Source organism: Microtus pennsylvanicus, chromosome 6 (genome assembly GCF_037038515.1).
Source record: "Microtus pennsylvanicus isolate mMicPen1 chromosome 6, mMicPen1.hap1, whole genome shotgun sequence".
NCBI classification, from domain to species: Eukaryota; Metazoa; Chordata; class Mammalia; order Rodentia; family Cricetidae; genus Microtus; species Microtus pennsylvanicus.
Window position 1 is genome coordinate 38059317 of NC_134584.1, and position 144179 is coordinate 38203495.

A 144179-nucleotide genomic window follows, 5' to 3' on the forward strand; every position below is an offset into this window, starting at 1 on the left:
TGTAGGGATCAGACACCATTCTTGAGGGCCTAACAGGATTTCTTGCTATTCCATCCCTTCAAACAAGAGCAATAGTCTGTTGTCTTAAAGATGCCTTCTTAAAACTAAACAAAGCAGATGTTAGCCCCTGGTTGATTCTGTCTCTCTCTCTCCTCACCTGAGTTATCTGAGCCACATCCTGAAGGCAATGAGTATTTCTGGACAAATTATGGTTTAATTTATATCTACCTTACCACTGACCCCTGCTCCTGAGCCCGGTTCCTCTCTGATCCTCTCACCTCTAAACCAGGCTTCCCTCTCTCCACGCTACGCTGCTTCCTCTACAGTTCAAAGTCATACACAGCTACGGACAGAAGACCAAACCAACCACTACATTATACAGAGGAGATATTTACGCCAAAGACCGTAAATTTTTTGTCTCTACCTTGCCTGAAACTGTAGACATTTAAGTAGGTAGGTTTTTAAATATTATTTATTTATATTTTATGTCTGAGTGCTCTGTATGTCTACCTGAAGGCCAGGAGAGGGTATCAGATCCCATTATAGACAGTTGTGAGCCAACATGTCGGTGCTGGGAATTGAACTCAGGTCCTCTGGGAGAGCAATCAGTGCTCTAACCGCTGAGCCATCTCTCCAGCCCCGGTTTTGTTTGTTTTTTTTTATGATCATTTGTTATCTGTGATCATGAAACCAATTAGGGGGTTACAAGTGCCATCTCAGATGGTTTCTGTGCAGTAATGCTACATGATCTGGACCAGATGCACATATGTTCTCAGTGGGTCATGGTGGCAAACATGTTTCTTATAGATGTGACCGGAAAAGTAACCAAGGCACAGATTTAACTCCTTTATTCCTTTATTCTAGGCTAGAATCTAAATTTTATTTGGAAAAAATAAATACTTCTACTCACCTTTTGATTATCAAAATGTGGAGAGTTTTTTTTTTCCTTTAGAACAGAATTTTGGTTGATTCCTTAAACAACTAACCAAGCCTCAGGCTTCCTGCTCTGACCCTGCCAGCCGCTCTACCCTAAACTCAGTCTTTCTCATTTTAAAGTCTGCGTATGGTTGTGTAGATGCCCTTGTCTTCTGTAAACACGATGCTCTCTGTCGACTTAAGTACCCCCAATATGCCATTGCATGGCTCTTTCTGGAAAACTTCCTCAGACTCCAAGCCTAACTGCTATTGGCATCCCCCGTGGAAGCCTTGGTAGGCAATTAGCAAAGAAGACTATTCAGTGTTTCTCATCTTTATTTACCGGTCCATTGTTCCATCTTTAGGGATATCTTGGTTATTTTCCACCCTGGTTCCCTTCCATCTCCTCATGAAAATAGAACGCCACAGACTCAGATATGGCTCTTTGTGTACTGTGGCAAACCATTGTATAATTTATACAGTATCTGAGATCTTATATTCTCTCTCTCTCTCTCTCTCTCTCTCTCTCTCTCTCTCTATCTCTCTCTCTCTTTTCTCCCCTCTCTCTCTTTCCATAAAAGCTATAGTTTTTCCTACCTGGGAGTAATTTGCCTTCTGCTGAGAATTCATGAAAGTTTGGGAAGAAAGACCTTACTCGTACTCTTAAGACAGTTACGAATAAACAAATCAGCTGGTTTCCCTTCGTTCCCGCTGACAGGTTATGTCAAATATTAGAGAGCTTAAGGGGAAAAAAAACGATGACATAAACAATAAATTTCGGCTGCCTTTGACCTAGCCAAGGGTGGAGCCGTTGGTTGCCAACTGCAGGGGTATAAAACAGGAGCCTCGAATGCAGCCTGCAAGCCAGAGTTGGGGCTGTGAGGTAGCGTGGATGGACTTCAGTGGTAGAGCACTTGACCAGCACCAAGACTCTCTTTTTACTTAACATACCTGGAGATTGTCCATAGCGGTTGCCTCCCCTTTTCAATGGAAGGTGCTTTAGCTGAGGCAGGACATGTGTTTATTTTTTTTCCCATTTACTAGCAGGACATTGGCTAGATTAATCTTTGGCTTATGAACTTTGATAAGAAAGAGTTGAAAGCATTGACATTCTTCTCTCTACTCTTATTATTTCGAGCACTAGGATTCTCCATTGATCCTGTGCTCCTCTGCCCGCCTCTGAGAAGCTCCACACTCTCCCTGTCAACCCGGGCTCGTTTTTGCTGAGTCAAATGCACAGCGGAGTGATGTGGCTCAGAAGTCCCTTAAGCACAAAAGACTAAACAGAGGGATATATGGCAAGGAAGTGGAGTTAATTGGCTGTTTGAAATTGATTGTGTGTGTGTGTGTATTATTTCCTCATAAACCGCATATAGAATCTTCTCTCTCTGCTTGGAATTTGCAGGTAAGAGGGAGAGGCCCAACTAGCTTGTGCGGAGAGGAGCGCACCACTTCATGGCTCACAGGGATGTCGAACCTAGAGATCTTCAAGCTCTGCCTTCCTTTGTCTCTTGGGGGCAAGCAAGGCCGACATGACTGCCAAGGCTCACTTGAGCATGTAAGAGCCGATCCTTGCCTGGCTGGCTTGTGGCAGGCTGCGAGCTAAATCCAACTCAGAGAGGCGGCTATAAATAGCCATTCATTGTCAGCGTGTGTGAGAAAAGACAAGAGTGAGTGCGTGCTGGTTTGATTCAGGCCCCACTAAAACGGCTGTGCGGACAGGACTGTAAACGAAGCGGCTGGGATTGGAACAAGAGTCCGCAGGCACCGCCAGGGGCTTGACACTCACGGAAGGGAAGCTGTTCAACGCTGGACTCGCCTCTGCTAGGCAAAAATCATCTTGAGGCACCTCATAGCGACCCCAGTGCGCTATCAGGAGGAGTTTGAAAGCTCGAGGCTTGGAAGACTGCAGGCTGGATCATGCTCTCTATGCGCTGCCGGGACCAACCATCGAGGACCCTGAGGAAAACCAGAGGCACGCCCCAGGCTCTAGCGGAGGACTCAGCCTCCACCGAGATGCCACCCGGACAAGGCAAATCCCGCTTCCAGATCTTGCTGGATGTGGGTCCAGTCCTGCCCGAGGACATCATCATCCAGACCTTCGAAGGCTGGCTGCTGATCAAAGCGCAGCACGGAACCAGAATGGATGAGCACGGGTTTATATCCGGAGTTTCACCCGACAGTACAAACTGCCAGATGGCGTCCAAACCAAGATTTGTCTGCCATCCTCTGTCACGATGGGATCTTGGTGGTGGAAGTAAAGGATCCAGTCGGGACCAAGTAAAAATTGGTTCTTGTTCACACTGCAGGATGAGATGAAAGACAGCGGCATGGTGCGGATGTTTAACTTTTGAGATGCTTTGCTGTAACTTTTATGAGGATTAAAAACGTATCCACAGTTCCTTGGTATGTGGAGGTTGTCTTTCTTATCTGTGGTCAGAAAGGAAGGCTTTCGAATGTGTCTGAAATGATGCTACTTTTATAAGAAAATCACCAGAGAACTAGCAGACTCGAGTTTGGTCCTAGAAAGGACCCGGCATTGTTCCTTGGTGAGTTTAACATTCCAGAGAGGCAACTCCTCTGATCCATGGCAAAGCAGCCACGCTAGGTAAAGAGATTCTGTTCTTACTCATTTCATGGAAGGTCTCTGTGAATTTTACTTAAAGAGGACCCTTGTTGTAAATCTAGAGTCAGACAGCTAGAATGCAGTACTCGGAGCTGGGTCTGAACCTAGTTAGGAGTCACTACCGTTCTTGCTTCTCCCCCAAGCATCAGAGGGACTTTTCAGTTAGCTTGGTTTTTTAAAAGTTCCAATCCAAACCTCACTCCGTTCTTAAAAACTAAATTGACGCAGGACTTTTGATCATAGGCAGCATATATTACTTGTGTGTTTGATTTGTTGACTTACAGTGTATATTGTCTCGTAAGTTAGGTGTAGGAGATTAAAACATTGAATTGCTGAATTTAGTAAGTCTCAGTCCTTGCTGTGACAAGCAGGGATAGCAAGCATCACGCATCTGCTGTCTGGTGTAAAGTTTTAAATAGCCCCTGCGGCCAGCGAGGACACCCGAGCTCAGGCAGCCATCTGAGTTCACACAGCGCATGCTCGTTAGGACTAGACTAGCGCCTCTGTTCTCCCACAAGGCTGCTTTGGCTCAAGCCTGAGCTGCTGGTGGTTAAGAATTCCAGCTTTGGGAGGCTCGCCTTCGACAGCTGCGCACAGGCATCTTGAGTATTTGCTATCTCATCCCGTACATTCAAAATACTCTTGTGGAGGAAGCGGCTGTTTTTATATCACTGGGCACCGGCTGTGAGCTGACGCGGAGCCCTGGGGACAGTGCTAAGAATAGCAGAGAACGACAACCCCTATCACGGTGGACGGCTCTGTCACTGCGCAATTCCATCCTGCCTCCCTTGGAGTCAAGTTAAAACAGGGAAGACAGGAAGTGAATCAATCAGGGATGTGAGAGTCAGTCGAAATCAGAAATCAAACTGTGAGAAGGCCATGGCTACTTTTTAGTAACACTGAAAGGATTTGGAAGTCATCTGTTTATTTGAAGTTCGTGTCCACGGCTGACATTCAGGGTGTGAGGTCTAGGATGAGCCATCACTGTTTGAGAAATTGAATCTCCCAGGTCAGCACTGTGGCACAACACTAACCAGGTGGGTGTGGGTTGCCAGATCTGGGGAAAGGATTAGAAGCCGGGCTCAGTCCGATACCCACTGAACAATGTTGCCATCGAACTAATTACATAACCAATCGTGTTTTGAGAAACAACGAACCCCTTGAGGCCTTTCATCTGGTGTTGATTTCCTCTAGATTACACCTTCCTTCTACCCCTGAGGAATTTTTTTGCCTTCAAAAATTAAAATTCAACACATCATCCTGTTAGCCCTTTTTTTTCTAAGATAAAATTCAAAGGCATACGTCACTATTTAGGTTTCAAACTATGAAAAGTAAAATGATTTGTTGTCAACCACCATGGATATCTAGTTCACGTTCCCTTATCACTTTTGACAAAATAAGAGTTATCCTTGTATGAAATCTGACACCCTGGCTGCCTTGTCCCCACTGTCATCAACTTAAACCATTCTCTGCGTTTCTTAACCCCATGGGCTTCATTCTCTGATGACGGCCACACTGTTCTTACTTCCAGTTGGTTTCACCCAATGAGTGAAGAAGAGACCTTGTCAGTTGTTCTCATCAACTTAGACCATGTAACCCAATATATGGACAAGTTCAACAGAACAGAATCACCATACACGGGCTGCCCAGTCACCCAGTGACACCCACCGTGGAAAAGAGGGGATGTAGCTAGCGCACAGGAGGAACAAGCTCGGGGCTTGCTTTTCTGCTTACTTCCACAGGGCAGCAGACGGAGACTTCGCCATGGCCAGTGTGCGCGCGTGCACGCACGCACGCGCGCGCGCACACCACACACACACACACACACCTGCAGAAGGCTCCCCAGGGCTATTCCCAGTCTTATGGGGCTCTGGGGTTATAACACCCGTCTCATCAGCTGAGGGTGTGGCTTTCTCACATTCTTGTCCTGGGCACTACTCCATCCCTTGCTAATTCCCCTGTCTCTGCTACTCTTTCATAGATGGTGCACTCATTAAAGTTTCTTGAGAAATAGAAATCTGTATCTGGTTGGAGTCTGGTGTGCTTGGCATTTTATATGATAAGAAGGAAAAGGAGGAGGAGGAAGAGGAGGAGCAGGAGTAGAAGGTTATATTTGCAGCCAGGAAGCTTCTGGAGAATGTACTTTTAGAAAAACGTAGAAATTCAAACAGAATTCCACAGATACCTTTTGAAATGCAATCCTGCTTAACACAGTGCTTTCCCAATCATACTTATCATTAGACCACAAAAACAAAACAAAACAAAGTGAAGTCTACTATCTTGCCTCCCAAGGATGTTTTCAGCAAACAGTTACAAAATACTTCTTGGCCCGACCCTTCCTGGGAAGATTTTGGACATGAGGAAGGAAAGTAGCCTTGGTCAAGGACTTTGACTCTGCTTTCATCCTATCTATTGGGCTGAAGGATCTGGTACAGTCACAGTTTCTTGTTCCAAAAACAGATTCCTGTAGATGCACAGCCTCTACTGTTGAAAATATTCTCTGGTGAGGACAGGGGTGGGAAGCGAGGATGGGGTGGGAAGCGAGGACGGGGTGGGTAGCCGCATGTATGGAAGACCGATGTGTGAAGATACATAAATAGCACTTGTATGGACAATCTAAAGTGTAAACAGTCACAGAGCGCAAATTAAAATTTGAGCAATTCCAGTGGCGCAGGATTCCTATTTGTTTTTATTAGGGATCCGAAATGTCCTTATCGATATTTTTATTAATGATATGAAAACTCCTGGTAGTGGAATTTAGCATGTCAAAACTTACTTTTGGAAACAAACGATTTACAACCTTAGGTTTAAAAAAAAATCTTCAAGCTTGACAAAAATCCGTTTTCCACCAATAGCTGTTGTTCTCTTTAGCAGCTACTAAGTAATAAGGTGGAAAGAAGGTTAAAATATTGGTTCCCTGTATTAACTTACAGTTTATACCCTTTCTTTTCTTTCCTTTTTTTTTTGATAGGGACTTGTTATGCATCCAGAATATTCCTCTCTCAGCCCTTGGTGACTGGGCATACAGGCACGACACAGGCATGCAGTACCAAGCTGGATTCTCACCTACTACATTTGGACAGAAAGTCTTTGTCTTAGTCAACTAGTTGGCTAGATGTTCCCACAAAACAACAGAAGTGTTTTAATCTGAAAAAAAAAAATAGACGGCTCCGTGTGACTGGTGGTTACTTTTCCTGTGTGTTTAATGGACTGTGTTTACACAAACGCCATCCCACTAAAGGCTGCTTTCCAGCCTGAAGGATCAAGACACCAGGTATCCAGTAGATGAGGCACCATAGTCCCCATGACACCATTCTTTGTGACCTGTCGCTCAGACGCTCTGTGTTCTTCATGTCTGTTTTTCTTGGTGGTCAATAGAAGCATAGATTAACATATTAAAGTCAACACGAAAAGGTCATTTTAAGGCTTTAAAAAGAATGGGAGCCAACGTTTTTTTCATATATTTCCAGGTTATGTTGTTGTGTTCATACATTTTTGTGGCTTGTCATTATATATGTATACAATTGTAAGTTGAAAATTAATAATTTCTCTGTATTGGATTGTTCCTTAAATTATTATTGTAGCCTGCTTCCTTTTGGAAGCTTTAGCTTTAAATCTGTGTTAGGAGAAGTACCAGAAGTACCACTTCCTAGTACGTTAGCGCCTCCGTATCTTCCTGCTTGCTCTACATTCAGTGTGATAGTGCGGTTTCTGATGCTTTCGGTTTATTTGTGTTTTATTTTTTTTCACTGCTAGGGAAATTGTACTTAACAAACACAACAAAAACCAGATGATGAAAGCTTAGAAATGTGTTACTCATCTAGGGCTTGTTTAACGTGTTTCAGTCCTATAGAGTGGAGATGTGTTCTGTTAATCTGTGTAGAAAACATAGCTAGGAAAATATTCTCAAAAACATTTGAACTACACGAAGTGATAGGTCATATTTATTAAACTCCTGTGTGTTTTATGGCCAAGGATTTGACTCCAAGGCCAAATATCCTAGTTTGTGTGGGATGTCCCAACTTCTCTGAGAAGTCTCGTGTCCTGAGAAATCCCTTAGGGTGAGCCTGGTCCACTGGCTCCTCTATCTCTGCACCTCATCGAATCTTCAGAACTATAATATAATGTGTGTTGCATACACGTGTTGAGATATCACATGGTACCACATAAATAAAATAATTATGCTTAACACAGATTTTAAATGTTTCAATGAGAATGCCAACTACTCTGATTTAACCATTACATACTATGTATGTATCAAATGATCACTGTGTCTCACAAATCCACACAATTAAAACATAATAATGACCAAAACAATCCCCAAGGGCACAGCATGGGTACTATAGCTGTCCCCATTCTGCAGATGGGAAATTTAGGTGAGCAAACTGCCCAAAATTTTGCAGCCTAGAGGGTGACAAATTTGGATCTCAAATTCCTAACTGTTTAAATTTGTTTGCTTTCAAAGTGTACCTCCCTAGTTATTCTGGTCTTGGCCATGAAGCCATAGGCATCCTTATTTTGTCTTTCTCCCTGGGATTACGTTGTTCTACGGACTTCATACCAAAAAAAGCTATTTCAAATCTACTGTTGAATTTAAAAAAAAAAACCAGTTACACAAGAAGCTGGTTATATCTCATTCAATAGCAACAGAAAATTGAAGGCACACTGAGTTTTCCAGAGCCTTGAAATGTTTATTTTGGGAAATGAAGGACGCTGACCTTGGAGAGAAAATACAAGAATACATAGAAACTTTACCCGGGAAGGATCAGTGTTAAGAGGGACAGGAGATGCCAGCCAGCAGCTCGAAGAGCAGAGCAGTCGATGCAGTGTGTCACGGGGTGCCACACTGGGCAGTCCGTCTATCCAAAGCCATAGCAGAAAAGGACAACTCCCATCTGAGACAAGCACAGAGCAGCCTGCTCTGGAGGAGAGGGCAGACGACTCCTTCTCTCTTGATGAGCTGGATCTAAGAACCTTCTGGCATCTTTAATCCACCTCTCCTCTGTCCTGCATTGGAAAGAATGGGAGCTGGAGTTACATCAGTATTTCCAAAGCCCTTTTATGTTCTGCTTCTTGGGTTCGGAAGTGATTCACCTTGCTACCGTGGATCTGCCAGACTTCCTTCAAATATGTGTGCGATTCAAAAGATAGAATACAAAGCCACGCGCTGTCTTGCCCCACAGACCTGCTCTAGAAGTGAAAAAGTCTGCCAACTCTGCAGGAGGGAAAAGGGTCGAGTCTTAAATATCTTAAGGGCATTTCCGCACTCTCTTTTAGGAAGTGGCAACTGAGAAGGGGAGAAAGGGAGAAAAGAGCTACTTTTAGCTTTATCTGCTGCAGCGGGGATAGAGCCTTTGCGAGGAGAAAGGACATCGCAGGATGACTTGCCGTGAACTTGCTTTCACCTTCACTCTGTGAGTTGCTACATCTCACAGGAAAATTCAGCAATCTGGAAGATCTGGGCTGCTCTGATATGTGGCACGGATACATCAAACAGAAGAAGAGAGTTTCTCCCACAGAAACGGCTCTGTAGGCCCAAACAGGGCCGAAGCAGAGCGCAGCAGCAGGTGGGCCCTGTTACACGGTTTCCAGCTGGGACGTTCTGTTCGCAAAGACCCATAAAGTAGCCTTAAAGCTAAAGTTTTTGAATCTTAAAGACAGGAAGTTGTTGCATTCAAATAGCTAGCAGTAACTATTATAACAACTGACAGTTACCCCAAGAAATTTTAACGTTGGGAAGAAATTAGTAAGGAAATCCGCCTTATCAGTTATTGCCATAAAGTTAGCACGCTTATGAAGAGGCCCAGAACAAGTCACCCAAAATACGTTATTTTGAAAAAAATGCTTGAAAAGCAACAAATAAGGGAAGAACAGACCTCGTTTCTTTCTGTGTGTTTCTCTGACTCTCTCTCTCTGTTTCTCTGTGTCTGACTCCCTGTCTCTGTGAGTGTGTCTTTCTCTGCGCTGTCTCATGTCTTCCTCTGTGTGCTCGTCTCTGTCTCTCTGTCTCTCTCTGTCTCTCTTTCTTCCTCTGTCTCCATCTGTCTGTCTCCCTCTTGCTTGTGTGCTTGCATGTGTGCATGTGGCCGGGCAGGGTCAGACAACAACTTCTGAGCATTGGTCCTTGCCTTTCTTCTTGTTTGAGACAGGGTCTCTTTGCTGTCCACTGTTACATATCTGGTCTAACTGGCCCATGGGATTCCCAGGTTTCTCCTGTCTCCACTCATGCATGTTGCCATAGGAACGCTGATATTACAAATGTGCACTACAGTGCCAAGCTTTATGTGGTTTGTGGGGCTTTGAACTTGGGTCCTCATGGCTGCATGGCAAGTGTTTTCCTCACTGAGCCATCTCCCTAGCCTTGTCTGTTGTTTTAGCAGGCGGAGATGTCGTTATGCGAAAGATGCCCTTGCTGCAGAATGAACATGGTCACTCTTGAGGTGGGTGGGAAGTGGAGGCCAGCGGAAATCAGCACAAGCAGGTCTGACAAAGCAACTTCCTTGCCCACTTACCCAGTCTAGCTCCAGCCCTCTCCTAGTTAGGGTTTCTATTGCTGTGAAGAGACACCATGGCCACAGCAAGTCTTATAAAGGCAAACATTTAATTGTGGTGGCAACTTACAGTGTCAGAGGTTCAGTCCATTGTCATCATGGCGGGGAGCATGGCATCTGGGAGTATGGCAGTCTGCACGCTGACATGATGCTGCAGAATTCTTGATGCAAAGGCGACAAGACGGGAACTGAGACCCTGAGTGTATCCTGAGCATATGTGAGACCTTAGAGCCCACCTCCGCAGAGATACGCTTCCTCCAACAAGGCCACACCCACTCCAACCAAGCCACACCTCCTAATAGTGTCATTCCCGTTGGTGATCATTTTCTTTCAAGCCACCACATTCCACTCCCTGGCCCCCAAAGGCCTGTAGCCATAGCATAATGCAAAAATGCATTCAGTCTGACTTCAAACGTCCCCATAGTCTATCACAGTCTCTACAATGTTTAAAAGTCCAAAGTTGAGAGTCTCTTCAGAGATTCATGTAATCTCTTAACTGTAATCCCCTATAAAATCAAAATAAAAAAAACCAGGTCATATACTTCCAACACCTAGTAGCACAGGATATAAATTATCATTCCAAGACACAGGGAAGGGAGCATAGTGAGGAAACACCGAGGACCAGCTGGACAAACTCCCCACTCCGCAGCTCCATGTCTGGTGTTAATCGCCCTTCAGATCTCCAACTCCTTTCAGCTTTGTTGACTGCAACGCTTCTCTCTCTCTCTCTCTCTCTCTCTCTCTCTCTCTCTCTTTCCCGGGCTGGCTCTCTCTCTCTCTCTCTCTCTCTCTCTCTCTCTATCTCTCTCTCTCTCTCTCTCTCTCTCTCTCTCTCTCTCTCGGGCTGGTTCCACTCCATGGCAGCAGCTTTCCTCAGCAGCTCTCCTCAGCAGGTCTCCCACAGCTCTGGCAACTGCAACGTCTTGGGTTCTCCAAAGCAATTTAGGCTTCAATCTCACGGCCTCACACAATGGCCTCTCCCAGAACAAACCCCTGACACATGCCTGCCTCAGTGGCCTATCTGAGCTGTGGAAGGAGATTCTGCAATGCCTTTCTTCTAGCCTGGACTCTAAAGCCAGGACCGCACAGCCAAAGCTGCCGAGTTCTGCTGCTTGCTGGAGCTGGAACACGGCCCCCCTGTTCAATTACACCTTCACCAGCTTTCTGTTTTCCATGGTTTCCTCCACTGCCTGAGCTTGGCTGTTCTGGAACTCACTATGTAAGGCAGATGGCCCCAAACTCAGAGATCTGCCAGCCCCTGGCTTCCTAGTGCTGGGATTAAGGGTGTGCACAAGCCCCTTTGCCTTCTCATTTTTTTTGTACTATGCTCTGTCCTTTTTAGTACAGACACTTCTGTCTTTGGCTCTTCTCTTGCTTAGGAGGAGGACTCCCACAGTATGTACATTTGGTACACTTGCATGTCTTTTTCCTGTTAATCTGCATCAGATTAATTTAAACTGAAAAACACATAAGACCATGGTAAAATACTGTCTCTCCTATACACTTGTGATCATTTTATTTGGGGTTTCCCCAGAGTACCCGCTACTTCATATTATAACCTATCAGAATGAAAACTTGCAGGTACATAGACTGTCCAGGAGAGGGCGCTGAGACCTTACAAAGCCAGAGAGGGACCAGCCATTCATTCCATCAGCCTTCCAAGTGCACAGGTTTTTTACCTTAGGCACTGATATCCCAGGAGGACTGGTCTGCATGATAATGGGCTGTTCTGCTGGCAAACACAAAAATTCTTGTGTCCTAACGCTCTCATAGATGCTTTTGAGTTGATAGAATTAGCTAACTTAATTGCCATTAGAATAAAGTCATAATTAAAAAGCTAAATCTGCATTAGCGGGATCTTTCAAATCACAACAGCTGCTCCGTGATCCCAGAAGAGAAGGGAAATCAAAATACTCAATGGCAGCTTCTAGACCAGTGGTTCTCAACCTCCCTAATGCTGCAGCTCTTTAACCATAAAATCATTTCATCGCTACTTCATTATCGTAATTTTACTACTGTTACGCATCATAATGTAAATGTCTCTATTTCTGATGGTCTCAGGCGACCCAGAAGGGCCGTTTGAACCCCATGGTGTTGCGATCCACAGGCTGAGAATCTCTGTTCCAGATGGAAAGTGTCTGAAGTCCGATTCAACAGAAATGAGTGTGTGAGATATGCAATTGTATGCATTCTCATGCCCATTCTTCCTCTCAAGTTCTGGAAGAGAAAGAACAGCTTCCTGCATTCGCGTTTCATGGCATTAGTAAAGAAATTGCCTGTAAGCCGGAGGTAGACTGTAGTTGTAGTCTTGTATCTGAAACAACCACCACCGGCAGGTCCTTTATTCGTATCTAGATTAACATTAAAGTAGGGTTGGGGGAGAGGGCAGAATGTGTTTCATGCAGGGTGGATCTAGATGCCTTTTCTGCTGTAACTGCTGTAACCAGAACCGATGGATGCCTCACCTGCCTTCTCCTGAAAGTATCAGCCGCGCATTTATCGCCCTCCCCCAGGCAGGACAAGGGCTGTGGTGATTACTCTAAGCTCACGATGGTCTTAGTGAGCAGGTTCAGAGAGCGGGAAGGGAGAGTGGCTAAGACCGATGGTGTGCAGTGTGTCACTGATCAGTTCCAATGGAGCTGGGTTTTAGCATGGGGGGTAAATTAGATGCATGTCACTGCTGAAGGAAGCCACGTCTGTGGGGAAATGGAACATCAGCATAGCACAGCTTCAGGACCCCTAGATGCTGCATGTAAAACAGGTCCTTTCCTAAGCATATCCATTTATATCTTGATAATGAAAGAAAAGTTGGTAGAGAACGTGTAAGTCAGAAACACAACTTTTATTAAGGAAGTTGTCACACTGGCCTTTAACAATCCCACTAATTACATTCAAGTAAAACGGTGGTGACAAATTCGGTTAGACACAGCCTCAGACAGCTGTTCTCCGAGAACCCGTTCAGCTAGAAATTACATTCAGTGTCGTTGCTGCTATTTATCTTTGAGTCCTTCTGACCTCCCAACCTCAAACTGAATCTCCAAATTGGATTTATGAAAAATCAAAGCTCCCACGAGGCATTTCTTGAGTCAAGAAATCAGGGAACTGGCATCATTAAAGACAGCCCTTTTCTCTTTCACATCCAATCGAGCTTTGCAGCCCCACGTTACGTGGTGGCTGTGCAATGGCCGAGGAAGGTACGGCTTCCTGAGTGACGCTTTCCTCGTCGGTAAGCTGAGAGTAACTCACAGAATAAGACCCTGACCAAACCAGACAGTCACCTCAAATACAGAACATCTATGGTACTCATTAGAAACCGTAGACGTTAGATGACTTCAGGATGATGATGAGCTTGCCTTACAGACCTGGTCCTTCCGTGACAGACCTTTAGGAAACAGCACGCTTGGGGCTTGGTTCAAAGATAAAAGAAGACATAGTGCCCTCTAGTGGGAAATAGACGAAACAATCTAGAGACGGGTATTTTTTTTTTTTTTAATTTCCTGCCTGGAATTCAGACTTAAATAAATCACAAAAATGAAATATAAAGTTAGGAAACCAAGTATTAATATATAGACATGGTTTGGGTACCTTTGTATTATCCTATAAAACAATGAAGCTTATCTTATCCTTTCATTAGAGAAACACTTACATAAACAACTTCAGGATCAAAGCCACAAACACTTTTTGCCAAAGAAACATGAGTCACTGTTACTGTCTTTACACAAGTGATTGGGTTTTCCACCACAAAATTATTTCAGCTGGGCCTGATGATTCTTCCCAACTATGCTGGGTGCTGAGGCAGGAGGAGACATACTAATTCAAGTTCAAGACCAGCCTGAGCAACTTCGTGAGACTCTGTCAACATAAAAAGTGAAACCAGGCCTGGAGTACTGTTGAGTAGTACAGCACTTGCTGGCACATGTGAGGTCCTCAGCTCAATCCCCACCCCTTAGAAAAGATTTCAGTGTGCTGGAAGAGAGACGGAAAGACTTCTTGCTGCCCATATGTGGTCCCACCCAACTGGCCAGTCCCAGCTTTTCTGATCCTTTTCTGAGATGTCTAGTGTAGTCCTGCAATCCTGGCACAGGGAACTGAGGCAGGAGAACTGGGAATTCAAGAGCTGCCTGGTTAACACTGCAAGACCCTGTCCTCGTCTTCCAAAAAGAAATTGTCATGGGACTGTCTCTAATGGTACTGTCTATGCTCGAGCTATTACTTAAAGAACATTTCCCTTAGCTGCGTGTTACTGGGTTGGTTTGCGTCCAGCTTCTGACCCTTACAATTTCCTCTTCACCAACACTGCTGCCCTTAACATTCAGTCAAGACAGTGTAAAGTGGTGGTCAAAGGCAGACACTCTGACCTCAGACTGGACTTCAATCCCAGCTTTAGCATTTATGGGTAGTGCGGGGCATATTCTTCAGTATAAAACAGTGTGTTAATACCACTGGCTTCACAGCGCATCTAACGGAGGATGGTTAGAACAGGGCTTATCCCTGAGAGACTCTTCTGGGCCTTCTATAGATTCCATATACTATTGATTCAAGAGGTTATCGTTCATGCGAGGAAGAGTCCATGCAGGAAGGGCCCTCGCCCTGTGTGTTGACTTTTAGGAAGAGAACGTTTCCTTACAATCCTCTGGCTTCTCTTCTCTTCTTCCTAGAGAAGCAGGGGGATGCATGGGCAGTGGACGGACTACAAGTACCCCATGAGAGAAGGCAGAGCCTTTTCCAGCGGTGCTAGGTGGGTTTGTCTCTCGCTCTCTAGTAAGCTTACACTTTAACTCTGTCCATAGTAAGGAGAGTAGCTTGTTTTCCACTTACCAGCAGTATGCTACGGCTCTCTGCCTGGCCAGATCTCCGTCTGTGGATAACTTACATACATCAGATAGTTTTTGAAGAGTGTGACAGAATTTGCCTAGGATGATTTTCTAAGATGACCAAGACTGGAAACAAAGAGCTTTCTAAGATTTACAATAAATTATAGTGTTGGACCCTAGCGTCTAATCACCAAGGAGGAGGAGTTGCCCCAAGAGACCATCTCTCATATCACAGCTGATGTAAAAGCATGAGGATTTCATTACTTCTGTCATGACAGGGTCCTCCAGCAGTCGGGAGGCTAGAAGACCCCGAATGGCTAGTACAGGCTATTTTTAAAGGGAAAAAACCACAGAAGGAAGGGGTATCTGGGGGTTGTTCTTTAACTATTATGATTGGCTTATTCAAAAGGGCTATTACCAATAATTGGCTGGAGAGTGGTTGCCAGATAAGATGAGGTAAAGGGAAACTTCTGATGGTCACTTTGCCCCTTCCCAGGTACTAAGTCAGAACATCAGTAACTAAGTCAACACCTAAGGGTTATCTTGCCCCTATTCAGGGAGATGGAAAGTTCCCAACATCTCAGTACGTGCCTGCATAGCTGTTATGTCTTTGGTTCCCAGGGGAGGAAGGAAAGTACTGAGAGTTGTCAGAAATGGCTTCAGAATTGTCTTAAAGTTCTACAATGGTAATATATAATTATAATAACATGTACAACTCTGGTCAAAGTGAGTAACTGCTAGCTCTCTTTGATGAGGTGTGGTATCATAACCAAGCTATGGCAGTGAAATTGGTGAACAATTCCTCAGCATATGCTCTTTTAATTGTGTGGCCCAGCTGGCAAGAATGCTGTAGACACATTGTATGCATGTGTGTGGGGGGATTATATAATATATGTATGCGGTGGAGTGGGGGCTGTGTGTGCGTGCATGTGCGTGTGTGTGTGGTGTGTGTGTGTATTCTCTTTAAAGCAACCCTATTTCCCTGGCTGGGCAGTTGTGGTGCACACCTTTAATCCCAGCACTTGGGAGGCAGAGTCAGGCAGGTCTCTCTGAGTTCAAGGCCAGCCTGGTCTACGTAGTGAGTTCTAGGACACCCGGGACTATGCGGTGTCTTGGAAAACAAAGCAAATAAAACAAAAAACTCCCACACAACACAACAACAACAACAACAACAAAACAAACAAAAAGCCCAACAACACTATTTCCTCCATTTTGCAGCAATTGATACTGAAAGACAGAAGCAGCAATCTGCCCAGTGTTGTATGATGGCTGATACTGGCGACTTCACAGGCTCTACAATCACCAGGGAGACAAACCTCTGAACACGTCTTTGAGGGAGTTTCTAGACTGGGTTAAATTGAGTTAGGAAGATCCACCCTGAATACAGGCAGCACCATTCTGTGGCCTGGGATCTCAGACTGAACCAAAAGGGGAAAGCAAACTGAGAACCAGCGTTCATCTCTCTGCCTGTGACCAGCTCCCATTCCTACTGCCACGCTTTCCCCGCCATGATGACATGCATCCCCTCATGTTGTAAGCCAAGACAAAACTTTCATCCTTGAAGGTGCTTTCATCGTGTTTCCAGTCACAGCAACGAGAAACACAGCTAATACAGACATAGAGCTAGCTGGGTTTGAACCCAGGCAGTCTGATCCCTGAGTCTGTACTGCCGCATCATCTGACTTTGCAATTTCTCAATCCAAAGTACTAGAGAGTGGGTGGGGTCCCTTGTGAAAAGAGTAAGTGAGCAGACAAGCTGATAGGAATGAGGCTTAGGTGGGCTTAGGAGGTTCTGGGAAACTAGGAGACAGAGAAGTGTAATGACCTGTCCTGTCTCTTTAAGAGACAAGCCACACCCACTTCCTCCTCCTGCCCGCTGAGGCAGGCAGCTCTTCCTTCCTGCTTGCAGCCTGAGTTTCTTCCTTTTCCATCTCCCTCTTGAAGAAGCAGCTTCTGCCTCTCCCCACTTCTCCCCTTTCCCATTCTGTCTGCCCCCTCTCTTTTTCTCTCTCTCCCTCCCTCCTCTTCTCCCTTCTCCTCTTCCCTTCTATAACCCACTAAATAAATATCCAACCTCCCTCTGCATAGCGTGCCTATCCACATCTCTGTCTCCCGCCCACCACTGCGTGTCTCCCTGCCCAGGACCAGATGCCTTCAGAGACTTGCGGCTTGGTCTCGTGGCATGCCCATCTGTCTGTCTCTCCTCATGGCCTGCTGCAGGATTTGGGGATCCGCAGCATTTTACTTTTATAGGAAGACTGGTTGATGGAAGGTTGGAAAACCTAGACACGCTAAGCCAGGTGTGCTGGCACACACATGTAATCCTAACAGGTGGGAGGTAGAGACAGGAAAAACAAGTTTGGAGTCAGCTTGAGCTACATAAGAGTGACTGTATCTCAAAACAAAACCCAAGAACAAACCACCCAGGAGTTTGGATGTGGGAAAAGAATGACTGAAGCCTCAGGATTCTGTGTTAGTCACTGATTTGTCTCAAAGAAAACTCTGTGGCTCCCAGTTTCACAGACCAGACACTAGCAAAACGCAAGGAAAAGTGGAGCAAAACTGGAGCTTGACCTTGACCTTGGCCACCAATGGGAATGGGCCTGACTGAAAGTAGGAATCCGTTCTTTCTTCCTTTATTTCCAACCAAGGCTGGAGATGTGAACTGGAGATTTCATCTGTATTGGAAAGCTGGAACTACAAAGCATGAAGCTCCCTGGGTGGGGACGATGTTGAAAGGGCAAAAGAGGAACTGAAGCTGAAGTGGGACCGAGGACCTTCCAGAGGAGCTGCCGAATTTAACGGGCTGCACATTTCAAGTCCTCAGCCAGCCACTTCAAAGAGGGCAGAGAAGAACTTGGACGCAGCGAGGAAGCTTCACAAGCAGCTTGAGAGCATTGGCTAGAAGAAACAAAATGTGGCTTCTGGCCTTACCACTCTGCTGCATGGGGAGAAACAGGGAATGGCTGCTTCTTACTCTTCTCACCTTCCCAGGATGGAGGACCTCTTTGAACCAGCGAGGATGGTGCAATGCTGAGGAGGGTGAGGAACAAACACCTTGGCTTACAAAACCGGATGCTTATTTTTAAACCTTAACTGTGTGTACTTGGTGCCATGTCCATAGTTCCAACCCTTCTGACCTTTTGATAGCCCCTCTGTGTGGAGTTTACTTGCCTCTGACTACTGTGCCTTCAAGGGAGGGTTGCTCCCCCGTCTGCCCCAGGCTTCTGTGATCCTCCATCTTGCCTCAGCCCGGAATATCCTATTAATACTTCTAGCAAAGACATACTAGACTCATTCCTATCCTTATTCCTTAAACCTAATCTGCCAAACCCAGATTATCTTGAAAATGATCAACTATGCTCGGGAGTGATGCTTTGTGCATTTATTAGCCATCTGGTCACCCTGTAAGTGGTAGAGTAGGCCCAACAGAGCAACCCCAGTGAGCCACGCACTTGTATAATCCTGTCCCCCTGGGTGCTGGTAGAACCTATAACTTACTTCTAAACTGTAAAGCAGCTGCAAATATAATCAGATATGGGGGAGCCCATAGAAGTGGCTCCGCTCCATCTTGATTTAGGGTTAGAGAGTGAAAGTGTGTTTTGCTCCTTCAAGGTCAAACAGCAGGTCTAAGGTGAAGCTGCTGGAAGTCTTGCCTAGATAACAGGATGTTTGGCATAAGGTGTAGATACTGGGTGCTTTGCTCCTCAATGTTTTAAACTCTTGCTTGTTCCTTGTATTATGATTTTAAAAAAAGTCTTCTTGTCCTCCCCTTTGTCTTGGGTATAAGAGGGCTATGAAAAATAAGCCTGAGGCTCAGTATTTACTGATGGTCCTCAGTCTATCCTATGTCTGTTTCTTCTGTGTCTCTGTTATCCCTCCAGGCAATTTCTCAATCTATGTGTTCCCTCCAAGCAAGAATGAACAACCTGGGTGGGACCCAGCAAGTCATTGCCCCATTGCCCGGATGTGGGCTGTGCCACAGATGTCACTCTGTTGATTGTGTTTTGTTATAAAATACTGTCTCAACTGGATGCAAAGACATCCTTGCTGGCTTTGAAGATGCCATGTTGAGGAAGGGCCATGCAACTACAGATAGCTTCTTTAAGATGACAGGGGTCCCAAAACAACAGCCAGCAGCAAAACAGGGAGCGTGGTGCCCTAGCCTCAGGGTCAAGGTCTGTCCACACTATAAGAGTTCAGAAGTAGGAGCTGCTTCCCTCATTCAGGCCTTTAGATGAGGGGCTACCTGGCTGGCCCCTTGTAGCCCTAGAATACCCAGAGCTCAGGATGTAACTGAGCCATGCTCAGATGCCTCCCACTGTAAGAAACTCTGAGCTCATAGCAGGGCGTGCTTTTGGACGGGCTCACTGCCCAGTAGCAGATCGCTAAGAAAGGCAGTGGAGTGGTAGACAGCCAGGGGGAATGTTGGAGATACTCAGTGATAAGAAATCAGGAAAGGCCAGAGACTTTTCAAAGTTCTTTTTGAGATAGGAGCACTTCACCAAACGCCCCACCCAGCCTGTGCTGTGTAGAATTCGCCTTGTGTAAACACTGTGATTATGGCTTTGAGAAGATATGCACATCGGTCGGGTTTTGGCCAGGAATGCAGAAATCATTACACCACTTGAATGATGCAAAGCACACACTTTGTTAAGGAGGCAGTGAGAGCAGATGGGAAGCCTGGCAACAGGGAGACAGCCTAAAGATTAGCAGCACATCTGTGGCATTCTAAGCCACCTTTGGACTCAAGTTTCAGATTTTACTTCACCCCAGGCACGGGCATCCATACAACCAAAGAGTCTGAAATGTTTGGGTGGAAATTCCATTCCAAGTCCCCTCCCTTGGGAGTTGCCTCAGTCCAGACTCCACCCCCAAGAAAGCTGCTAAATGATGACCCCTCCCCAGAGATGCTCAAGACCTCTCCCACAGGGTATTTACACTGCCCCCCAGAGAACAAACCGTGGTTTCCAGTCTTCCTTCTCATCTCCTCCCCGGGGGGACTCAAAAGCCATCCAGGAGCATTGGTATCTTTTTCTAATTCGGTTTGATTTGGTCTGATTCAGATTATTGTGTGGGAGGAGGGGCCTATCGGAGTGGAGAAACTTTTCAATATGGTATTGAAGTATATGTATATTTGTACATGTGAGTGTGTCGTTTTGTTTGAGACTGGGTGTGCCTGTGTTGTTCCAGCTCAGGCTAGCTTCACATTAGCAAGTCTGACTTTCCTGCAGTAGCCAGGAAATAAAGCTGCTGATAAGAGGCAACAAGATGACTGCCAAACAGATCTATGAGGGACCCGGATACTGGAACTGTTATGGGAAAACTGGGAAGCAGTGGTTTACCCAGAGTGTAGTGGATTAAATAAAATGCTGCAGGTGTGAGCAACGGGTCCTGAGACCTCTAGCAGGGGTAGGCAGTGGGCAGGGAGCAGTGTGGCAGGTGAGAGACAGAGGCATGGATAGGCACACCATGCAGAGTGAGGTTGGATATTTGTTTAGTGGGTTATGGAAGGAAAGGGGAGAGGAGGTAAGGAGAGAAGGGGGAAGAGCAGAGAGAAACACAGAGAGAGAGAGAAAGAGGGGGGAGGGGAGAAGTGGGGAGAATGGAGAGAGGCAGAAGCTGCCTCTTTCGGGGAGAGAGCAGACCATTACACAGAAGCCATGCTTGCACAGGTTCAGTAGCAGCATGTTGCGATAATTGTTTTTCTCCATTAACATGAACAACAAAGCAATTCAGAAAAACAGCTGGCTCGAGGTGATAGAAGTGCCCATTAATAGGAATGCAAAGTTTTGATAAATTCTGGTGAGTTTCTTTCTATAAAGGAGGTCTTGGTGAAGTAAAGCACCACTAAGTTACCAGATTCTTCATTAGCGGTGCTTCATCCTGGCTATCACGCCTTTTTTCCACATGGCTCAGCTTTCTTTTCAACAAATGATATTATTTAAACTTGATAGATCTACTCTAGACGCTTCCTCAAAGCAACCATCTGGGGTCTGCTCTGGACACTTCCTCATTTCTGTGGATTATCATCCACGGACATAGGAAGTACACATATCAAGAAACCTGTTCATTTTCTCTTGTTACTCTTTCAGTATAAAGTTCCCTTAGAGTCAGCACTGTTGAAGATTAAGAGAAAATTATCTTTCTTCCCCTATACTGTATGCTGACATGGAACTAGTAAGATATAGTGTAATGGTCTGTCCTGTCCCTTTAAGAGACAAGCCATGCCCACTCCCTCCCTTGTCTGCCAAGGCAAGCTGATCTTCAGCTTCATGCCTGAGTCCCTTCCCTTTCCATTTCCCTCTCGAAGAGGAAGCTTCTGTTTCTCCCTTCTCACCACTTCTCCCCTTTCCCTCTTCTCTCTCTCTCTCTCTCTCTCTCTCTCTCTCTCTCTCTCTCTCTCTCTCTCTTCTCCTTTTCCCCCCCATAACCCACTAAATAAATATCCAATCTATTCTTCTGTCTCTCACCTACTACGTGGCTCTATGCCCAGGACCAGCTGCCTTCAGAGACCTGTGGCATGGTCTCATGGCAAGCCCATCTGTTTGTCGCTCCTCATAGGACTGGCTGCTCCATCGAGGTCTCTCACCCACCATGTGACTCCCTGCCTGGGACTTACTGCCTCTTATGGCCCACTGCAACCACTTGGGGAACTGCACTGTCCCTGCCTGGAACTGGCTGCTCTGGTGACCCGCTGCCCACTGCCTGACACACCCCCCCATGCTTAGAGACCTGTGGTGTGGTCTCATGGCCTGCTGTTTGCTACAGCCACTTGGGGATCCACAACATTTTACTTTTACCATTACAGCAGGAGCAGGAGGAGCAGCAGGAGCAGCAGGAGGAGCAGGAGGACCAGGAAGACCAGGAGGACCAGGAAGACCAGGAGGACCAGGAGGAGCAGGAGGACCAGGAAGACCAGGAGGACCAGGAGGAGCAGGAGGACCAGGAGGAGCAGGAGGACCAGGAGGAGCAGGAGGACCAGGAGGAGCAGGAGGACCAGGAGGAGCAGGAGGATCAGGAGGACCAGGAGGAGCAGGAGGACCAGGAGGAGCAGGAGGACCAGGAGGACCAGGAGGAGCAGGAGGAGCAGGAGGACGAGGAGGAGCAGGAGGAGCAGGAGGACCAGGAGGACCAGGAGGAGCAGGAGGAGCAGGAGGAGCAGGAGGACGAGGAGGAGCAGGAGGAGCAGGAGGAGCAGGAGGAGCAGGAGGACTAGGAGGAGCAGGAGGAGCAGCAGAAGCAGGAGGAGCAGGAGAAGCAGGAGGAGCAGGAGGAGCAGCAGAAGCAGGAGGAGCAGGAGGAGCAGGAGGAGCAGCAGAAGCAGGAGGAGCAGGAGGAGCAGGAGGAGCAGCAGAAGCAGGAGGAGCAGGAGGAGAAGGAGGAGCAGGAGGAGCAGGAAGAGCAGGAGGAGCAGGAGGGAAAGCCATTGATGTATAAAAACATTACTAGAAACTCCTGGATTTTTCTTAGCTGAGGTCCATGTAAACGGGCAAATGTTTAGACTGGTTGTAAACCCTTACAGCATAGTGGGATAGATGCCACAGACAAGAGTGTATGAAGTGCCAAGGTGACTGTATCTCTATGCTCATTAGCGGATGGAGGCCTGCAAGTCCATTGGGATGGGGACTGGACACTGGAAGCCCTCAACTTGATTAGATGGTTGGGTTTTCAGCCCTAACCTCTAGACTCTGGAAGGATTGTGAGCCTCTTGAAAAAATTTCATGCTCCTCTCGTAACAGGGATGTATGGATGCCTTTATTTAATGCTGATCAGAAGTACAAGCCAGGCTCTTAAAAAGCTAAGCATGCGCAGAATGCTCTGGCTTTGATCCAAAGCAACAGAGCAAAGAAACAAACCAACAAAACATAGGTCGCAGCCTGAAGTTTGTGGAGGGGGCGGGGGAGACAAAGCCTTCCATCTAATCATCCCTCCAGGGGGGTAGTGTCCACCCAAGATTAAATTATAGACACAACTGCCTGGTCTCTGATGTTGCATAATTAATTGCTTGCTTAGGGGTTGGGAGGAACAGCTCCATCTCTCTCAAGGTCACGGTTGTCTTTGGTTTAGATGAGCGTAGTGTGAACATCTAGAAAAGTTCCTTGGCTCTCCCAGGCATGGAAAGGGAGAGGAACAATTTCGGGATGTTTCTGTCCTGGGTCTGTTCTTCTCTCTTGTCTGTGTGTTCATTCACTGACAATTTCCCACGCTCACATCTTCAGTTGCCAGCTATGAGCAATAACTCAAGAGACTTCTAACTCAAGGTATACTTCCATCTCATGGGTTCCAGACCTTTTTGTACAACCGCTTAGAGAATATTCTCTCCCTGGTGTCCTGCAGATAATCCCAAACTCTATCCTCAAATCTATCCACTTACCTTAGTTGAACCTGCTTCTCCTCATTACACCTCATCTCATCAATGACCTCTTTGATCCACTGCTGACTCCTCTGGATTCTAAGTCCATGCGTACAGAGACGATTCCCATCACAGCTGTTTCTAGCATTGTACAACACATAGCAGACATTGCTGTAAATCCTGCTACAGTAAGTGAACGAAGCCTTGAGTCTGTAATTTGCATCAACCCTCAGGGAATAGACACCATCCTCGTCTCTTTTCTCCCTCCTCCTTCTGTAGCTACATTAATCAAATCAGACCCCTTAGCTTCAGAAGGCCTTCCCTGATTATACCTTTCTCCTCCCTGGTATGCCAAGTCCCAGAATTTCCTGATCTACAGCATATGATTGCCACACCAGTTTCACTCACCAGCCATCTGAGGGATGAAGCAGGCACCATATTCTTATCCCAGTGTATCCTTGTCTGTAGAAGGTAGGAGAGATGTCCTGGAAGAGGTATGTTGCTGGAGCTTCTTCTGCTCCTTCAGCCAATAGCTGCTGAGATACCAGCCCGTTGGGGTGCAGTCTCTCTCCCTTTAAAAAAGCAGCCACTTCTCTCTGCTCTCTCTCTGGCTTCCGGCTCTGCTTCAGGTGACTAGGCTCCTTTCCTGTTGTGCAGAGGGCTGTTGTCTGGGACGGTGATCTGTAAGTTTTTCCCTTTAAATAAATAACCATTCTATTAATCATAATTCCAAACTGCTGTGGGATTGTTTGTGACTTACGCCTTCAGAGGTATCTGGAAGATGTTTGGGCATAAATGTGGACCTCAGAAGAGGACTGTACCAGAGAGAGATGGGAGGTACTCATGGTGATGCTGTGGGATGACTGCTCTGTATCCCTGGTGATGCCGTGGGATGACTGCTCTGTATCCCTGGTGATGCCGTGGGATGACTGCTCTGTATCCATGGTGATGCCGTGGGATGACTGCTCTGTATCTATGGTGATGCCGTGGGATGACTGCTCTGTATCCATGGTGATGCTGTGGGATGACTGCTCTGTATCCATGATGATGCTGTGGGATGACTGCTCTGTATCCATGGTGATGCCGTGGGATGACTGCTCTGTATCTATGGTGATGCCGTGGGATGACTGCTCTGTATCCATGGTGATGCCGTGGGATGACTGTTCTGTATCCATGGTGATGCCGTGGGATAACTGCTGTGTATCCATGGTGATGCCGTGGGATGACTGCTCTGTATCCATGGTGATGCTGTAGTGATGACTGCTCTGTATCCATGGTGATACTACGGGATGACTGCTCTGTATCCATGATGATGCTGTAGTGATGAGAAATTCTGCCCAGGAAGTTGGGTACAGAACAGAGACGAAAGATAGTCAGACATTTAGGATAAACTGAGACCGTGATTCTCTAGAGAGAACATACCCCAGGTACAGAGGCGAGCTAATAACCCTATGCAAAGATGCTAGCTTAGTGTGACCACATCTTCTGATTCCCCCTTAGCTTAGGAAGTTGGAATTGTGCTTTGGAACAAAAGAATCTCCAACACAGATGCTGCTCAACATATGCTGGGGTTAATTAAAATAAGTATAAAGTAGAAATGTGTTTAGTATGCATCTCCCATGGGACACCTTAGCTTAGCAGCCCACCCCACCTGAGGGGACAAGCTGGATAGTTCCCCTCGTGACCACTGAATGACTAAACACCATGTTTCCCTGCTGCTGCCCAGCATCATAGAAAAATCAGGAAAGATCACTGTTCACGATGCAAAGGATGATTTCTGCTGGATGCATGTGTTTCGGTGCAACAAAAAGCCTAAGACTGGCCATATGTTGAGGGGGATGTCTGTAACCCCAACTCTTAAGAGGTAGAGGCAGGATGATCAGGAACTTGAGGTTATTCTGGGCTGCATGATACCTTGTCTTAAACAAACAAATATTAAGAAAAAGCAATCAACAACACACACATACAGACACTCATATATACACACTTAAGCTCAGGTCAAATCACTGTATGTCAGAGTAGAGACATGTTGATCAAACCAAACACTAAACCGGATTTAGGTCTTGGTTTAACAATTCGTGTCTTCTGATTGAAAAAAATTGGGATCATTCCTTTCTAGACCATGGAAATGTGAGTGTCTTAAGAGTAGGAAGCAAACTGGAAGCCCCAATTGAAAAGGCGACAAACAGCTAAAAGGAAAATGGAGAAGTATATCCCAAAGAAGGCACTCATCAATCATGTGACTGCATGGCTTTAACAGACATGTGTCTAAGGAAACAGAAGTATTTCGGTCTTTGATTTCACTTTGGAGCAGACAGGAGCCGTGTATGAAGGTAGCCAGGGCGTTAAATGAATGAAGAATTCCTCCAGCAGCGGTGGATAAATTTTTAGAGAATTGTTTGTTCTCAACTGTAAATACGGATGCAAAGGAAATGAACATTATAGAAGCGTGATGGGAAACCCAAGCAAGTGAACACTCCAGCTTCGCCTTGCGGGTAAACTGTTCAATCTTAGAAGCTGACTTTAACAAAAAGCTGAACTTCCTTTACTATTAGTATTAGTAGTATGAAGTTACTATTTCATTAAATCCTGATCTGACCCAAGGAAGGGGATTTTAAAGTTTTTTTAAAAAAAGTTTTATTTTATGTTTGTGGCTATTTTGCCTGCCTGCATGTCTATGCAGCAGTTGCATGCCTGGCGATCACATAGGCCAGAAGAGAGCATCAGATCCCATAGCAATGAAGTTACAGAGAGTTGTGGGCTGTCACATGGGTGCTGGGAGTCGAATCTAGGTCCTCTGGAAGAGCTGTAGTGCTATTAAACTCCAAGGCATCTCTCTAGCCTTTGAGGTAGGTTTGTTTTTTGTTTGAGACTCTTTTTTGAGTAGTCCTGGCAGTCCTGGAACTTGCTGTGTAGAACAGGCTGGCCTGGAACTCACAGAGATCTGGTTGCCTCTGCCTCCTGAGTGCTGGGATTAAAGGCACGTACAACCACACCTGGCTCTGCAGTAGATTTTTTTTTAATTCCTATTTTTGAGGAATAAGGGTTGGAAAACTTTGTCCATTTATTTATTCAGTTGATGGGTATTTAATTTAGTATGCAGGGCATAGATCATAGCAAAGAAAGATGATTTTCTTTTTTTTGTAAAAAATATCCCAGTAAAGTTCTAATTCCCAGTGTCACCAAGTAGACTCAGGGACAGAGTCAGTGCCCCCCCCCCCTCTGCTCCTGACTCCAAGCCTTCTAGTAGACCTCAGATACAGTTTCTAGTAAGTGTCCAGCCCTTTTAATAATAACAGCAATTTTGAGGAACCGGCAAAGCACAGGCTTGTGACTCAGGGGATGGAAGTTTTCAAGACAGCTGAGTAGCCCCAAGGCCACTCACTAACCACGTGCCTGGCCAAACACCCAATCTGTGGTTGCTAGCAGTGTCAGCCCTCTGCCTGGAGGAGCTGCCGTGAAAACAGCGGGGACTCACACAACACAGGTGGGAGTGCTTATAAAATCATTTCTGTAATGCGTGACATATTATACGCATGGTTTCAGGTAATTACATAAATATAGTGTTATATAAAAAATAATGACCCATTCCGCCAATTCAACGACATTTCCAGTCGTCTCAGAAATTTTGCAGTGGTGCCCTGGGCAGATGAGTCAGCCTTAAGTTTGTTGACTTGATGAGAAGCATTGTTCAGTTGACCTTTGCAATATTTAGTTTGAGCCGGAGGCTGCAGGGACCAAACCAAGAGGGTCCAGACACAGCAAGAGTCACTTCTCGGAGTTGACGTCATCTGGGGAGGAAACAAGTGGGCGTTTTCTCATTCATTAAACAAGTATTGACTGGTTGCCTACCTGCTCAGTTCATTGCTATGCTCTTGGTGTCCTGAATAACCCACCGTCCCCCTCCCACCTCGCCCTCCCCCAAGTGGTTTACATTGTAACAGGGAGAGAGAATGAATATATAGAGATGTGTTGATGTTAGGTAGTGAGCGTTACAAAGAAAAAACGAGATAGGGCTGTGGATGGTGTGTGGAGGGAGGGAGACCTTGTTAATTAATGCCAGCTGTCTCAACAAACAAACCCTGCTAGTTCAGTGGCTTAGCCCAACAAAGGCTTTCTGCCACAAAGTAGGGTTGGGAGTGGAAACTTTGGGACCCAGGCGCACTCTATCTTACTGCTTGGGTCTTCAAAGCAGCAAACAAACAAATCAATGAGGCTTGGTGGAGCCGGTCTGATTCTGAATAAGGAAAAAGTGCAGCATGGTGGATCTCTAGGATAGACGGGTTTAAGAAAGAAAACAGCAGCAAAGGCAAAAGCAGGGGCGGTCCCAAGAAGAGCAAAAAACCCGCGGGGCTTCCCCAGTGGAAGAGGCAGCCAAGAGCCTGGCACTTTGGGCCTCTCCAGCCACCGTAGAAAGTGAGAAAATACAGGTGTAGGACCATCGAGTGCCTCTTAAAGAATTTAAATATAAAAACATAACAAAGTAGAAATTGTTGATAGCTACAGTGACTACATGAACTAAGTTATGAATTATGCTCTATTTTCTAGAGGAGCGGTTCTTAATCTGTGGGCCAATAGCCAGCATATCAGTTATTTACATTATGCTTACACAGTAGCAAAATTATAGTTATGAAGTAGCAACAAAATAATATTATGGATGGGGGTCACCACAATACGAAGTGTATTACAGGGTTGCAGTATAGGGAGGTTGAAAAACGCTGTTCTAGAGTAAGGCTTCTCGACCTTTTCCCACTTAAGACTTATTTTATTCAAGAAAAATTTATACCTAAGATATATGGCTATATATAATCATTATAAAAAGTCAAATATTTACTGATAATAATGAATCAGTGATTTCAGACAATTATGTTCTATGCATACAATTTTACCATAAATTAAAGATAAAAAACTACATACTAATGAGGTAAGTGTGCTTGTTTGTTTTTAAATAATAATTACATATTGGATGAATGTTTGATACTGGAAGGCACAGAATCTTCAATGTTTTTCAGAGCTGATTGACATATGTTTTTATAATCATCAATGCTTAAGAAGGTCATCTCACATTACATATAGTACAAAATGTTGTAAGAGGTTCACTTATTCATTTCCCGGCCACCCAGACTCCCGAAATAATTACACAGAAACTATATTATTTAAATAACTGCTTGGCCAATCACTTAAGTGTATTGCTAGCAAGCTCTTACATCTAGAATTTAACCCATTTCTATTCATCTGTGTATCGCCACATGGCTGTGGCTTACCAGGTATAGTTCTGGCCTCTGTCTCCAGAGGGGCTACATGGTTTCTCCTTGACTCCACTTTCTTCCTCCCAGCATTCAGTTTAGTTTTCCCTGCCTAGCTCTGCTCTACCCTATCCCAGGCCCAAAACAGCTTCTTTATTAACTAATGGTATTCATAGCATAGAGAGGCGAATCCAACATCAACAAAATATGGCAGAAGTATATTTAAGGCCATTTCATAAATTCCTAACAATCCTATCCTAATCCCAAGTCAAAATTCACTTAGCAAATTTTTATAAACTAAGAAGTTGAACAGCTGTTGCAAAAATCAAACAGTCGAACAGTCTAAAGAGGATTCAACACATACATGCTGAGGAAGGACAGTGGGATACGATTCTCTTTTCTGTTATGGCCTTTTAGGAGCAAAGAACTTTATATGCATGCTAAATCACTGCTGCTCATGAAACCCCATGGTCTCATTTCACAGCTAGGGCACATGGGGTAGCATTTATTGCGCTACATGTCTGATGGCAGGCATCCTGCAAAGTTGATTGTGTCTTCAGAACCAAGGCTGCAGTGAAGTTGAACATGCAACACGGTTGAGTTGAAGCACCTTAGACCCATTATGTACTTGGTTCTAATGAATTATTTCTGTCTGTTGCCTGTTCAGGAAATTTCTCCTGTTGCTAATTTTTTTCACAACCACCATCACATTCAGTTATGTGGCCTCTCTATGGGGCTGTAACCCACAGTTTAAGAAACTGTCTTCTAGACTTATCTTTTACAAACGCATTGCTATATTCATGTTCCTGGGTGAATGATTGTAAGTTATTAACTAAGCACACTTCCTCCAGATCCCTGACCCTCTAGAGGTGAAGTATTTCCCACCAGTCTGAGCACAGGGCCAAGCATCACGACAGTTTGTTAGCATCTCTCCCAAACCCTTATGACTGAGAAGCAGAAAGTCCTTACCTCGGCTCTCAGAAGCTGAGCTCTCACAGATGTGTGTACCCTTGGGCTACCAATAGACGCAACACCCTGAAGGTCCTTAGCCATTGCTTCCACGGTGTTCCAACCCTTCTGCAAGAGCTTCCTGTAAACTCCTGGAATTATTACACCTGAGATGAACCCGAAGCTATGGTAACTAACTCTCGAATCTAAAGTTCACTACCTAGTGCTAGTGGAGGGATGCAACTGTGCTTTGTCCGGTAGATTTGTTATCGCAGGTGAACATCTCTTGAGTTACTACGTAATGTAAGCTGTTTAGTTAGTGTTGGCTTCGAGTTTCTGATCATGCCAAATAATGACGTAGAATCCCAATGATCGCTCTCCATGAGAATCGTCATATCCAGAAAATGCTGGACTTAACTCTTGGGATTGAGTTAAGGTTTTTCATTAGGAGGCAGCTTTATTTACCACAGCGCTTAGGATAATGGAATATTCTTCTGATTAGATTCATAGAAATGGTCATGGGACAGGCTGGAATTAATGACTGTAGAGCTCCATTTGAAGTTTTCTTCAAGGGCTAGGTTAGACTCGGTAAGAAGAGTATGAGAAAGTAAGCCTTGGGAAAAGTATATATTGAAGGAAAAGATACGAAACAGGGCAACTATAGGAGACTGGGGTTGATAGAATCTCAGAAAGGGAGCTGACTATAAACGTATTGAGAAGAGGAGTGGTCAATGACCTAGGAGGAAATGTAAAGGTGTGAACACAGGAACCTTCTCTGTTGTCTATCACACCTGTAACTGCAATTTTAGGATTCTTATTTTCTTTAGGAAAGGGACTCAGCAATAACAGCTATCAGCAAACTACTTGCTCAGGGCCTACAGCAGTTCCTTCACTTGTAAGATAAGGATGGTGTTATCACTGAATCCGCACAACCGCGGGAGGTAGGTGCGAGGCAAGTGCCTAGCTCAAGGCCATGCAGGTAGTCAGTGTCAGAGCGTGGACTTGCACCAGCAGCCAGTCTCTGAAGCTGGGCTCTCAAGAGTGCTGGCTCTCTGCAGACTTTACAGTCCTTTCCCTACATCACCCTTGCCTCTGGTCAAACTAGGATCTTCCCGTCTGGATGGAAAGGAGCTGTACCTGCAGTGAGCACACCTCTGGCAAGGATCCTTATCGGTTCAAAAGCTGATCTTCAGGGTGAAAGCCTTTCTTACACGCGTGGGGTTAAGTCATTTCAGGGGCATTCCCTCCGAACAGTCAGAAGGGGAACGGCTATCGCGGATACAAATACTCGCTTTCTAAGAAATGTTTTTTCACTTAAAAACCGGAACAATTTCAGATAATTCACTTCTGAAAAAGAAAACAAAACAAACCCACCCGCCGCGTGGTCACCTAAGCGCGCACTTTCTCATACCCGCCACGAGGGGGCAGCGGCGGCCGCTGAGTCGGCGCCGGCGCGGCTGCTCGGCTATCGCTTGCTCTTGTCTGGCTCTCGGCTCTCGGCAATGGATTCGCGCCGCTGGAGACGTGGGAGGCGCGGGCCCCGCCCCCAGCCGCCGGCGGCGGCGGCCCTGAGCAGCAGTGCTGGCTGCGAGCAGAGCGGATCTGCACGGAGAACGCGAGCGGAGCGGGGAGTGGACCGTGCACTGTCCTAGAGCTCCCCTCGGCACACAGGGGCGCAGGTACTGACCGCGGGGCCCTCGGGCCGGCCCGGGCTCGGGGCTCCGGGCTCGGGACCATGGCGCTGCGCGCCCGGGCACTCTACGATTTCAGGTCCGAGAACCCCGGGGAGATTTCGCTGCGGGAGCACGAGGTGTTGAGCCTGTGCAGCGAGCAGGACATCGAGGGCTGGCTCGAAGGGATCAACAGCCGCGGCGATCGCGGCCTCTTCCCAGCCTCGTACGTGCAGGTGATCCGAGCACCCGAGCCCGGCCCTCCGGCCGACGGCGGCCCCGGAGTCCCGGCCCGCTACGCCAACGTGCCGCCCGGTGGCTTTGAACCTCTGCCCGCCGCGCCATCCGCCGCCTTCCAGCCGCTGCTGCATTCGCAGGCGCCGCCGGGGTCCTTCCAGCCGTCGAGCGCCGGCTTCCCGTACGGCGGGGGCGCCCTGCAGCCGTCGCCGCAGCAGCTGTACGGCGGCGGCTACCAGGCCAGCCAAGGCAGCGACGATGACTGGGACGACGAGTGGGACGATAGCTCCACGGTGGCCGACGAGCCGGGCGCGCTGGGCAGCGGCGCGTACCCCGATCTCGACGGCTCGTCCTCGGCTGGCGGCGGCGCGGCTGGTCGCTACCGCCTGTCCACACGCTCCGACCTGTCGCTGGGCTCCCGCGGCGGCCCGGCGCCTCCGCAGCATCAAGCGTCTGGAGCCAAGAGCTCGGCCACGGTGAGCCGCAACCTCAATCGCTTCTCCACCTTCGTCAAGTCTGGCGGGGAGGCCTTCGTGCTGGGCGAGGCATCGGGCTTCGTGAAGGATGGGGACAAGCTGTGCGTGGTGCTGGGGCCCTACGGCCCCGAGTGGCAGGAGAACCCGTACCCTTTTCAGTGCACCATCGACGACCCCACCAAGCAGACCAAGTTTAAGGGCATGAAGAGCTACATCTCTTACAAGCTGGTGCCCACTCACACCCAGGTGCCAGTGCACAGGCGCTATAAGCACTTCGACTGGCTGTATGCACGCCTGGCCGAGAAGTTCCCGGTCATCTCGGTGCCCCACCTGCCTGAGAAGCAGGCCACCGGGCGCTTCGAGGAGGACTTCATCTCCAAGCGCAGGAAGGGCCTGATCTGGTGGATGAATCACATGGCCAGCCACCCGGTGCTGGCACAGTGCGACGTCTTCCAGCATTTCCTGACCTGCCCCAGCAGCACGGACGAGAAGGCCTGGAAACAGGGTAAGCGAAAGGCAGAGAAGGATGAGATGGTGGGCGCCAACTTCTTCCTCACTCTGAGCACACCCCCTGCCGCCGCCCTGGACCTGCAGGAGGTGGAGAGCAAGATCGACGGCTTCAAGTGCTTCACCAAGAAGATGGACGACAGCGCCTTGCAGCTCAACCACACTGCCAATGAGTTTGCGCGCAAGCAGGTGACTGGCTTCAAGAAGGAGTATCAGAAGGTGGGCCAGTCCTTCCGAGGCCTCAGCCAAGCCTTTGAGCTGGACCAGCAGGCCTTCTCGGTGGGTCTGAACCAGGCCATCGCCTTCACCGGGGATGCCTACGACGCCATCGGCGAACTCTTCGCTGAGCAGCCCAGGCAGGACCTGGACCCTGTCATGGACCTGTTAGCACTGTATCAGGGGCACCTGGCCAACTTCCCAGACATCATCCATGTTCAGAAAGGTAAAGCCTGGCCTGTGGAGCAGCTGGGGTGGGGTGTTTTGTTCAGGCTGAACACAATGACTTTGATAAGCGCACCACTGTCTGGTTTCAGGTTTCCGTTCATTCTCCAGGTCTGGGGACCCTTAGGGTTGGGCACTGTTGGGACTTTGCTTAGATTTCGGTGGATTGCTAGATCGCTCCTTCTAGGCAGAGAAGCCACTCAGTGGTTGTCATTTCAGAGTTTGAATAGACGGGGAAATCAGTTGCTCAGATATATAATCTTGTGGACTGGGGCAGAATTAGCAGGGGACCTAAACCAGGCCAGGCATCCCTTTGAACACTGCTGTGCAGGCAGAGATAGGAGAACAATAGTTGCCTCCCAATAAAGGTAAGTCAGGCTCTCTCCTGGGTTCCTGCTGTGTGGCAGGGGAGTTTGGCCAACCCTGTTCCAAAGCTGGTGTGGCACGCGAACTTCCCGTGTCAACTTCTTGTGACATGCCCTGAAAGTCTCTCTACCTTCAGGAACCCCGCTCTCCTGTCTCTGGGTTTGGAATTCATCAACCAACTGACGTTTAGGCTGTTCTTCAGGAATAGCACAGGGAAACTAGTTGAGAGGAAATGGGAATAGCGTGTCTGAAGCAGCGAATTAGCTGTCCCAGTGTCAAAGTGTGCTTTTCGAAGCTGGTGGTGTTGCTGGCTTTTGTGAAAACACTGAGACTTTGCAATTTTTTTTTTTTTTTGTAAACTGCAGCAGTCTTGCCTTCCTGACCTGAGGTTCCTCAGTAGCCAGCCGGCCCATATAATGGCTCTATTGATTGAGAGAGATGGGGAGGTGTTGCAGTCAGGAATGCGGCCTTGCCTCTGGAGGTCCAGAGTGGGGGAGGTGGCAGCAGGCAGTCACCTTCTGTAGCATCCTGGGCTGAGGGAAGGCTGCCTGGATAGGCAGGCTTGGCCTTGGGTGGGGGTAACCCGTTCACTTCCCCGCCAGGGGGGAACAGAGCGTCTGTGTATATCCCTGATATTTAACTTGTTCTTTCTTGAGTTCAACTGAGTTCTTTCTTGATTCTCTTCCTGGTTCGCTGGAAGGAAACAGAACAAATCTCTTCTTCAGACATTTGGGGACATCAGTCTCCTTGGCGGCATCTCCGCACTTTTCCTTCCCCTTCCCAGTGTGACCAGGCCTCTGACTCTTAATAGGGTGGGGGGATGGTCTTGAGTCCCTTCTTGCTGCGGCCGAACACAGTGCTGTGCCTATCTATGGTACTAGTTTCCTAACCGAATAGCAACTTTCTTGACAATTAGCGATTCATAAATACAGTCCAGATTGAACTAGCTCTTCGAGCAATAATATTCCTTCTGCCTGTGCTGAACCCACATCTGCATTCCTTCTGTTTTATTTTTAAGTTATGAATTCCTACCTTCTGGGCTGGTGGTGGTGAAACTGACATTTCGAGTCTCCATTGCAGCACCTTCCCCTTTAAGTTCCCCTGTGTGACTTCAGTCAGGTCACACGCGGCTGCCTACTGCTGCTGAATTTCTGTGACTCTGACAGTCATTGAGGGAGAGCAGAACCTAGTACAGACACCTGGGGGCGGGCAGGTGTCTGCTCCTCCTCTATGTGGGTTCATTCACTGGTTCGACTGTGGTTCAGGCCTCTGGCGTGCCCTGCTGTGGAAACTGTGTATCAGAAAAGCTGTGTTTGTCTCCAGGACTGCTTGACCACGCAGTCTAGTTAGCCACTGGGCTTTTTTTTTCCTCTCTCAACCATAAAACGTGAATTGTCTCCTGTTGTTTGGGACCTGGAAATCCTTTTCAAAACTGAAGCCGTTTTATGTGGTTTAATCAGCTCTAGAGAGTGAACATCAGTCGGCATTACTTCAGGCACACTGTTGATGATGAAGTGTTTTCTGCTGTTACCTTGGTGTGTTGTGCACCGGGAGCCAGAGTCTCCACGTGACCTGTCTTTAGAATGTAGACGCTTACAGCTGTAGTGCCCAGTGCCCTGTGTGTAGGGCCGACTACCAGTATCTCTCAAGGATGCTACTTTTAGAAGTACAGATGAGATTAAAATCCTACCCCCTAGTGGAGGGAGCTTTCTGAGCATGCTTAGGGACTTGGTGATGTAAGGATCAGCTGACCCTCTCTCTAGACTGTGTAGTTGCTGTTGGAATGACTTCCTTTTTTCAGTCTGAGCCCTTGGGAGCCTGTTTGCTGCCTGAGTTTTGTTTTGTTTTTTGTTTCTTTTTTTTCCCATCTAAGGTCTCAAGGTTTAATCACATCAGAGGGCTCAGTTGACTTTTGAAAATAGCAACCGCAAAAAGAACAAACAAGAAAAACTCAAGCAGCTTCCCAGTCTTTTGCTGTAGGTGATCCAAAGTCTATATCTCAATTTAGGAAGAACTGCTCTCATTGTTTAAAGGGGAGGCGGTTTTTCATTGCTTTGACATTTTCCATGCATGGTAAATTAAGTCTAATGAAAGCTTCAGTTCCTCATTCAGATGGCCATAAGTAACAGGCGCTTACTTAAATGAGTTGTGACCAGAAGGTTGGCCACTAGACTCGGGCATGTCCATCATAGTTCAGAGTTTCAACAGCTCTGCCTCATTGGCAGAGTCCGAAAATTAGTTACCTTTCAGTGTGTTTCCCTGGTCATTTTCATTTGGTAATTTTGTGGCAAGACTTGCTTCCCTGGTAAGCTTAATTGATGAACCGTGGGAGGGAAACAGGTTCTGCTGGATCTCTGCTGCCCTCTCCCCTCACTTGCCCTGTGAGCATGATTAACTGCTGGCCACCATGTCTCAGAACCACACTGGCCTCCTCTGGGCGTCTGAGCCCTCCTGGTGGGGACCCCCACGATAGAATAACTGTGGGTGCTCTTAGCTGGCTTTTGCTCAGACTAATAAAGGTTTTAGTTTAGTACTGTGAGCAGAAGTGAAGAGAGCCATATGGTTCCATCAGCCAAAAGATAATTCTAGAGTTGTGTTTTTAAATCAACTAATGGACTCTTGGATAAATAGACCTACTTAGTTTAATGGAGTGAAGTGGAGGGTGAGGGGGTTGCTGCAGTCTGTAGTAACATCGGATGGAAATTTCGAATGTGCTCAGATGCAGCCACACTTGGCTTAACAGGAGCCCCTTCGGCTCTCCAGACGCTCTGCAGGCCATGGGTCTGCTCACCGAGGCTCTGATCTTGTTCCCCTCGGTGGGAGCATTTTATCTCTCCTGTTTATCATTCTTGCCTGCAGTGTGTTTTGAGAATGCAGAAGCACAGGGGCTCTGCAGCAGTCCGTGGGAGAGTATTGTGAGGTTCACAGCGTATTCAGTGTGGTTTCCAAAGATACGGTTAGCTTCTCTGATGTAAGAAAGCCACTTCTGGGTGGCTGCAACCCACGGTTTAAGTGTCTGACATTTATCTCTTGAGGATAAAGCAGGAAGGACCACGGCAGCACAGTGATGAGATCCCTGGTTTTCCCTTGCTTGTCAGATGGACGAGAGGAGTGCAGGGGGCCACACAGGGCAAAGGCCTCAAACCTCATCACACACTGAACGATGACTCATCTGGGGGAGAATCTTAGGAGCAGGGTCTCTGAAGCTGCAGCCTGCTAGTCAGCGCTGTTCAGTGGAACGTTCAACAATGACAGAAGCGCCTGTTGGTGAAACCTCACCTGTGCCCTGCGAAGGGCTAGGTGAACACAGTCCGGTTCTTGCACTCTTCCGTTGATGCCGGAACTCTTTCTTTGCTCTCTGAGTGGTGCAGATGACACTGCCTTTTCAACAACAACAACAAATAGCCCCAGGACCTGAGTGAGGCATGGTGGCCAGAAGCTGGCCTGTGAGTGTCCTGGCTAGAATTTCTCCATTGTGCCGCCTCTCGCCGCCCTGAGGAGGGCTGGTCTTGTCTCCCTCAGCCATTAATTAAAGATAGCCCGAGCCCCAGCAGGGCAGACAAGGTGAGGCCTTGCTGTCCCAGCCTCATTGAGTGTGCCCCGTTCTCCTGTCCTAAAAATAGCTGGAAGAAGGTGGTGCCAGGAACAAAGAAAGGTCTAAGGAGGTGGCGGTGTGCAGGCCCATCTCTGAAACCCCTGGGCTGGAGATGGGGGCCAGAGATGGAGTCCAGTCGTTCTTTTTGTTTTAACTCAGAGCAGTCTCCCCGCTCGCTCCTCCCTCCACCTCAGCCTTGACTTCGTTTCTAGATGTGGCATTTGTCCCCGTGTGCACTTTTCTCAGTGGCTCTAAGGTAACCTCGGGTTTCTGAAGTAGAGGAGTCAGTTGCTTGATTAAAGCTTAAATGTGATTGGTCCGTGACTGTCCTGCTCAGACAGCTGGATGGATGCTTTTCCTTCGTCCCTGCCAGTGGTTTCTAGACTGCTCTGCAGTCCTGTCTGCCTAGACTGTCCACAGTCGCTGCAGAACTGAGAGGAGGCAGGGGACTTTCATTCCTTCCCAGTTCCACCAGGGACTTGTCACACCCCTGGGCTTCATTGGCCTTCCCTTCTGGTTGGGAAGTGACACCCTGTCTGATCATTGTAGGGTTTCCAAGCACGGGGAATTCTGTGATTCACCAGGAAACAGGAAACTTCCCTTAAACTTCGGTTCCTTTTTGGCGCCTCTATAAAAATCTGCTGTGTTATATCTAATATTTATAAACCAGGGTTTAGTATTAAATTGGATTGCATCATCTCTGATGCCCATGATACATGATTATCACCAATAAAGTGGTCTGGTAACTGTGCTGTGTTTAGTGAGATTGCATCCAGAAGACAGACGGAACCATCTGGCAATGGCGTGAGGCGGCACAGACTAGAGGCACAGACAGCACTCTTGATCCTCAGTGAGTTCTGTGGTGTGCCAGGTTGCTGAGGGCCTGGAGGATAATGGGAAAGGCACAAGGGAAGTCTTGTGTGCAGCTTCAGGGCTGTGGCCCCATGCCCATCTGTGGACCAGTGTGGAGCCTGCTGGGCTGGGACGTGGCCGAGTGGGAGTAACCCTGAACGACTGGAACCTCCCTAATCTTCAGAGCAAAGTGGAAGCACTTCCTCAAGGTCACCCCAGGATTAGATTTTATGGTGCTTAGTAGCTACTTACTAAATATTTGACTTTGAGAACAGGAAGGTGCTTTTAAAATGGGATTCAATCTCCATTGAAACACGGTTCTAGTGAGTATAACACCCCCCCCCCCCACCTCCTTGTAGCCTGTAACCACCAGAATTGCAGACATTAGTACAAAAGCCGGAGGACTCATTAGTACGGCCCTGGGGTGTTCTGTTTTCATCAAGTTACCCTGTATTGAGTACCAGAACGCATTACTGGCATCAGAGGGGTAAGAGGAGACATTGCCTGGAGTGATTAGTATGTTGCTCCCATTAGATAGTTTATGTAAATTTTCTCTTGTCAGTGCTCTTCCTCCCACACCGAATGAACTTGGTGCTGGGACAGGATGCTTCAGCACTTCTGAGCATCATTCCCCACTTCTGTAAAATGACGTTCGGGCTTCCCTACATACTACTTTGTTTAGATGATTTTTAGCTTGTTAAATAGCATTAGTATTTCATATTGAAAGTAGTACAGCTCAAGAATGCGGTAGACATTTAGACATTGTTTTAGGCTGACCTCAGGCTGGGAGCTTGAAAACCCTTTATCAGCTGACGGAGTTAAAAGCATTTAGTTTGGTAAGCATGTTTTAACTCATCCGGTGTTTCTGAAAGGGAAGTACCTGGTCTCCTGGCCACCTGTTGGCGCCCTGTGTTCTGAAGCTGCCTGTGGTGAACATCTGGCGCCAATTCTAGGACCCAATGAGGGATGTAATGAATGGGGCTGCAGCAGTGATTGGTTGGAATGCTGGCTTTTTCCTGCCTGCAAAGTCAACTTTATTTTGAACTCTAAACACAGCCTCCTTTCCCAAAATGAAGGAAAATCAAGTTTTCTTTTCGTGTTATAACCCAAATACTGCCCAAAAACAGCTTAAGGGAGAATGGGTTTGCAAGTGGCATGCCCTTCCTGGGAGGGAAGGCGTCAGAGCAGGTGGCTCCCTGGTGGCTGGGGTGTGCAGGGGGGACCCCTCAACCTGCTTCTGCTCCCAAGATTCCTCCCTCTTCCTCTCTTCAGTTGTGTTGTGAGACGTCCACCCAGTCTCTGGGTGATCCTCAGCTTATCTTCCTTATTAGCTCCTCACAGACATTCCCAAAGGTGTGTGTCACGAATGCCCTTAATCCAGTCAGACTGACAATCAAAATTCCCCATCACGGTGTGTCATCTGATTAAACATCAGTGTCATTTCTACCCTTTTTCTGAGAACTTTGACACTCGTGATGTGATCTGATTTTCCCCTATGCATCATTTAGTGGGTTGGATGACAGTAGTTGGGAGAAAGGCAACCCTCTAAAAAATAAACTCGATTTTTATTGCATAAATATTTAAGTAGATACCATAGCCTAAGCACTGCCAACATTACATCAGTGACCCAAATGATTACCACCCCGTGTAGCTCCCAGTCTAGCAGGGTGGAGACGCAGTGAAAAATAAACACAGCAAACCATAATGCACCACAGATGTGTGTGATACGTGTTCGGAAGTGGAGCGCAGAGTTGTGTGGGCAGCGTAGAGCCCACTGAGAAGGTGGGATTGAGTAGCATTGTGGAGGCTGGGAGGTCAGTAGAGCTGCTCCGGCAGAGGGGTCATCTGTAACAAGGCTGCCGTGTGGACTGGGAAGGTGGAAGAAAAGCCAGGAGGTCAACTGTTGTGTCTAAGGCCATTCTAGTAGGAGAGGTCATCCCAGAAGAGCAGAACAGTCAGGCTTTGTAGGTCATTATCAGGACATGTATTAAGAGTTCAAGCCGGGGGCTGGAGAGATGGCTCAGCGGTTAAGAGCACTTACTGCTCTCCCAGTTCAATTCCTAGCACCCACATGGCAGCTAACAGCTGTCTATAACTCCAAGATCTGACACCCTCACATAGACATACATGTGGGCAAAATGCTAATACTAATAAAATAAGAATAGGTTATTTTTAAAAAGTTCAAGCGAGATGGAAGCTGTTGCAGGATTTTGAGTAAAGGAATGACATTTTGGACATTTCCCAGTTGCACAGAGAAAAAGAATGGCTCGGAGGTCTGAGTAGGTACAAACAGGAAAAGAGTAGGAGTTGGTGGCCTAGACAAGAGAGAGGCAGTAGAGGTGATCAGGAGGGCTCCCAGCCCTGGGAGAGATCTGTGGTGAAGGTACAGTCCTCAGGTTTGGGGCACATTGGGATCTGTGTCTTCCCCCTATCACAAGCACAAGCAGCCAAACTCCTGACCTGGACCTCGGGCTTGGAGCCTTCCTGCCCTGAGCAGTCATCCTGTGCAGGGTTTGGTTGTTGACTGGTGTTGGCTGGCTCCCTTCTGCGATCCTGCATTATATAGCTACACTCACGTATGTGTTTGTGGCAGGTGCTTCATACATGTTTGTGGCATTAATGAAGCAGGCACTCATTAGTGAACCATTGGCTGACTTATGTGACTTACTGGATGTTTTTGTTTTTCCATTTAAAAGTTCAGAATCAAAAGATAGAATCTGTGTGTACTTTATGGATGAAGTCATTATTAATATGTGAGTGACTTTAAGTTCTTAGATGTATGTGGCTGTGATGTGACTTTCCAAAATTCCCTGGAGGGAGGAAAATGAACATGTTCCTCATGGTATTTCTTTGTCTGGACTATGGTGTTTGAATGTGTAGAGATAAATTTCACATACACACACTTCTTTTTCGGTAGGTTTTAGTAGCAGTACTTTTGGGGGGGGGGGCTCTTTCTGTTTAATTTGGAGCACAAAACCTAAATATGTGCATTGACGTTGTCGATGGACTTGGATTCCCGTAGCTCGGATGCCGAGCGCATGGTTCCTCATGGAAGTTGTAGTTCTGTGGGGTGGCTGTGTGTACAGGGGACCCAGACGAAGGGCCCTTTCACCTCAGAATACCTGTATAAGAATCTAGAAGATAGAGGGAGTTGTCCGTTTGCATTCGAGACTTGGGTGGAGGGTATTTAGTTTCTGCTTCGAAAGATTCTTTTGGAAGAACATGGATGGAAAGTACCCGCTTGATCTCGGATATGGTTTAGGATGGGTGTGATAAGCACATAACAGCCAACACATTGGTTCCAGCACAGAAGTCCATGACGAAGTCTGAATAGCTGTGATTACGGTGTGACACACACAGGCATGGCCTACACTGAGGAAGGAGAAGGTATTTGTAATTGCGCAGTTTCATTCTAAGATGAGTTTGGAAAGCAACTGTAAATTTCCAAGCGGGGAGGGAAATTACCAGACCAGAGGAACTATTTATGCAAAATCAGTCCAGGCTGCCTCTCAGAATCAGCTCAGCGCTTCTCCCCCATCTTTTGAACCTGGATGTCAAATGCATACAGTTTAGACATTAGTGATCTTCAAAAAGTGCTTATGATACACTTCTGGGTTTACAGCTGCTGTTGTGGGTGGTGGAGAGAGTGTTATAGAAGGGGGTCATTAATGTGGCCGAGTTAGCGCTTCCGGTGGACATGTGTGATGTATGGGAAGCTTTTGAAATAATTGAGACAAGACATGGTAAAATCCCGAATAGATGCAGTATCGCAGAATGGAGAAAGAGGCAGGCACTTCCCTCGCAGAAGTGGAGAAAGGAGACATAAAACGACTGTACAGATCACAGACCGCAGAGCCACCAGCATATCTTGGAGATAGCTTCAAGCAGAGGTCTACAGGCCGCAGCTCACGGGCCAGGTGTACCAAGGTGCTGTTTACAGCACTTGAGCTAAGGATGGCTTTTATGTTCTTAAGTGGTTCTCTAAGTGCCTGCATAATAACCTCAGTTTTGCTTGGTGATCTGCAAAGCCTAAAATATTTACTGTCTAGCCTTCAAAGAAAATGTTTGCTGAGCCTCTTGTTCAAGGACAAGCAGGCTAGTGGAATGGAAGTACAAGTGGTTGCTGCTCTTTATGGAGTTTGCTGTGCGGCTCCGCTATTCAGGCATGCTGGGGAACATTACATCATAGTTCTTTGAACAAGTGCTTCACATCGTCTCTTATTTTTTTAATTTTTTTCTATTTTTATTTATTTATTTATTTTTGTTTTTCGAGACAGGGTTTCTCTGTAGCTTTGGTGCCCGTCCCGGAACTAGCTCTTGTAGACCAGGCTGGCCTCGAACTCCCAGAGATCCGCCTGCCTCTGCCTTCCGAGTGCTGGGATTAAAGGCGTGCGCCACCACCGCCCGGCCACATCTGTCTCTTATGGGATCAGTGTTTAATGCTTTTAGGCATTGGTATTATCTCCTGTATTTGTTTCCCATGACTGCTTTAACAGGTTGTCGTAATCTGGGTGACTTAAACCATGGCATGTGCTCCGTTACAGTTCTGCTGTCTGAAATGAAGGTGTTGGCAGAACCATTGCTCTTCCAAGCTGTGAGATAGTGCTCTTGTACACTGTAAAGATTTGTCACTTGTGTTTTAGTTTAATAAGATGCTGATTGGCCAGTAGCCAGGCAGGAAGTATAGGCGGGGCAACCAGACAAGAGAATGCTGGGAAGAGGAAAGACAGAGACTTAGCAGCCATCCAGACAAAGAGGAAGGAAGATGAAAATACTGTACTGAGAAAAGGTACAAAGCCACGTGGATAAACAGAGATAAGAATTACAGGTTAATTTAAGTTGTAAGAGCTAGTTAATAATAAGCCTGGGCTAATAGTTTATAATTAATGTAAGCCTCTGTGTGTTTCTTTGGGACTGAACGGCTGTGGGACCAGGCTGGACAGAAACTTCTGTCTACACTTCCATGGAGATCTCTTCCATTCCTGGTTGCTGGCCTTCCTCAGAGTGCCTTGGCTACAGGTCATCAGTCTGGACCCATTGTGGCATGGCTGTGTGTAACTGGGTGACCGGCCATCTGGCTCTGCTCCCTTCTTTCTTGCCTGCTCTGCCCAGTGTGGCCTTACATCTGACACCACCTCACTAATGACACGTATGTGCGAAGACTGTTTCCCGGTGGATAAGGAATGGGGTGATGCTCTTCAATCCAGTGTAGTTAGTTAACCTCCCCCAAGAGGGTATCATCTCCCCATGGTGATCCTCACAACTGAGGCTGAGAAGCTGGGCGTGTCCTAGGTTGCACAGCTGACAAGCCAGGGCAACATTTGAATTCATCTTTCATCTGGAGACTGGTGTGCGTCACTACAAGAATATTTGCTAGGAAAGAGTCTGTTGACAGCATCTGGTAAAGGTTTTCAGCTAAACAGTGACATCTTGATCATTTTCAGAGTAGCTAGCATATTTTGAAGGCTTTTTACCACGTACTAGGCACGACACTTTCATATACTTATATATGCCGTATGTGGTTAAACCTCATGGGAGCTTTTGAGGTAGCCACCCTTCTCTTTTTTGCCACTTTCCAGGTGGGGACTGAGCTATGGAAGTGGAAGCCTGAGGTTTCTGCATCCTCCCTGGTATTGACTGTACGCCCCATGTTCAGAGACGAGGCTATGGAGTAGGACACTGGCTGCGGCTCTGGAAAGGAGCGGCTGAACTTGAGATGCCTGCTAGCTAGCGTGGCAGCACTTGGCACGGTGCTGGGTGTCTGGAGGGGCTTAGTGTTACCCCTGGGTGTTATGTTTGGGTGAGGCCTCTAATAGAAATACACAGCGGCGAGGAGGGGCATGATAAGGAGACAGGAGCAGGGCTGAAAGGAATTGTAGGAAAGCCTGCCCTCCAGGCCTCGCTCTGCGTCTTTAGGCAGGTCTCCATCTGAAACCCAGATTTGCCCTGGGTTTCTGTACTCCTTCCTGTCTCAGCCTAAGTGCTGCACAGGCACGCACCCCTGTGGCCCCTTGTTTTAATGAAAGGAAAAGCTTAAGTTCCTTCTGATCTGCAAAGGTAAAGGGAAGCCCTGGTAAAAGAAATCAATAGAGAAGCCCCTCCTCTTGCATCCTGGCAGCATAGCTGACAAAGGTCTTCCAGGGCGGGGGTAGCGGGTGCCTTTATGTCCCAGGGAACTCAATCCCTGCTCTACACACTAGGATACTCTTAACCAATCTAGATAACAACCTGGCCCGTCTCTGAGTACATCTTTAAACTTGGTATTTTCTAGGTCTTGTGTTTTGTCTCCGGTTGGTTGGTTGTTCTCTGCTCCTACCCAAGGAAGTTCAGACGTGCCAGAGTAAAGAATAAAGCCGGTAGACTCCTGATCCCTGCCAGCACGGGGAAGCAGGGAAGCCACGGGGGTGAAGGGGTTTCTGTTTAAGACGGCGATGTAAGAGCTGCCCCTAAAACTTGGTGCTCACAGGGTGGGATGCAGCAGCCCTCACAGCGTGGGCACAGTGAAAGAAATATGAGAAGGCCTGAGGTGCCTTCCTTGCATGATGGGATCCATTTCAGGGAAAATACTAGACAGCAAAAAATACATACTCTGGAACTATTTTTGTGGCCTCTGGTTAATGCAGCCCTCTTGGACGAATTCACAGCCCAGCCTCCTGGAAGGCCTTGGCTCCGAGCTCTCAGCGCCCAGCCTGCTGGTGGCCCCTGTCAAGCTCTGGTGCCGCTTGGCACTAGACCAAGCCTGGTCCTGCCCCGTGGGTGGGTCTTCTCTGTTTAGCAGCTTGTGTAGATTTGATTTTAGCCCAAGTCTCCATTTTATCTTCCCAGAACAAAAGAAACCAAGATTTTATTCCAATTATAAGTTCTTTCCAGGTCCCCTCCTCTCTGACTCCTGGGGTGGGTTGTGGAGGGTCTGCTAAATGCAAGTGCTGGCCGCTTACTGACCCTGCTTAGTGGAATTTTATGGCCAGAAAATATTTAAGAAAAGGAATAATACTTGTTTTGTCTTTCTTTTATGCCCAGATTTTAGAGTCTCTGTGTATATGTTGAGGTGGAGGCTATTCAGCACTTCCCCTCACCCCACTCTTCTGACCTCAGGGTGTATAGAGTCCTTACTGAATGTCTTGGATCTACTTTTGTCGCCCAGATTCTAAATCTCCCCCTTGGTCATGCAGATCAACCACAGGGCTTTGCTTGCTGAGTGTGGCTCCCCATTGAGCCAGGTGTCACCCAGGTTTAGGATGTCTTGGGAGCTGGGGCATCGTAAGAACCTTTCTGAGATTCCAGCCATTGTGTTTGTTGTAAACAAGCAGCAAAAAATACATACTCTGGAACTATTTTTGTGGCCTCGGGTTAATGCAGCCCTCTTGGACGAATTCACAGCCCAGCCTCCTGGAAGGCCTTGGCTCCGAGCTCTCAGCGCCCAGCCCGCTGGTGGCCCCTGTCAAGCTCTGGTGCCGCTGCTTGAGGCTTCATTTGGGGAGCAAGGCAAACTGAACATCTTTTAGTGGGTGTAGGTCAGCTTGATGCCCTGGTCCATACTGGCTGTCCATCCGCTGGTGGACCTTCGGTGACTGCAATAGTGCTGATTCCTCGGGATATAGCAAAGGCTTTTTACCAAGAACAAGCTTAGAGAATGGATTCTTCTATTTATTTATTTGGGACAGGGTTAGCTTGGAGGCTGCCCTGGAACTAGCTCTTGTAGGCCAGGCTGGCCTCCTCGAACTCACAGACACCATCTGCCTCCGGAGTGCTGGGCTTAAAGGCGTCCGTCACCACCGCCCGACTGAGAATAGATTCTTTAAAGAATTCTTTTTTCTGTTGTTCCCCCATTAACAAGCAGCCAGGGTTTTTTTTTTTTCTGCCACTTATTCTTCTTGTCTCAGCTCTCTTAAAATAGCTCCAGACATCTCGTCATTTAGTGCAGTTGTGAGCTGAAAGGGAACTCAAATGAATTTACCTTGGAAGTTTGGTAGTACTTTAGTAGCATTTAAGCCCTTCAATAACGTGGTTGGGGGCCGGGTTTAGTAATCCTGGAACCTTGAGAGGCTGAGTTTAGGGGGTCGTGAGTTCAAGGATAGTCAGGGCTACCTAGTAGACTGTGGTCTCCAACACAGAAGCAGGGACTGTACTCAGAACCTACTAGGACTTGAATGAATGGAATTCTTGAGGCCCCTTGGGGCTGCTCCTGCATGAGATGTGGGCAAGGGAGTCCCCCCCTGGGCCCAGGTTCATAGGCTGCCAGCTATCAGCTGCACTGTCATTCAGTTCCTAAAGCTTCGCCTTACAAGCTTTGAAGTTTGGTTGCTCTTTACTTCCTGTGGGGGTTGAGGAGAAGAAAAGCATGCAGCCTACAAGAGGGGGTAGCACAGAACAGGTGCCCTTGATGCCCTGTGTGACTATGACCATCCCTGCTCTGTTAGCCCGTCAGGGCCTTTGTTTTGGTATGTAAATACTGGAGCAGAGGGAAAGTGTACCGAGTGGGTGGACGCCCAAAGGGAGGAAGGAAAGGGGTGGGAAAGGTTGCGGGAGTGGAGGAGGCTGCTAGGGTGTGGGGATCGTAGGGAGGGTAAGGAAGTAGGTCACCTTGACGAAATTAGCATTCTCTTTCAACTTTGGTAGCGCCCGGGAATGGAAATAAACTGGCCACCCGTCCAGACTTCTGTCCCTGTGCCCCTTCCGAGAAAGTCCATAGGAAGATCAAAAAATCGACTTTATGTTTTTGGCACATTCATGATTTCAAAATCAAATGACTTTTTTTTTTAACCACCCCTCCCTTTCTTTCTTTGAAGGGAAAAAAAACCATAGCCTTTGGATCCCTGTTGCTTAGTGACTGGGCCTTTTGTGTAAGTGGATTTAGAAGGACAAAACCGACTGAGAAGACTTTTGGATGAGGGTGGGAAGGCAGAGAGAGAATTGGGGTCGGGGCATAAAGAGGGAGCCCTGTATCAGCCCCAGCAACTCGTCAAACAGAGTCGGGGCAACTCCTGAGGCAGGATAGAGCCTGTGAAGCTGGGTTTTTCCTGTTTCTTTTGTGGGTCAGTTGGTGCCAGGAAAGTTGGCTGTCCCTGTGGAGCGGGCACAGCCACTTGTTGACTTAGTTCAGCTGGCGGCCGTGGTTGTCACTGTGGGCTAGGACCCGCACTGCAGAGCGCACAAGGTCTCTCTGCAAAGGCAGTAACGTGGAAATGCTTGGTAAGCGCTAGCTTCTTACTGAGAAATAATTTAATGACATGGTACATCAGTAGCGCGGTGCTCAGTCAAGTGGTGCTGACTTCCTTGATCGTTATTCATTTATAAAATTTGGATCTAATGTAATGATATTAATGAACTTTGTTAATAATTAAATCCTTTCATTTTGTATTCATTTCAAACATGAATAACATGCTCCTGATAAAGGCGTGCATGCAAATTACAAGCAGAGAGTTGGTTCTCTCTGGCTTTGCTCTTTTCCGCCAGAGCGGCTTGTAAGACTTTACAGCCTGCTTACCCTGGTGTACACACACACACACACACACACACACACACACACACACACACTCACAAACACACACAAAGGTAGGGAGGGAGCGGGGCAGAAGTGAATTGGGCCTTGGGTGTCTGTGGAACTGATTTTGGAGTTGGAAGCAGACACAAAGTTTCTTCCAGGGGTGGGTCGATGGGAGTAGGTTTGAGAATGAACCTTGCTGAAATTTGCAGTTATAGAGTCGGCATTGGAGTTCAGGAGATTAAAAAAACATTGGTTTAGTTCCTCTTAACTCTCCAAAAGTGGAAGGAGTCCTTTTGGTTTTTCAAACTGTTTGGTCTGGGTAGCCTAGGCTGGTCTGGAATTCACGAATGTGCTCATGTGTCCTTGAGCTCACAGCAGGCTTCCTGCTTCTGCTTCCAAGTTCCTGCATGCCAACTTGAGACTCCTAAGATGTGAATCTTACCTGTGGATGCCCGCAAAGCTGTTGGCAGCCTCCTGCAGACACCTGCCTCGTCTTAGAGTGGAAAGGGCCAGGCCGGCCCACAGGTGGGAATGGTGGCTTCTTTGAAACAAATAGCCCTGGGACATTTTGGACAAGTGACAACCTCTTCCTTCTTGGAAGATTTTAGAATTATACCATGAACTCTCTCAAGCTTCTGTTTCAGATAATAGGGGAACCTGGCACCAGCTGTGCCCTGCTTTCCTGGGCCTGAGCCACAGTTCAGCTTCCTCAGAGTCTGTCAGGCCTGGAGTGATGGGGTGAAGTCGGTCTGTGGAAGCCCGGGCCTCAGGGCTCCTGCCACTCCTTTAGAAATACAGTTTTAGCCAAGTGAACTTTTGGTCCTATTGAGGGCTCCATATAATTTGCCAAACTAATTTAATAAGTCAACCAAGCACCCACCAGAACCGTCCCTCTCAATATGTAAGCTTTTCAGTATGTCATGCCATACGCTACCACAGAGCTCACAGGAAGGAACCATTAGGTAGAATGTGCTAAGGGCTCTGGGACAGCCTGTGCTACTTCTGCCTTTGGGGGATGTTGCCTAAGTGTCCGTCTCCCTTCAGGCCCCTTCCTGTGCTTGGAGTACAGGTCAGGAGCTGGTTTCCTGTGGGTGACTCAGGAGACTGTGCTGCTTTGCATCACCTCCCTCTGAGTCGGGCGTGTTCCCCATACTTCTGAAGAACGCACCACACTCCGTTGTAGACCCCTTTAAAATGAGCACTTCGCTTGCTCGTGTCTCTCTGCTAGCCCAGTAGAGCCCCCTTAGAAGCTGTAACCGGCAGTCACTTAGCCATTTTATTTATCAGCACGAATTCACTGGATGGAAGCAGTGGCTTTCCTTAGGAAATTTCATGCAGGTTTGGAATGTGCTTTGAGCCGTAGCCCCACCCTCATGTCTCCTTCATCCCCCCCATCCCCTTTCCTTCCTCCCCAATAGTCCCCTTCTGCTGTCCTGTCTTCTAAAGAAAATCTAGGTTGAGTTGAGAGAAATGTGGTACTGTCTGAGTGTTATAGCTCATGTAGCGTGACATTTTTCTGCAGCTGACACCATTCTGCAGTTCTCCTGTGTGTACCTGTCGGTGTGTGTGTGCAGTGTGCCCCTCTGTTAGATCTCTCACTGAATCTGGAGCCAGATTGCTCTAGCAACAAGCCCAGAGTTGGCCCCAGAGACCCTCCTGCTTCTGCCTCTCTGGGCCAGCAGTGTCTGGGGCATGTTACAAGAGTACTCCCCTATATAGCTTTTAGTGGGGACCAGGAATTGGGATCAGTTTTGCATGCTTGCATGGCAAGCACCTCCCTGATTTGAGCCATCTCTGCAGCCGCAATTTATACTTCTTTCTGACAGAGTAATACTCCATTTTGTACACCTGCGGCATTGGCTCAGGCTGATTCCAGAGTTTGGCTGTTGTGATTAACACTGTCGTAATTATGGGATGAAGGTGTCTATTGCATGCTGACTTAAGATTCCTTTGGTCTACACCCAGAAATGCTGTAGGTGAATCATGGTAGTTCTTTTTTAATTTTTTGAGGACCCTGCACACTGATTTCCCACAGTGGCTGTGTTAATCTATGTTCCCACCTGCACTGTGTAAACTGCTTCCAAAAAGCAAGTGCTCTCAGCGTTCACTTTTCTCTGGCTTTGCTTTTGTTTGTTTGTTCAAAGTTGATGGCACGCATTCTGACCATGGTCAGATGGAATCTCATTGTAGTTGGATTAGGTAGTTAGTTATGTTTTCCTGATAACTAAGAATTATCTCATGTGTATCTTGACTACTAGTACTTCTTTCAAGCCAGTATTTTTGTCTGACCTGTATGTTCCTTTCTTTCATTTAGGAACTATCACCCTAATCATGGGCATCATGGGACTCTTTTATTTCGTAGTGCTCTCTTGACCTTAGACCTCGCCACGTAATTTCTTGCCCCATTCTTTCATCTCCCTGTTTGGTTCTGAAAGCAACATGGTGATAATGCGTTTGCGAGGGGCCAGGTCCCTGCTAAATGAACCTTCGCCCGTCTCCCCATTGATTCTCTGATGGAAATGTGTCTGGGCAGTGTTTTTAGCTTCTATTTATTGTCTCCCGGGGTTGGAGAAAGTGCTGCAGTGTGGCTGCCATGCTCCACTTGGGCACTGCAGCTGGCTGCGTTGTGTGCACCTCTGCAGTTGTCCCCGAAGCCCTACAAAGCACGTTGAAAATGTCTGTAGAACAAGCAAGCCTGCATTGATCTGACTCCGGCCCCGTTTCCCTCTCCAGTTCCTCATTCTCACAAGCTAGGTTTGCCTGGGAATTTTGTAAACACTGCTTTTTGTTTGATCTTCAGCGTGTTAAACACGAAACGTGCGAAGTGTCAGGAGCCGCACAGATGATTTCCGGCTCCAGAGCTGTCAGCTGTGGGAATGAGCGATTTGTAACAGCCCAAGTTCTAGCCTGGGTCACACTGCGTACTTACCGCTGAGGTTGTTAGAGCATTGCCTTCGGGGAAAATGTGGTTTTTATTTGCTCTGCCGAGAACTCAGACACTGAGCTCAGAGAGTGGAGGTGGGGCAGAGTGAAGCTTCTGGACCCTCAGAAGTGTGGCGTGGCTTGTTTAAATCTGTCAGTGTTCTGTTCACTCTCAGTCTGAGATAGAAAATTAGCTTTTGTAATAATTAATCTTGTTCCTGGGGTGGGAAACATACCAGCTCTCTGTCTGTTAGAGGTTGTTAAAAAGAAAAAAATTAATGGCCTTCTTGTGCTAAGAAGAAAAATTTAGTTTTTATGAAAAAGAAACTTTTATGTTGCATCAGATATGGAAGGCCCCTGAAGTTAGGATTCTGAACTTGGTAGGCTGCTGGTCCTACCCAGAGGCTGTGTGGTTGGTTCTCTTTCATTTAGTTTTTTAATTTATCGCTATTGGTTTGTTTTATTTCTCTAGGAGAAATTGAGTTCGCTATATTTCATTTAAAAGAGGTCATTTCACAAGATTCGCTCCACACCATGAGTGACAGGGGTGCAGGTTGAGACAGGGTCTTCCTGTGTAGCCCAAGTGGCCTGGAATATACAATTCTGCTTCAACCGCCGAGGGGTGACCCCCCTGACTGCACAGCGCACTCACTGGTCTTTTTGTTTGCACAGTCACAGTTTGCCTTTAATACCTTCACGTACTGTTTGTGTGCTCTTACCTCGGGAAAGGATTGAGCCTTACACAGGAGACAGTTTTCATAGACACACCTCCTGGTCATCTGCCTTGTTGCCGTCTTGACATGCTAGACCAGCAAACTTGACTCCTGTTAAGTGGGCCACACTGAAAGTCCGAGTAGAATTGGCTCTTGGCATTCGTCTTCCAAATGCTCTGTCTGGTTCTCTTTAATTTACAATAGTGACTTTTTTTTATTTGCCAGAATGTTCCTGTTTACCTTTCAGATAAACCCATACAATTCTAAAGCAGCTATGTGTTAATATTTTGGATTGGAGTTAGCAATTTATAACGGACACTACTCTTTCATTTCCCGGCCACCCAGACCCAAATAACTACACAAAAACTATATTAATTACAACACTGTTTGGCAAACAGCTCAGGCATATTCCTAGCTCGCTCTTACATCTTAAATTAACCCATTTCTTTTTTTCTTTTTTTTTTTTTTTTTTTTGGTATTTCGAGACAGGGTTTCTCTATGGCTTTGGAGCCTGTCCTGGAACTAGCTCTGTAGACCAGGCTGGTCTCGAACTCACAGAGTGAAATTAACACATTTCTATTAATCTGTGTATCCACCACGAGGCTGTGGCTTACTGGTAGATTCTGGCATCTTTCTCCTGGAGTCTGCCTGACTCCACCTTCTTTCTCCCTGCATTCACTTTAGTTTTCCCATTTACCTATAATCTGCCCTGCCATAAGCCAAAGCAGCTTCTTTATTAACCAATGCTAATAAAACATATTCATAACATACAGAGGGAAATCCCACAATATCTCCTTCTTTTCTGTCTAAATAAAAGGAAGGTTTTAACCTTAACATAAAATTACATATAACAAAACAAGTATCAAGCAAGAATTACAGTTACAATATTTCTTTGTGAGTCTAAAACTTCATATCTAATTTATTTTTTATCATAACTAAGGAAAGCTATAACTATCTGACTTTAACTTCATAAAAGACCCCAGAAAGATATATTACCTAAATAAACAAGAAGTACATTGTAACCAATTTCCAAAGCTCTAGAATTTACAGAGACCTCTCACTGCCTGGACTGTCAGCCATAGCTCTGTACCTTGGGGCACCCATCTTCAGCCCACAGGCCCATAGTGTCTGGCAGACTTTTCCATGAAGCAGGAAATTTGAAAGGCAGTTCTGCCTATATTGTTAGTTTGTCAGTCACTTTCTTCTGTGTCCTGCAGAATGTCTGGCAGACTCTTGCTTGAAGCAAGGACCCTTAAGAACTGTCCTATCTCCTTTAGACAAGTTCAGTGGTCATTTTTCTGCGGGTCTTACATGTCCAGTTTATACAGCTGACCATCAAGCAGTGCAGGCAAAAGCAGTTTCTTGCCCAAATGGCTAGCCTTGTCACATTGAAGGTAAATTCCATAACGAGTTTCTTCAGTGCCCATGAACCTCTCTGAAGTAATTGGCGGTGCCAGAAGCAGACATGTCTCACTGTTGAGAAAAGTTCTTAAAACATTTTAAATGCCATATTCTGTAGGTCTTTGAAGGGTTGAAGATTATCTATCTAGCTGAAATATATCTCTATATCTAGAAAACCTAACTAACATAATTAAAAATTTGATTATTATAGATGACTATTAATCTGTATTTCTTAACTACACATTGCATTTTTAGATGAACTGCACGAACACGGTGCCTTAAACAAGAGCAGAAATACATATACAAAGTGTAATAAAATTGACCTTAACTTTGTATCAATAGTCCAAGATCCATATCAATGCAGAGTATTCATCTCTATATCATATCTCCCTTTACTTTTTAGAATTACATAGCGTTTTATTTTGCTGTAGCAATCTCATTCTAGGCCAAGGGAGAAGAAGAAAGGATAAAACCACCACCACGAGTAAACGACTAAAGCTTCTCTCCTTTACCAGGATTTTCTGTCTGGTAGATTTATTTTCATCACATCCCCTCAGAACAGATAGTAAGCTTACCATAGTTGAAAGATTATAGATAGGTTGCCACTGAAGTCACTGTCCATCAAGGCTGACAAACTGTTTGTCCTGCATGAAATATATCCTTAGAAATCGAGTGAGTGGAAGGGAACACGATGTGTCTAAGGGAAGTTAAAGGGCAAGGCATGCCCTATCGGTGGGCTCACTCTTGGAGTCGCTTAGTGTTGGGATTTCCACTTCCTCCCTTCCCACCCATCCCAACCGTGTTTGTACCCAACAGCACTCATTAAGGCAAACAAATCTTTCTGTGAAGCGGTCTCAAGAAATTGTGGACAAATAGCAAGCTTTTGGTGTTAAAACAGGTTAGCACACACACAGCCTTTAGTAATACACATAAGCTTATTCTTCTTGGACTAGTGACAAGAAAACATGAACATGCTCATTAGCGATGTCAAAAAGTTTGCAAGTCAGTGTCCAAGCAATGCTTCTGTAGCTTCAAGTCAGTGTCCAAGCAATGCTTCTGTAGCTTCAAGCGCTGAATAGTGCAGGGTTTATGCAAATGCATTAGACTTCAAGCTTGGCAAATCACACCCAAGCAGGTTATTAAACTATACATACAGAAAGCAAATGAAAAATACAGAATTCAAAGAGTCCTTTTGTCTTTCTTTATATTCTTGAAAATTGACAGACCTTCTGAGGACAGTCCTATCGTATTAAACATTAGGTAACCACAGGTGTGGAAACCTAATTACACAAAATGATTAAAATACTCTCAGTGGCTTTGTAGTGTTCAATACAATTCAGCTCGTAGTTAAGGACACAAGACAACATTTAACAAAAATAATCATATCAATTGACCTAGAAATCAAATGCAAATAGGTATAAATACAGTCTCCAAAATCTGTCTTTTATAATGAACGTTAACCATTTATTCAAAGTTATACAAGAATCTTAAGGATTAAAGTCCCTGTGACATAAAACCATTTCAGATAGTTCCGTGTCTTAGCTGGGCACGAGGAAAGAGGGGAACAGAATGTGTGGTTCCACCGGGCAGCTAGCCGGTAATAATGACTGAACAGCAGCCCCCCCCCCCGCCCCCCGCGCCTGCTCTCCCCCTCGGTTGCCCGTGTTCGTTTCATTGGTAACAGCATGCTGAGGGCCAATATTAATGCCATTTGCCTCATTATTAATGTCAAAGACCCCTTCTTGAATTTTTTCATAAATTTCTCTTACCGTGTTAATAAATGCCTCTTCCACATTGGAAGAAGTTTCCCTGAAGATAAGTCCATGTTCTAATGCAAGAAATTCGCCTTTTTCTTCTTTCTCGTCTCTCCTTGAGTCTAAGTCACTTTTATTTGCAATAAGCATGATAACCATATTGGAATTGGAATGCTGACGGGCGTCTTCTAACCAGGTTGTCAAGTGGTTGAACATCTCTCATTGTGATATCTTACACTAGTAAAATCCCCGCTGCACCTCTGTAATATGACCTGTGATAGAGCGAAAGGTCCTGCCCTGCTGTACCCCAGATCTGGAGTTTTGTCTGTGTCCTGTCAAGTATTATCATTCAAGCACCAAACTCAACACCAGTTGTCAGGTCATGCACTGGCTAAAACCTTGTATGTAAACTGTAGCAAGAAGCACGATTTACCAACACCTGTGTTACCAATGATGGTGTACGCCATGGCCGCGGCCCGCTCCGTGCCAGGCTCATAGCTCCTCCTCCCACTGTGCACCTCCTCCATGCCACTCGACCACGAACCCAGGCCTCGCCCACCGTCAAAGCCAGCAAAAATTCTTTCAAAAAAGCTTTCAAAAATTTTACTTCTCCACAAATCTATTTTTGTCTCTATAGTCCCTTGGAATACATGTCTATAGAAGTTAATTTTTTTCCATTTTGAATGTTTTAGATTTCGACAGTGAAAAATAAATTTTCCAACAGTAATCTCTGAAGTCTCTGGGAAGAAGATGGGGCCCCACAGTGTTTCCACCTGGTTCATATGATACCATCATGCTGATAGCACCACTCTAAGATTGGTTTTGGGCTACAAAGTGCTCAAGATGTTTCCAACTTAGTTAGCTGAGATGGTGCGCCTTTTACATTCTGGCCAGAACTTCAAATAAGAACTTCAAAAAAACCCTACCGACTACTGAGAGACTATCTGTAATTTTACCAGACAGTAATCTGGAAATTTAGCCATTATTTTAGTTTTTACAGGATGCCATAGAAATAACATCTCCCCCATGACAGCTGGAAGTAATTCTAAAAAACAATGTCCCCTCTCCCAACAACATTTGTCCTCAGGGTTAGGGACAATTATCATCTGTTAGGGATTGGTTATAAGTTATATAGATTGGGGGTGGAAATGAAGTAGACTCACAGATCTCTTTTGGGGACAAAAACGGGAATGGATGGGATGGGATAATAGGTAAATTAATATATCTACTTGTGAATTATTACTTATAGACAATTTGTATTGGTATAGATTCTTGTATATTGATACAAATTCAAATTGTATTTGTTATATTGAATATGCTCCTATTTCTGTTTACAATATTTGTACACCTAGGCAAAGTTATTCTGTCATATTTTATGCATGAATGCTTCTACCTCTGCTTAAGATATTTTGTATATTGATGCAAATTTAAGATATATTTTCATATTGCATTATACATTTCTACCTCTGATCAAGATACTTATATATATTGTTAACATTTTGTGGTACTTGTCCTCATTTGCTGCACATTTGTTTAAAGATTGCTTAATTTTAGAATGTGAAGACTTAGTCTTTAAGCTATATAGGTATTAAGAATCTGTGAGTTCGAGGCCAGTCCAGTCTACAAGAGGTAGTTCCAGGACAGGCTCCAAAGCTACAAAGAAATCCTGTCTTGAAAAACAAACAAACAAACAAAACAACAATAACTCAACAAAAAAGAATTTCAGGTCAATAGTCACCCATGTTTGTCATATGTATAGTTAGACTAGTGAGGTTCTCTAGATACATAGAGATTGCATTCCACATAGGTAATATTCAAACACGCCAAAGAACTGTAGAATATGGCATTTAAATAACTCAGGCATTTAAATAACTTAGGTCTTTGATGGAGTTGAAGGCTAGATAGTCATAGCTACTTTCCTCTCATGACTTAGCCAAGACATTTTTAATATAAGACTCAGGACTAATGAAATAATCTGTGCTCTTTGCTAATTACCTTAGACTGGACATTTAGCTATGTCTCTCACTTGATGTTGTTCATGCTCGTTGTAATTCTAATATTTACGTATGCTTTTGCCTCTTCTTTTCCCTGTTCTTATTGTATAGAGTTTTGTATTAGGCTTAGAACCTTCTTATTTAGACAAAAGAGGGAGGTATTATGGGAACTCCCTCAGCCAAGAGCCTTTTAGATACCAGCCCATTTCGGGTATTATGGGAGGTACCATGAGCACAGACAAAAAGCATGAGCAGCCCCTTTTCTGCTGGGTCCAGCTTTCAGCTTCCAGTTCACACAGAGGACCACAGGTCACTACCCTTACTGTGAGTTTTCTCCCCAAATAAATAAACCTTCGTTATACTCCATTCCGGGCTGTTGTAGAACTCTTTAAAACGCCTACAACAATTTATGCCATCTTCCAAATAGCATCTGAGTAGATAGAGAAAAAAGAAAAAAAGAAAAAACAAAAACAGGGAACTCCCTCCTTAGTCTGAGTTTGTTTTTAGACTTTCAAATACTACAGTGTGTGCTTTTTCAGTATTTAAGATAAGAACGTCATACATCTTTAAGTACAAAAGGTTTTACAGTTTCAATTAGTTAATTGAATTAGACCAGTAAAAGGAAAAATTTCAAATGTAAACAAATAGTTTCATTCAGAATGCCTTTTAAATTACATGGTTTACAAAAGCCAGGGGACTGACAGAGGGCTGGTTCTTTGTGTAAGAGTGCTTGCTGGTAAGCATGAGATGCTGAGTTTGGGCCTCAGCATCCACATCACAGAGCTGGTGTGGCTTCACCTGATGATAATCCCGGTAGTCTGAGAGAGGAGAGGAGGGTCACTGGGCTTGCCAGCCTCGAGCCTGGCTCCAAATTCTGTGAGATACAGTAAAGTGGAGAATGAGAGACCAGGGCGCCCCCACATCCTCCTGGAGTCTGCACATGTGTGCATTTGCCATGTGTACACCACACTCACATACACACTTCGTATTCTTTCTCTCCCCCATCCCCACCCCGACAGCTACAATGAGGAAAGTGAGAAAGGAGACACATCTGTGGCCAGGACGGAAGCACTGACTGACCTGCAGGCAGGACAGCCTGCCCTAAGCCCTCTCTTCTTGCCTGTCCAGGCACCTGTTCCTTTGCTGTGTAGTTGTGGTGTTTGTTTTGAAATCAATTACACATTCCGATCCCTCCTCAGCCTCTCACAGGGCTGTCTGGTGACTGTAAGCTCACATGACGAGCAACTCTAACGTCTGCGTTCTTCAAGTAAGAATAGTATCTGCTGTAAGTTGTGGCAAGGTTAGAGACTGTGTGCGTGGTACCTAGATATATCAGGACTATTGTTTTTTCCAGTGACCGTTTACTGACCATCTATTTCTAATCTAGCCCTTTCCTGTACCCCCACTACCTTTAGTAGAGCACATGGCCTGTAGCTGGCCCTTGCGGCATTTTCTGTCATGACATAATTCATACTACCTGTGGGCAGACACATCCAACTCCCATGCAGAATTCTACCCTTCATGGTATTGCTTCCCTGTGTCTGGCTGGTACATCTGTCCTGAGTGTGCTTCACATGGCTTCCTGGTGAGCTGAAGAGGGTGGGGCCAGAGTTCACTGTTTGATTCTGCCTGCTCCATCCACCAAGCCAGCTTGTTAAGCTTGCTAAGCTCTCCATCAGTATTCCTTAGTGAATTAGAGCCCTTACGTGGGCTGCAAATATAACAACCCCTTTACCACGTAGAAGAGTCACACGTGGGAGAGAACTCAGTCTTGACTTTTTCCTTGGCCCCTTGTACATACACACTTGGAAGCCTCTAAGTTCCTTAGACTTCAGCTGAGGGGACACTTGTGTCCTCTTGGGCCATGCCTCAGTCTTTCACTGCTGAAGAGGCAGAAGAACATTACAGTGAGACAGCAACTGCAGTCCCCTGCCTCCGCACCTGAGCAGCATGGGCTGTACAGACTGGAAGCGGCTCAGTTCGTTTGAACCGTGGACTGTGGCTTCCAGAGATACCTTGGATTGAAATTGAATGAAGAAAACAGTCAAATAACCAAGACATCTCTCTCTCTCTCTTTCTTCTCTCTCTGTCATTTTAAAACATGGGTTTTTATATCTTTGATTGTTTCTTGAAATATTATTTTCTAGAGTGTTGCCTCTCAATGTTCCTGGTCTTTTGTTTCTTTATGTAAATGGAAAACCTTACAAAAATAACAAACACACTATATTACAGAAGGCATGAGAGTGGGTGCAAATTTTTTTAATATAAAGCAGGCAGGGCCAGGCAATGTTTAATCCCAGCACTCGGGTAGAGGCAGAGCTATCTCTGTGAGATCACACTCCCCCTACCCCAGTCTACAGAGGGAGTTCTGAGCTAGGTAGGAGTTTATGGTGAGACCACCCTGTCTCAAAAAACCAAACAAAAGTAATATAGAGCTGGCTAATATTAATGCTACCGGGCTAGGAAAAACATTGAAGGTCTGATACTTCCCTTAGCTTGGCAGGGGTAGTCTTGAAACCATGTGGTTGCCCCTTGGCCTTGCAGGACATCCTTTTCTCGGTGGCAGGGCGGAATGATGCCCATGACAGGGCAAAATGATTCAGGCATGGATGTCTGCCCCTGCTGCTCTGTGACTCTGCCCATGTCAATCAAAGATCTTATTTAGAATGAATACATGAAAAATGTGTGGGAAAGGACATTCCCCCACAGACATGCATTTCTCTGCATACAACTTGCTGTTGGCGGTTTTTCATTTCCCATTTTTGTCTAGTGCTGAAGCAGGGTGGGAGGACACAGCGGTGCTCAGTGGGAGAGCACTTGCCTGGTTGGTATATGTGAGGTCTTGGGTGTTATTCCACAGGTATTATTAAGAGAGAAGACATTGGTTGAATAAGTGGAGTTGGAGCCGTGGTATAGCGTTCAGAAATCAGACTATTTTTTAAGTTGGTAGTTAGAGTCACCATTTTGAATTCGAAGGTCATTGAAGTAGTTTAGACAAGTACCAACAGTACCTAAGTCCCTGAGTGATACTTAGCTCTGCCATTGGGCTGGGCATATACCTATTTTAATTATTGCTCTCTTTGACCGCAGGAGCTCTTACCAAAGTAAAGGAGAGTAGGCGACACGTGGAAGAAGGGAAGATGGAGGTCCAGAAAGCTGACGGCATTCAAGACCGCTGTAACACTATTTCTTTCGCCACGTTGGCCGAGATCCATCACTTCCATCAAATTCGAGTGAGAGACTTTAAATCACAGATGCAGCATTTTTTACAACAACAAATAATATTTTTCCAAAAAGTGACCCAGAAGTTGGAAGAAGCTCTTCACAAATACGACAGCGTCTAATGGCTGGACATGGGGCTGTGCACTTGTTTTCAGTCCAAGGATAGTTCCTACAGCCGAGTAAAAACTGCTTTCAAAGAGCTATTGCCAACTATAGGTGGTGGTACAAGGATGGTTTTGTGTTCACCTGAAACCCGGCTGGATATCTAATTATGTAGGAAAGAAACAGTTAATATGGTTATGTAGCAGAAACAGTACCACACTTTGTAACTAAATTATACTATGTATGCCTACACTACCATTGTAACTTTTGGATAATGATTATACTATTTGCCTTATTGCTTTTTGAAGTATGGGTATATTAGTGTATACTTTGTAGACCTCAGAACCCATGAAGAGTCTCAAAGAAGCTGGCTGGATAAAAGCCTGCTTGTGGATGCCTTTTTATTCTCATAGATCGAGATGACCTTCATTCAACCTATTCTCTGTTTACAAACTCCAACTAGAGCAGCTACGCGACTTTGTGCCTTTAGACTGGTTGTTTTCATTTCTGTCCCACCCCTGTCCACGCCCCCACTTTTCTGATGGGAAGAGTGAAAGGCGGGTGCGTTGGTGACAAACTGATGAACCTCATGTTTCTTGGGGCGGGTGGGAGAATCAGTGGCCATCAGTGCCCAGACAGTTAAGATGCTGGCGGTTACAGAGGAGTGAGATGCAATGTTGTCTTTGGATGGGGAAGAGGCCGTCGGAGGATGGCCTCGTGACTCAAGGGTCCTGCAGACCGGGCGAGGACTTCAGCAAATGCGCTAGTGCGTGGAGGAGGAGTCGTCCAACCAGTGGGGGGACAGTGTAGAAAGAGCGAGTGAGAGACAGCATACTCGCTCTTAGTTCTTGGGAGGCTTCCTTCTGTCTTCTTCTGTTCTTAGCTTGAAATTTTCTTTCAATGTTCAGCTTTTTGTTCTGTTTCTAAACGGATCTACACTGTTAACTGAATGAGACGCCACTGTGATTCACTCGTTTACTTAATCAGAAAATTTCAGGGATGTCTGTAAATTTCAGTGTTCTGCACAGTGAGAACTGTTGGTTGACTTAAGGAGGGACCAGAAACAATTTCTACTATTCCAGTACTGAAGAAAAAAACAATACTGATTTATACTGTGTTTTTAAAAACTGAATATTGATAAAGCCCCCCCAGGACATTTAACCTTAAAAATTATTTTGAGTATAGTCTTTTATTATTATAAGGGAACTACAAATGACTTATAAATACCAAAAAAAAAAAAAAAAACCCCAAAAACAACAACAAAAGGTTTCAAAAGCAGCTTCTTTTAAAAAGCACAAAGAGATTCTGGCTTGAAATGCCCAAATCTCCATGTTCTTTGTGGTTGTTGAGTTAAGTGATGTGGTTCTTGAGTTTGCAGATGTCAAAGCTGTCACTGAAGGTTGAGGTGCCTGCATCTGCTGTCCTGTGAACTACACTTCCGCTACCCCAGAAACCCTGGTACTGAAATGGTGACATGGGAGGCCAGAGGCCAGTCTCAAAGGGGGTGAGCCAGAGTTACATGAAAGGCTCCTGGGATAGTTACTCCACAGCGCATTTACGCTCCTCATATGGGTTGGATTTTTAAGAACAGACTATGATAATTTTGACCTCTGGTCAAATTCTTATACTTCAGAACTTAGAGCCAGACTTGGCATCACGTCACGTTGTCTTTACTACAGCCACGTGGGACTGTCGCCAGAAGCTGTGCTCCCTTAAAAAGCGACTTCCTAGTGTTGATTGCAAAGTCCAGTTAGATAAGGAAAGCCCATATATATTTAAAAATTAATTTTATTGAAGAAATTTGGAGGTTATAACGATAGCGTTTAATTTAAGTCTGCGTTGGTATTGAACAAGCAAGCTCTGCTTTTCAGTTGTTTTGAAAGTCACATTTATTTGCCTTTTTGTTTTGACGGTGGTTTGATTTTTTTTTTTTGAGTAAAATTACTAAACTTGTGCAATAATAACAAGGAAATTACCTGAGGTATCTTGTATGATTGTGCTTTAGCCAGGGTGGACATAGCTTAAATTATAAAAACTAAAGATTAAAGTACAAAGAAATATAAGTTCATGCTGCCTCCTTCTAAGAGAACCTTTGTCCTTCCTAACCACATAGCATAATGCCACTGATTCACGGGACTTTCAGTGAATTCTGTGGGTTAAAGCAGCAGAGTTCCTAGCGTCCATTTTGTCCAAGATCCTTATTCTCTTAACGTTCTTGGTCCTATTGAAACATTTCAGTATCTAAAAATACTGCGATGTTTATACCCAAGAGAAAAGCCATTGTGTGTATGCTGGTCACCATGACCAGTGTGGTACCATTTTTTTTGTCGTTGTTTTGTTTTGTTGTTTTTGTTTTTTAAATAAACTATCATGCCCTTCGAGCCATCATTTGTCTTTATTTCTAAAATTTGAAATTCTGACACGCAGTTGTGCCTAACGCAAGGGTGTCCACCCTTGAGCCTGGTTTTGCTATTTTAATCACAAGCAGTGAGTTGTTTATGGGCTGTAGCCATGGTGCAGCAAGACTGGTTGTACAGCCATGCATAGTTTTCTAGGCGGTTGTATCTGAAGGCACAGTTCAAACCCAGAATGGGGAGGCACATTTGAAAGTGAAACACAAATCAAATCACATTGACTAGAACAGTGTAGTGGTTAGAATTTCCCAGGTACTATTATGGTCTTGCATTTGTTCCTGACAATACAACAGACTCTCAAATGCTGGTTTTTCATGGTCTTACATTTTGTTAATATGTCTTACATAACTATGGACCTGAAAAATGTTTCAGTTTGTCAAATCAGACATATAAACATTTATATGTACACCTTTCCATGTCCGTTTCTTCTGAGTTCCTTGCTAGGCATTCCCACCCCCTTGGGTTTTAATTTTCTCAGAATCAGACATCTTATCTGAGCCTTTAATGCCATAGGTGTTAGCCACCTTCCTCATTTCCAACTTTGTATTTGGTTAACTGAGTAAATCAGCCCGGGTATTTATTGTAGATGAGAAATGGTGGATATTGTTTGCTTTAGAATGCTATGAGTAAGTAGCGTGGATCAGATGTGTTTATCTTTCAAAAAATAAAGCAGGTTGCTTCATTCTCAATTTTAACAGGATGTGTTTTCTCCATTCATTAAGGAAGCGTTCACTAACACGAGACACAGAGAAGCTGGAATGTGCTCTCCATCCTCAGTGTTCAAATGTACTTGCCACTTGGATTGTTCATGGAACTTTTAATTGGATTAACTTCAAGCTGTTCACTTTTCAGGTGATCTCACTGAGTATTGTCAGCAAACTGAGGTCTTTGACATGATAGTTAACGTGGCTCCAGCACCAAACATACAGGCGTGGAAGTAAAACCCTTACAAACTGTCTCCACTAGTTATCGGAAAGCAGCAAACTCTGACCTGCCCAAGTCAAATGACTGTGTGCCAAGACCTGGCCGGTCCCAGTCCGAGAAGATTACATTTACTCCTTCTGGATGTGGAATCTGCACATTAAACCTGCCTCCCCTCATCACCCCAGCCTTCCCAGCCTCCCCAGGCCTGCAAGGGAAGGGAGGAAATGGCTGGCCCCTCTGGCCATGAGCTGCAGCTGCATCTGATGGTCCTTGCAGCAAACCTCCGAGGAAGATTCCATCCATTCCTCTCTCTCTCTCTCTCTCTCTCTCTCTCTCTCTCTCTCTCTCTCTCTCTCTCTCTCTCTCTGTGTGTGTGTGTGTGTGTGTGTGTGTGTGTGTGTGTGTGTTTGTGTTAAAACCCCAGTGAGGCCTTTCCTGAGATCACACAAACGGATGCTGCTAACTGGCACTTATCCTGGAATCTGGCTCAAGGCATTACTTTTAAGTGGTTTCGGTGGGTGACGTTACTCTGCTTTTTAACATTCTCTAAACCTTCCAAGCTCCCCAACGCTGGGTGGATAAAAATCCTAGCATTCTTTGGCCATGACATAAAAATGCAGAAGAAACATCTAGAGTCTGCCTTGTTCCTTTTCTCCTAGGGAGGATGACAGTCACTCCTCACCGGTAAAGTATTAATGTCACGTATCTAGAACAAGACTGTCCCTGCGAAGTTACCCTTAAGGGGGCTCGAGCCACTTGAAAGAGGACGTTATATTGCCTTGTCACTAGTCCACTCAGAACTGGCCTCTGAGGTTGAAGTGGTCATATTTTCCCTGTGCCTCGCATTTTCGTTCACGCCAGGAAATGACTCTCAGGCTCTCATAGTGGCTGGGTTGGCAGGCGTCTGTGCAAGCTGAGCCAGCACATCAGAAGGATGACACTTTGGAGCCAGAAGCCTGGGTCAGTTCCTAGGTTCCCCGTACCCCATATGACCTCAGACAGCTGGCTAAGCCATCCCTGCCTCGAGTTGTGCTGTAGGCCTCCGAATTTACAGCATTGGGGGCCTGTTGGTCAAGACTGCCACAGAGAGTCTTTAGCCATTTTACAGTTGTCTTCTAGCAGACTTAGGAAGTGACCATTGATTCAGAAGTAGGTGATGGCTATCACATGACCTTGAGCTAGAAGGTGTGCCTAAGAAGAGCTGTAAAATGTGTCTCAGAACAAAATCGTAAACTTACTCGAGACACTATGAGATATTTTTGCAACTTTCTTGGACAGTTCTTGAACTTGAGTCTCATAGATGACAACCATGTGTTGCAACATCTGAATCCTGCAAACCTGATTTCGGCCACTCTTACACCCACTGAGCCGATGGAGCGGTTGGGAGTCCTGCTTATCCTTCATCCTTTTGGTACAGGTCCTAGGCTTTCTAAGAACCGAGTGCCAGTGTTCTGAGGACGTTGTCCCATAGCTCTAGGCTGGAAGGAAGAGCGGGAGGCAGCTCAGACTTTGATTTGCCAAATTAGTAGTGGTCCCCTTGAGTTGCTCTTCATCTTTACAGTATGAACTTGAGACCCAAAGGAACAGCCTGCTCAGTGTCAGTACCTGACTGACCTCATCAAACACACAGGCATTTGGATGGTCAGTGCCTTTTCGCTGAGTAGTCAAGTTCTTGATGCTTGGGTGTCACTTTGGAAGCAACATACCTTTGCATTCAGTGTTAGTGTAGATTAATTAGGTTAGATCAGATAATGTATTTGCTCTACTTTTGTCCAACCCAACTCTTTGAGGAAATTGTTTTTTACTTAAAATAGTTACCTTGGGAACAAAATCTTTTTTTTTTTTAAAAAAAGTATAGTCAAGGATTTAGCAAATCAGGCTCAACCTAAAACTAACATTGACTTTGTCTGCTTACTACAGAATATTTTAAACCATTTTTCTATTACCTAGCCCATCTGGGAATTTTATTCCAAGCCATTGGGGTGACTAGGTGCTAGCATGTGCTGTCTAAGGCTGTATGGTCTCTATACATGTGTTTGGATAAATCACGAGGCTTTTAGAAAAGTACAACCTGGGATTCCAGAGCAAGGGGCTTGTTGAAATGTTGATGGCTGTTAGTCTAGAATGCTCAGAAAGTTCGACATTTTCAGACGCGTATGTTGACATGATCTCCTGATGTACTTCCACAGTAGCTAAAGTACCAAAACCTATGAAGGTGTCAGTCCTTTTAAAAAGAGGATGATGGTGGATGTCTGTAATCAAGAGGCAGAGAGGCCTGAGGGATTGCTAAATTCTAAGCTAGCCTGATCTACAGAGCACCAGGCCATCTGGGGCTACATAAGGAAATCCTGTATCAAATAAATATGGGACCTATATGCCAGTATAGAATTTCCTAAGAAAATTAAATGAAATAAGAGACAAACAGTATATTCCACTTGCTGCTCCAGGAAGTGAAACAAGTGCTTATATCTGTGTAGATTATTTCATAAATGTCCCCACATTGGTAACAAGGTTATGTTGTTTGCTTCTGGGGTCAAGGATTTGGGACAAAGACGGGAGACTGTTCATTGTATACTTTGTTGAATCTTTTATGTTTGAATGATCGATTGGTATTTCAAAATAGATGGATGGAAGATTTGAAGTCAACAGAGGGACTAGCAAAATTTAAGAGCGATGTCAAAGAGGTGGGTGGAGCTACAGCCCAGTGGCAATGCCTTTGAGACTAAGAAGCTAATCTGTTTGCTGTGTTAGCTCTTGTTGAGACCCAACCACATTTGGAATAACTAGACCGTAGACTAAAGACAGCTGTGATCAAGCCATGGGCTCTTGCTTACTATTAACAATCCACTTGGCTTTCTAAGCAGATTCCTTCCTGGCTCCTGTCCTATGAATCCTTTTGTGATACTCCCTTCAGTGCCTGGCCCCTTCTCTGCACTACCACTTCATCATAGGATGGCATTTAGCCAATGGTTACCTGTGGATCCAGGGATAATCCTTTTTCTTACCACCTCTATGTGGGGTGCCTGCTAGAGGCATGATTCTCCTGCCTGCCATCCCATCCACGTTTATCTATAGAACTTTTCCTTCCAAACAATTTGGTGATCAAGGAAACTGGGGGCTTACTGTCACCCCTAGGAAATAACAGTTTTAGAGGCAGAGCTGGGATTTGAACACAGGCCACCTGATTTCGTAGCTCATCAAGCAGTCTGAATCATTTGTCTACTTACCTGAAAGCACCAGGTTGAGCCAATGCAACGTGTTCTTGTCTTGGAGACAAGTCTCTTTTCTGCCTCTGTCTTGTTCTTGCCTAAGATCCCAGGTGCATGGGAGCCAGTAAATGCAGGCACAGGCTCACAGAAAACCCAAGTGACTCCCCAGGTTGGTGAGTGATACTAAAAGCACTTTAGGGGACCAATGAAGTGGAGACGTTTGAGCCCTGTGCACCAGCATTGCCAGCACACACAGTTGCCTTCCTGTGAGGACCATCTTTCACAAAGACAGACCTCTGTTCGCCTTCCAGGAGAATGGTGGGCCGGCCGGCCACAGAGGCGCTTTGTTCTGCTGGGCTGTTGTGCGCCAGCCTGCTGATGCAGATTTGTGACCCTGCAGAGTGACAGATCTCTTACACATCACACCCTTTTGAGCCATTCATGAATGGCTGCTGGGTTTTCACTGTCAAATCCTTGTCTGCTCAGTTGCTGCTGTGTAGAGCCGGGGAGAGGCTTTAGGAATCAGGAGGGAAGCTAAGCCTCTGAGAGGGGGCCCAGGGGAACAGCATCACCAGAGCTGCTGGAGTGGTGGGAGACAGTCAATTGCCACACTGCTTGTTTTACTTAATAAAGGAACTTAATATAAAAGACATCAGACCAATACGCTCTCTGCCGTAGACAAGCTCTGGGAAACCATCATTTCATCAAGGACATTTACCCCAGCAGACCATTTGTTCAAATGCTCACCAAGGCATCTATCTACAAGCGGAGAGATCCTGGATATGGGTCGATGAAAGTGCTTCATTCATTCAACGTAGTGACTGCCTGCTGTGTTCCAGGCACTGTCCCAGGCATCAGGAATGCAGCAGTGGGAGAAACTGACCAGACCATACATCCTAGTGCATGGAGAGTGAGGATAAATTTATTAGTGAAGCTGGTGGTAGGATTTAGAAGAGGACGCGTGCTACAGGGAAAACAGGATGTGAAAAGAGAGAGGATGGATAGTGAGGGATGGTTTTGTGATGATCTGGTCAGGACAGGACTCACACCGTCAGTGAAAGAGGTGAGAGAGAGCCAGGAGAATAACAAGAGGCAGGGTGTACAGCGTGCAGGCCCTGGGGCAGGAGCACAGCTAGCACAATTGAAGGACGGAGGGGCATGGGAGTCTGTGTGGCTATGTGAGGAAGGGCGGGTGAGGTGGGGTAGTCTTGCAGGGTTGAGTGGAAGACTAGCCTGGGGGCAAGTGAGGAAAGAGCAGAGAGAGCAGTAGCTGTCGAGAGAATCCGTGCCCTTCCCCGGTATAAGATGGGGAGCCCTGAAGGGTTCACTAGGAAAGGTTAGGATTTGCTTTGTGTGACAGGAACAATGGCCACTGAGCCCGTGGAGGACAGCAGGAGGAAGGAGACCCGGCAGAAAGCTTTGTGATCCTCCAAATGTGGGGGTGGCCCAGACCAAGAGTGTAGCAGGGGAAGCTGAGGGCAGCTGGGCTGAGTTCCTAGACCGGGGCACCATGTCACCAGTTCCTGTCTCTTCTGAGGTATCACTGGTGCCCACCAGCCTGTGTTGATTTTTTTTTGTAATTTATTGACTGCCTTGCCCAGGGAGTCCTTTAGTCCCCTAGATAGGATCTCTTGGGTGCCACTTTTATAAGTCAGCTCTTAGAGGGTGATCTTATTTATAAGTTCTAGGACCCCCTCACCACTGTCTCCAAGTACCCTGACTTAGAAAACCGCCTCTCAGGTTTCCCGGTGCCACACGTTTATTTTCAGTTTTCGTTTGAGTTTCTTGAGAACCTTGCCTCTGGGTGCAATCGAGTCTGCCTAGTTGTTATAGGTACCAAACTGTGGTCAGCTCTGGGATCTCCATTGCAGGTCCAGGCCTGTTTGTCGACTCTGAGGACTTCATCGCTGCCTGGTCAGGATGCTGTCCCTTGACATTGCAAACTGAGTTAACCAACTTGGACAGACTGAGGATTCTCTTGGATTCCTCCCCACTGCCCAGTGCACAGACATTGGTTTCCTAGCTTTTTGTAGCGTTGAGGCTTCAGCTGTTTGCTTGCTTATCAGGCTACCCGTTCCCTCCAAATGAACCTTTGTGGGGCTCCTTGTACCCCTCTTTGTACTTAGAGCTCATCAATTTTTTACTATCACTTACCTGCTAATGGACCAGCAAAACTCCAGACCCTTTTGGATATGGTCATTTTTTTGGAACCAGGTTTTACAACAACGTCACCAGGACCTTTTCAAACCTCAGTGTTTAAGATGGTACACTGCTTGCACTTGTAGAGGACCTGAGTTCAGTTCCTAGAACCCAACATTGGGCGATTTACAACTGCCAGTAACTCCAGCTTGAAGATCTGAAGTCTCCATCTTCCACAGGCATGTGCACTCCTGTACACAGACACATATGCTTATATGCATAATTAAAATAATGAAAAGTCTTTTAAAAATAATGTGCTGCCTAGACCAATCAAGGCAGTATCTGGAGGGTGGGCGCAGGTATCCGTGTACTGTTAGAAGCTCCAAATAATTCTGAATTCAACTTCACTTTCCTTAAATAAATATGAGCAGGTCCAGGCCCCACAAACTTTCACCTTCTTATTCTCTGTAGCTCAAAAGTTCCCTCTGGGTGAGTCCTTACAAAGAGTCAGTCAGGGAAGGGATTAGAAGAAGAAAGCATTCATTATATAAACCTGTCTCCATGACCAAGAACCAAAGCCTGGTGTATGCTGGGAGTTAATGTGGGCTAGTCTGTAATCGGTTCTGAATAGCACAGTTATGTTACAGTTTGTGTTCATGGTCAGAGGAGGTGATTTGTCAACTGCGAATGATTTTGACGCATCACAAACTGTGTCTGGTTCTTTGATGCATTGGGGATTTTCATATTCTAGAAGCGGCCTGGCCCCAACTTGCTTGGCAAGTGGGGATTTGGAGGGCGCGAGTAGACATAGCCAGGAAGACAGAGATTTCCAAGAGTTGGATCTTCTTTTTTCAGGACTCAAGACACTGGAAAGTTCTCTTACCCTCCCCCAGTGGGAGGTTCTGTGCTTCTCTTATTATGAAGGTGGACTACTAAGGGCCGGGAAGTTTTATGAAGTTAATTATGTACAGGTCCTTCATGCAGCTTTGTAGAACTTCCTGGTCTCCTTGTGCTACCCCACCCGCCTCGCCACATCAGAGCTCATGCCAGCTGGCCTTTTGTAAGCTGTTTCCTCTGCTGTACTGACCTTCCAAGCCCTCTTTGTCTGGCTGGATCCTGCTCCTCCTTTGGGTTGGGGTTTATCTCCCATTGGTAGCTATTCCTGTCCCATCTTCCCAGCCTTACTTGGTTAGGTGTCCCTCCCCTTGTTCCCAGTGCTTTTACTCTGCTTTGACATTCGTCATACTACATATAACCTCTTCCCTAAATTCTTCCCCTCTATTCAGGTAGGATTTCTGCACTTTATTTTCTAGTGTTTAGCACAGCACCTGGCATATTGATTTATAAGACTAAAATCAAGAGTGATTCAGAAGTTCTACAGTTTCACTGTTAGGTTTAATTTGCCTTGTAGTTCCAAGCAGAATGACTTAAAAGCTCAGTGGCCCTCTCCCTCCTGGCCCCTCACTTCTGAGTCAAACTGGTTAACAAAAAGAGTTGCCTTCTCTCTCGGGCAAAGTCCACAGTCCTCAGCATCCATTGTCACAGCACAATGCTGTACCAGGCTCCTGTGGGTGGGTGTTCCGGCCACTACTGTGGTTCAGTTGTGGCTGGAGTGTGTTAGAGGCTCAGCCCTCACTGTGGTGATGTTGCAAATGGTGGAACCTGTAAGAGATGAGTGAGGTCCAGTAGAAGGTGCGTAAACCATCTCCGAAAAGGCATGCCATAGTTCTTAGAACTGGTTCTCATGAGTGCAGTTGTTATGAGGAGAGTGAGCCTGGCTCTAATGCTTTCTCTGGCTTCTTGTTTAACCCTGTGATCTCTCCTACACCTGTTCCTGCCATTGGGATACCATTTATCATCAGTCTCTCACCAACAGCTGAGCAGACAGGGTGGTCTTGGATATTTATCTTCTAAAACTGTTTTCTTACAAAACACCTAGCCCCGAGAATTTGTTAGGACAACAGGAGTTCAATTACTATAGTCGCTTACCGCTGGTTTTTGTGTCGTTGTTGTTATAAACGATGTTACAGTGAACAGCTTTACTCATTACATTAGCTGCCTACTGTTGCTGTAACAAATCATCACAAATTTAGTTTTGTAAACAAACAAAAATGTGTTACTTTATAGTTCTGGATGTCACAAGACCAGAGTAGATATCATGGAGGCCAAGATGTCAACAAGATTGTACTCCTCTTTGAAGACTGCAAAAAAGAGTCTCTTGCCCTGCCTTCTGAGTGTCATGATGCTGCCTTCATTTCTTGGCACCAGACCTCTTCCATCTTGACAGGCCAGGCTGTCAGGGTCCAGCTTTGACATGTTCACATGTTCCAGGAAAGGGGCATGTGGATTAGAAATATTAGATAGGAGGGACATGTATATATGAATTAACAGGGACAAAGAAACCAGAAGAGCAATCCAGTGAATAATGAATTTCCTGTGTTTATTTTCCATATGTTTATATACCCCAATCCAAAAGGCGGGGAGAAGGCAAAAAACTACTTTAACAGGATACAGAGAACAAACAGAGCAACTACCTGCTTCAATACCTTAAACGTCAAGCAACTATATCTTGAGTTAAGCATTCTGTTGTTAAGGCAAGACAGGCAACAACCACACTTTAGATCAAGCATCCTCCTGAGTCAAACCTCCTGTCTCATTCTTGAAGGAGCAGGGATAGGCTTGAATTCTCTGACCTTTGGTCAAGGGGAATGGATCCACCTCTGTGAGCCACTTACTACCCAAAACATCAAGTAACCACACTCTAGGTCAAGATATCTTGTTTGTAGGCACTCCTTGAGTCAGACTTCTTGTCAATAACCTTGAAAGAGCAAGAGTAGGCTTAAACTCTCTGCTCTTTAGTCAAGGGGGAGTGGACCCAGTTCTGTGGGCCCCTACACCAGGCTAAGCGTTTCCTCTTTTGATTCACTGTGACACAGTCCCTTCCATCATCCTTGTTCACATTTAGAAGACTCTTGGGACTACATTGGGCCCAACAGATATAATCTAGGCGATTCTTAGTAAGATAAACTGGTTGGCAACCCTTATTGCTTGTGCAGCCTTTGTTGTCTCCTGCCGGAATGTAATAGATCCACAAGTTCTCAGATTTAGTATGTAAACATCTTTGTTTGGATGACATTATTCAGTTTACCATAATCATATATCCTTGAATGTTTGTATGACGAGCTCTGTAAAAATAAATTAACTAGAAATGAACTTGCACAATTGTGGAAGTTTTAAACAAAATTTTTAGTTGCCTTCATGAAGGTCTAGAGGTCGACCACCACTATATGCAAGCCCTATTCCTATCACCTTCCAGCCTGACCATTTTAATGCGTTGATTCATTGTCGGTTGTACTGTTAAAAGTATTTTAGTACCCCAGAATATAAAAACTAATAAAACCTGACAAATCCATTTCCCTAACAGTTGATGGAGCACAGATATATTCAAGATCCAAAAGCCAACTGTGTTTGTCTTTCAAAGGACTGTGTTTTGCTTAGGTTAACATTTATTTAAGTACATGTGGTATGAGTATCAACAGCCAGTGAGTAAAGACATGCAGAATCAAAGATTAGGGAATATTTTATGATTATTTTTTTGGCTAGCAAGACATACTAAAAAATAAATTGATTTTTAAAATTTATTGATTTGTACATTCATATTTAATATACACCTTATTCATACCAGGCATTCCCTGACATCCAGGAATTCACAAATTATTAAAAGGGCTAAGACATGAGTGCCAATGCACAGCGAGTGATTAAGAGTTGATTACATTTGTATAGAATCCACGTATTGCAGCTATGTGTTTCCTGTGACAATGGGCCACCTTTTTTCTGGAAATGCCTATGCTTGTAGGCAAACAGTTAGATGTTATGCAGTATAGAGCATAGTAAACAAATCTTTTGTCTGAGTACAAAATTCTATGACACCTCAAAGAGTAGTCTCAAAAATAGACTGTCTGAAATAAGCCAATCACACAGTTTCAGCAGGTAACATAAGGTAGCGAGATTGGTCAAATCCATAGGTGCAGAAAGTAAGCTATTAATTGCTGGGGCTGGAGGTCAGGAGCATGGGAGTGAGTTGTTGATGGGCAGAGATCTTTAGGATTTCATCTTTGGAAGAGGCTGGCCGTTGGTTGTACAGCATCATTAATTCACTTAATATTACTTAGCTACATTCTTAAAGGGGATTGCATGATACACACACACACATATATAATATTTTAAAGTGCTCTCTTCTAAGCAGTCACAGGAGGAAGTTACTCTAAGCATTTGAGTGCCATCCTTGTTAAACCCATTTATGCCTGTATGGTACTCACCCAAACCTTGCGGGTTAGATACTAATTGACCTATTTTGTAGATGAAGAAGGTTCCATAACTGTCTAGTCACAAACTAGAATTTGAGCCCAATTTACTTTTCTCCTGTGCTCTCATGCCTAATACCAAAGGCACCTGACTGATTTACACTGAATATCACCCTTAATAATCTCTAAGCTAGAAATAACCATATTAAAATTGAGGTGGTTCTATTGGTGCATGCCTGTGACCCAGGTATAAGAGGTAAGAGGTGGGAAGAAGGATCAGAAGCTCAAGGACAGCCTTGGCTACCTTAGAGACTTTGAGTCCAGCCTTGGCTACTTAGTGACTTTGGGTTCAGCCTGCAATAAATGGACCTTGTCTTAAGAACAACAACAACAAAATGATACCCAGAGTGGGGCATGGTAATTCACATGCTCCTAACTTCAGTACTCAGGAGGCTGAGGAAAAAGGATGGAGTTTCAGGCCAGTGGGCTGTATTATAAGAACTTGTCTCAAAACAACAACAACCCTACCAACTATCACAAAGAAGACCCCTCTCTTCACAAACAACAACAAAACACCACAAGCTTATTTACTCAGAATATAAAAGCCTTGGAAATAATCAGCATCTACAGCTGAAGGATGTTCGACTAAAGGAAGTTCTTCCTTCCTCTTTCATTCACTTCTTCTTTCCCCACTCCTTCTTGCTGGCAGTGTAGAGTAGTTTCTCAATCACAGTCTACAGCAGGACAACCTGTACCAAGGTGACTTACAATTTCATCATTTCCACGACGGCGCCTTAGGGTCAGAAGGCTGGGGCAGCTCTGTTAGAGCTCAGACAAAGGATGTGCCCCACCTGCTCCTCCTCCTACTCGGCCCTGGATGACATCATGTGAGAAGTCATTTCCTGCTTGATCCTTATCGCCAATGCTCACTAAATTAATGGTCTTCCTTCCTTTACTCTTGAGTGTAGAATTTGAGAATAGCAGTATAATAACTTCCTATTGAGCTTTATACTGATGACCCTGGAAGGTCATGTGTTTGGCTGATTTTTTCCTTCAGAGAAGAGAAAAACAAAACAAAAAACTAAGCAAATAAAAAACAAAAATGGTAGTTTGATGTAGGAAGTGGATGAATGGAATAAACTCAGCTGAAGTCCAGTGCGTACCATTGCCAGTTCCTGATAAATGTATTTGCAACCTATAGACTTGCTCATGGCTTGAAACAAGACCTGACAGATGGTATAGAAGTTTTAGAACTGATTGAAAAAGGGTGGTGGCCATTATAAACTCTATCACTGGGTTGGTGTAGGAGGTCCTTCTGTCTATGTGTTGCTTTCATTGGTTAATAAAGGAACTGCTTTGGGCCTATAGCAGAGCTATAGGGGAACAGAGCTAGGCTGGGAAAACTAAATGGAATGCTGGGAAGAAGAGGAGGTGGAGAGAGACGCCATGGACCCACTGCCAAAGATAGACATGCTGGAACTTTGCTGGTAAGCCACAACCTCATAGTGATACACAGATTAATAGAAATGGGTTAAATTAAGGTGTAAGTGTTAGCCAATAAGAAGCTAGAGCTAATGGGCCAAGCAGTGATTTAATTAAAAGAATTTCTGTGTGGTTATTTCAGTTCTGGGAGGCTGGGACAAACAAGCGGCCTCCTTGCAACACTGGGTGACACTCTGAAGCTGATTCCCAGGCAATAAGGGGCAGTGAAACAGCACTAGTCTTGTATTCCCACTCTGCCACCAGAATCCACAACTTCCCATTTCAGAGGGAAACTGGGCATTGAGTGACAAGCTGTCACACAGATTCCTTCAGGAAAAGTCATGGTCCTAGAAGGACCAAGTTAAAGTGCAGCCATCACTAAGGGCGTGTGTGTTTAGATGGCACCGGTCAAGGGTCAAGCTTGCTGATCAAATTCCCTGAAGATTTCTACCCCCTCTTTAATTATTATAAATGTTTCATTTTATGCCCCAGAACTTTTGGGGATACCATCTTATTGTCAAGCCTTGACAATGCTTTTTAATGCAACAGAATGACAGTTATGTCTACTGTGTAGATATACTAATGGTTTAAAAACAAAATACTCAGGGCCTTTAATGTGGAAATTGTCCATCTTTATTAGTACTCTTAATAAGCAGTGGATTTCTGAGTGACATAAACTAAACTGACAGGGGCAATGAGTTTTAAAATTTAATATTTTTTCATCAGATCATGATAATTTGATTAGGAGGGGTAAAGTTAACACCCTGTTTGGATTGTTCTAAAGGGAATTTTTAAAAGGTAATTTCTTTACTTTTATTTTATTTGCATTGGTATTTTGCTTCCATGCATTGTCAGTGTGAAGGTCTTGGAGTTAGATACAGTTGTTGGTTGTCAAGTGAGTTCTGGGAATTGAACCTAGGGCATCTAGAAGAGCAGTCAGTATTCTTAACCATGATCCATCTCTCCAGCCCATTTTTAATGAGAAAATTAATGCATGTAAGTAATACTTGGTAAGTACAGAAAAGTGAGGTAAAAAAAAAGTCACTCTGGTGTTAAACTGTTTTGCTCTTTCTCTTACACACACACACACACACACACACACACACACACACACACACACACACATGCCCCTGCCAAGTACATGACCTCCAATGTCTCTAAGTCCTCAGACATCCTTTGGGAGGGGGAATCTCACTTGCTGCTGTTGGGTACTAAGAGTGAGGTGATTTACAGAAGGTCACAACAGGAAGAAGTGAGGTAGAGGTGGCTTTAATGTATAGGTAGTCTAATTAACCTCAGAGCCTTTGTTCTTAACGGGAGGGGGGATGTACTCTTGGGTTTTTCTCTTGGCTTTTCTTTCAAATATGTTACAAACATGGAGGCCAAAAACTGTAGTAGTTAGACTTAAATGTTGGTGCCTACACTGTGGTGCCTATGGAAGGGGCATTGGAAGCAGGGACACCTCATTTTTATTCCTTGTCCAATGTGTGTCCTCAGGCTGGTGACTCTTCCCTACCCTCCATCTTTTTCATTCAAATAAAGGCAACTACAACCCTAGAACCATTTCTACAGGATCAGTTTCTCATGATCCTGTGTGGATTGATTTTTTTTTAATATTACCCTTTCTGTTTAAAACAGCTTGAGGTGCTTATCTTTTCTGAAACAAAACTCTGATTAGCATATCTTGTGATATATATATATATATATATATATATATATATATATATGCATGTTTGGTTTTTAATTTTATGTTTTCTCATCAATATTCCACAAATTTAAAACCCAAATATCTATTGATTACATATATTTACTCATAAGTGACATTGATCACTTTATATTTTCTTATTATTGGAAGCATAATTTTTTTCCACATTTTTAGCTGTATAGATGAGTAATTTTTAATACAGAATATTAGCTTTTAACTGCTGTTGTAGCAAATTACTCCATGCTCCATGGCTTAAAATATCACAAACATATTGATTGTTTTCTAGTTTTAGAGGTCAGAAGTCAGGTCTAGGTCCCACTGAAATAAAGGTATTGGTCAGGCTACCCTCATACTGCAGGATCATGGGAAAATGAATCTCCTTACATTTTCCAGTTTGGCTCATGGTCACCTTCCACCTTCAAAGCCAGCAAAGGCAGGTAGGTGAAGGGTATTTCACAATGCATCCCTCTGATCTTGACTCTCCTGGCCTATAAGTGGTGATTCTGTTTGGTCTACTTGGATAATTCAGGATGAACACAAATTTCAAACTCACTTGCTTGGCAACCTCAATTCCATGCAACCTAGCTCCCCATAGCCAGGTAACAGCATGATCACAGGAGTCGGTATTAGGGGAATCACTGGGGAAACATCAGTTTGCTCCGTGCAGCAATTCTTCTAGAAGTCTGCCCTGCAGAAAAAAAATCAGAGGAGCAGAAAAAGTTTAAAGGCTACCGTGTCAAATAGAACTCTCAATTTATATTGCATTTGGGAGTTTAAGTACTATTGCTTTGTATTGATTGGACTGTTTCTCATTATCCTCCTGGCCTGCAAGATTATTGATGCCATAGCTTCAGGTGATAGAAAATTCAGAGCATGAAACATTACATTGTGGAAAGTAGGTCTCTTAATAACCCATACCCTCCGAGTTCCTCTACAGTGGCTCTAGGTTGTTTGTAAAGACGTTCTGTGTACATGGAAGCACACATGTGGCTGTGTGCCTCTTTTAGTACAAATTCTTCAGGCTTTTGCAGTTTATGTAGGAAATTCCACCTTGGATCTAGAAGTTCTATGTAAGACTGCCTCAAGGAATGACCATTTATTTTGTTTTAGGCATTCTGACTGTATAGAGACTTTCTCATTTTTTTTTTTTTACTTAGAAGCTGGATGCACAGAAACTCCAGTTTCCATAGTTCCAGGGTCAGTGTGCAGAGGCATATTGAAATAGTGCAGCTCCAGAAGAGGCACACATGTCTTCATCCTCAGAGCACAGCATTGTGTTTATGTGCTGAAAGATGAATAGCGTGCTATGTGATAAGACTAACCATTCCCAGCTGAGAAATAAATGACGGGACATGAGTTTTTGTAAAATATGGCAGATTGGCAAATTTCACTACTTTGAATTTGTACTTTCACAAAAAGTGGTATGATCTTATCTAATAATCGCTTTCCCAAATATAGTGTTCTGCAACTGTTTTGGAAGATAATAGTTATGATGGAAAAAAAACTGTGATGGAATAAATTCAATCCAACATTCCTACATTCAAACAGTAAACAGGGCGGGTCTTCCCACATTGTGTAAGCAATCAAGATAACTTCCCACAGGCGTGCTTAGAGACCTGTCTCCCAAGTGAGTCTGGATGCTATCAAAGTGATAATTAGCGCTAGCTATCACATGGTCTAACCTATCTGTAGACGGCAGAGTCCCATCTCAGTATCAAAAGACGTGACACAGGACTGGGACAAGAGCTCTGTGATGTGTTTTTTGCTAAAGCATGAAAACTCAAACTTGACTCCTTAGCACCATGTCAAAAAGATAAGCATAGAGTATTGCACACTTTTACCCCTGTACTGGGGGGAAGACAGGTGGTTTCTGGGGGCTCACTGGCCACTCTGCCTACCTGAAATGGTAAGCTCCCGGCTCAGTGAGAGATCTTGTCTCATAAATAATGATGGACACCAACCTTTGACCTCCACACCTGCCCACACAGGCTAGTGCACCTGCATGTATGCATGCACAGATGTCTACAACACACATTCACACACTACACATAGAGTTTTGACAGCTCTGGAAATAAAGTTATAAATGTTTATAGAAATATAAATTTGTAAGTTATCTGTTTCATTTTGAAAATCGACACATAATTTAAGCCTACAGATCCCTTGCCCATTCACATAGATATTTCTCTAGGCTATTTTGTACCAGAATTTCTGGAACAAAGATAGTTAGAGATGATGTCTATGTCAATGTTCTTTGTTATTTTAAAGCATTTGTTGATAAAAATGAAGCTATATGTAAAAACTGGAAAATAAGAAAACAATTTTGAAAAAGAAAAAGTATGTATTTTCACATCTGTAAATGTCTATGCTAATATTCTATAACATGTTTTTAAGACATATCATTTTGTATATCTAAAACTTTATAAATCTCTTTAGACAGCCATGTATGAAGCTGTAGGGCCTTGAATTTGTCAGCAGAGAAAGTTGGGGTCAGGCAGGGCAAGGGCAAGGAGCCAACTTTATGCCTTTTTTTTTTCTTTTGGTTTTTCAAAATAGTTTCTGATGTGGGAGTGTCATATATCAATCTGTTGATTTCATTGGTTAAGCAATAAAGAAACTGCTTGGCTGGCCCTCATAGGTTAAAACATAGGTGGGAGGAGTAAACAGAACAGAATGCTGGGAGGAAGAGGAAGTGAGCTCAGACTTGACAGCTCTGCGCTCTGGAGCAGAGACGCCATGCTCCCATCCCCAGGGCGGACGCGAGAGCTCTGCTCTCTGAGGCACACGTGATGAAGCTCCGACCCAGGATGGACATAGGCTAGAATCTCCCTGGTAAGCCACCTCGTGGGCTGCACTAGAAATGGGCTAGTCCAGGTGCGAGAGTTAGCCGAGAAGAGGCTAGATAGAAATGCACCAAGCAGTGTTTAAAAGAATACAGTGTCCGTGTAATTATTTCCGGGCATAAGCTAGCCAGGCGGCCGGGGTACTGGGGATGCAGCCCCGCCACCCCTATTACTACAAGTTGCTCTGTGTAACTTTGGAGCCTGTCCTGGAACTTGCTCTCTAGATCAGGTTGGCCTCGAACTCACAGAGCTCCACCTGCCTCTGCCTCCCAAGTGCTGGGATTAAAGACATGTGCCACCATCACCTGGCCCCAGCTTTATACTTTTAACTTTATATAATCCATGTCTGTTTCAGATTTTACTCATCAAATAAGCCACACAATTTTATTAAAATTAACCAGTGAGCGTGAGTGTTTCAGGGTAGATTGGCAGGTTCCTCAGTTCCATGTGGCCACTCAGAAATCCAAAATTCCTACCACCCCTGTCATAGGGTATTATCGTCACTTGAAGTTAAGGACCAGGTGAAAGGGAGACTGTGAAATACACATGCATTGTGTTAAGGGTAAAGCAGAAATTGGGACATCTCTCACTCTGCACTGAGAAACACACACACACACACACACACACACACACACACAAACACACACAGCTAGACCTAGGAAAGAGATGCCTGAAAATGACTCCTCCCCCACCCCACCTCCAGCTAGTGACTCATTGTGGAGGAAGGAAAGACGTGTTGGTCAACAGCTGCCTTCTCCTCCCAACCTGGTCTTGCTACAAAACTTGAAATGGTCCACATCCGTCATTTCTGGAAAGGCCTTGCAGTGTGGTCTTGGCCCCCGAGACCACTGAAGCTCATTGGTGACACTCCCCACAGCTCTTGCTGGGACTCAGTCCCGGTCTGCTTCTCTCCTCCTTTTTTCTATGAATTGAGAAGCCATCGGTCTACCTCACACTTTTGCATTTGATTTATTAAATTTGTTCTGTTAAAATGGATCCTTGTTAGATAGGGAGCAAAGATAACTTTATTTGTGGGGTTAAAATTTGGAGCAGAGGTCTAACACCAGTGCATGCATGCATATGTGCATGTGTGCGTGCATGCGTGTGTGTGTGTGTGTGTGTGTGTGTGTGTTTGTGTGTATAGAGAAGGGTGTGCCCGGAACCTCAGGCACTGGATATGAGAGTCAACATGAGATGAAGTATGGTAAGAGTCAGGTTTGTGTGTGGGGGGGGGGGGCAGAAAAGGCTGCTGAGACATACAACATGGAGAAAGCTATCCTCCTGAGCACAGGGCAAGGAGAAGCAGAGGAACCTGAACCAGGCATAGAATATGCTCCAAAGGTGCTTGGGAATTGATACTTCATTTTGTGGGAGGAAGAATATAGGTGTTGGCTGGAGGCAATTATGATTTCACCCTCTCGTTTTACAGTCTTATGAAAATGAAACCCAGGCTGGGCCGTGGTGTCGCACGCCTTTAATCCCAGTACTCGGGAGGCAGAGGCAGGTGGATCTCTGTGAATTCTACAAGAGCTGGTACAGGCTCCAAAGCTACAGAGAAACCCTGTCTCAAAAAAAAAAAAAAAAGTGAGACCCAGGTAAGGAGTAAAGTTCAACTGAGAGATGTGTTTAAGAACAGGAGTGGCAGTGGAAGACCTACACTCAGTGTGACCGCAAGCACTGTCACCACCTCCTGCCTGGTCTCTGGGTCTCCTGCCACCTTCTCAGTGACCACTGTACCTGGGCTCCTGCTATGAATACTCAGTAGAAGCGGGCAGCTGCTGCTTCAGAGAAGCACTGACTCCATGGCTGGGAACTTCTGGGCTCACCGAGGGCCTCCCTCCCTGATGCACTATTTGCTTTCAAGGTTTCCGTAGAAACCAGGCCTATAATGCTTAACTCAGTTTTGGCCCCATTCAAACACAATTTCTTTCTGTGCAAGTCACAAGGTTTGGTCTTTTCAGTTTCTCCCTTTTCACGTGTCCCTGCTCTCCTGTTTCTACAGTGTGGCCATTCACGAGGGCCAAGGCCTCCTTTGTCACACCGAGGTTCGCGCTTATGGTCTTGGCAGGACTGCAGCTGGAGGGAAAAGCTGTGCTCTAGCGACACACTCCATGTCAGCACCTTTGCTAGGCGCTGGAGGTGACGCCCGCAGCTCATACAACCAACTCTGTGGTACAGAGGACCGCCATCAACCAAGCCGGGGTGCAGACCAGTCCCTTGGCTTGTCACAGGAAAGATGTCCTTTAGGGGTCACTACTACCTCCATCATTGCCCTTCTACCTCCTCCCCTCCCTGTGCTGCCACGCAGCCACTGCCCACTTCCATGTCCAAAGGGACGGTGGTCTGAGCTCTAAGCCCAGACAACCTCCTTTGCAACCAGATCTCAACCGTCATGACAAGACCTTCACAGCTCGCAACTGGAATCACAAACACCATCTTAGAGCATGGCCGCCTTCAAGCCGCTTTAATTTCTTCCTGTTTAGTGATATGAACTCACTGTAGGGAGTCCAGGAAACAAAGATATGAAGAAGAGCATTAATCCCTGCTAATGGTCCTCATCTGCTAGACTGTTACTGCGTGAGCCCCACCTTTAGACTTCTCAGAATATAAGTGTGTGCTCATGGTGCTTGTCCAACTTCAACCCATTCTTTCTTTGCAAAGTCAGCTTTCAACTTAGAACTGGGAAATATCAATAGGGTTCTTATACCACGTGAATCCTGTGTGTGAGAAGTGAGATGAAGAAGTGGGGCCTGGCATGGAACAGCTCCATGAGGTCTGGGGCCTTATCTCAGAAAACAAATGGCTAAAGCTGCCTGCGGTGTTCTGGATCTGGAAACACCCGGAGGTTGGTGCGCAGACTTTGCAGTTATTAACTACAGTGCCTTTGTGTGACTTCAGCTCCTGCATGTGGCTTCCTCATAACCTAGTTATCTAACGGCAATTGGACTTATATGGTGGTTTGGGGCTCTAGAAATGGTTGTCCCAGGGAATCAGGTAGAAGTCACGTGATGCCTTCTATGACCTAACCTTGCTAGCTATAAGTCATTGCTTCTGCCATTATCTTGACTAAAGTAGTCACCAATCATCATGGTCTGGATGTGAATATCAGTCTCCAGCTGGTGGTGGCCTTCGGGGAGGCTCGGGGAACTTTGGGAGGTGTGAACTGGCCGGAGGTTCAATGGTGGGAAGTCCTTGGGGGCCTCTTAGCTCTAGCCACTTCCTGCTCATGTTCTGCCTTCTGCCTTGACGTGAACAATGAACCTCCCCTGCTGCCACAACGTGACCAACTGCTGGTAGCTAAGCCACCCCAGGCTGACCCCTCTGAACCAATCTTAGATAGATCTGCGAGACACAGCCCTGTGGTTAGCACTAGATTTTACTATCTCTGCAGTGGTGTGAAAGGCTCACAGTTTCTCAGAGGCCGGCATTGTTTCCTCCACCTGGCTGAGCACAGTTGTCGAGTTTGCCTTTAGTAAATATTGACCGGCCTGTCACTGGACCCAGGAGATTCTCAGCCAATACAAAATCCAATCACCTAGAAGTGTTATAGGAAAGGCTTTTAAACCTTTCAGGTATTAAGGATATAAAGAAACTTCCATCCTCTTTTACAAACTTCTTTCTTAAGGGACATAAAACTTAAGCCTTAAAGAGACAGCATTCCTTACAGTGGTCAACCATTTTAAATATGCGGGGTCATAGAACAAAAAGGTTAAGATCTATGATTCACAGATGTAATCCTTCCAGCCTCCCAGCCACAAAAAGTTTTAAATATCCCAGCCTCTTTTCCAAGTGTTAGGAAATGACCCAGAAATGTCGGAGGATGGCGGAAACACCCCTGCGGTATAGGCCTCGGGCCTCTCCCCATTCCTTTATTGTTTTTGCGTTGGAAGAGGCCTCCTGGGTTTTCCTTCTCCAGAGCAAGTCTCTCTTTCCTTGGCCCCATTTGTGCCTTTTCTATGCAGAAGGGAGGGGGAAGGGGCAGCCCTGGAGAAGAACCATGGAACCCCTCCCAGTCCCTTGGGTGGGAAGTCAGAGCGGCCGCCAAGCTGTTTGCTCTGCTGCCGCTGCAACAGTGACTGGAGGAAAAGCTCGGCGAACTTGTGTCTAAGACGCTTGGGCCCAGCTTTGGCCATTTACAAGGGGTTGTTACCTGCTCTAAAATAACTGTCTAGACAACAGTTGAGAATGTGGTTAGAGGCCATTCTCAGTTCTGCTTTCAGTATGAACAAGAGCTAATGAAGGCTAACTGTTGGACTGGGTGGAGATTTTCACACTTTCTGAGTGTCGGGAAGCTTGGGTCCTCGATCACGCCTTCTCAGAGAGCCACCCTTTCCCTGGGGTGAGTGGAAATGGGCTTTGCATCTGATAGAGAGCTGCCTTGGCCACTTGAGCTGGCTCTGAGTTTGGATAGGCAGGAACATTCCTATGCTACTGCTGTTTCCCAGTGGGTGGGAGGACCCTTTCTAGAGCTTGTGTGTGCTGCATCACGCCTTGGCTCTGCTCCCCTACAAGCAATTTTGGTGGGTCCCTACTGTGTGTCAGCTGGAGGGTTAACCGGAGAATCACGCTGGTGAGCAGGGAAGATGCTGCCGCAGCGCTTTCCCAGGGTCTGGTCCTTTCCCATTTGTTAGCGGGACTCTGGGATTTTTCTTATGGTGGAGATGGTTTGGGGTGGCGGACCCTTTGCTCAGCCCTGGGTGATTGATTGATTTGTGATTATCTCCTCCCTTTCACGTGCCAGCTGTGCTCACTGAGTGCAAGAAGACTTGCACTTTGCCTTAATAAAAATGTGATATATGAGGCTAATGAGACTCTGTCTTTTTTATTTGTTTGTTTTTTCTTAATTTGCCTGGAACACAGACTTGAGACCAGGAGCTATAGCAGCTGTTTTGGGATAGGTGGGAATATGAAGGAAGGACTGGCATCATCTCATAGCCACAGGCTCTGTTGTCAAGGAGCACTCAATCAGTAGAAGTGGTAAACTCCCTAACTTCTCAATAGTTGTTGTGACTCTTGACCCTTGATCATTAAAAGATAGCTACAGTCCCAAGGAATAAATGCAGACTTCTCAAATTCTATATTGAAGTCTCCATCACTACAAGTGCAATTAGCTATAGCCATGGAGTATAGCTCACACCGACTTGTCTTCTTGTTTTTGTTTTTTCTAGTCATTCGTGTGTGTGTGTATGTGTGTGTGTGTGTGTGTGTGTATAGTGTATGCTTGCCTGTGTGTGGGAACCATCCCTGTTGTTCTACAGTATTCATTGACAAGGTCTCTCCACCAAAACTAGAACTTGCAGATACAGCTAGTCTTGTTAGCCAGCTTGCTCTGGGGTTTCCGTCTCTGCCTTCTGAGGCTGGAATTGCAGGTGGGCTCCCATGCCTACCTGGCAGTCACATGGGTTCTGGGGATCTGAACTCTGGGGCTTACACTTGCCAGGGAGGAGTTTGAGCCAGTGAGCCATCTCCTCCAACTCTAAAACTGACCTTTCACCAACAAGACATGATGTATGCTTTATCTGACACAAACTCTCACACATGTATATGTGTGTTACATTCTATTTCATAATGCGTCCATGTTTATAGTAACGTATAAACTGTTTAAATGCTGCTAAGAAAGATCCCCACCTCCTTATATACATAACTTGATACCCTGGAAAGAAGCAGTTTGTTTACTTGGGTCCTGACTATCTGTCCACACTTTCAGGAGTACAAATGGTATGATTTGAGATGGACCAATGAGAAAGGTAGCAAAGACAAATAAAAAGACAGAGCTGGGATCATGATGCCCTTGGGGTGTCAAGATAAGAAACTGAAGCTAAACCAGGCTTGGTGGCGCACACCTTGATTTCCAGCACTCTAGAGGCAGAGGCAGGCAGAGATCTAAACTGGACGCCAGCCTGGTCTATAGGGCTAGTTCCAGGACAGCCAGGACTACACAGTGAAACCCTGTCTTGAAACCCCTCCCAACTCCCAAGAGGAAAGGAAAGAAGGAAGAAAGGAAGAAAAAAAAGAAAAAAGAAAGAGGAAGAGAAGTAAGAAAAGACAGAGATCGGAGCTGAACACTTTCAGAAGTGAATCAGCCCAGAAGACAGCACTTCAGGAAACCTGCAAGGCCACCTTTCTCTGCAGGTGACCCACGGTGATTGAGCTCAGTATGTTCATATACTTTCTGCAACTCCCAACACGGCCTGGGATGGCCCCAGATGTATTTTTAGCCATGTTATGACACAATAATTAGCAGCAAAATGAATATAGAAACAAAGAACGAACTCAGTTTTGTTTTGATTTTTTTCCTTCACTCCCTCCTTCAGCAGCCATCTTTGAATCTGGTGTCTGGGTCATCGGCCGTGGTCAGTTTAAGCTGAGATAAAGGTTTGGAAAATGGAAGTGTGGAATAAGGGACCTGTAGCTGGCTTTTCTGAGTCACATGAGCCACACAGCAGCTTCCGTGGATGCTGGCAACTAGAAAAAAAAAATTAAATCCCTGATGGGAGAGAATTTTCCTGAGTTCCCAAGAAGATGCTCCCAGCAAGGTCCTGGGGACCATGGTGACAAAGTGCATCTCTCTTCTTTCTTTCAAGGAACTTGTCTTCTTGAAAAATTAGTGTTAGTTTCTCAAAGTAAGAAGCAAAGGAAAGAAATCTAGTTTCCTTAGGAATAAGATGTGTTTGCATCTCTCTCTCTCTCTCTCTCTCTCTCTCTCTCTCTCTCTCTCTCTCTCTCACACACACACACACACACACACACACACACACACACACACACACACACACACGCCCCTGTAAATCCATACAGCCTGGCTTAGGTTACAGTGGCTGAAGCACAGTAAGAGTTTTTGAGAAAAAAAGGAGAAAGAGGGGGAGAATTCTGAGTCAGGCCCTGGCCTGGTGGGGCTTGTAAATCTGGCCAATAAACCCAGTTAGAGAGCAGCTTTGTGAAGGTCTGCCATAGCAAACAAGGCCTCTGTCACTTTCCCCCTATGTTCCAGCTCACTTTGTAGCTTATGTGTTTTCTGAGGGCTTGCGGAATTTAGCAGAATGCCTTGAAAAGTGTGCTTTGGTGGTACTTTTATTTTGAGTATGGAATTTATGGGCTTTATGAGCTTTCTGGAGGAAATATTTATTTCCCCTTCGCTCTCTCTCTCCTCTCTCTCTCTCTCTCTCTCTCTCTCTCTCTCTCTCTCTCTCTCTCTCTTTGGTTAGGAGCTTTCTTTTCACAACTTGACCTATACTTGCATTGTTCTGTGTTCCATAGTCCCAAGCAGTTCTAATCTTAAATTAATTTATAAATTTAGCTACAGACTGGGAGTGTATGTTCATATATACATACATACACAATACATATATATATAATTTATATTTTCTTTTTGGATGTGCTGAGAATACTCATATATGTTCTTCACTTTCGAATTGTAATAATATTTCAACTACTTTCAAGGGTCCTTCCAAGTATACTTAAAGAGATTTATGCAAAAAATCCAAGTGAAGAACTGAACAATATGGTCACCTTTTTTATTGCTTTCCCCAAAGACATTCATTGAAAACATCCTAAGTGATGTTCTATCAAAGACAAATCCAGGAAGAGTGAGGAGCAGCAAGGCTCTGTTCACCAGAGGCATTCCTACCCAGGATGGAAACAGGCTATTTTGTGGGTAAAGAAAAAAAAATCAATTTGCATGTCCTAGTAAGAGATAGTTTAGATATTTTAACCTCTGTTTTGGGGGAATTTTTGAAGGAGCACTGACAGTGGTTGTCTTAGTTTGGTTTATGATCAAAAGGAACCCAGATAGGAAGGGGTTTTATTTCAGCTTATCTTTCCAGGTAAACAGTCCATCATTGAGGAAAGTCAGAGTAGAAATTTAGACAGGAACATGGAGGCAGGAACTGAAGCAAAAGCCATGAAAGAACTGGGTGGTGGCTCATGCCTTTAATCCCAGCACTTGGGAGGCAGAGACAGGTAGATCTCTGTGAGTTCAATGTGAGTCTGGTCTACAGAGCGAGTCCCAAGACAGCCAAGACTACACAGAGAAACCCTGTCTCAAAAAACCAAACCAAATCAAAACAAACAAAAAGCCATATTGGTTGCTTGCTTGCTTCTTGTGGCTTGTTCAGTTGTTTTCTTATACACCCTAGGACCACCTGCCCAGGGATAGCACCACTTCGAGTGGACTAGATTCTCCCACACCAATTATTAATCAAGAAAATGCCCCACAAACTTGCCTACAGAGGTAATTCCTCAACTGAAATTCATCTTCCCAGATAGTTCTAGCTTGTGTCACATTGACAAAACAAAAAACAGAACAGTGATCACCGATGTGAAGCTAGGGCTAAAGGGTTCCTCCAGAAAGGGTAACATAGATGGTTCTACTGCAGGAGGCTGAACTGGATGGTGATGCTGAGGATGACTTGACATAAAAAAAAGACTAAAAAGAGTAAAGCTGACCCTAGAGAAAAAGAAGGCAAACAAAGGCAAGAGCCTTGTGGAAAACCAGATGAAAGAGTCCATCTGGCCGACCTGTGGCGTACTCTTGAATTGTACAATAGTCCCCTGGGTTCACCCTGTGTCATGAGGTAACATGAACAACTCCTTTATAAATGTTGTTATTTGCCAAGTTCTATTTGGAAAATTAATTTAATTTCACTGTGTGGGAAAGATTAGAAAAAAAAGGAAGAAGCTAGCAGTTGTGGCAGGCCAAGTTAGGACGCAATTGTCTAGGAAGGGAAAGAGTATTTTTAGGAATTTAGTTGGGGTTGTTATTGCTCTGAGATTAAATATTCCAAAGCAACATACTGCTGAAAGGGGGTGTTTAAAATGTGACAAAAAATAAAATAAAAAGTAAAAATAAAACCATGCCTGGATTTCGCTTGGAAGTGAGTTGGTGCCTGGCTTCTCCCTGACTTCTCCCTGTCAATCTGTCTGCACCCCCTTGCAGGGTTTCCTTCTCCTCCTTTGTTTTGGGCACTGGACCTTGAAATTTAGCACCAACCAACAGCCAGCAGAATGAAGGCTAGCAAGACAGTTGGCAGCTTATGGTCTCCTGTACCTCTGGGGCCAGCAGAGCCTCCCAAAATGATGCTACTTACCAAATGCCTCCCAGTGGGAGAGAGCTGTCTTACTGAACCTCATGTCTGCTCAGCTAATCGTTGCAATCTTGTAAAACATTTCCTTGCCGGTGTGTGTTCCCATCTAGGGGTACTAAGCTTGCCGTGCTGGGGGACATACACAGAGTCATCTGTACCCCTCTCCAGCTGGCACACATTCACCAAACTGAGCTCCCCAGTTTGGTGAGCCTCCAGCCATTTGCATAGTGTTATTTTGGGACCTGAGGGCCAACCTATTTTATTTAGGTTGGATATTGGAGTATGTCTCTATATCCCAGTCTAGCTGTTCAGTCAGAGCATGCCCAGTGGGGAGCAAAGCACTTGGTCATGCACAGGTAAAACTCAGAGAAAAAGTGACGGATTCTAGTTTGCTCTTGTTAGAGCTATGCATCTTGCTCCTTTTTCCTTTCTTATGGCTCTAAACTACCTCTCAGATGGTGACATGACTGTATCCTGGACAAACTGTGACCCGGCTAGAGCAGTCACTGGAAATCATGGGAAATCCCTTGAGCATTGACCGGGATACTTTCAGTGACAACATGTTTTTTAAAGTTTTCTGTTTATATACTTTTTGTCTAAATATAGAATCTGTTTGGAATGTGGAAAAAAGAAAAGAAAAAAATCCAAGCTCAATATACAACCCATTATTGCTGGCTTTGAAAGAAATCAACCAACCACAGTAATTCATTTCAGGAGGGGTTTGGTAAGCATGTGTAGCCTCTTCATATCCCACTCATCCTTGAGAGTTTAAACAGGGTCAAATCTGTTTTTTATAAACCTTTAGCTGTGTGGCTACAACCCATACCCTCCTCTTCCCTAACTTCTATGAGAGTTACAGACAGCACCTGTTGTGGTTTGAATGAGAATCGTCTCCCACCTTCATGGGTATTTGAACACTTGTCTCTAGTTTTGGGGAGGTCTAGGGTTTAATAGAGGAAGTACAGCACTGAAGGACAGACTTTGAGGTTGTATATCTCTCTCTATTTCTAGTTTTCCCTCTCTGCTTTGTTCTTGAGGTAAAGGATGCAAGTTCTCAGCTCTCTGCCCTGGCTGCCATGCCTACCTGCCTGTTGCCATGCTACCCCCATTACAGACTCTAACCATCTGGAAATGTAAGCCCAAATAAACTCCTTTCACTGTAAGTTGCCTTGGTCATGCTGTTTTATTACAGCAACAGAAAAGTAACACAGTCCTGTGCCATTTGTCCCTCCTTTTGTGCTGCCTTGGACCGTTCACCATTATGCATTTGTCAAAAGGTGGTGAGATACTATAAAGTGGGTTTCCTCGTTGTCTTCCTGTTACCACCACAGAGGCTGAGCATATGGATGAGAACTTGATCAACACCAAGTGACATCATTGCGTACCTACTTAGCGGCTCGTTTCAGAAGCCAGGTCTAGCGTTGACCTTCCTTTTGCTGCTGGAAGATCTCAGGGTTGGCACAAGCCAGTGCTTACTATGAGCAAAAGCTGGGCCATGATGAGACTCATCACCTGTTAAGAGCCACAAAAGAGCCGGGTTGAGGTGGTGGCACACACCTTTAATCCCTGCACTAGAGAGGCAGAGGCAGGCAGATCTCCGAGTTCAAGGCCAGTCTGGTCTACTGAATGAGTTCCAGAATAGCCAGGGCTACATAGAGAAACCAGGTCCTACAAAAAACAAACCAAACCAAATGACCAACTAAACACAAAAATTCATAAATGGCTATGGCTACGATATAAGAAACATAGGCTTTTGGTCAGCAAATATGAGCCCAGAGATTGCTTTCCCTGAGCAGCATTAGACAAATATTTTTACCAGAGTATAACTTTTCTTATGTATAACGGGAATCAAAATGCTACTTAACTTCCTGGTATTTGTTGGCTAAATAGAATAAATTATATGGAACTGTCGGTCCTATTAGCTCAGTCAGATACGTAAGGAATACATTTCCTCTTGCTGACTTGGAATATGCTACTTGAAAACTCAGGAACTTAGATCAGAAGGTCCACAGTTCTGCTCCTTCCATATGGACCCTCTGCCTGTGCCATCACGGAGACTCCAGAGAGCTCACTGCAAGGGTCAAGGGTCGAGTTTCAGGTCTTTCTTGCTGGGTGCTCCAGTCTGCTAGCATGCTACTGCCAAGGCCTGATGCTGCTAGTTCGTCATAGACAAGAAGCAGAGTCCTAGATTGTCAAGCTCACAGACGGTCTGGGTTCCTGGGCTCATTATTTGTAGAGAAAACTTCCATTAACTGTTTAATTATCCTGGATCAAGAGGGACCATAAATTTATGCATCATCCTAACATGCATACAGAGACTGATAACCTCACCTAGAAACATATCTGATGCAAAGTAAAAAAAAAAAAACATTTTAATGAGGCTTTCTATAGCTGGAGGATGGCCTTTGGAACCTGTGGCTTTGTTGTTTGACAAGATTAGCAGCAGGCCAGATTTCTATTTGTCAAAGGTCTGGGGATGGTTGTGAACTCAGAAACAGATGCAACAGTGAAGGGCACCCCTTTTCTGTGAACTGAGAGCGGCATAGTTGATAGAGTGTGTCGTGTGACGAGATGTTTCTCCTCTTTCAAACTAGGAGGTGTGTGCCTGTTCCAACACTAACCACTAGAACAACAGAGATGAAGAGCCTGGCCTCACACTGGTGGGTGGTCTTGGAAGAAGACCAAAGCCTGTGTTTGAAGGCCTATCCTGGGTAGCCCAGTGGAATGCCTTGGTGTTTTTTCTAGACTGAATTTTTTGGACCAACACGTACCTTGGATCATGTTCCTCAAGTCTTTGCCATTTGCTCAGTGGATAAAATGTAAAAAGAAGGATAAATTAGAACATTATGATTTAAACATCTGACAGACTTCCTCCTTCTGCTTGGGAGGGATAAGTAAAACACTAGAGAACTCCGTGGTGCTATAGCACGCTGGGTTGGTAGGGCGCACTGAAAGTTGTGCTTTGGCCTGTCTCCCTGCCTTTGAGAACTTGGCTAAAGAGACGAGGATTTCCTAGGAATTAGATGCCTGGAGGCTGAGACTGCCTTGTCTGACTTGTGTGGAGTTAGGAAGGAGAAGGAGAATGAATGACCTGTAGTAACGTGGCAACTGGAGCAGCATAGACAGGAAACCATAAGGAAGCTTCTAGCTGGGCACTTGGTGGGCTGGATGCCCCTTCCTGCCTTCATGGTGCACAATCTATGGCCCGTGTAGCAAGCACACAGATATGTTCTTAATGTCTAACAGAGGTCTAACCCTGAAGGCAATACTTGAGTCTTCTGAAGGGCAGACATATCCTCTCTAGGAGAAAAATGGAGATCAGTCCCCAAGACAGGAAGCAGGATGGGGAACTGGGGCGTGCATTGCATATGTTTGGTTTTCCTCTCCTCTGGCAAAGGCCAAATCCAATGTTAGGTTTTAGACGATTCCCCTACATGTAATGTTCTTATTCACTGACTAAATGATTTTCCACAAAATATTTCTCAGAACACCCTCATGAGATAGAGCTCTGGGGGACTAAGGGACAGAGCTGGTCCTAGGGGCATAGCTTGTCCTTGTCACCTGTTTGGGACGCCAGTCTCGAAGCTGGGGAGGTTGAGGCGGTAAGAGATGATGTGACACAGAGAAGTGAGGCCAGGCTGGTGACACATGGGCATGTCACTGACAGTAGAGGAAGGGACACTTGCTGAGGAAAGAGCTGGGTTTCCTGTCAAACTAGTGGCAAATTTCAATTCTCTCAGCTTCTGGAGAGGAGATTCCCCTTTACTCTCTTCCTCAGACAGCAGAATTGACACCTCATCAGTTGGTAGGGTTCTCCGTGGGTCTTCAACTTCTGGTGAAACCAGCAAGTCAAGGAGCTAGTGACTCTCAGAGTGAACTGCATCACAAAAATCCTTCTCCTCCCCGGCATCCTCTTTTGCTTTGAGTACCCTAGTTCACTCAATATTGTTCAACAACTTTGAATCTTTACAGTAAAAGTACAAATTGGTGTATATAAGCAAGTGGTTAAGGAGGCATGCCAGCAGAGTATAAATAAATAAGCTCTGGCCAAGTTGAAGAGAGACAGTCTATTATTAATTTATCATTTTGTCCCTCCAGAATAGAGAATAGCATTTCACCAGAACAAAAGGCTATGCGCTAAGGGCAAATTAATATTTTTATCTTCCGCAGGCTGAAAACTGTCAACAAGTACCGAAAGGCAGGAAACAAAGCAAAAACAAATAAAACCCTTCATGATTCAGTGTTACATGGTACCCAGTCTCATGTACCAACATCCTACACGCCTTCCTTGTTGGGCTTGCCAATGCTCCTGTCCCTAGATGGACCCCTTTGTTGCTTGCAAAACCTGCTGCTGTTTTTCAGTTTAAGCAGGGCTTACTGTATTCTTGCCCCATAATACCAATTACAAGTGAGCAATGGGAGTCATTGCTTTCTGTTCATATGGTCTGTGGTAGGGCTACGAGTTGACCCTATATCCACTCTTCCATTTTGTGCACAGTCGTAAATTCCCCCAAGAATTTTCTGGGCGTGTGGCCATCGAGGACACAGCTTGAACTCCCATGGCTCCCTTGCAGTTATGCATGGCCATCTGGCAGCACTCTGGCCAAGGGATTGTGAACATATGTGGTGAGTCCGGTTGTTTCTGTAAGTGGGAGAGTGCCCTGCTTCCTGTTTCTTTTCAAAGAAAGGGGGGTGGCATTTGTGAGAAAGCAGTCCCCCAGTGAAGCTGGGCAGCAAGATTAAGGAGAACTTGGTGTCTGGTGCCAGTGCCCAGGGGCAGAAGTTCTCGGATGTTCCTCTTACACAGCACAGTGAGTATCTGTAACGAGACTTTTTCACGTTGCCTCCAGGCCAAAAGCAATGCATAATGATTCTGTCTTTTAAGTAGTTTACCCCAAATGTTTTTTTAAAATATACTAATCACTTGAAAACTATTGGAAAACTAGTAAGTTGGAAAAAAAATACTCATGTCCATTTCTCAATAACGACATCACTTCTGAGTGGGGTGTGTATACCTGGTCAGTACTGCACAACTTCTGAGACCATTGGTTCACCCCGGACAACAATGCTGTCGTTTGCTTTGTACATGTTTGAAGTACCATGGAAAAGAAGATCATAAAATCTAAAGCTTAAACTCCGGGCTGCCTGCAGCGAGTAGTACCCTCATCATCTGGCAAATGTCAAGTGTCGCAGTGTTTTCTTCCAATTTCTTCAATATTTAGCAGTTACTGTGGTACCCTGTCGGGCACTTGAGCATCGTCGAAAACCTTTGCCATAGGGCAAACTATGTCACCTGTGGGTTGCTTAGGCCTCTTAAGAAAAAAAATAAATAAACTTCGGTTGTCTTTATGCCACTAGAATTTAAAATCTGTAAGAGCAAACAGACATTGGTCCTATCTAATGGAGTGTTCAAACACTTTGAAAAAGGAGTAAAATCTTAACTAGAGGATTAAGGTTGTAGCTCATTGTTTGAGTACTTGCCTAGTAGGCTGAAGTCCTGGGGTCAACCCCTAGCACCTCAGGACCTGGGTATGATGGCACATGCCTGTAATCCAAACATTCTGGCATTAGAAGCTGAAGAATTAGAAGTTCAAGGTCACCCTTTGTTACTCAGCAAATTTGAAGTCAGCTTGGGTTATAAGAGACTCTGAAAGTAATGACTAAGTAGTTTCATCTGAAAGTCTCATGAGCCTGTGGTCATTTCCCACTTCCTTCCCGGCAGTTTCTTTTTACCCTTGACCCAGGAAGTGTCTCTAAATTGTTTTCCTTTTCTCCCACTTGCCAGTTTTACTTGTTGTTGGGCTCACTGCCTTCCATGACTTCCAATGCCTTCCCTTCCAGAATGATGCCTTCATCTCAATGGTACCTTGTTGAAGGGCTTTAGGTATTTACATGGAAAACAGGAGTAGTATGGAAACCCTTGAAGAGTAATCACCTCCTTCAACAAGGCCACACCCCCAGTTCTTCCCGAATAGTCTGCCTACTGGGAACCAAGCATTCAAACATATGAGCCTATAAGGGGCCATTCTCGTTCAAACCCCCACGGTCCGTCTCATCTAATGATTCTCATGCTCAGCTACTTCTTGTCTTCTTTTACTTTGAAATGTGCCTCTTCACACTGCTCAGGGGATGAAGGCTGTTGTGGAATCAGAGTTCATAATCACCAGCCTTCCTCACCCGAGGTTAGGTCTTGGCTACTGCTCCAGCGCCATGCCTGCCTGCCTGCCTGCCTGCTTCCCTGATCCCACATGATGACCATGGACGAACCCTCTGAAACTTGAAGCAAGTCCCCAGTTACATGCCTCTTCTACAGGTTGCCCCTTCTACAGGCTGAGGCCAGGCCCATGGCAAGGCAGTCCCTGCATGGAAGCCTGGAAAAGCCATTGCACGAAGCTATGAAAGTGAAGCTGTCTTGTGTTGGAAACCCCAAGATGTTGGAGATGCCAGAACCTTGGGATACTTGCCTAAGAGAGCTGCAAAAGGGTGCGCCAGCCCGTGAAAGAGAAGTGTGCTGCAGTCAACAAAGCTGAAAGGAGTGGGTGGTATAAATAACTGTATAATAAGCTCTTTAACGTCAGACATAGAGATGCAGAATTTGGAGTTTAGCCCACTGGGTTTCAGTCTTCCTTTGGTCCTGTATATCCCCACTCTATCCTTGGGATGATAATGTGCATTGTGTGCTGGAAATATGTGATCTTCTTTTTGATTTCACAAAGGATTAAGTGATTGCCTTAAATCTCAGTAGAGACTCTGCACTTTGAAACAGCCTATGAGGGCTTTTGAAATTGGACTGAGTTTACTTTTGCATTATGATATGGCTGCAAGCCTATGGCGGCCAGAGAGTGGAATGGGGTTTGAATGAAAATGTCTTTGCATAGGTTCATATACTTTAATATTTGATTTCCAGCTGGTGGACTGTTTGGGAAGGATTAGGAGATGTAACCTTATTGGAGGAGGTGTGCCACTGAGGGGTGGGTTTTGAGGTTTCAAAAGTCCATGCCAGGCCCAGTCTCTCTCTCTCTCATTCTCTCTCTCTCTCTCTCTCATTCTCTCTGTCTCTCTCTCTCTCTCTCTCTCTCTCTCTCTCTCATTCTCTCTGTCTCTCTCTCTCTCTGTCTCTCTCTCTCTCTCTCATTCTCTCTCTCTCTCTCTCTCTCTCTCTCTCATTCTCTCTCTCTCTCATTTTCTCTCTCTCATTCTCTCTCTCTCTCATTTTCTCTCTCTCTCTCTCTCTCTCTCTCTCTCTCTCTCTCTCTCTCTCTCTCTCTCTCATTCTCTCTCTCTCTCTCCTTCCTGCCTGCAGGCCTGCAGATCAGAATGTAAGTTCTAAGGCTCTGTTCTAGCACCATGCTTCCCACCATGTTGGCAATGGAATCACACCCTGAAATTGTAAACAAGACCCCAATTAAATGTTTCTTCTACAGGAAACCTTGGTCACAGTGTCATCAAAGCAACAGACACTTGAAGTCCCACTCTCTGGAGGGCCCAACAACTTTGAGCTTAGAAACAAAGTTCCTTTCTCCCCAGGTCACCTTTTCTAAGGGAAGATGTTGCTTTTTCTACTTGGCTCAAAGAAGCAAGGCATGGCCATTCAATGGGCTCCTCTACTAAATGAAGACAGTGCCCCAAGTTGAACCCACAGACAGATACTCTTCACTTCGTAAAGCAAATCACAGTGACCACCATGTTCTTTTGAGATCCAGGAGACCTTGTCTTTTCTGGTTGGCTTCTTCTGTGTGTATGCTAGGAAATTCAATGAGATAGCAACACATCGCTGTATATCCTGGCTGTTAATGCCAAAATATGTGACTTGGCTGTGTCAGCTTCTGTGCAGGCTCTAGAAGAAGGGCAACTTTAGCCACTAAAGCAGCTGAGAACCTTCCTCTGTGATTCTATTGGAGCCTCCAGTTTTAGCCTCCAAAACTAAAGACTGAACCTTTCCTCTCTTTCCATCATCCCATGGGAGCTGTCTTCGCCTTGTTGAACTGTCCTCAGCAGCATGAGAAAAGACAGAGAGAAACTCACCTGGAGATGGACAAATCAATTGCTTTCACTTAGTAAATGAACAGACTGTTCTGTCTACACATCTTCCCAGAGGGTCCCAGTTCACAGTGGTCATTGGCCAACTATGGACACAGGGCCACTTGCGTTGGCAGAAAGACCAAGATGGTGAGTACAAAAGTCACTTAATAAAATGTGACTGAGTTAATTTGTGAGCATTTAACAATTCAGCCTGCAGTCTTCTCTGGAGGAGATTTTAATTGTTGGAATTATAATTTATTTTTATAATTCTTTGTTCTGTTAATCACTGCAGGTGAGATCTTCCTTCCTTTATTCTGGGGGTTGGAGTGGAGAGAAATCACAATAAGATTTTAAAGGTTCCCTTACAACTTGAATTTAGGGATTTTTCTGGAGCTTGGACTTTTTTTTTTTTAACATAAAAACTAACTAACCACAGTTAGTTTTAGTTTAAGCTATTTAACTTAGAATACAATTCCGGGCCAAGTTCTGGAGGTCCTTTCAGCTAATCTCTGAGGGTAGGGATGGTCTTGGCTCTTTTTTACCCTAATCTTATAATTGGGAATTCTGCTTATGCCTAAGTGATACCCGAGTAATGCCAATAGAGGACGATAGTAAATGGGACAAGGAGTCCATATGTGGGTCCCTTCGTGATAGTTCTTTCTAGTTCCTGAGCTCTTGCTTCACACCTTGACTCTGTTCTTTGTCATAGGGTTTCCAATGTCCTGCTTCGGACTCCAGTCTAGTCATTATAGAAACACATTTTGCCACTGTATCTGTTGTTTATCACCTCCATTTAGCATTTCTGTTTCAAGATCTATTAAGATCTATGGCATAGCATACAAGAGACAAGCAGGATTCTGTCTCATCCTTTTGATAACTGAAATAGAAAAATCTGAAACCACAGGCAGACTGGGCCAGACTTCCTGGGTTTCATTGAAGTCAAGGTCATTCTTGGGATACAGCCCAGTTGGGTATTCAAGGGTGTCTCCAAGAATTACAGCTTCTTAACTCCTGAGATAAGTGGGTCAGTTCTTCAACTTGGCAAATTAGCTACCTTTGGGGACTAAACAAGCCTAATAAAAACTCTGGCTGAAATCTAATGACGTCAACTGAACAAAGAGCCAACTTTATGCCAGTGAAATATTTATTCCTGTCTCTTATTTGTTGGCAGCACAGAGTGCTGAGATCACAGCAAACTCAATAACCAACTCTATAAGGCAGCTTGAAGCAAGCAAAAAACATTGGCTCATGGAGCAGGCAGCAAGAGTCTGCCAGGCTGGCCACTGGCATGAGAGGCTGGCATTCCTTTCTCAGGCTGGGATGGGCGGTGGGTGGAGAAACAGGAAGTACCCAGTACTGGAGTCTGCCTAGAAGAAATCATTCTTTGCTGTGAGATAGAGCTTTACCCAGCAGTGTGTGTCCCACCCTGCCCTGATCAGGAACACAGAATTGTGAAAATAAAACACAGTCCCTGAATGTGAGGAGAACGGCTGGGGCACAATCTAATAGTTTTAGAGGAAGGGAAGATGGGGAGAGAATTGTGACTTAGCATTAATCCGGAAGAATGTAGCTACTGCTACAGGCATTTCTCTTATGTGGATGTTAGCAACTTGGGTTAGATTTCAGAAAATAGACTTTGAAATGGAGGTGCAGTTCAGTTAACAGAGTATTTGCCTAGCATACATTTGCTCTGAAACCCTGGGTTTGATCTCTAGTGGTGCATAAACTGGGTGTGTGGTACATGCATATATTCTCAGGTCTGGGGATGTGGAAGCAGGGGAATCAGTAGTTGGGCTACTTAGCAAGTCTGAGGCCAGCCTGGGATATAAGAGACTCTGTCTCAACAAAACAAAACAAAACCCCAGAACAACAGAAATCCTGTAGTAGACCTTCTGATTCTTTTGAACCGTTTCTGTCCCTGTCCATCCATCTACTTGTCCAGCAAGGATTCCTTTGGAGAGGCGATGTGGGCAGGCTGACAGTCCCTAGAATGGTGCAGGTCCAAGCCTCTTTCCCTGCCTCTCACATCTTTTCCTGGTACTAGTCTGGCTCTACAGTCAGAATGAGTGACAACCACCAGATAGAAAGAAGTCCCTTCTCATGACACAGTGATGCCAATAGCACTGCTATGGGCACCAGCCATTCCAGAACTTATCTTGGTCTGCCCCACACCCCTAAATTCAAATACCTGTGTAAAGGAGGATAAAATCATTCACTCTATATAAGGCTTCTCTTATGATGTGGTCTTACTTTATAATGTTAGCATGGGGCCAGAGAGATTGATCAGCAGTTAAGAGTACTTAGTGATCATGATAGAGGACCTGAGTTAAGTTCCCAGCATCCACACTGGGAAGTAAGCTCACAACTTACGATAACTCTATACTGTCTTACTATAACTCACAACTGTCTATAACTCTGGCTCCAGAGGGTCCAGTGCCTCTTGTCTGCAGACACCTGCACCCATATGCACACATCCACACACAGACATGCATATATCCATGTGATTAAAAATAAGATACATATTTTAAATGGGATTACATTACTTCATGAATGGGTTTAGGGGTGACATCTTCTTCCTTATGGGACAAAGCTGTGCTATCTTTGCCCAAGTAGCCTCAGGGGAGGAAAAGAGCAGCCCTTGGAGAAGAAGGGACATAGATGAGGAAGAAATGAGAGGGAAGTAGGAGTTCATTTGGTTCAGGGATGGCCTGCTTAGTTGATTTGATTGCTGGGCACCCATTTGAAGAGAGTGACCTGGTAGAAGAGCATCTCTTCAACTCAGTGGGAGCCTGTTCACCTTGCCAATGACATGATTGGAAAATGAAGAGTAAAGTGCCCTTTCTCCAGACTCCGGGACTACACTAGTAGCTAGGCAACACGTACTAGGGTGCTAGTGAGTATCTGGAACCAGTGACCAGAAGGTTCCTAGACTAGATGAAGATGAGTAGATATATCCATCTGTTCGTCCATCCATCCTCCATCCATGAATCCATCCATCCATCCATGAATCCATTCATGAATCCATGAATCCATGAATCCATGAATCCATGAATCCATCCATCCATCCATCCATCCATCCATCCATCCCATCTCCCATCCATCCATGATGGTTTAAATGAAAAATATTCTCCATTGGCTCAGATATTTGAATACTTGGTCCCCAAGCTAGCTGGTTTACTTCTTCTGCCTGTCTATTTTCCCATTTGCTCATCCACTCATCTATCCATCTACTTGCTTCTCTCTATACATGCAAGTATCTATATATGCTTCTCTCTATACACACATATGGATGGATGTATCTAGCTATACATCAATCAACACACAGGAACTAGGCACCTGAACGTGTAAGCATTCCGATGCTCCTCTGTTCTTCACATTTCACTTTTGGGCCTAAGTATCTGCCAGGCTCTAGCAGTGAGACAGCAGGAGGATGGTGTTGACTGATTCCTTTATGACATCCCAGGAGGTGTTTCTTTCCCAGGCCTGAGATTATAAACTATTTGAGTCCTGGCACACAGAATAGTCCCTCCTGTGAAGGAGAGTCTCGGCCACTTTTCCTGACCTTCACATTAAATAAACTTAGCTCCAGGACAACTGGTACCAGCAGCAGTATGAAAAGATAGGGGAATGTTGGGGTCAATGCATCATGGTCTGAGGAGAAGGGAGGTCTGGCCAAATTCCTCCTCATGACAAGCTATTTTTAAAGAAAAAAAAATTACATCACTGGTTGAGAATTTGGTGATTGGGGAGGGTGTGGTTTGAAGGCATATCTGGAGTTTCCCATGATTTTATATTCTTTCTGTTGATCTGTATGCAAATTTTCTAAAACCAGAGTTCCTATTAGATAGGCAGAACTCTCACACAGCCTTGTCACACCCAGGCATCAGATAGGATTTCCTAAGTGAGAAAAGTCCCTTCACAAATCATGGTGTACTGGGATGGCTATCACGTGACCTTTCACAAATCATGGGTGTACTGGGATGGTTATCACGTGACCCTTCATAAATCATTGCTGTACTGTACAGTTATCACGTGAGGCATGGTCCTGGCAGTAAGCAAGCCTTTGAAAGTTTCTAAATGCAGGAAGATGTAGAATTGAAGGGAGATTGGATTCCATAACTAAACACAGAAGAACCAGGGCTGCCTGTCTGAGGATTGCACATGTACCAGAACACGGAAGCAGGAGCTGTGGAGAGGGGTGATCCTTAGTGAGAGCGTGGCTGGAGTTCGGTGAGGGTTGCTGGGAATGTGGCTGATGAGTGTCTCTGCATGTGGTCAGGCAGACTTTCGGTTCTTGCCTATAATAGGATTCTAGGAGATTCTTCTTGTTCACCTTGCCTCAAACCTTGCTGGCTGAAATAGTATTTAAAAAATGTTTTCCAGATTGTTAAAGGAAGCTTGTAAGGAGAAAACTCATGGAAGCTGTGTCTGGTACATTGGATGTATTCTATCTGTGTTTCCCATCATTCTTAAGCAACCCACTACTACTGCATTTGGTCAGTAGCTAATGTGTATATAACTTACCACGTGCTAGATTATGAGACATATATAATCACAGCCATTAGACTCAGTGCAGTTTGGGGATCATTTTAAAATCAAGTCCCAACCCAAGGATTGCTGATCTGAAATTTTAAGTAGTCAAGAGATTAGAATTTATAATTAATCTGAATTCAAGGTACAAATTCGATTTTTTTTTCAGTCAAACCCAGACAGCATATTTAATTCCCAGAGGCAGATGATGTAATTTAACAGGTTTTCCAGCTAGGTGTCCTTCTTTTAGTCTTGGTTCTAGAAAATTCTGGAAACCCAACACTGTGAAAAGAAACAAAGAGGCCCAGGAAGGATTATAACTGTCCTGTGGGTTTCAATGAGCATTTTTTTTTTTGATTATTGAAAACCCAGAGTCCTTCGCTTCTTCTACTGAACTTTGTTAGCATCAAGTTCAGTCCAAGAAACCAAACTACAAAGGATGGGGAATTTCTTCAGTCCAAGAACTGAGTTCTTTGAATGTGCCAAGGACTGGATTTATACAGGTGAATGAGGCCTTTGTTTGCCCTCCAGGAATTTACAATCTATTTAAGGAAAACAAAATGTAAAAGGAAGGAACATTGGCAGTGCTCAGGGACCTAGCTTAGTTATTCATTTCATTGCTTTCTGAGTCTTTACTGGGTGCCTGTGGTAGTTTGAATGTAATTGGTCCCCCAAGATCTCAAAAGGTGTGGCCCTTTTAGGAGGTATGTCTTTGTTGGAGTGGATACGGCCTTGGTGGAAGAAGTGTGTCACTGTGGGGGTGCAGGCTTTGAGGTTTCCTGTGCTCAAGATACTGCCTAGTATCTAAGTCCACTTCCTGTTGCCTTCTGATCAAGATGTAGCCAGTACCATGTCTGCCTGCATGCTGCCATGGTCCCCACCCATGGTGATAATGGACTGAACCCCTGAAACTATGTGAGGTATCCCAATTAATTTTTTTCATTTGTTAGAGTTTCCCAATATTGTTTTAAGTACTGGGAATTCCGGGACAGAAAAGGCAGATGTGGCTTTTCCACTGAATGTCTCCTTCCAGTGGAGCAAATACTCCTAATCTTTACAAACAGTGTCACAACCTGGTGACCAAGTGTTCTAATCTACGAGTCTGTAAAGGGCATTCTCATCTAAACCAACACGGCCAGCACGGCCAACAACTGCAAGTAAACCCAACTCCAGGAGATCCAATGCCTCTGTCTTTAAGGATACCTGCATTCATGTGTGCAAACACATACACAATTAAAAACTAAGATATATATTTAATAAACAACCCCCACCATACTGGCTCTAAAATGCTTTCTTAACAAGTTAAACATAGAACCACATTAATAATTCATTTCATGAATGAAACTCAGCCATTCCATTTCTAGGAATATACCCAAAAGATCAAAAGCAGGGATTCAAACTGGAATCTGTGCACTTATGTTCATAGAGGCAGCATTAGGCAGGCTAGCCCAGAGGAAGAACCACTGTCTATTAACACATGAACTGACAAGTAAATGTATGTTCATGCAATCGACTATTGTAGCATTGACTTAAAAAGGTAGTTCTGTGATGAAGACCAGGACCCCACACATGCTAGGCAAGTGCTCTCCCCAGAGCTGCACCCACAGCCCTTTTAGTCAATTTTATCTCGATATAGAGTCACACTAAGTTGTTCAGCACGGCAATTGAATTTGTCATCTTCTAATCCTAGCGTCTTTAAAGAGTTACATGCTCTTTAACAAGCTTTCCCCCCTAAAACTGTATGTAATTTATAAGCAAGACCCTGACCTCATCACAATCCGTCCATCTTTTTCAGATTTTCTACTTATTTGTGCATGTGTGTATATGTGTGTTCATGCACATGTATGATGCTCTACACCATGTACCACTGTATCAGTCTGTGTACATTGTCCCAGGTGAGATGTTTACAGTTCCAGCACTGTGAAGGTATTAGGTTGCCCATCACAATCACCCCCACCTCCTGCATCACTTCCCCATCCCATCCCTGTCTTTTCAACATGTTCCCTAAATGGATACATACAGTTTGTCCTCCTTAGATTTGCCCTTGCACTCACTAGATCCAGCAGAGCCCAGCTCCATCACCTGGCTTTCGCTAATATCTTTGCAGTATCACTCTTTTCTCTTTGTCTTTTGTCTCTATCTGGGGAAGCTGAGAAGGAAACCATGGGCTCTTCTTCCTCATTCACACAAGTCCCTGCTTCAGTCCCTAACCACAATAAAAATCCTCAACCCATTTCCTTTCCCTGATTCTCAAGCCATTTGGGGTTTTCTTGGGAAGCCTGCCCAGCTTCTGCTGGGAACTTCACTGTGTGAGCAATAAACCTTTTGTTCCCTCCTGACAGAATGTGGTATCATCAAGCATGGGCGGTTGAACTAGCCTTCATGTGGGAGACCACCCTACTTCTGTAGGATGGTTACAAGCAGCCTGGCTTCTTAAGTTGTCATCCAAGTTGACATTTCAGTTGCTGCTAAAGGACATGTGTGTCTTTTATAGTTTATAGCTTTTGCCATCAAAGTAGCTATAAACTTCATGTACAGGTCTTTGTAAGAGCATAGGTTTTCATTTCTCTGGGATAAATGAGTTAGAACACAATTCATATTTCACACAGTGTCCATGTTTGCACCCTATCCAGTGCCTTTTTAAAAAGTTCCATTTGTTTATCTGTTTCTTTATTATGTGGGGCAATCAGAGGTCAGGACAACTTGCAAGAGTCAGCTCTCTCTGACATACATGGATCTAATCTACATGGGAAATAGAAAAGGACAAGATCTCCTGAGTAAATCGGGAGCATGGGGACCATGGGAGAGGGTAGGAGGGGAGGGGAGAGGATCAGTTGTGAGCTTCTGCATTAACTGCCATCCACAGTCAGCCAGCATTTTATAAGTGCTCCACCCCCCTCCTGACCAACATTTGCTGTTGGCTTTATGATAGTAGCCACTTGAGTGGACTGAGATGAAATTCAATAGTTTTGAATTGTCTTTCTCTGATGACTAGGGATCTTGAATCCTCATGTGATTTTTGTTTGTTATGGTTTTATGTTTTTTGAGGTTGGCAAGGGTCTTCCTACATAGGCCAGGCTGAATTAGTTACAATAGCTTATAGCAGTGCTTCTCAACCTTCCCAATGCTGTGACCCTTTAATACAGTTCCTTGTGTTGTGTTGACCTCCAACCATAAAATTATTTTTGTTACTACTTCATAACTGTAATTTTGCTACTATTATGAATCATAACGTAAACATCTTCTATGAGACCTTGGTGAAAAGGATCATTTGTCCCCCAGAGGAGTCTTGACCCCCAGGTTGAGAACTATTGGTTTAGAGACTCTTAACTCTTGTGTGAATAGTACATCCACCTTGAATGATAACCTACCCCCTTTGAATGGTCTCGGCCATTTTGAGGCCAGTCATAAATGCTATTGGGTTCTGGTTGCTTGGCATGACTGCTGCACTAACCACAGAATCTTCTGTCCTGGGTACTGTCTGAGAGACATCTGCATGTACATGGATAGAATAGCTGGCTTATTTTTTATGGTTTACTAATACATATTTAGTTAGCGAGTGATGTCTGGATGGTAACATCTGCCCTGCTTGTTTTTGTTAAAACCCTCAATACATCTACGTAGAAGAGATGCTTCTAGTCCTGGCTCACTAATTCCTTCATGGCTATCATTTGCATACGCCATCCCTGCCACACGTCAGTTTCAGACCCGCTAGATTAGGTGGAACTGAATTCTGTCTTTGTGGGATCACTGAGCGGAAACCATCAGTAAGACACAGTCTAAGTGCTGAAATGGCAGCCTTTCAGAGGACAGCACATAGCACCGCTGAGGTCAGAAAACGCGGTCCACGACTGTCATACTTCCCACCATGCCATCACTCCCAATGCCTATGCCAGCAGGAGCAGCCTGCACAGAACATAGCCATAAATACACATCATTAACGTCCATCAGGAGCACATTTCCTGGAGCATGCAAAGCTGGAGCTGGCCACCTGCTCTGCATGGCCTGCTCATTTCACATGCAAACTCCTCGTGGCGTTCAGGCCTCTTAAGTTGGCACCTGTTCTTATGGGGCCCGGGAGTCTATGTTCAAGTCTTCCAAGTGGTTTTCAGCTCGTTAATAACAACCTAATGCTGGGGGAAGGGGCAGATAAAAAAAGCTGCAATTGCATAATACATAATCATGCTGATTATGAAAATCCATTTTGGCTGCAGAAATGTGAAAACATAGCAGAAATGTACACAGCAGAGTCAAAGCAAAAACAGTATCACATATCCCTCGAAAACACACTGGTAACTTAGCCAGGGCCTGATGCCCCGGGGGAAATACAGGGATCTCTTTCTGTTCTCGGATGAGCCAGCTATCAGGTAGAAGTCCTTCCAGGGCCCTTCAAATGCCATTGTGCTGGTTTTTATCTCTCAGTCTCAGACTTAACCCCTTTAGCCCAAGTTTATTGGAGACTAACAGGCTCTCTTCGTATTGATGACTGAGTACTGAGGCCTGGAAGGAGAGGAAAGGACCCCATCAGAGCGCCCTTCTAAGAAACTCAAAGGCAAGGACAAACAGCAGTGTTTACTTCTGCCATCTATCAACAGACTCAACAGGGTCTCCCGCCTCTCTCCCACCCACTCCAGCTCTCAGCATTCCCGCAGATGAGTCCCTGGCCCAGACAATTGCTTTCTTTTAAAACCCGTGGATGACTGCTGGCTAAAGCCACATGGATCCCCTGGTGCAGAGAAATTTGTCACTTCTTCATGTGGAGTTGAAAATAAGAGAATGCTTAACACTGGTACCAGAAGACATTGACTAAACACGCAGTTTCCCTCTGGTGGGGAAGTGAATAGATGCAGGCTTGGGGAGGGAAGAGGTTGAGGTCATCATAATGGAAATGGGAGCCTCAAATGTTTGAAATTTTCACTGCTTCTCTAGGAGATTAATTCACTCCATCACACAAAAACTTTAGGGAATGGGATGCATTGAAGGAAACACCCTCATTTATAATTTAGAATAATATAATAATTTAGAGTAATATAATCATAATGTGTGTTAAAGACAATAGGTAAAAGACTTGCATGTTAGTGGCTATCAAAAAACATAACAATTTATGCTACTCTCTCTATAAGCAAATCATGATGAGTTCAAATTCAGTGTCTAAAGACTGAAGCATCTCTTAATTTGAAACACACTGGCCCACTGCCAATCACAGCACAGGCGCTAACCTTGAGTAGCGCAGTGCTCAAGCCTGGACAAGTGTCAGTTAATTGGGGGATAATGGCAGATGGCCTCAGACCTTCCAAGATAAACATGAGGAGAAAGCAGAGGTTAAAAGTCACCCCAAAGGAGACATAGATGTCTATATTGCTGCCGTTTATGTAGGTGATTTCTAATGTTAGCCATTAAAATCAAATCGACTCTCATTTGGCCAGGGCTTTATGCGTTAGGGCACAGTTGACTTTGCATAACCCACTTGTGATTTCTGCTTTTCTAGAGAGAGAAGAGAAGAGAACTTTGTCCTTCATGTCCTCATCTGTTTCATGGTCAGGGAAGAAGCAGGGGCATTCGATGAGTTGGCCAGGGTATACTGAGCAAGCGACTACGGGCTGATATGTAGGACAAATGCTGGAAATGTAGTTGGGGATAATGTCAGTACAGCTGACTTTACCACTTAGCCCGGAGCTTTGGGGAGAGGCAGAGTTACCAGAACCAAATGGGCCTCACACGGAGGAAGCTGCCAGAGAGAGAGTGGAGACATCCACTTCAGCCAGCAGCCCCAGACGACTTGATGGGAAATGAGTCAGGGAAATAAATATACTGATACCACTTTCTCTTTTCCTCTGGCCAAATCCACCCAGAACGAAGAGGAAGGAGAGAAACCCACTGTAGCTCACCCTGCGAGGCCGAGAACAATGCGGAGAGACAGTCTGGGAAACAGCATCTGGCGTGAGAACAGCCATGCTTTCCTGCTTCCTGTTCTGCCAAGATGCAGGGTAGGAGCAGCAGCTGCACACTTCTGTCACCGCAGAGCAGCCTGCCCTTGCAGAAGGGGCTGTACCCCCTCAAACTGGGCTCCCAATTAAGATGACCTTGAATACCACAGACCCATTGGAATCTTTAACAGTGACGGGACAGTGAAAGAGGATGGATTTTTGCAATTGGAGAGACTGTATTTACATCATAAGAGCCATGAGCCTATGGGGTCAGGGGTGGAATGTTATGGTTTGAACGTGAAATGTCTCTTTAAGGTTCCCGTGCTTACACACTTTGGTCTCCAACTGGTAGCTCTGTTTTGGAAAGTAAGTGGCGGCACCTCTAGGAGGTGAAGCCTCACCAGAGGAAGTGGGGTCACTGGGGGCAAGCCTTGAGATTGTATGACCAACTCCACTTCCTGTCCATTTTATGCTTCCTTTTCTGCAATAGTGTGAGATGGAGTGTCCCGCCTGCGCACTTCTGCTACCGTGGAGATGGCTGCAGCCATGCCTTTCCTCTCTGCAATAGGCTCCGTCCTCTCAAGCTCTAAGTCAGAGCTAACCCCTTTGATGGCAGGTGAGACAAGAGGAGCGAGGCTGGGCCCAATGCTTCACACCTGTGACCCTAGCACTCAAGAGGCGGTGCTACAGTAATACAGGGAGGGCTACGTCGCGAGTTCTAGGTCAGTTAGGGCTACATAGTGAAAACTCTGTCTTTAGAAAGCTAGAAGTTGATTAATGTATCATCAGCTTGGGCAACCATAACAAAACACTGCAAACTGTGTAGCTTTAAAAATACGAATTTTTATTGCTCACCGTTCTGGAAATTAGAAGCGCAAGACCCAAGTGTGGTGGTTTGAAAGAAGATGGCCCCCCCAAGGGAGTGGCACTATAAGGAGGTGTGGCTTTGTTGGAGTGGGTGTGGCCTTGTTGGAGGAAGTGTGTCCCTGTGGAGTCAGGTTTTGAGATCTCGTACATGCTCAAGGTACCACCCAATATCTTAGTCTGCTTCCTGTTGCCTTCTGATCAAGATGTAGTCAACACCACACCTGCCTGCATGCCACCATGCTCCGCACCATGACGATAACAGACTGAACCTCTGAACTGTAAGCCACCCCAATTAAATGTCTTCTATTGCTGTGCCCATGGTGTCTCTTCACAGCAATAGAAGCTCTAATTGAGACACAAGTATCAGCAGGTTTGGTTTGCCTCTCTCACTGTGTCCTCAGGTGGCCACCCCTCTATAATCATCCACCCCAGTATCCAATCATAATGAATCGAAGCCTCACTCTCTTTATTACTTCATCGAACTATAATTACCAAGGTCCTCACTCCCAAGACAGTCACATTGGTGTTAGGAAAGAAATGGTGCTGGAGAGTTTACACCCCTAGCGAGCCCTTTAAATAACTGCAGTTTGTAGGTAACTGGAGTAGCCCACAGGACTTCCCAAAGCACCCCCCCTTTTTTTACTTGATCACTACAACAATATTTCATCAACCCCATTTTTCTTGTATTCAGCATTTATTTCTGCCCATCTGTCTCTGGAGACCCTAAGACCCAGCTCTGACCTTGGCCATTGATTTGCAGACACTGCATCCAGAGAGCTTGACTCTCGCCTGGACCTTCATTCAATCCAGGGAGTGACTTTGCGTTCTTTCCAACATCATAAAGTCACGAACCTCTTTTTTCTGAATCTAAGGAGCTGGGTTTCTACCACTTGTGCCCTCAAGACCTGACTGGTCCTAAGTAGAGATAGCAGGGATTTATTTATTTGTGGGAATTGTGATCTAGTGACATGGTCGTGGGAAAAACATTTTAAATGTTATTCTTAGTTGCAACTTGGAGCCGAGCTTTTAAAATAGCAGTTAGCTCCCATCTGTACTATACGGATCCATCCCTGGATAGTTCTATGGTGTCAGGGAAAGGGACACAGCACCCCGTGTTGGGGATCAGCAAGCCATCGTTATGTGACTTAATAAAGTCATTTAGGAAGATTCAAGAACAATGCCACTGCTCACAAAGAGAAAGAAAACCATGGATCGATATGGATCTCACAGGCTGTTCAGATATCAGAGAAGGGTTAACCACCGAGCCCTCTGGCTGCTCATTAAGCCCATGCTCCTCATTCCTGATGAGATGAGTGGGCTGGAGCCCAGGATGCTCAGGAGACAAGGGCTGCTTAGTGTGGCCTCTAATCAAATGCTTTGAATATGTTGCCTCCAAAGCTGTAGGCAGCGACCGTGCTAAATTATTCATCCTGACTTTTACTGGGGACCTTCCTCCCATTTCAATTACTTGGGATTTTTATAGAAAATTGGCTGTGGGAATTTGACCCCTCCAACTGCTTGGTAATAATCTGGCCTGAATAGCAAACCCAGCATGGGTTGGTTCTGGGGCAAGCCAGAGCGTTCTCAGAAGGGTTTGAGAGAAGCTGACCTGGACTGAACAGACAGCTAGAAATCTGTCTTCAAAAAACCGATGCTATCTACTTGTGAGACTTTGTGCTATTTATGCTGTAGTGAGAAACATTAGAAATGTCGCTCAGATCAAGATTTGAAGCCAGTTTCTCTAAAATAGCAGTCAGCCTTGTTATGAATGGTTTGACCACCTACCGGAGGGCCTATGAAGGCACTGTCAAGTATTTGTATCAAAATACAAATCAATGTTTTTTGAAGGAGGCTCTTGTAACCTAGCATCTAACCTGTGATTCTCTTGCTTGAGTCACCTGAGTGCTGGGATGACAGCTGAAGAAGGCTTGCTGTGTGCGTGCACGGGGGCTAGCAGACCCATAGATAGTGACGTTCTCTGTTCAAGGCTCCATGTCCTGTTTATCTGCATTATTCCATGGAATGTTGACAGTCAGCTAGCAAGTCAACAGCTATCTGAACCCAGATCTGCAAATGACAGAACAGGTTCTGAGGGAGTAGGTGACTCTGGAAATTCACACAGCTTCTAACTGGTGACCTTATTTCATGGTCTGAGTCTTCACTGCGACTGTAATACTTTATTTAGTTTTTAAAATATTTAACACTGTGCGAGTATGTGTGTGTGTGTGTGTGCGCGCGCGCGCGCGCGCGCGCGTGTGTGTGTGTGTGTGTGTGTGTGTGTGTGGACAGCTTTCAGGAACTGATCATTCTTTCCATCTTGTGGGTCCTGGGTATTGAACTCAGGTTATCAGGCTTGGCAGCAGGCACCTCTACCAGCTGACCATTCCTCTGGTGCCCACAGACCATAATACTTTAAATTTAAACTATATTTGAAAGAGATAGGAGTAAATAGATAAATAAATACTGACCTTCCAGTTCATACTATGATTGGACTCTTGAATATCGGCCTTAATGACATAGTGTTGAAGGCATAGTCCCTGGACTGTGACCCTGTTGGAGGACCCTTGAGGAGGCGGGGTCAAGTATAAGATAGATAAAATTGAGAGCATGCCCTTGAAGGAGACATTGGAACTCCAGCTGTTTCTCTTTCTTTTTGCTTCTTAGGATTCCAGGAGGTGAGCGTGTTGCTCCCCTGTCATGAAGCACTGCCTCACCACAGACCCGCACAACAGGGGCGGTTAATCATGTGAGCTGAAATAAACCTCTGAAACTACGGGCCAAAATAAACCATTTCGATTTTAGTTGAGTAGTTCAGGTTTTTGAATGCAGCAATGCAAAGTTGACTAACACAGTTTGTTGGCATCCCATAGTCAATGCGAATAATTTCCTTTGTTAATATCCATAGCATCCATTGTTTTTGGTTCTCCCACCCCTAAACCTATGCTGTTTTACATTGTGATCTCAGTCTTACTTCATTCCTATCTAGAGTATCATTTCCTGATAGGAGACCTGGGTGTGTCTAAACTTGAGGACCAGGTGACCTACTCTGTGTTTTCAGGCATGGCTAGTGACCAGTCAGGCAGTAGGATTCACCCTGAAGGCATGAAGGGTCCTTTGCTCAAAATTAGATGTAAGGTAAAAGGCCAGAATCTGAAGGAGATCAGGTAGAACTTGTGGGTGTTTTTCTTTATTCTAACCCCCCTCCCCCGAGAACACATGCCATCCACCGAGGAGATAAAATATTGAAACTGCTGCAGTACGAAGGTGTGGTCTTCAGTGAGGGCATGGCTGGGCATGAGGATCAATGTGGCTCTGAGAAAGGAAGGCGGGCAAGGTCCTGTGGCCCAACCTGACCTGCAGTGAGGCAACAGTCCATCTCCAAGGTGACAAGGAGGAAGCTGGAAGGGACCAGAGATACGTGACAAGAGAAAGTGACGCTCTTCGGTCACAGTAGGTCATCTCTGTTCCCACATTCAGTTATACGTCCAGGAGTTCCTCAATGGCTTGTGTGCGGGGGCAGGGGAGTTTGAAGAGGAACCTTAGAATTTCCTAACCATGTGTGATGGGAGTTTGAGTGGAATTAATACTGCCCTGTTGCCATTTGTGAGCTTCTGATGTCCCAGGGAAACACAGACCAGTCCAAATTAAGAAACAAAAACCCACCTCATTTTAGCTTTTGAAGATTTGAAGGAGAATTATGCAAAGAAAGACAAGTGAAGATCCCCCAACATGGGCCTCCGGTGGGGCTTTCAGAGCCTTAGCTCCTCCCATCTCATTAGATCCAACATTCTTCCTCCCCATGCCTGTAATATCCAGAAGACATACTACCACTTAGCATAGAAACAAACAGAAAACCCCTTTAGCTGTGTTATGAGTAAGCAGAACTTTAGAATTTGTGCCCACTTCACTATGAAGAACATGGCTTGACAGGATCATAGTTGTATAGCCCACCACGGGCAGCCAGCAGCCCACCGAGGAGGTATTAACCTGAAAACACACATTAACTGAATCCACACATGACACGCGGCACCTTACTAAATCAAATCAACCTGAAGATAAAGAGCTCCAATGCTAGCTGGATTCTGCCTATCAAATGTGGTGTATCTATTATATGCCATAGCATACAGTAGCTACATAAACTAATGTATTCTCTCTGGCCCTCAGAAATAATATCCGTGGTGATCATGCTTCTTGGTTATCAAGTTATTTCCTACTTCTCTACTTGGGGGCTCTTCATCATTCCTTGGGAGACGCTCAGGCTCCAATGGACTGTTGTTAGTAACCCCCAGGCATAGGACTTAAGTGAAGTCTTTCTAGTGATCAACTATTCACAGTGGCTTGGTTTCCTAGTCTGTTTTACCATGAGCCAGTCACCATAAATGGATACTACAGAAATGAATGAAACAGAAACCCGGTCTCCATTCTGTATATCCCGGAGCATCTGTGGTCCACATGTTGTTCCTTAGTTTACTGCTTCAGAGATATTTTGAAGAACAATTTTTCTTCATAACCTCTAGGCCAGTGTTTCAGAATTGAACTGCTAATACATGGTGCTGTGGCAAGAAATTCATGGATATTTCAGTTACTCAATTTCCTGTTTCATTGATCAAAGAAGAGAAACTTTCCTTGTCCACAGGGATGTCAAGGTTTTTCTAGTAGCAGAAACTATCAATCCAAAGCAGGCAGGTCTATAGAAACAGAAAAGTTCCTCTTGATGTTGGTCTGAGAAGTTCCCCTGTCGAGGGGAAAACAGAAGACAAGAGTACGGTCTGAATTGGATTCCTATCCCTCGTGGCCATATATAGCTTTTCAGATGTAGGTGTCCATAGGAGGTTTTATAGAAAGCAGGGACATGGTTGTAACGAGCATTTGGCCCCAAAGGAGTGTAGCTTGGCCAATGGTCTTGGTTTTGTGTGAATAGATTAAGTTCATAGATTGGGAAGGAGTGTGGGCTGGAGTTTAGTGATTGCCAGGGTACTATTTCTGAGGGCCACAAAGAGTACTTTAGTCTATGTAGCTACTATATGTTGTAGCATATAACAGTTATGCCACATTTGATAGGCAGAATTTACTAATCTGTCTTCTCAAGTGCTCCCTTTTTCGTGAAATAATTGAAGCCCCAGTAGTCACCAGCTGTGTGACATGGAGTTTTCATTCTGCCTGGCATGTCCGTGAGCAGGTTTCTATACCTACAATCTAAGGTCAGGAGAAGTTGAGTTATGGCTTCAGCGCAGTACTGTTAAGTTCTACTGCCTAACTATAAACAAATAAATGATTCAATGGTGGCTACTTTTTAGGCAATGACTCATACCCAAGAATGAATTTCATGGGCTATTGTAAAGGGCATGTGCCTGTGTCTTCCACTTGACACTGTGTTGTCTCTATGGCTTACTATGGAATTATGACATTGGAAGATCGTTGTACCCTCAAGTTCCTCCATGGAAAAGAACTTAGGAGTGGTTTGATGAGAGACTGTCTGTTGAGGGAGAGAGGGCCTGCTTTTGGTCCCAGCCACCCGGCTAGCTTACACCCGTAATTATCACACAGAAACTGTATTAATTAAAATCACTGCCTGGCCCCTTATCTCTAGCCTCTTATTGGCCAGCTCTCACATCTTGTTTTAACCCATTCTTAATAATCTGTGTATTACCACCACGAGGTCATGGCTTACCGGGAAAGATTCAGCATGTCTGACCTGGCAGTTTCATGGCTGCTCTCTCTATCTGCTTTCTTTCTCACAGAATTCAGTTCTGTCTTCTCCGCCTACCTAAGTTCCACCTTATCAGACCAAGCAGTTTCTTTATTGATTTAATCACACAGAAACTGTATTAATTAAAACACTGCTTGGCCATTGGCTCTAACTTCTTATTGCCTAACTCTCACATCTTGATTTAACCCATTTCTAATAATCTGTATATCACCATGAGGTTGTGGCTTACCAGGAAAGATTTAGCATGTCTGACCCAGCAGCTCCATGGCGGCTCTCACTGACTCTGCTTCCTTCCTCCCAGAATTCAGTTCTGTCTTCTCCACCTACCTAAGTTCTGCCCTATCAGGCCAAGCAGTTTCTTTATTCAACCAATGAAAGCAACACATAAACAGAAGGACCTCCTATACCAACTGTCTGTCCACTTGGTCTTTTCAATGTTTCTTACCTCCCCTCCCCCTGTGTACTGCCTAGACATCACTGACTTGGTTTGGCTGTCACCATAGATAGCCTGGCCTATAGCAGTGGCTGTATCTAGGTCTCCGATCTCCCCTCCCAGCAACTGCTCCAAGGAAAATAGAAGTACAAGTTTGAACATGTCCTTGCCCTTCAGGGACAGTGCCCTGACCAGCCTTCCCGATCACTGAGCTGTAATCCTTTAGTCTCATAACACAGTTTTCAGGATAAGTCAGGCATTTAACAGCTAATGGTTCTGTGGGGAGGTCTTAGAGATCACTGGTGATGATCCAAGAGAGCTAGCCAGGATAACAGATGATAATTTAATAAACAGACAATTGGATTCTAGTCAAACCAACCATGATATGATTACTGTATGGCATTTGATGGGTTGCTGCTTTTGCTTCTAAGGAACCTCTTTCTTGCTGAAACCAGGGAAGGATTCATTCAAAACATGGGTTAAAGGATTATTGCATATTTTCCACAGTAAAGAACATATTGCTTTGCTGTCCAAGTTACAGAAGACTCGGCTATCTCTGAAGGATATTTAAGCACTCCACCCTCCTCATAGAGTAGAGCTAAAATATTAGTACAAATAAGACAATTATCTAAAGTGAGACCTAGGCCAGCTGAGAGTAATCTTCACGTTAAGGAAAATGAGTCTGTCGTTTAAGACCAAGAGAACTGACATTTATTAAGCTCTTGTTGTATTAAATATTTCACAATTATTTATTTCACATAACTCTTAAGGAAATGCCCTGAAGGCAAGGTATATATTCATATCTTATAAGCATGAAGAGGAGGAAGTGTGGAGAATGCTTTCAAGTTCTGTCCACTTGACCCCATGTCAATACAACACTAGGTGCTCGGGATGTCCATATTAGGAATGGCTTCTGCAAATGGGTGGCTTGGCAGATATGCCCCAACTTTGTTGGGCTTCATGACCCCCAAAACATGTTCCACCTGGAAGAGTTGGGTTACCTGTCCCTCCAAAGACAAATTCCACATCATGGTATAGGATGGCTTTGGATCTCGGCAATAGGATAGACCATTGGTCACTGTGTCTTGGAATGAGGGGAGCAGAGAGGCAGAGGTTTTAGATGACCTTCAAGAGAGTCTTCTCATCTGGAGAACCTGCCCAGTAGAGTCTCACATGTCAAGAAAAACACTATTTCTCCTCTGGGACTATCAACTTTACTGAAAGCAGCGTCCAGCTTCTAACTCATCCCTGAACTCAGGACCTTACAGATTCTGGCAAGACATCTCAGTTACATGTAATGAAGGAAGCAGGGCTCAGACTACATATCTACTGTTAGATAGTTATTGATAATTATCTGGTGTCTAAGACAACTCTTCAACAACCATGGTAAAAAAAAATTCTATCATTTACAAAGGCAAAAAAAATGAATTTTAGAGAGCTATAGAAATTCAAGGCAAAACTGTCCAGCTCTTGTCCCTGAGAGTGTTTCAGTGACATCACTGTTTGTCTGCTATCTCTCTGGAGATAGCTCTGGGCTTGTCCCCAGCCAAAACTAAGAGCTGGGCCTCTTTTGAAACATTAAAAAGCCGCTCTTTTACTTAGTGTTGAGAAATCTCCTCGTCAAGAGGCTTCACAGGGATTGAGTAGGAAAATCCAGGCTGACTTTATGGGTAAGCTGCTCTCAGAGGGTCAAAGTTCACACCATTCAGAGGCGTCACATTCAACCACTGATTAATTGCTTCTCACCTTTCAAAACCGGGGACAAATGGTTGAGGTACCTATTTAACGTATGGAAGCACACCTGGCCAATAGGTTCTCCCAGCATCCCTCAGTGTCCCTACCTGTTACAGGGTATGGCTAGAATACCCCATCCAATACCCTAAACTCTCCAGCCCAGGGGCTGGGCTGCCCTTCCCCCAGAGGCTCTTCCCTATACAATCCAGACATTTTGGTTACCTACCCTCTTTGAACCTTTAACCTCCCGACTACTGCACCTGGTTCTCCTCTCTCCCCTCTTTCTTCCCCTCCCCCTCTTCCCACATGGCCCAGCTCCATCTGGTCCTGTCCACTCTGGGCTCTCCCAGATGTCCCTGCCTCTACCTACACTCTCCTTTTATTTACAATAAATGTTCTCCTCCACCATATCCAGGAGCAGCTATTTCTTTTTATTTCTTTTTCTTTCCCCACTCACCTTCTCTCTGCCAATAAATAAATACCAGGCACTGGAGTCCACACACGTGAGCTCATGCTCCTTCACACAATACTACTAGGGGTGTGACTTTCATTGAGCATCTATCATTCCACCTATTGTGTGGAAGCCTCTATTCCAGATGAACAGTAAATGTAAAGTTGACAATGTCCTTCTGCTTCCGTGGATGAGTCTGAGGAGATGCTACCATCTGCAGAGCATCTGAGCAACCGCCATTAACTGAAGGATCCTCTGGAAGAGTTGGGGTATGCAAGTAACTCAGTAGAATGCTTTCCTGGCACACACACAGGCAATGTATTTGACCCTCACCATGGCATAAATCAGGCATGGTGATGCATACCTATAATCTCAACATCTGAAATGTAGATGCAGGAGGATCAAAAATTCAAAGTCATTCTCAACTACACAGCAAAGTCTAGGATAGCCTGGGCTATGTGAGACCCTATCTCAAGAAACAACAACAACAAAAATCCATGAAAGCAAGCTTAAAGACAAAGAAGCCAGGAAGTAGGATCTCAGAGGAAAGGAATTTGAACTGTAGCAAAAATTATTGGCAAGAATTTCCCAAATAGATGTGAGCTCCAAAGAGTAAGGGTGACTAATTTGTACATGTGATTGGGACAACAGCCACAATAACCATAGCCGTTGTGCTGTGTTTTTAGTGTCCCCCACCAAAACTCCTGGTGACATACTATCCCTACATGAAGTGCTAAGAGACTTACATTGCTAACAACCAAGTGGGACTTTTAAGTCACAAATGAGTGCTCGGCTCTCAAGAGTGGATTAGTTCATTCGGGAGTTAGTGGAGTTACACAGATAGACGCAAATGCAGTAACTAGAGAACGAATGTTATAAAACTGAGGTTCTACTCTGGCTCTTGTGTGTGTTCTTGTGAAGCAGTGGCCTGCACTGTCTCAGGACTCTACTGAGTCTCCAGTAGGGAGGAGACCGTCACTGATGAAGCTACTTAACCCTAGATTCCCGGTCTCTAGAGTCATGAACTGAATACGCCTTTATCCGTTATAAATCACCCAGTCTATGACATTGAGCTATAGTAACAGAATGGACTAAGACACATTCATTGTCCATGAATGCTGTTGCCTGGATGTTTCGGCTCTGCGACATAGCCTGAATAGGCCAGAACAGATTCTACTGTACACTGAACCTCATGGACAAAGAGACCCTTCTTGCCCCAATTCTTTCCATCTTTCTGCTCATAGAATTGAGTTAAATAGGGACTCTAAGGAGGCTGGCATGTCCTTGCACCTGCTAGCAGACTGATTCTAAAAAGACTGGGAGATTCCTATTGGTCTCAGAAAGACACTGGCCACTGGTCCAATCTGCACCCAGTCCCTGGATCGCTTTCCTTTCAAACTCTGCCTCCCCTTCCATCCCTTGGGCTATGTTCCTCTTTGTGTGGCTTCCCAGAGATGTGAAGAAGTCCAACCAGTGGATCCAGACAAAATATGTCCTTGGTGGAGATGCCAAGACTGAGTTCAGGAAAACAGAGGAAGTCTTGCAGATAACTGGCTTCCTCTGAAGGAACTGGGAGAGTTTTTTATTGACCTCAGTGAGTTGTTGGCACCAGCAGGGGATGGAAATCAGACCAGCATCTCAACGTGTCTGTGTATTTTGGCAGGCTTGACAGGGACAAATCACACCCAGGCAGGGTGAGCGAAGGGAGCAGCAAGCTGTGGAGGTGTCGCTTTTCTAGAGACCCCATAGAGTCCTTGAGAAGGGAAATGGGCTGCACCTATTAAAGGGAACTGTGAACTGCACATCAGAGAGATCTGTTTCAGCTCAGGGAGGAGCGAGGGGATTGGTGCAAGGTTCTTAGAAATTCACCAAGCAGAACATCTCAGTCCTCATTAGAGAAGCTTTTCCTTGTGGTAAATGGCAGTTAGCTCAGAGACTCCCCATAATGTGCAGAGAATGAGAGACCGGTTCACTGCTCAGTTCTAAACAGAGCATTCATATCACCCCCTCCCAAGGGGATCGCGGAAGAGAGAGTAGGATGACCTTAAGAGCTGGAGGTGACTGGAAACACCAAGGGGACAGTGCCTATGAATGCATAGCTATTGTGACATTAACTTACATAAAACCTGCAAGCTGTCCAGGCAGACAGAACCCAGCACCAAAGGGGGGAGAAAGACATGAAATCCTACCATTTGCTGCTAGGACCTACGGGTGTCTGATAGCTGCTGATTGACTACACACCAAGACAGAGCCTACTCCTAGTCATATCTGGGCAACATAAAGTGGACTGGATAGAAACTAACAGAAAAGCAAACAGAAGAAATCTCAAAGTTGGGTGGCAAGGGATGGGGTGGAGCAGGTGGTAATGGGAGGAGTTGGGTATAAATATGTTCAAAATACACTGTATGAAATTCTCAAAGATCAAAAGATATTTCTTTTTGTAAAAAAAACAAATTATATTTATTTAGACCTTGGGCACATTGGTAATATTTCTTTCAAATGCGTAGTAGTATTTGGTACCAAAATCATGTGTGGTTTGTTAGCTGCAAAAAGAGATGCCTGGACTCCATCCTAGACCAGGTGAGCAAGAGTAGAGGTGAAACCTGAGAATTGGCCCATCTTAACACGTTTCCGAGTGAGTCCCGTATCCTAAATCATTAAAAATCTTGCCTTAAGTTGCAATCAGAAGGACCCAAAAGCTTGTGCTTTGCCTCCCAACTGGGCGGTGGTTTTATAGAGGACTTCAGTACTATCCAAGACCTTAAAAAAACATAGTGCAATCCTGAAAAGGAGGCACTCAGATGGTTTAGAAACTTCAGTAGCATCTCACACGAGGCACTAACCAACCTTCAGCAAGACAGGATGGAGTTGGAAAGTTGCTGAAATAGGAACCACAGCTTTGTCTGGATGGGTTGCGCTGCAGACAAGCCTCTGCAAGAGAATAGACTCCAGGAACCAATTACACATGGGACAGAGTGGCCGTCCTGTGCTTTTACTCCTGGCCTGTTGAATCTAGTCCTCTGATACTATTTGAACCTAAAGTCAAATACTTTGTAACATTAGGCCTTTGGTCAGGTTACTTAATATCTCTTTCCCTGCCCAAGAGTGGATAGAGAAATAACACATCCATCCTGGGTACTGCAAGCACTGAGACACAGGCTGCCTGGTGACTGAGCACTGGGAGCCTTTCCGGTAACCCCTCAGAGAAGAAAGTCTTAATCACGGAGGGAGGGCACCCTTAAGATTTGAATATGTATTTAACCTCACAGGGTGGGGCAGCAAACATTTTCTGAGGTCCCGTGTGTGCAAAGACATACAAAGAAGGTAAACCTGAGCTGTCACAGAGCCTCTCACCCAGTGAGAAGAGACTCATTTATTTATAGTTCTCCCATCCAGAAATGTATGAAGTGCTATGTAAATGACGAGGGGCTCTGTAAAGACACCGAAATAGCCGCTCTGTGGGTGGAAAAGGGAAAGGTTTATTCCAAACTGCCAAGGCTGTCTCCCCAGAAGGCAGAGAGAAGGGAGAGTGGGGAGAATCTCCAAGGTTATAAGGGAACACGTACCTGGGACAAAAGGAGCCATACTGGGGTAGCTGGAGTGTATACTTGTGAGTAGGGACTGGGAGAGCCAGGAGACCGGCAGGAACCTTGATATGCAGATAGGCACTACACACACACACACACACACACACACACACACACACACACACACACGTAAATGGAAGAACCTATACCCTTTTTGCTAGATAAGGAGAATGACTCCTTTTGGCAAGAGAGAACCAGTTTCACAAGTTCCCAAGGAAGGCTGGCTTTTGTCGAACCACCAGAACTTGGGCAAACAGAGTTTTGGCGCCGGCGCCGACCCTGTGACTGAGGCCGGCATCCCTTGGGCAGCACCTGCAATCCTTCCTGCTGGGCATTCCCAGCTATAATACCACTCGAACCTGACATTGCCTTCAGCAAAGCAGGCCTCCCTCACTTAGTTAACAGATTCTCCCAGTAGCTCTAGAGTTCTTTGGTAACCGATGAGGGTAAAAAATGAACGGGATGTAAAGGCATCTCCTCATCAGACATGCAGTCTCACTCTTTCCGCAGTCAGCATGAAGTAGCTATCAGTCTGTGCTGGTGGGCGGTGCCTGGCAGATGGTGCAGTTTCTGAGTCCACCCAGAGTCTGTAGCCATCTTTCCCTTTCAAAGTGGAGTCTCAGGCGATATACAGCCCGAGAAGCCAGCTTTATAAAATATGGAATAACTTAGAGAGTTTCCCACTAAACCCAGTGCTCACTGATTGGGTAGACTGGCCGGCTAGTGACTTTTGGGTCACCCTCCTTCCTCCAGAACTAGTTACAGATGTGCCACCATGTCCAGCTTTTCCTTTCTTTGTGTGTGTGTGTGATCTGAACTCAGGTCCTCAGGCTTGTGTGGTAGGCACTTTACCAAGTCACTTCCCAGCTGCTGCTAATTTTTTTTTAAACTGAATTTTGCAATTTTAAAGCAGCGAAAACCCTGTTTTTATAGCAGGTTCTTTTCTGGTCTTTGTGTCCAGAGCACTTTCCCGTCCTTAAAGGTAGACATAAACACAACCGGTGCTTCCTAGACTCTCAAAGATTAGTTGACCTGTGGTAGGCATTTGGTACAGAATATTGTTACAATTATGCATATCACAGTCTTTACTTTTAATTGTTACCAATCTGATAACAGTAACAATATAGCACCATCCTAACTACAAGTAGGACTTTCACTATCTCAGAAATCTTAATTCTGGGATATAAAACTGATTCTTAAGTCTCGGCAATCCAGAGAACAATTCCTTGATCCGGACAAGACAGAGTTTACAAGGTTGAGTGGCCACCTTTGGGTCTAAGGTAAGGGGTCACTACTCCCTTTTGACTGTGCCAGGCCTCAAAGAAACCTGGGACAAGTCTCACTTATCCTGTGGCTCCTCCCATCACATTTCACCCTGCCCCCACCCGCATGGGAAACTTCTCCCTCTCAGCTTCAGCTTCCCTTTCCCCAGGCTCTCTTTCCTGTGTAATCTCAATCATTTGGTTCCCGTGGGTTTCTTGGCCTCGTGGTTCCTGGTCCCCACTCTTGCCTTCTCTTTTCTCTTCCCCTTCACTCCTCCCATGGGAGGGGTGCCGGTTCAGGCTGGACTCTTTCAGATCCCCTGGCTGTGCTCTCCCTTACATCTACAACAAACCTCCCAGTCATACCTAGGAGCATCACGTCCTCATTGTTTTTTCGGGCTATATCCTTGACTCTTCCATTTCTAAGGTGCCCACCACCACTCCCTGTCTTATCTGGAGGATCCCTGATCCTGTCTCTGGAGTTCATCACGGGCAAAATGTTGGTTCTGTTTCCCTTCTTATTCTTTAGCAGACTTCAACTTGAAAATGCCAGCTCTGCAGTGAAGGGGGAAATCAAAGAAAATGTATACAGTCAAAACCCCTAGAATACAAGCCACAATCTTGTGGCGTCTGCTCCACTCTCCCCAAGTTCAATGTCCGAGTCTTCTGCCCTGTGCACCACATTCTAGGCACATTTCCTGCTATTCTCTTTCTTTGCTGTTTGTCTTGTTTATTAAGGTGACCTTGTCACATTGTTCCCAGTAGGTCAATCAACTGCCAACTCTTTTAGAAATTGAAAATAACTTCATCAATGGATGTAGTTGGATGCTGAGCGCATGCAGTGGTGCTTCGGGATAAAGTACTCATTCACCCAGCTATGGCAAGTGAAGTGCTGGGCTGTGTCCCGCTAGGAACAGCCCTTGGTTAAAGACCTCTACCTCAGTCAAGGTCATGCCCGGAATCTAGACAGCTTGCGTTCAACAACTGTTAGAAGTACAAAGTGGTGGGATAGGGAGATTAAATTCTCGACTGTTTAGGGGCAAACATGTGGGATCCACAGTGGTCTCTGTTGCTACTACATAGACATGCAGCTCATTCCATGACTGACACTGCTTCCCTGACTCCTTACAGATCTTCCCAGTGAGCACCCGGGTGTCACATTTTGCTTTGGGTGCCATCTACCAGGCCCTATCTGACCTATGGCAGACGGAGCTGACTCGTGGGTTTGTGAACTCTGCACCTACACTTGGTTCAATGCTCGTCAGTTGTCCACTAGCAATTCTAACAACTCTGAACACTGACTCCCACATTTTCATCTTAACCTGGGCTCTACAACAATGTCTTTGGTCCCAATGACAGCACTCAAGGTAAAACTGCCCTGCAATGTCACGGACAAGGGAGATCTGGTCTCCTTTGCATCCCACAGAAGTGAATGCTCGGATTCTGCAGCTGTATGTCACATCACGGACAGAGATGCAGGTGGGAAAGCCCCATGCTCTCCATCCAAACCCGAATGCCCTCTGCAGCAGGGCTCAGTGGGTGGCTCAGCTCTCTTGACTTCTTGACTTCTGGACTATGGAACACCCAGCCACAGCTCTGCTTAGCTTCTGAAGTTTTCCAGGCTGTCTCAGTCAAGAGCACACAATCCTCCCACCTCTCTTGCTCCGGCAGGCATTCTCAGAGGTCACCCTGCACGGGATGAGAACTTTCATTTGTTAATATTCAAGCTGAAACAATGCTTGCCTGCCAAATAATTAGGCACATGACATTTTGATGAAGTCTTTCTTGGTACAGCCATTTTAACAATAGAACGTTTTGTCATGAAAAGTTAAGTTGAGGAATAAAACTTTCAGTTGGGGAAAAAAACCCTCTTGATAGAGCACAGAACTGATGCAGCATCATGTTATTCCTAAGCATGTTGATAAAGTAACAAGGAAACACGCACACAGTTCACACACGCTCCATCGATACCTTCTGCTAGCCTCGCTCTGATTTTGTTCCCAGCCCCAATTCTTTTTCAGTATAGCATTTTTATTAAGCTTTGAGCATTTCAATGATGCTCACACAATGTATTTTTATCATATTCACCTTCATTCCTCCACATAACTCTCCCAGATCCAGTTCCAAACCCTCTTCAAACTTCACTCCCCCCCCCTCTAGGTCACCCCCTCTACAATAACTTACTGAGTTCAATTTTTGTTGCCAATATACTCGTAGATGTGTGGCCTTCCACTGGAGCGTGATTGACCTGCCAGGGGCCACACCCTTTAAAATATCTGATTCTCCCTACCTTAGTATCAACAACTGTCACTAACTCCTCAACTGGAGGTGGGGACTACTGAGCCCCTGCCCCTTCCATACTGGAATTCGACCACACGTCTGACTTTTAGACTTGTATCGTGTATTAATAAGCTTTTGCATGAAGAAATGCGTGGTATAATCCAATTATAAGAAGGTAAGGTTAATTTCAGATCATGGTTTCTGATACTCCAGTCCATAGTCTGTTTCCCCCATTGCTTTGGGATCCGTGGTGAGGCAGCATAGCATAAGGGTCACGTGGTAGAGGAAATAACTCACCTTATGGTAGTGGGAAACAATTCAAGAGCATGCTGCCTGTGACCTAACTAGGAGGCATGTCCCACAGGTTCTACCACCTCCCAACAGTATCAAGGGATAGGGAGCAAGCCTTTGACACATGGCCTTTGGAGAAGACTTAAGACCCATAGATGCTGCACCAAAACGGCATTAAAAAATAACTGCTGCTTATTTATTCTTAAGGGGACTCCATTTAAACAGACAATGGAACCTATTTTAAATTGATACAAATAATTGCTAACATCTATAAAAGACCTGCAGAAATACCTAGCTCAGATAATAAGAACTCTACATATATTAACTCAGTCTTCACAGAGGCACAGAGAGGTTAAGTGAATGCTACTTTATTATATAAGCACATGGGCTCCACATCAGCCAGTCTCTGGTCTTTTTTAACCACTACAGCATCCATCCCTGTGTCCTGACTGCCTACACTATGAGAACCTTACTTCTTATCTTAAACCTACAATTGAAGATAGATTAATATAAAGAAATGGCCAAATACACACACTGGTCAAAGGTCATTGCTGACGAAGTCAACAGGGAACCAGTGTGGATTGGTGAATGTGTAGTACTGGAAAATAAGCATCTGCTCTACCTGAGAAGAAGAATACACACAGAACATCTAAAAGGAAAACCCATCACAGAAGTGCTTAGGGATAAGAGACTTGAGAAGAGGATTCTGAGACTTTTGAACCTGAAGAAGGGACACAAGGCAGAGCCATCTGCAAATTTCTAAGATCAGATTCGCATTGTTTTCTTATTATAATTTCTTATAATCATGAACAAAATATTATCCATAAATCTCTTCTACATATTGAACAACTGTTTGTATCAGAATTCATTTTCATCAAATGTCCCTCAAAGTTGGGAGAATGGGCTTTCAGATATTTTATTAGTGCTGAATTTTTGAAGGAAATTTTCTGATGATATAGACCTCACCAGGTAATAGCAATGTTGAGCACTGGAGGAAGGGTTGGGTAGCCTAGCTTCAGTGACAGGAGGTAAGAGAGGCAGAGATGGAAAATATAATAAAAATAGTATGTGAGCTCCAGCAGGCTTCAATAAAAATGACAGTTGAGTAGAAAGTGTGTTGACTTGAATGATCTAAAACTGGCCTGGGATTTCCCCCTTTCTAAAAGGTCACATGCTAGCCCAATTTAGATGCAAGTGAAAGATGAAGGCCCCTGTGTCCAAGACAGTGAAATAAATTTCTTGATATGAGGACTGGAGAGATGGCTCAGCAGTTAAGAGCACTGGCTGCTCTTCCAGAGGACCTGAGTTCAATTCCCACCCTTCACATGGCAGCTCACAACTGTCTTCAAAGAGAGAATCCAACACCCTTTTCTGGCTTCCACAGGCACCAGGCACACGGGTGGTACACAAGCATATATGCGGACAAAACACCCATACATTTAAAAAATATATTAATTTAAAAAATCCCTCGTGATGTGAGCCAAAGGAGACTAATGAGTGCCTTGCTTTCAACTGGTGATTCCAGCCTGCACGTCCTCTGCCTTCCACCTCTGAACTCAGAGTCCAGGGAGAAGCCTCCAAGGAACACCTCGCCTACATTTTCCACATCACCTGAGAGCCTCAGGCAAGGCCATGATTTTAATCTCTTCAGAATCCTCCCTCTAGGGAGTGTAGAGTGCTTCTTGGCTTCTTCCTGTTCCCTGGAAATGCTGGGCAAAGATCCAATTGCTCGTGCTCAGATCAATGGGCTCGCTTAGATTCTTTACCTTGGCTATCACGACTAATGCCCAAGAATGAACTGACTGGCACCAAGAAGGGAAGATGTTTGGACTCAGTCCCTTATTTATATACCACAACCTCAGGGATAATAATTTTGGATGCTATAGCGGTCTCCTTGAGCCAGGATCTTGGCTGGTGTGACAGTAACAGGGTCCCCTAGCATCTGAGAACCCAAAGATGCAAATAAAACCTCAACAAAGCTAGATATGCTGTTCAAAGTAACAGCAAGAGACAGGATGGACTGATGCTCTGAATCGTCAAGTTTTAGAACTAAGAGTGACAATGGCTTCCGTCAAGAGAGGAGTCGAGGAAGCCAGCAATACAGAATTGCTACACTGATAGCTAGCCTCTTGTTGACTTCGGCAGTATAGCTGTGATGCCAGAGTGGGGGCATGGTCCAGAGGGCAAGGCCGTAGCTGACTAATAGGGAACCTACAATTATCTCATGTGACTCAGAGTACTAAAGTCTACCTGGCTCTTTCCTGCCCTTACTATGTATTTATCAAGTAAGCATCAACCCTGCGTTGCTAACTGGAAAAGCAACATTTTCAATTCTTCCTTTAGACAGATGACTACATTTTGGACAATGAGATGTAAGTGAAAGTTATGGAGAGGGCACCTCATGACCATGCCTTTAGAAAAGATTAACCCAGCTGCATTCCTGCTTATCCTCAATGCTTCCTCTGCTACTGAGTAGAATACGGACATGATAATAGCCACCATACCCATGGGACAAGAGGATGTTTGGGGACGTACACCATACTCAGGATAGCAAAGCAGAAAGATGGAAGAACCTAGGCCCTAGGCCTGTGGTGAACGGCAGAGTCCTCACCTCAGCCAACAATCCTTATTGGCTGCCCCTGGGTTTTACCTTATAACTAAGAAAAGCAAAGGGAATGAGCTTTCCTTGATTCCCAGTACCAGCAAGTTTAAGTTACTGACTTAAGTCTCTGGAGACAAAATTATATTCTGTCTGGGACAAGCCGCTGTTTGCACACCAAAGAGTGCTGGACCAGGAGTGTGTTAGAAGTCAAGTCTGTCAGGCCCTCCACAGACCAGCTAAAGAGGAATCGCTTCTGTCCATGCTTCCCATGTGGTCTGCACGCATGTCAGTGTTTTAGAAACATTGGTACAGGTGTAATTGGCATCTCTCTTCGTAAAATTGCTGATCCCCGAGATGACTCAGCCGCTAGAAGTCTCTGACACGGAAGCCTGACCACTCCAGTTGATTCCTGGAGCCCACACACAAGTAGAAGGAGAGAACTCACTCCACAGAATTGCCCTTGGACCGCCACATGACTGACTGTCATGACATGTTCGCACTGTTGACCCCACACAAGAATAATAACACTTTTAAAAAATGTAAAAATTGCTCATTGTTGTATCCTAGAAAGTGGTATGATATAGTCTGATTGTTAATACTAAAACATAGTAAGGATTTTCTAATCCTAGATTAGAGTAACAGAAGTGAGCTGAATTCTTCAGATCAAAAAATAAAATACGAGCACTTACATAAATGAGGAAAACCACACTCCCGCTTCTATGCTTAGGACAGGAATGGGGAAAGAATGTCTCTTTAAAAATCCCACATCTCAGGAAGGAAAGAAAACATAGGTGTACCATATTATAGTTCACATTTTAAATGAAGCAAGAGGGATATACCCAGGTGTTTTTGGAAACAACAACATCACAGTATGGGCTATGCAAGGAGCCTAAGCCTTTTCCCCTAGACTGGGGCATGTGTAAGGACAACTTAGTGGGAAGGACAGCCCTTAAGAAGTTCTGGGCTTCTCCTCCCAGCTCGAGGAACACGGAGGCCCTCCGCTCAGGTTTGAGGCAGCTAGCTGAGCTCCCCACTTGCTGTGCTCATTTTAAGACTCGATGCGGACAGAATGTGGGCCATAACGTGGGCATCTTTGCCTTCTGCCTTCTCTAGGTTCTTGCTCCACAGTCTGAGCTCGAGGGATCCATTCTGCGGATGAAGGAAGTGCAGGCCCTCCAAGGCTGGGAGTAGAAACGGTCATGCTCCAGGCTAGCGATGACTGATGGCTAACATCCTCTCACGTGCTTGTCGGCACCGGGCTCTGATGCTATCCTTGATCTGCTGATTATCTTGTCATCTGTCTTCACCGAATAACCCCAAATTGGGAATCTTACTGACAGAGGTTTCGAATGAATAAAAACTTTCTTCCTCGTTATGTTTCTAGTTGATATTCTTCAGCTCATTATGTGATTAAAAATGAAATCATATCTTTGGATGCTTGAGGTTTGGCTGGCTGGCTGGGAATGGTTTTCTGGCAGTCACTAATGACTCCCCCCCCCCCTTTCTATTTAAATAACATTTACTGGATTTGGCACTTGAAAGAAACGCCAAGTTAAGATGTAAGAGAGAGAATAAACAAACTGTGCATGTAGTTTTTTCTTTTTCTTTTCTTTCTTTCTTTTTTGTTGTTTGTTTAGTTGGGGTTTTTTTTTTGATCCGTCAGTGTTGGGCAAAGGAAAATTGTTTCAAGCAGGAGCCAAATTTCTAATTCCACAAGAGATGTAGCTTTATTAGTCTTTTGTTCTGTTTTTAGTCATTTGAGACAGGGTCTTATGTAATGCAGGGTGGCCTCAAATTTGCAATGTACTCTTGAACTCTTGGTCCTTGGGGCTCCTTCTGCAAGTGCAGGGATGTGGGCTTGCATGGCCTCATCCATCTTTGATCTTCATCTTCTTTTCTTTAGTTTCCTCCCTCTGATGCTTTTCAGAAATGTGCAGTGTTCTTCTAGGAACTTTCTTCTTCCCTAAAGGAGATGAAGACAGTCCTGCTGGCGCGTTCTGTGGTGGAAGTGGAGCAGACAAAGACCCTGCTTGGTCTGGCAGTTTCTCAGCCAGTGCCCACTGCTTCTGGTTGCCCTGAGATAACTGTGGTGGGGGTGGGGGTGGGGTGGCCAAAGGGTGGGAGTGCATGGGGGGTTAGGGAGGGTGTAAGGGGACATTTGAAGCTTTTATGTAGTCTACTCTCTTCTAAAGAATATACAAATTATCTAGCCCTTAAGCAGCCCTAGCTAGAGGGCCTTGCCAAACATAACAGACTACACAGAAATCAACAAAACCTTCCAAGTACTACATCTCACAGAAGAAAACGATGTTGCGAACGTAGTCGCCAGCCCCTGCCTGCAGCCAAGATGTGTGTTTCCTCAGTTCGCCAGTTCACATTTTCAGGTGCCTATCGCAGCGTTTTCTACCACGATCCTTCCTGTCCAGAATGTGACACTTGGCTCTCACAAACAGGAGAGGAAGTGCCCTCCCCTGAGCAGAAATCTAAACACAGAACAAGACCACAACTTGTTTCTAGTTGGTCTCCTGTGGTGAGGCCTCCAGACGGAGGGACTGGGGTTGGAAGAATTGTAAAAGGCGGTCCCTCTGCCCAAGGATGCTTGAACAGGGTCTCAAGATACTTGGTCATCAATGGGAGAACCACTGGCTTGACTCGCTGAGCCAGACCTTGTTTCATCAGATGTGAAAGTCTCGGCATATAGCTTGCTTGCAAATGGCCTCCGATGAATACACCCGTCATCTTTAGCAATACGGCTCTCTGAACTACAGTGAATCTACACTTTTGTTTTATTCATTAGTTGTCTTTTAAGTGCCTACTGCTTGACTTTACAGTTCCATAGCAGGGACTTGATAGCATAGCTCTTACTGACCCCAAGGGATTTGGGTTTCCACCCCCTCCCTCTTCTCCCACCTCACTGTTAGGTTCCATCTGTGGCTGCCTTGCACACGGGTGTAGGTGGGAAGCAGAGGAGGAAGTGACAGCTTCTGTCTGTGGAGGAGTGTCGCAGCCAGCACATGCAATGTCCTTCATAAAGAAGAGACAGGGCATTCATTCTCTGGGACACCTAGCTGTGTCTCAGCACACTAACTCCTATGAATGGAGAGTGAGCCAGAGACCTACCCCCTCCACCCGCTTCTCTACACACACACACACACACACACACACACACACACACACACACACACACTAGCCTCTTGATCGGAGCAGTTATGGTTAAGAGGCTAAGCTATATAAGCAGTGATTTAGAGCAATGGTTCTCAACCTGTGGGTTGTGGCCCTCTTGGGGATTGCATAGCAGATATTTACATTATGATTCATAAAGGTAGCAAAATTACAGTTATGAAGTAGCAATGAAATCATTTTATGGTTGGGGGGGGTCACCAGAGCATGAGGAACTGTATTAAAGGCTCACAGCATTAGGAAGACTGAGAACCACTGATTTAGAGGGTGGGTGGGTGGGTGATGTGGGATTCCCTTCTGTATGTTGTGAATACCACTGGCGAATTAAAAAGCTGCTTGGACCAAGGCAGGACAGGATAGAGCTAGGCGGGAGAACTAAACTGAATGCTGGAAGAAAATAGGTAGAGTCAGTGAGAAGCCATGTAGCCGCTGCACTTATGCTGGATGGAACCTTACAGGTAGGCTGTAACCATGTAGCAATATACAGATTAATAGAAATGGGTTAATTTAAGATGTAAGAGTTATCTAGAAATATGCATAAGCTAATATAGGCCAAGCAGTGTTTTAATTAACACAGTTTGTGTGTGATTATTTAAGGTCTGAGAGGCCAGGAAATGAACGAGCAGCCTCTGTCTACAGGTGGGGGTACCAGAACAGTCTAGGATGAAAGGACTGTAGAACTAAAACAAAGATATATAGCACAGCCCGGTGCGTTCTGGAAACGATAAGCAGTTGAACTGGGTGAAAGTGTGGGGCATGGCTTTGTATTTTGAACCTAGAAGCTAAGTCTTCATCTTGAAGATTGTAGAGTAGCATAGAGGATGGAGGATGGTTGGAAACATGAGCAAGAGAGTCACTTGAATGAGACGGTCATATTACCCATTGTTAGGATGTGAATGCTGGCGTGCCTCTAAAATTCATATGTTGGAACTTAACCAACATGATGGTGGTACTAAGAGAGGTGATTCAAACATGAATCTTGAGCCAACTGTCTCCTGCATCCATGAGTCCTGCAGGGAAGTACGCATCATCCCTCCTCCCAAGAGTACATGACAACAAAGCACCGCCTTAGAAGCAGGGGGCGGCCTTCATCTTGGACTTTTCAACTTGCAGTTCAGCCTGTTTTGATTATTTATAAAGTACCCAGTCTTGTCTATTTTGTTGGAGTCATATGAACAGATACACCCGTCTTTGTGGCAGTGTCAACATGGACTGCAGGGGTTTAAATAAGAGGAGGCTAAGTATAAACAGTCCTGTCGCTAGAGCATACAGGTCTGAACCTTCAACAAGCCATAAGGTCAGAGAGTTAAAGAGAGAAGTGAAACAAAACCAATAGAACGGGCAAACGACTTGACTCTAGGAGAAATCAAGACGAGGTGCCAAGGATGGATTGTGAAAGGGTGCCAGGGGTGAATGGTACCCATGTTTTCTGGGATCCTACGTGAATGTTCATGCCTCTTAAGAGGGAGGCGTGTGAAAGGCGTGCCAGGGGTGAATGGTACCCATGTTTTCTGGGATCCTACGTGAATGTTCATGCCTCTTAAGAGGGAGGCGTGTGAAAGGCGTGCCAGGGGTGAATGGTACCCATGTTTTCTGGGATCCTACATGAATGTTCATGCCTCTTAAGAGGGAGGAAGGAGGAAGAGTAACTTAATGAGAGGAAGTCTTAGAGAAAGGATTCTGTATGCTCACTGGCTAATGGTTGCCATCTACTTTGGAACTGTTCTAGTGGCAGGGAGGGGCAGGCCAGGGACAGTGCGCTGGGAAGTCCCAGTTAAGTGATGTGGCAGACTTAAGAACTTCTACCCAGGTCAAACCCAAAACTTGATCCATCTGCTTTAACATTACATGGATAAAAATATCAAACTCTATGTCCCTGTCCCTGTCTGGAGAAACCAGGTTCTGCTGTCAAACATAAAGGATGTAGAGCCTGACCTAACAATGCATCCCACTGAAGGAAAACCACTAAAGCTCATGTTCTGGCATGTCATTACAATCCGCTCACCCTGCAAAATGGGGAATCCATACTTTAGTGTGGACTGAAATACTGCTATTCAGCTGTGGAGCACACGCACTGGAAAGTGGCCTGGATTAGAATTCTTATTGACTGCTAATGTATGCATGTCTCTTATAAAACCATTTTAGATTTGTATGCATACACAGATTGGACATATGTATTGATATGTACATATAAAATTACTATTTATACATGAATCATACATGCATATGTAATATATATAATATATATGTGTGTATTTATATGTATTTGTACACACACACACACATATATACTAGCAGAAAACTATGGAGATATCTGTCCACGGCAGCTTGGGAGCAGCAGCAGGGGTGTGTGTGTAGGTGTGTGTGTGTGTTTACCTTCTTAGTTTTCAGCTTGTTTAAATGACTCATTGTGAAGACTTTTAAACCAGCACAGAAGTAAAAGAGAAAGCCCATTGCATCTCTCCGTATATCTATTAGTCAATAGTCTGCATCTATCCATGCATCTATTAACTAACAGTAATTATTAAGACCTAGTCAAACTTGTTTCTTCTACCAGTACCTTCTAAATATATTCCCCTTTGTCTCTAAGGTTATTTTAGAGTACATTTATTGGAACACACACACACAGGGAGTAACCATTTTATTTTGAACTAGCTGTAGATTCAAAGAATGCTTGGGAAAATAATGCAGGATTTCAGACATGGAGACTGTTCTTCTCTGCTTCACACTCAACCCCCAGACTATTAACATTAATATGCCACGTTTGTGACAATGAATGAACCCAAACTGATATTAAACTAAAGTTTATCTAAGTCCATTACACCAGATTTCCCACTTCATCAGCCAACTGGGGCTGTATTCCATTCTTCCTTTTAAAGTCCTTATGGGCTTAGCAATAAAATGCCCCATTTCAGCCACCGTCTTTGTAAGCTTTTCCAGCCTGAAAATCCTTCATCAGATCAAGTGTTCATGTTACACCCACCATCCCCACTCCCCCTGGCCCACCCTCTCTCTTCTACTGTAACTTGAAGAAAGGATGTCACAGCATCTGTCCACAGCAGCTTGGGAGCAGGGTATTTGCCACCCTAGCAAGCTCTTTGTGCACGCTCTGGAGTCTGATTTTGGAATCAGTGCCAGGACAAACTACTGAGGGTAATTTGTGACAATTTGTAAAGCAGAGAATTCAGAAAAAGGCAATACATCTTCGTAAATGCATTTGTGAGTCTACTGCATTGGCTGAATGAGATCAATCTAATGGCTTCCAGGCCGTGGGGTTAATGCCCATGCTGGCTGTTCAAAATGCCAGGGCTCTGTGACTGGGCAGCTCAATGGAGTAGAGTTGACTCATCCTTAGTGTTGGTCAGTTCACCCCCATACACTGAGAGGCCACCTCACCGGTGCCATGAGTTCCCTGTCATGAAGTCGACTCTCCAGACCCATTTCTTAACACTCCCTGTAGTTCTCTGTAGTTTCTGATGCAATGCCTGCTTCTAGCCAGCCAGTTGAACAACTCTAAGCGCACCAGGGCCTGGCTGTGGGCCAACATGGCGTCACTGCTCATTAATAGAAGTTGATGGAGCTCAGAAAAAATGCTTTCGGGCTGGCAGCAGTCCACTTCCTCCCATACTTCGTCTGCCTAAGGCAAATATATGGAAAAATCAATTTAGGCATGCTTATTTTTTTAAACCAGTTTGTGCTAATTTGGGCATTGATTTTTCTAGCTACTGTTGGCTTTAAAAATATTTTGTGACTAATCTTGCTTTTTCCCAATATATATATAGCTTCTGTAGACACCGCTTTTTTTCCCAAAATGATTAGAGGTGATGTACTGAAAAAAAAAAAAACCACAACAAAACAAAACAAAAAAAATTATTAGCCTCTGAGTTGCTTCTGCTTTCCCTCAAAATGTTATCCGCTAATGTAATACAGTTGATGTATTATGAGTTGACTTATTTATCATACCATTAATAGTGCCCCTTATTCTATAAAGCTATGGACAGGGTACATGGAGATGCTTAGCACACCGAAAGACAACCGTCAACTGGGAGACATAAACAGCAACACTGGTTGGTAGCAAGAGATGATGCTGTAAAAGAGGGATTTACAGCGATTCAGGGCATGAAATCCTACATATGTGCACTCAATGGGTTGTACACTAGCAAATGTATCTTAGAAAAGCCAGGAAGAAAGGAAAAACGAGACCATATCTGGGCAAAACACAATGACAATGCTCTAAAATGTAGCTGTGTTGTTCAGAGGACCAAATCAGAGGACATTAAAAGCAGTGGGTAGTGAACTTATTAGAAATACAGTCTCCTTAGAGACTGCTGTGAGCTAAATACACCCTGCCCCAAATTCACAAGTTGAAGTCCTAAGCCCCTAGTACCTCAAGACTGTGATTCCCAGATGAAGGGCCCTCAAAGAGTAATTAAGTGAAAATGATTGCTAGACTTAGACCTTAATCCAATATGATTTGTGTCCTTATAGGAAGGGACTAAGCGAGGAAGACAGAATTGTGTTCAACCAGGAAGCCAAAGAGGCCTCGAAGGACATCAGCCCAGCTGCCCTCCCGCTAAGTCTTGGACTTTTCAGCCCACAGGAAGGTGACATAACAGTTCACTAACTAACTATTCCCTTCCAGGACCTTTGTTATGACAATCTATCAAACCGAGAGAGAGAGAGAGAGAGAGAGAGAGAGAGAGAGAGAGAGAGAGAGAGAGAGAGAGAGAAACATTTTCTAAGGCAAATCTCTAATAACATCCCTCCCCTCAGGCTGATGCATAGCCCTGGGCTAACTAGAGTCCTCCTTTCCTGCTTCCCATGCTTGGCCACCTACCCTCCACAGTTTGGGAGCTCAGGTGTTCCTATCTGAATTTGCCACATTGACCCACAGTTAATCAGCCTGAAGACAGGGGCCCCAGTCTTGGCAGGCAGAGGGAGCACAGGAACAAACAGGATGTTTAGCTAGATGGCTGGAAACTGTCCTCAAGATGAAACCCAGAAGCAGGGGTAGACCCATGGGTCCTACAGTTCAATATACGAAAATCTGTCAACATAATCCACCATATAAACAAACTGAAAAATAAAAACTACATGATCATCTCATTAGATGATGAAAAAGCTTTCGACAAAATACAATATCCCTTCATGATAAAGGTCTTGGAGAGCCATGGATGCAAGGAACATACCTAAACATAATAAAGGCAACATATAGCAAACTAAATGGAGAGAAACTCCCAGCGATCCCACTGAAATCAGGAACAAGACAAGGTTGTCCACTCTCTCCATATCTATTCAATATAGTTTTTGAGGTTCTAGCTAGAGCAATAAGACAACAAAAGGAGATTAAAGGGATACAAATCAGAAGAAGTCAAACTCTCACTATTTGCTGATGATAAGATAGTTTACATAAGCGACCCCAAAAATTCTACCAAGGAATTTCTACAACTCATAAACACTTTCAGTAATGTAGAAGGATACAAGATTAACTAAAAAAAAAATCAGTAGCCCTCATTTACACAGATGATAAATGGGCTGAGAAAGATATCAGAGAAACATCACCCTTCACAATAGCCACAAACAGCATAAAATATCTTGGAGTAACTCTATCCAAACAAGTAGAAGACTTGTATGACAACAATTTTAAATCTTTGAAGAAAGAAACTGAAGAAGACACCAGAAAGTGGAAAGATCTCCCATGCTCTTGGGTAGGTAGAATTAACATAGTAAAAATGGCAGTCTTACCAAAAGCAATCTACAGATTCAATACAATGCCCAGCAAAATTATTCACAGACTTCAAAAGAATGATACTCAACTTCATATGGAAAAGCAAAAACCCAGGATAGCCAAAACAATCCTGTACAATAAAAGAATTTCTGGAGGCATCACAACCCCTGACTCTACTACAGAGTTACAGTACTGAAAACAGTCTGATTTGGTATAAAAACAGACAAGAGGACCAATGGAACTGAATCATAGGCCCAGATATTAATCCACACATTTTTGAATACTTGATTTTTGACAAAGAAGCAAAAAATATCTAATGGAAAAAAGAAAGCATATTTAACAAATGGTGCCGACATAACTGGATATCAATGTGTAAAAGAATGAAAATAGATCTATATCTATCACCATGCACAAAACTCAAGTCCAAATGCATCAAAGATCTTCAAAGATCTCAACGTAAAGACAGTCACATTGAGGTTTATAGAAGAGAAAGGGGGAAGTACACTTGAAAGCATCAGCACAGGAGACCACTTCCTAAATATAACCCCAGTAGCACAGACACTGAGAGAAACAATTAATAAATGGGACCTTCTGAAATTGAAAAAATTCTGTAAAGCAGAGGATACAGTCAACAAGACAAAACGACAGCCTACAGAATGGGAAAAGATCTTCATCAAACTCACATCAGACAGAGGTTTGATCTCCAAAATATACAAAGAACTCAAGAAATTGGACACCAAAAGATCACATAATCCATTTTTAAAAAATGGAGTACAGACCTAAACAGAGAACTCTCAACAGAGGAATCTAAAATGGCTGAAAGACACTTAAGGAAATGTTCAACATCCTTAGTCATCAGAGAAATGCAAATCAAAACAACTCTGAGATTCCGTCTTACACCTGTAAGAATGGCCAAGATCAATAACACTGATGACAACTTATGCTGGGGAGGCTGTGGGGGTAAAGCAAACACTCACTCCTGCATTGCTGGTGGGATTGCAAGTTGGTAGAGCCCCTATGGATGTCAGTGTGGAAATTTCTCAGAAAATTAGGAAACAACCTTCCTCAAGATCCAGTAATTCCACTTTTGGGATATATCGAAAGGATGCTCAACTGTGCCACAAGGACATATTTTAAATTATGTTCATAGCAGCATTGACTGTCATAGCCAGAACCTGGAAACAACATAAATGCCCCTTGACCAAAGAATAGATAAGGCAAATGTGGTACATTTCCACAATGGAGTACTACACAGCAGAAAAAAATAGTGACATCTTGATATTTGTGGGCAAATGGATGGAGCTAGAAAACATCATTTTGAGTGATGTAACCCTGACCCAGAAAGACAATTATCACATGTACTCACTCCTAAGTGGTTTTTAAACATAAAGCAAACAAAACCAGCCTACCAATCACAACCCCAGAGAGCATAGACTACAATGAGGACTGTAAGAGAGACATACATGGATCTAATCTACATGGGAAGTAGAAAAAGACAAGATCTCCTGAATAAACGGAGCATGGGGACCTTGGGAGAGGGTTGAAGGGGAGGGGAGAGGCAGGGAGAGGAGCCGAGAAAAGTGTAGAGCTCAAAAAAAATTCTGTAATAAAAAAAAAAAGCTTTTTAACTGCCGAGCCATCTCCCTAGCCTGGCATTTTGTTTTTCCTCAGAAATATCCATATTACTTCTACTTTGCTGTGTAAACAGATTGTCTTCCGCCACTCAAGTTTTGTTGCTCGCAGTATCATCCTGTAGATCGGAAGCCTCTGCCAATCTAGGCTTAACAGAGGCGTTAATCAGAAGCATCAGTTTTTCTCATCTACAGAGCAGGAATTAAAAAACCTGCTTTGCAGTTCAGTTAGCTTGTTTTCTCAATGTTGTATATAAGTCACTATTACAAGTGCCTGGCATATGTGAACACTTAAAATTGTATTATCCAATTTACTATATAATTGGTTATCTCCAATTTTTAATGTCCTGTGTGGTTATGATTTCCTTTTCATTTATGACTCTCCTTTCTTTTGTTTTCTTTTTTTCCTTTTGCTATTTGCTAAACCTCTTGTTTATGTCGTGATCCGTTATAGTCAACAGAAAACCTTGGCCAATCCTGCTGTTTTAGGAACTTGCCCATGTAAAACAGAAGACCATAGCTTATTTCCAAGGGCCAGGCTAGTTCCTAATGACAGAGACATAGTTGAATAGTCAGGTCAGGCTCCAGAAGTCAAACTGCATTTCTCATTCTTGAGTGGGTGATGGACTTTGTTCTAATGATGATAGAGGGAATTTGTAATTCTTGAATGGTCTGAAATAATGGTTTAGTTCTTAGATTCTAGGAACAACCCCAGAATTGTTAAACATCACCACCACCAACCATTATCACCACAACCACCACCAATAACAACCATCACCACCACTCTCCCCCAGTGGTGCTAATTCTTTCATTCCCCATCCTGCTGCCTGTGAAATCACCACTGAAATGGTTGGTGTCAGGAACACATTAGTTAATTTGATCTGAAAGACAGGGAACCACTGCTATAACCCTTAGCCACACTACCTCTTCTGAGCCCTATTTCTTGGCTTTCAACACTCCAGTGAGCACAGCACAAAGGCTTCCGTTGCTTCTGCCCCTGAATAATCCCACTCCACCCTGACCACCATTTTAGTCTGTTTGTGCTGCTACAGCAGAATATCCAAAAGACTGGGTAATTTACAAAGAAAATAAGTTTATCTCTTATAGTTACAGAGGCTGAGATATTCAAGGTCAAGGAACCAGCATCAGGCTGGGGCCTTCCTGCTGCATCATCCTGTGATAGTGGGCAGAGGGGCAAGTGTAGAGAAGGGAGGGAGAGATGAGGAGAGGAGAGGAGAGGAGAGGAGGGGAGGGGAGGGGAGAGGAGAGGAGAGGAGGGGAGGGGAGGGAAGAGGAGAAGAGAGGAAGGGGAGGAGAGGAGAGGGGAGTGGAGTGGAGGGGAGGACAGGAGAGGAGAGGAGAGGGAGGGGAGGGGAGGAGAGGGGAGGGGATGGAAGAGGAAAGGAGGGGAGGAGAGGAGAGGAGAAAGGAGGAGAGAAGAGGAAAGGAGAGGGGAGGGAAGAGGAGGAGAGGAGAAGGGAGGGGAGGGGAAGAGAGGAAAGGAGAGGAGGGAGGTATAGGGAAGAGCTTCCTTTTACCTGGAACCTATTCCCATGAGAGCTCACTTCCATGATGGTGGCACTAAACCATTCACAGGGGCTCTGCCTTTCTTTACAGTTCCACACTTCAATGCCATTGTGCAGCGTTTCTTAGGTACCAGACCTCAGAGGTCCCATTGAACGATAGGATTTACCTTTGCTGCCGGAAGCAACCTGAGCTGCAGGAGCCCGCCCCCAGAACTCACACGAGCTGTCTGGTCATCTGAAGCTACATCACAACGAAACGCCAGCCACAGGGAACCCTGGTCTAGGTGACCCCAGCATCTGCGGCAGGAAGGTGTGCTGACAGAGGGAGTTAGGATGGACACTGAGTTCCAGGCCAGCATGCTCACTACAAACCCTAAGCAGAAGTCAGGGGGACCGGATCTAAGCCTGCTTTGGTCATTAATTCACTGTATGAAGTTAGAAACGTTCTGGTTTTAGTCTCTGTGATCAAGTTAATCTGTTTGATATCCAAGTGACATCATCTTGATCCTGGAATTCTGTAACTGTTATTGATTTATTAAATTTATCTTAAATATGTTTGTTTTAAAAGTATTTTTACATAAGTTTCATTAATACTCAGAGTGAAAATAATAAGACTTCAAATGACCTCTAGTTATCATTTCCTCTCTCAGTAATGCTGTCCCTTCATATTGAACAGTGCTGATGTATGGAACCAGTATGTAAAATTGACACCCAAGGCTAGATCACAAAAATTTTCTATTTCTATCTTCTCTTCTTGTGGCTTTGTTTTGAGACAGAGTCTTGCTATATAGTCTACACTAGACTTGAACTCTCTATGTAGCCTAAGCTAGCCTCAAATCCATTACCCTCCTGTCTTTACCTCTCAAGTGTTAGGATAACAGGCTTTAACCACCACACCTAGCTACAGCTTCTGTTGTTACTCCTTTGCATTACTTACACCCACGAAGCCAGTTGTCAAGTCAAGGACACACACAAAGGGTGGGCCACGTGGTGAGGACTGAGGTTCCCATGCCAGCAGCAAAACACCGACTTACAAGCCACACAATGCCACCTTGAAAGTGAATATTTTAGATTTATCTCTGGTCAAGTCTTGTATTAGAGATCTGATTTCCCTTACAATAAGAAAGTACTTGACACAATTGGTGTAAAGAAGGAAGGTTGATTTCCTCACAGTTTTAGGGGACTCGGCTAGTTAGTTTGTCATGTTAAGGCCTATGGTAGGCAGTGCCTTACAGAAGGAACACAAGACAGCAGAAGCTCCCAGCTCCTGGCATCTGGGAAAGGAAGGAGAGATGAGGAGGGACCTCTGTCACACTGTTCCTTACAAATCCACACCCTGATGTGGGAGTGATTTCTTTCTAATCTGTTGCTTTCATTGGTTAAGTAATAAAAAAACTGCTTGGCCTCTGATAGGGTAGAATTTAGATAGGCAGAGTAAACAGAACATAATGCTGGGAGAAAGAAGCTGAGTCAGGGAGTCGCCATGATTCTTCCACTCCAGACAGACGCAGGTTAAGATCTTCCCTGGTAAGCCACCTCGTGGGCTACACAGATTATTAGAAATGGGTTAGATCAATATGTAAGAGCTAGCCAATAAGAGGGTGGAACTAATGATGCAGGCAGTGTTTAAAAGAATACAGTTTCCATGTAATTATTTCAGGTATAAAGCCAGCCGTGCGGGCGGCCGGGCACCAGGAACATAGCCTGCCGCTCTTATTACAACAACACCCTTCATAGTCTAACTTCCTCCCACTGGGCTGAAATTCCTGAAATCTTTCACCTCCCATTGATGCCACAGCCTGGAGAACCAAGCCTTCACTCGACATGCAGTCATTTCATGTGAGACCCATGAGGCAGAGCCATGGCCTACTATCAGCCACACATGGATTTTTTGGTTCATAGAAATTGTGTGTGATTAGAAACAGTTAACGTCTTCTCAAGCTGTCCTAGGAAAAAGTGTTGGCTGGGTCAGAAAACTGATGCATTCCACAGCTAGCATGCAAAATAGTGCGAGGATTTATTTCATTTGCTTATCCTTCTCTGGTCTTGGAGACTAACTCACATATCAGAAGCCATTAAAAAGCGCATAAATCAGAATCAAAACTATTTCTGAGAATTAAAAGAAACATGATAATGAACCAACAGGAAAGGCCTTATTGTTCATGGACTAAATAGCCCATATTTTCTTGGGCAGAGTACCAAGCCTTTGATGTTTATCGCAAGGCAAATATGTGCTTTGAAAATAAAACTAGCGTAAACCTCATAGGTAAAGTGATTCTACTGGCATCTAGATGAAGGGACGATGCTGACTTTATATATAACAAGCCTTCATATATGTTAATGAAATTGTCTCCTCATGGATGACTTTGGCGTCTATTCGAAAAGGTCAAGTTTTATGTTACTTTTTCACATGTTATGTTGGCTTACAATTTCACTTAAAAAAGAATGCTTTAAGAAGACTTACTATTATTGATGTGGATGTAAAATGTGCACCACTCCTGAAAGCACATGTCTTGAAGACTTGGTCCCCAGTTCAGGAGTGCGCAGAGGCGGGGTGTTTGGAAAGTGATGGGAGCCTGAAGATACTGACCTTCTGAATGGCTTGATCCATTCATGGATCCATAACACAGTAGCACGTTGGTCCTGGAGGTGGTAGAACCTTTCCTTGGGGGCCAGTTAGAAGTAGGTGACTGCGGGTGTACTATTGAAAGCACTGGGACCTGAGCTACTTCCTATCATTGTCTTTGCTGCCTGACTGCCACGGATTGGGTGGTGTTCCTCTGCCACACCCTCCTGCATGATAAATTGTACTATCTGGACTCAGGCCTAATAGCAACCAAGCCAAATGGCCGGAGATGGAAACCTCTGAAGCCACAAGCTAAAATAAACCTTTTCTTAGATATTTTGTCATGAGTTAACACATCCGGTTATGTGCTTTCTCATCTACTCCTTCTTTTTATATTAATTATAAACTGGACCACCTATTAGCTCAGACTTCTTATTAACTCTCTCTCTATCTCTTTAGTTATAAACTGATTGGCCCATTATCTCAGGCTTCTTATTAACTCTTATAACATATATTAGCCCATTATTAGCTAACATTATCTATGTTAGCCACATGGCTCGATACTTTTTCAGCGAGGCAGTCACATCTTGTTTGGTCTGTGTCTGGATCACAACTGGAGACTGCAGAATTCTCTTCCCAGAATTCTCCTGTTCTCATTGCCATTCCTGTCTGGCTACTGGCCAATCAGCATTTTATTGAACAAGTACAAGAAACAATGTTTACAGGGTACAACCATTGTCCCACAGCACCCCCCCTTTTTTTTTTTAAAGAACAAGAACACTGAATCTAATATCATTTATTTAGCTTTTCTTCTCACCATTATCCATAACAACTTGTAACCAACATTCTAAACAAAGGAAAATATCCATAGTCCATTTTTATGGAATGTTGACATAAGTTTTCAAGCTACTTCCTGCTGATTGGGGGCACTGATAATCTTATGGGGACCTAAAGTAAATTTAGAGTTATTCTTATCTACTCTTATGGATATCCTTTTCCGGATTCTGCACCCTGCGTGTCTAAGGCCCTGGCTGCTTATGGAATAGCAGTCCCCCACTTATGTGAAAAATGAGAGGGCACAAATTTTGGAGAGCAGAAAGTAGAAATCTGACTCACAAATCTCCTAAACCTAATAAGAATTGGGTTTAGCAAAAAGATGAATTCACTGTATGGTCATTACAGCTTCCTGGAATTCAAATCAGAACCAAGTGCAGATGCAGCTGAGGTCTCAGGCACAGATGGAGCCCAGGGCTGGAAAGCGATCAGTTAGCTAGCCCTCTGTTTCCCAGACTGGTGTCTACAGCTCGGGGCCCTAGCTTTGTCTTGTGGCTGGCTACTTTTCTTCTATGTGGGAACATGGTTTTTGCCAGTTCCTGTGATTTACATTTTTGGTTGAAGTCATCAGAGACTTTCTCTTTGCTCTTAGATGTTGTTTGCCAGTGAACTCGAACCAGGGGAGGGTGACATTGTTGTTCAACATGGCTGCTGCTTCAGAAGTTGGGGAGGGAGGGTGGAAAGAGGGTGAATTGGGAAGACAGAACAATTTGTTCCATGCGTTAGGTTCCCAGGCCCGCCTTCACAAAGTACCACAAATTAGTAGTTTAAATGTCGGAAATGCATTATCTCACGGTTCTTGAAGCTGACAGTTCAGGATAAAGGTGTTGGCAGAGTTTCTTCCTTCTGAAGTCTGTTCCTAGCTTCTCTCCCGATTTCTAGTAGCTTGATAGCAATTTCTAGCTATCCTTGGCTAGTGGATGCATCACCCACCGTCACACTTTCCAGTCTGTGTGTCAGTGTCCCCTTAAATAAAGACACCACCTTAGTCATCTTAGACTAAAGGCCAACCATTGTATGACCTCATCTTAAACAAACTAATTGTATTTGCGATCACCCTACTCCCAAACCAGGTCACATTCTGAGGTCCAGGAAGCCAGGAGTGGAGGCTCAACATATGAATTATGAGGAGAGAACAGTTTATTCAACCTGTAACTTTTTGTACAAGGCAAGTGCATGTGTACATTAGGACCAAGTTTGAAAAATGGAGGGCATTATGGCTCTCTTGATGCTATACATTTCCTCATATGTTGCAAAACTAAAGTTAGAAAAACCAGTGGGGATTTTTTTTCCCTAGGGGAGGTGAGAGACTACGAGGCACAGAGCTGTATAAACGATCAAGGGATGCCACCAGCTCTGACGGCTACACAGTGGCTGGTGAGCACAGCCCCATTTCTTTTCCTTCAGCTCACTTCCCATGCAGCCCTTAGTTGAATGTCTCTCATCTGCTATGGCTGGGGCCTAGTCCATGTTAATGGAAATCAATAGGACAAAAAGCTTACCTTGTACTGTCCGGGGACCCTTAGCAAGAGACAGGATCAGAGAGAGTTCGGAGAGAATGAGATGGTTTAGAACAGTGTTCAGCTTCTCCATTGACCTCCAAGGGTCTTGGGGTGGAGGGGCTGCTGTTGGCCACCTGAGAGTAGCAGCGAGATTCTGCTCCTTGTCTGCCTGGGGTGCTGGAGAATGAAAATCCACAGGTTCCCTGCTGCCTGAACATTTGGAGAAAAGGAGAAATACAGCAAGTGGATTCTGTGGCCCCAAATGACAACCTATTCCTGAAACCTGTCAGGTCCTTGTACCACGTGGCCTGAGAAAACAGTGGAGGGTCTCTCCTGAAGCCAAGCCACTGAGTGAACACATGAGATACCAGAGAGACCTCCCATGAACCCAGATCCCTAATCTGTCATCCTCAGGAGATAATGGCACTTTAAATATCATAAATTGACAAGCTAAATATTTCCACCATCTAATTGGAAAATCAGAGTAATAGAATCCCCCTGATCAGAAAATTCAATGGCAAAATGAGTGTAGGAAGATGAAATAGTATTTTCCTGTTATTGTTTTTAATTTTAGGGATCAGTCTGTGCACATGCATTTGATCTGTTTAGCAAATCATTGGGTTCTGTTATTTTCATTCCCCCTTTACAGAGAGAAAGGCTGAGGCCCAGTGATGGTGAGGAACTTGAACTCAAAACCACATGGGCATGAATTGTACAGCAGGCAATTATAGCTTAAGAAAGCTGTCCCGAGAAACAAAGTGAACAAGTCCTTTCCATATTGAAGCTTTCAATCCACATGCCACAGAAACTTTCTCTCCAAGGTCAGATTATTGTTGGTGGAGAGAGATGGGGTTCAGCTTGCCTTTCTCCTTTATAAGAGAGTTTTATTTATTATTATTGCCAAAATAATCCAAAAAAATCCTCCCTTCTTATGTTCATAGGTGGGTCCTCAAGGAGAGACTCATTTTATCAAAGACAACATGGATGTCTGCTTTGTTTAAGTGTGTGTGGGGGGGGGGTTGGGAGCCAACATCTTTTGAGGGACAATAACAGACCTATAATTTTTCAAAACCAAGTCTTGTGTACATTTGATAAAAACCTTAACTGACTCCCATATTTTGAGGTACTAGTTCTGTGAAGGATTTGCCAAGTGTGCTAAAAAAAACCGCACTGTCTTCATGCACCCCCCCCAAAAAAACAGTTGCCACATCTATGAAAAAAATATCTATGAAAAAGCCAGTTGCCAAGTCTATGAAAAAGACGCCCATGTTGTATGTCTAAAATTTTGTCTGCCTTCACAAGCATGGTTGGTCCCTCCGCTGGTAATTTACAGTAATTTAAATTGTATCTCACTTTACAACATATTTCCTTACAGAAATTCCTTGGCGGGGAAAGAGGCGTTCAAATGATATTTACTGCGATGATAGATCCAAGAGTTCTTTTCATCAGCTATGAGAGGCACGTAGGCGAGCAATGGTTCAGATTTCCAAAGTTCTTTGGTGATCTCAGAGGATGTGATAAAGGAAGCCTGACCCTGGAAGGCCAAAGGCACGCTGGGCTGAATCACACACACACACACACACACACACACACACACACACACACACACACACACACACAATGCCTTGCTTCTTCTTCAGAGCCGCTCTCTGGACCCGGTGCAGTAACTTTCCTCTTTCGACACAGGCAGTGAACCACAGAGAAGCCCTCAGGTCTGCAGTTCTGCAGAGGAGGCTTTTTAAAATGCTGACTTGCTGCCATGGAAGGTGCTCAGGACTCTGAGCCAAGAGAAAAATGCGAGTCATACCACACTGTGGGTAGTATAAAGCCGTTTGCCAGGGGAAAGAGATCAGACAGACACCTGTATTATGACTCAGTATGAGGCAACACTGTATTATATCACACAGGAAGGCAACCCTGAAGAGACCCAAGAGAAGTACTCAACAGTCATTCCTTTGCAAAACATGTGTATGCACAGACATGTTTGTATGTGTGTGTGTGTGCATGCATTCACATTTGTATGTGCACATGTGTTCCCTGGTACATGTGTGGAGGGCAAAGGAAAACTTGCAGGAAGAAATTTTCTTTCTACCACATAGTCCCAGAGATGGAATTCAGGTCAAGTTTGGCGGCCACAAGTGGCTTTACTCACTGAGCCATCTCGCTGGCCCAGTGTGCACGGTTTTAAAAGTTTTTTTCCATTAATGTGTGAACTCCTTAG

At 44.9% G+C, this 144179-nt stretch overlaps 2 protein-coding genes, 1 long non-coding RNA gene and 1 pseudogene across 3 annotated transcripts; 2 read left to right on the plus strand and 2 right to left on the minus strand.

The window, feature by feature from the left end:
* Positions 1–2383: 2383 nt before the first annotated feature.
* Hspb3 (heat shock protein family B (small) member 3) lies at positions 2384–3308 on the plus strand. Its single transcript, XM_075977983.1, is given in 6 exon segments — positions 2384–2473; positions 2744–2803; positions 2805–2873; positions 2875–3076; positions 3079–3120; positions 3123–3308. Coding segments are annotated over 6 exon segments (540 nt in total). The 3' UTR covers positions 3200–3308.
* A 4902-nt stretch (positions 3309–8210) lies between these two features.
* LOC142852796 (uncharacterized) lies at positions 8211–23879 on the minus strand. Its single transcript, XR_012910997.1, has 3 exons — positions 23671–23879; positions 10163–10253; positions 8211–8548 (listed from the first exon to the last, which is right to left on the minus strand). It is a non-coding gene; the product is annotated as an uncharacterized LOC142852796 (long non-coding RNA).
* Positions 23880–30994: 7115 nt separating this feature from the next.
* Positions 30995–61576, plus strand: Snx18 (sorting nexin 18). The gene is made up of 2 exons (XM_075976047.1): positions 30995–32788; positions 58962–61576. The coding sequence occupies exons 1-2, from the start codon at positions 31192–31194 to the stop codon at positions 59213–59215; spliced, it is 1851 nt and encodes a 616-aa protein (XP_075832162.1). The 5' UTR covers positions 30995–31191; the 3' UTR covers positions 59216–61576.
* Positions 53662–54241, minus strand: LOC142852674 (ras-related protein Rab-2A pseudogene; annotated as a pseudogene).
* Positions 61577–144179: the final 82603 nt, after the last annotated feature.

What these genes read in the sequence shown, in the direction of transcription:
- Snx18 (XM_075976047.1), top strand. Translation starts at nt 31,192, where the DNA reads ATGGCGCTGCGCGCCCGGGCACTCTACGATTTCAGGTCCGAGAACCCC. An exon ending in CATCATCCATGTTCAGAAAG is followed by an intron (nt 32,789 to 58,961) that starts GTAAAGCCTGGC and finishes CTTTGACCGCAG; the next exon opens with GAGCTCTTACCAAAGTAAAG.